At 35.0% G+C, this 121,896-nt stretch overlaps 5 protein-coding genes across 6 annotated transcripts in view; 2 read left to right on the top strand and 3 right to left on the bottom strand.

Annotated features, from left to right (window-relative positions):
• Positions 1-420: 420 nt before the first annotated feature.
• jupa (junction plakoglobin a) lies at positions 421-53,851 on the top strand. 2 transcript variants are annotated; one of them, XM_056467680.1, is made up of 16 exons: positions 421-544; positions 30,660-30,714; positions 32,363-32,530; positions 36,337-36,590; positions 37,495-37,733; positions 39,789-39,990; positions 40,633-40,777; positions 41,408-41,511; positions 42,836-43,174; positions 45,557-45,709; positions 46,947-47,066; positions 47,202-47,352; positions 48,525-48,646; positions 50,044-50,083; positions 50,231-50,379; positions 52,918-53,851. In XM_056467680.1, exons 2-15 carry the CDS (start codon positions 30,702-30,704, stop codon positions 50,374-50,376), a joined length of 2,196 nt encoding a protein of 731 aa, XP_056323655.1. In that variant the 5' UTR covers positions 421-544; positions 30,660-30,701; the 3' UTR covers positions 50,377-50,379; positions 52,918-53,851. The 2 variants fall into 2 exon arrangements, with proteins under 2 accessions (XP_056323655.1, XP_056323656.1); XM_056467681.1 differs by lacking the exon at positions 421-544 and adding an exon at positions 30,526-30,578.
• A 2,087-nt stretch (positions 53,852-55,938) lies between these two features.
• On the bottom strand, positions 55,939-64,397 carry cdc6 (cell division cycle 6 homolog (S. cerevisiae)). Its single transcript, XM_056468774.1, has 12 exons — positions 64,294-64,397; positions 62,584-62,874; positions 62,234-62,497; positions 61,911-62,110; positions 60,647-60,801; positions 60,445-60,551; positions 60,187-60,326; positions 59,498-59,598; positions 59,340-59,410; positions 57,974-58,146; positions 57,420-57,560; positions 55,939-56,360 (listed from the first exon to the last, which is right to left on the bottom strand). Exons 2-12 carry the CDS (start codon positions 62,819-62,821, stop codon positions 56,271-56,273), a joined length of 1,680 nt encoding a protein of 559 aa, XP_056324749.1. The 5' UTR covers positions 62,822-62,874; positions 64,294-64,397; the 3' UTR covers positions 55,939-56,270.
• An 8,488-nt stretch (positions 64,398-72,885) lies between these two features.
• On the top strand, positions 72,886-75,836 carry pimr93 (Pim proto-oncogene, serine/threonine kinase, related 93). Its single transcript, XM_056468837.1, has 5 exons — positions 72,886-73,222; positions 73,622-73,798; positions 73,915-74,003; positions 74,129-74,157; positions 75,758-75,836. The coding sequence occupies exons 1-5, from the start codon at positions 72,889-72,891 to the stop codon at positions 75,834-75,836; spliced, it is 708 nt and encodes a 235-aa protein (XP_056324812.1). The 5' UTR covers positions 72,886-72,888.
• Positions 75,837-85,553: 9,717 nt separating this feature from the next.
• On the bottom strand, positions 85,554-113,026 carry wipf2a (WAS/WASL interacting protein family, member 2a). The gene is made up of 8 exons (XM_056467889.1): positions 112,645-113,026; positions 104,416-104,537; positions 101,408-101,540; positions 101,126-101,302; positions 99,325-99,954; positions 91,251-91,469; positions 86,779-86,886; positions 85,554-86,680 (listed from the first exon to the last, which is right to left on the bottom strand). The coding sequence occupies exons 2-8, from the start codon at positions 104,473-104,475 to the stop codon at positions 86,640-86,642; spliced, it is 1,368 nt and encodes a 455-aa protein (XP_056323864.1). The 5' UTR covers positions 104,476-104,537; positions 112,645-113,026; the 3' UTR covers positions 85,554-86,639.
• An 8,043-nt stretch (positions 113,027-121,069) lies between these two features.
• Positions 121,070-121,896, bottom strand: part of si:ch211-69b7.6 (neuroblast differentiation-associated protein AHNAK) — a 12,151-nt gene continuing 11,324 nt past the window's right edge. Inside the window, exon 6 of the mRNA XM_056467881.1 lies at positions 121,070-121,896. This exon is cut by the window's right edge and continues 4,693 nt beyond it. Coding sequence (XP_056323856.1) covers positions 121,160-121,896 — 737 coding nt within the window. The 3' untranslated portion in view covers positions 121,070-121,159.

The following is a 121,896-nucleotide window of genomic DNA, read 5'->3' as shown; positions in this document are numbered from 1 at the left end:
AGAAAGAAAGAAAGAAAGAAGAAAGAAAGAAAAAAGAAAGACAGACAGAAAGAAAGAAAATGCTATATTTTATATGTCTATAATAAAAGTTATATACAGTTATATTATATATTATGTGATATTTTTACTGTATACTGCAGTTATTGCTTGGGTTAAGGTTTTGACTTATTGTATACAAACAGATCAAAGAAAAAGAGAAAAAGTATGCTAAATTACGCTATGCCTAAATATGAGCTTTTATTAGCCTACTTTTAAAATTACGCACAACCAAAGCGAACGATGAGATTTTCAGCGTAATCCCGAGTGTTTATTCGGGAGTGTGGGTGAGAGAGTGGGGAGGTGTGGGTTTTGGGTGTGGTGCGGGACTCGTATAGTATCGGGGGCGGAGCTTTGGAGGAGACTTTGCCCTCTCTCCCAACACACATTGTTCAGCCTCATCTGAATGCAGGAGAAAGTGTCGCACTCCCTGGAACTCTGCTGTGGGGAAAACTAAATAAGTCTTGGATCGCTGTCAGCAGCAGTGTTTGGAGACGAGTGTTTAAAGGTAAACTAATTGTATATATGTATAGAGCTATTTGTTAACGACTACGCTTGCTTTATTTTGTGTTCGAGTGTGGACGATGTTAAGTTAAACTTTATAATGTTTAGCTAGTTCATAACATTGACTAAAGAGGCAGCCATTAATTCGCACGGAAATCTCTTGGGAAAGTGGTGTATTGTGGAGATCTGGGTTGTTGGTGTTGGTTTACCTACCTGTACGACATTCGTCCAACTTCCGTGTGTCGGGTTACAGCTGATTAAAACTTAAAAGCATTTATTCAGCTTTAAAATATACTTTAAAGCAAGTACTCGCTGTGTTTTTGTACACAGCACACTCTATAAACATTTCGCTGTATGTTAGGTATAGCTACTCAACAAAGAAACATAAACCGCCACACTTTCAAATGTCAACAGTTGACATTAAACATGTTTAATAATATCCTAGTAAAAGGCCAACTCATATTTTACAAACTAATACACATTTAAAGATTAAAGTAGGCTTCATAAGATAGACTTCATTTTGAGGTAAAAACGCTGTCATTATTTACTCACCCTCCTCATCGAAACCTGTAGGACGTTCATTCTTCCATGGAATACAATGGGAGATGACAATCTGTTATTTTTACTTTCATTGAGTGAAAAAAAACATTAAAAAACCGCTTAAAGTGGGAGTCATTCTGTAGTGAAACGTCAACTTTAAAAATAACTGCTAGTAGGTCTGTTTCGCAACACAATTAATCCATTTATTGAAATCCAAAACAGATTTTCAACAAAATGCTAATGATTTTTAGATAAAAAATGTATGCTAACTTGATAAACAATGACTTTTTTGCTGTTTTTAAAGTAGTGAACAGATGTTACGGTTTGCTCAGTAAGGAAGTTTTGAGACTTTGCCTTTTCTCAAAATTTAGCTAGCTTGTGATTGTTATGTATGTGTGCAACGTTTACACATTTTCGTAATCTTTTCAAAGAATATGGCAATTTTTAGGAGATTTTCCCTTTAATTGATAATTAATGACTACTTTCTAATTGGATTTTGTATGTAATTGCTATTATTAATTGTTATTATTGTGTAATGTTATACTGGGGAATAGTAAGCAAATATTTATGTGTAGGCGAACTGTTAACATATAACCATTGGTTCTGCCTCACCTGTAACCCCTTGTGGGGCCTTCTGTGGCTTATAAATTTAAACAAACTGGTATAGACCCTGCTGAGATGTTCAGAAAAGTATAAACTAAGTTTACATTTATAATTTATACAATTTTTTTTATGTAGCTCCTCTGGGTAATTGAGGTAATGTTGGTTTTATATCCGCACATTCGTTCATTTTAACTATCCCTATATTGTTTACCACGCTAATTTGAATACTCGGTCTGAAATCACATTTAAGTATGACTTTAAAACAACGTAAGCACTATTCAATTTACTGTAAACAGTGTTGTACTTTGATAGTCATTGGCTTGTAATATGATTTCACTGTTTAGAGTTTGCAAATTGTACTTTTCTTAAATGATATCATTCAGCACAAAGTCAGAATGTGCGAATCTAAAACCAACTTTTTACCGCAAATCTCTGTGTGTTATGATAGTGCATGCGTCAGGGTGGGGCTGTACCATGTTTTATTTACTTCCCAACATTAAGGCCAGCCAAAAAGCTGACTTCTCTTTAGTGCTTTCAGAAATACAAGATATACCACAATTTTTTTTCTTGTGGTTTCTACTTAAGTAGTTTTAGAGTTTAGTGTCAAACAAAATAATGTGTTTATTAAGGAAATAACATTGTCCGAGATACACCCTTTCCTGTTAGTCTGGTTAGCAGGGAAGCAGAAAGTCATGTCCCCCTTGAGTGGCTTATCTCTTAAAGAAGCAGCTAAATTCAGCAAAATTAAATGACACGGATTTAACCAGCATTACAGTCCAGTTTTGTGCCAATTGAATTCCAGTTGGATTTTGGAGGACATGGTCTGACTGGCACAGAGAAACAGGATGATTGTGATGCAAGGAAACATCTATTTTATCTCACTTATAAAATGTGAAGTGAATCTGGACAGATGAAGGAGCATATGATGATCTATTTATATATATTTTATGGGTCAGTTGTAGTTGATAGTAACACAGAGAGGATGTGGCATTTGCTCTTTGTGGGAGTTCCTGAGTTGTGCACATTAGTAGTGCAGTCAGGGGCCAGCTGGTTGCTTTACCGACTGACTGGCGTTGGTTTTAGGATGAGATTTACAGCATTTGGGCTCACACATAGCCGTTAATCCCCCTACAGGCACAAATCCCTGATATTGTCCTACATTAGGACAGCAAGGGGCAGCGTGATCCCCTCTTCATAAATACACTTTCAGAGGGGACAGAGAAGATTACCCATAAGCACCATTCCCTGGATGTCCGTTTGCTTTAATTTGACAGATTTGTTAGATCAGTTAGCATCTTTATCTTTTTCCATTTCTGTCTCTTTACCTTACTCTATAATTTATGTCTGTTGCATTTGATGACTGTGATCCCAGCATATGCGTCACAGGCTGTTCCTTCACACACTCGCTCCCATATCTGTAGTCCCTAATGTGTCATGTATCTTTAATGAAGATTCAAAGCTATATGAAATCTGTGGTGAATGACCAGCTGGCTGAGATGGATAAGATGGTCTGATGGCTTCACAATCTGCACAGGGCCAAGCCATTTGCTCTTTAACTCTTTTGGACATTAATTGTTTATAAACCAGAAGCTAGACGTAAAGTCCATTTCACATCATTGGGTGATAACTATGAAGTTATCTATAAGTTACTATAATAAAAGTTCGAATTCTATAAGAATAAAAAAGTCCACAATACAATTAGAATGATAATCGAACAAAATATCACAGTTGGAATCACTTTCAATCACTTTTTTTGCCTAATGAACCATAAAATCATTGACAGTCATGGCCTGTTTCTACTGAGTGGTATGGTATGGTACAGTTTTGTACAATTGGTGGTTATTGAAGTGCTTCTGACATCTGAGACTTTTAGAAACAGACGAACTTGAGAGTGACGCACGAAAAAACGAAAGATAAGCCTGAAAAAACAAAGGAGCAGCCTAAAATATGAACAAACCGCCATGTTTAACTATTATCGTCACCTTTTGGACTATTATAAACTCGGAATGACAGACTTAATTTCTAACAAGAGGTTACATGTGCTGGTGAAGATTAAAGATACAGATGAGAGGTTTGCACTGACTGTAGGCTATATGTTGTGTGTTGTTTTTGAACCCAAATAAGGACTAAATGTATGCTGTGTGTAGTTTATCTGTAATTGGTAACATATCAGAGTCTGTAAGGGTCTGTATGTGTTTATATGTTGCATTTATTTATTTATTTATTTAATATAATTGTAGATGTTACAGTAGGCTAATGACATCGACTGAAACTTTCTGCCGTATCATTGGTACCCTTTTGGCTGTGGAAATGCAAACCTGATAAAGGTGACCCATATTGACCCATACCGTACCACTCAGTGAAAATGGGCCCTTAGTCCGAATTCACCCAATTTTACCCAATTTATAGCTGCAAAACTGCATCTTAGACTTCTGAGAAACCTGTGACTTTTACTGTTACTGTGTATTTTAGCATGGTTAAAGATCTGTAAGTGTATTTTGTGTGAGCATGTAAGATATGCTGCTGCTGTATAAACAGATAGACAGGTGGTGCTGGGGGAGGTGGAGGGTTTCAGAGTTGGCCACGCAGTGGTTTAAGTCTCTTTCAAGCAATCAGACTTTTTCAGAAAATTACTGGTAAATTGCTATATAGAGGCCATAGGTGAGTTTTTAAGAAGTTACCAGTAACGTGACCAGTAAAATGTTGAAATTCTGCTGATTGTGAACGCAGAAGGAAAATTGCCGGTATGAGCGTAGAAGTTCAGAATGTGCTGATGTGAGATGCCTGCTCATTCTGATGCAGATGACGCATTTGCTCAGAGCTGTTTATGAAAATAAAAGCCATTGAATCCTTTGTTCAGAGACATTTAGCTGCTGCTTGTTAATCAGACAATGCTTGTATGTTCCTTAGTGGAACAAAATGCTTACGATTTGCTTACATTTGACAACGTTAGTATTTTGGTGTTGTCTCTGGTACAAAACCTTAAAGTTTAAAATATTAATAAAACATTGACAAAAAATGCATACCTTTGTGTTTACAAATGTAAGTGCAGCTGTTAAGAGATAATTTTTGGTTTATTCTGTCAATTTACTAATATGGAATAGGCGTCTGAATGAATTCTGGAGAAATTACTGAAAATTCTTGCCTGTGTGATGTGTGTGTTTTTTGTTGTTGTTTTTTTTACCAATAAAGTAGTTTGGGTAATTTTATGGATATTTACTGGTATTAGAGTGTGAACGAGGCTAATTTACTATTGTCTTGTATAGTAAAGGATGTGATTCCGAGCTGTTATTGATCTATCACCATTAAGCCTCATTCACACTACGAGCGACTCACAGTGGCAAATCGACAAGCGACCATTCATTTCAACGAAGAGTGAACCACTTTCGGCGACCTCTGTCTAAACCAGCGACAGCTATCATTGGCGACCAGGATGGCATATCGAGCGATGCGACAAAGTTGAGAATACTTCAACTTTATGCAAATAAAGAGTGACTTTCATGAGCGACAGCCAATAGGAGCACCAGTAGAGCTCACAGGATTCTCTCTCAGCTCGCTCAGAGGCCGGTTGTAATCTCCGTGCTCTAGACCGACATAGACCTGCGTTTGAAGCAGATTGCCACCCAGAGCGTCAGGCAGCTAAAGTCGCTGCTAGTGTGAATGAGGCATTTCTTCAGGTGCTCAGTTCAATCTGCATCAATGACGTCAAGCCCTTGTACTACTAACGAGTACTGTACAATTGAAATGCAGTTAGAAAAGAGATTTAAGTCTTTCTGCTTTCCAGTAATAAGGAACATTAGTCGTACCATTAATCTTTCAAGATACAAGGGAAACTGACAGACCATTGTTCTTCAAATAAGCTTGAATTTTCTCCATCAGTGCACTCCCAGAAATAAAGGTACGAAAGCTGTCACTGTGGTGGTATCTTTTTTAAAAGGGACAAATTTGTACCTTAAAGGTCAATATTAATACCTCAAGAGTACCTATTAGTACCTAAAAAGTACAAAAGTGTTCCTCTTAAAATTTTTAGGTACTAATATATACTATTGAGGTACCAATATAGACCCTTTAAGTACAAATGTGTACCTCTTGAAAAGGTACCACCCCAGTGAGAGCTTGCATTCCTTTATTTCTGAGAGTGTGGCAATGGGATCATGACAAGTGTCAGCATGTTTGTTTACATCCTGCCAGAAGGTGTGGATTACCTTCAGTATCTAACATAATTTTTTTATTGCTCTGACTGAAAATTGAAACCAAAAGCTGCTCAATCTGGCATTGTATCACCATTTTAATTTCCGAGTTGTGTATTCTGACGTGTGTTGCCATTTTAAAAATGTCAAAAGGCAGCAACATTTGATGTCGTCATTACAAAATCCCCTGCTCATCTGTGAAATAGTGTGAATATTTTAATTAATGTAAATCTTTCATGGATTTTCTTCTACATATTTGAGTAGGAGACATCATTTGCATTATATGATGCCTTACAAGTCTTTAAAAGTATGATTCACAGTTAATTACCTCTCTCTAGGATCTTTTTGCACAGTTATCTGAACTCCATGTGGTCAGTTCAGCTCTCATAAAATATTAACAAAGGCCTCCTCAGATGACAGTAAACACTGAGACACCAGCACAGGCCTACTGAATTAACACTGAGCAGTCACAAAGGAGCATAGTAGGCCCTCTGTCTCCTCCTCCTCCTTTTTTTTATATTGAATGGAATCTGGGGAGTCAAATTCCACTCAATATAAAACTAACCCCAGACCCTCATATCCTGTCAGACGGAGTGAGAAAAGTGAGTTTGACACTGAATTACATGAATAATTGTGTATTTTTGTGCTGGAAGAGGGAAGTTGTAAACCTCAAAGTTCCAAACGTGTAAATTAAGTGTGATTTCATCCATGTAACTACAGCATCTGGGTGTGAAATAATCAAATTAATGATATGTGTCGTACGTTTCTGCATCAAGACCACTGTTTCAGTGAGTGAGCAGCTTTTGTTCAGCGTGAGTCAAAAGTTGTGGGAGGTTCTGGGCATGTATCATCAAGACAGAACATCTCCACTCCTTAATCCAGAACTAGGGAGGTGTAGAGTAACCAGGGAGAGGTGGAGAAAGGGGCTGTTCAGGGAATTTTCGCACACCAGAGACACAATCTCAGGGTGATAAATAATCGTTCTGAAGAGGCCTCCATTCAGTTCTACTTGGCCGTGAAGCACAATCCCGAAGTTCTTTGTAGTAGTTTATTTGTTCTCAGTTGACCCCTATGAGCTACATCAGCATTTTCAGCAGCACTTTCAAGGCCAAAACCACTTGTTTGTTTTCTCTAGAACTTACAGTGCTTGCAAGTCACAACAAGAACATGATAAAATCAAAATTCATCAATTCAAAATGAATGTGTTTTATTTTTAAAATCATGCAAGCATTTCGATCTGCCCTCATTCAGTCAACAAACTATTAAATTAAGTAAATAGATATAGTTCTGCAACAAAAAAAATCATCATTTACCTACGATTCATTTGTTCAAAACCTGTTTCTTTCTTCTATTAAACACAAAAAAACTTATTTTAGACTTATTTAATTTTTTTAAAGAGTTTTAATTAATTTATTAAAACTTTAGAATAATGCTGGAAAGAGTATTATGGATGTCAATATATGGTAGCCAGGCCCATAGCCAGCTTGCTGAAAGAGGTGGTTTTATTTTTCTCTAAATATGGACCTTTTTGCAGATATTCGCCACATTTTCTATTTAATTATGATATTTAATTGTTGCATTTTAGTGTCATTTTAAGCACTATTTTTTTTTTGCTGAATTAGCTTGTCAGATGGTCATCATAACCACACTTTTTAATGTACCAAAATATTTCCTAAAGATTTAGAATAAAGAAATATGAAAATAAATATTTTTACAATACAAATGTATTCATGTATTATGCATCATTAGGAAAAAAAGTTTAAAATTAAATAAAATTAAAAACGTTGCCTATTGTCATTTATTAGGCAAACAGCAAACTGGCCAGCCCATTCAACTTTCCTCAGTCAGAATTTGGCCATTTGAATAATAAAAATTGTAAACGTAATAATAATGATTTAGATTTTCAAAAATTCTCTAGCCTCTCTTGTAAAACAAAAGTTTTAAAAATCATGAATGGTGTCAGACTGTGTGTTTTCTTGCACAGCTGGATGTTGGGCGCATGAAAAATATGTTACCATTGGCCAAAACTGATTAGCTGAAGTCACACCTATGCGACAGAGTATTCGGCTTGGTCTTCAAGTCTTTTTTCGATGAGTCATTTTAACTATTTATGATGGCATAGCATTCAAAATAGGACAAATGAGCTCACGTATGGGACAATTTCTTGACCTTTGTCAGTGAGGGCTGGGTCTTCCGAACAACCCGAACCCCCCTTTCAGAATGTCCTCTTTTGTGTTTGACTGTATGAAGGAACTAATTAAAGGTGTGTAAATGATGACCGAATTTTCATTTTGGGTGAACTATTCCTGTAGTCCTTCACTTTTTATTTAAATTATGATAATTTGTCTCACTCAGAGCTGTACAGCACAATACAAACAAATGTCTGTCACATTGTTGGGAATTAACTGGTATCAAAATTAAGCTAAAAGCTAATTTTTTAAATTAATATTTAAAATTGTATTTATTATCATGCTACTTCCGAAACTATTTAAATTATTTTCATATTATGGCTGATAATCAATAAATAGCTCATATAAAGTCAGTTTTTCTGTATAGTCAGTTTTTTTTCTTAGTGCATGACAGATAAAATGCTTTAAAGGGATAGTTCGCCTAGAAATGAAAGTTATTTTCGGAGAAGGGACCTTTGGGAGTTTCTGTCTTCTGTTAAACACAAAAGATCATATTTTTAAAAATTGTTGCAGAGACCACTTGACTTCCATAATATTTTTTTCTATGGAAGTCCATGGGAACCACCGACCAGGATTCCTAAAAATATCTTCGTTTTCGTTCAAAAGAATAAAGAAACCACATTACAGAGAGTAAATAAGTTAATTTTCATTTTTGGGTGAACTACAGTCAACCATTTTTCTATGTAAATTTAGTCATCAACACATTACGTAGGGCTGGGCGATTTGGCCTAAAATCAAAAACTCAATTAAATTAAAATCAAATTACTTGAACATTTTAACTCGATTATGATTAATGAACAATTATTTTATTTAATTTTTTTGGCCTCATAATTCACTGACAAGTTACTTGATTTTAAAATAATTGAAGGAAACACACACTATCTCCTATCTTTTAGGGATGCTCCAATCAAGATTTTTGCAGCCAATACCAAGTACCGTTTCCTTGTCATGTTAATTGGCTGATAACAAATACTAATTCTGATGCTTCAAGCTTTATAATTTATTAAGCACATTTTCCATCAAAGTATGATACTTAATTGGAGATCTCTCCTTATCTAAGCAAATAAATGAAGGATGCAGCATTTAATCCCCTAAACACTTCTCTTATAACCATTTAGGTGTGGACATGTCATGGCCAGAAGCAGCTTTACAGAAAATAATAGATAAAACCGCTCAAACACTAGATATACAATGGCTGCAACAAAGAGACTATCACTCAAACGATTCGCACCAATAGACTGCTAACAAAGGTTGCTCCACATCTGTATATATTGTAACTGCTATCACTCACATTTGTAAACTTGTAAACAAACACTTGCAATCGGTTCATGAGATCGGCCAGATTGGCAAGTACCGTTATTAAATGAGTTATTAAATGTGATTATCGGCCAATACCGATCTCTATTTATTGAACATCAGCATTGAACAACTGAAATTAAAACACACATTGCCTGAAACCAACTTCATTTAAAATAAATGAATCAATGTTTAATTTACAATTTAAACATTTTCAATGTTTTTTTTATTATTAAAAGTAGAAAATAGACAAGATCTCTTCTAAATAAAATAACTCTTCTATATCCTGTAAATAATATTTTAAACAGTGCATTTCTTGCATCTTCTATAAACAAATGTTTTATTTAAATAATAATTTTGATGTAATAGAAAATAAGCCATCTCAAGGCATCTCTGGCCATACCTGTCAACATTGGGATGTGAAAATAAGAGATATGCCCACCATAATAAGGGACTAAATATGCTCTTCTGGAGCTGTTTCATTGTAAATAAACAGTTAAACAATCAGTAATATTTTTTACAAAAGAAAAAAAAAATAGTATACATTAGTAGCTAATAAGATTAGCAAACAGTTCAGCTTATTAAAATTAATAGCTATTATAAAGAAATATAATCAAGTTATCCAATCTCATTAATCTTTTCTTCACTGTATAACCTACACATTCTGATTAACGATCAACGAATGAATGTCATTTCTTTGGATTTTTAGTTTGATTACATTTAAATAACAGAAGTGTCACTTTAAAAATGCACACGTCTAACCTCTTGAAGAAAGCATTTGATTGCTTTCTTAACCTTTTATGCTCATTTAGGACAAAAGTAGTTGTGTAAAAAAAAACCCACCAAGATCGATATTATTATTATTATTATTATTAATTATGTGTAAATGTCTGTTCAAACACGCACTTAAAACCCAGACTTTTGCTCTGCTTCAAATCGCGTGTACAGAATCTGTTTGGGAAACAGCGTCTATTTATCACTATGGAGCGCATCAGCTGACAGTCTCACACTACTATATGACTGTTTTGAGGATTGCATAGGAGGGGCGACAGCACCTGTAATGAAAAGAAAAAGGAATCCTGCCATTTTTATATATATTTCAAAGTGTTTTCATGCCTAAACGAAGAGAAAGCACAGAACAGACTTGCATTTAAGAGCAAGGGGTGGCCCCTTGTGGTTCGGCGGTATGGATTGTGTATAGGGAGGACCGACTCTTTAATATTTATTGCCACCCTTCAGAGAAAGACTGAAAATACGGGAGAAATACTGGAAAATACCTTTACAGGATGATAGCAGGATAGAACTGTAAAATACGGGAGAATCCCGGGAGAAATGGAAGGGTTGACAGGCATGTCTCTGGCGCAGATTCCAATCGTCGCCAATGTAGTGCAAAGTAACACAATAGTAACAAACAGAGCAGCGTCCTGTGACTCCACACGCTGTAGGGAAAGTAATTGAAAAAAATGACCTGGAAAAATTAGATCGATTATTGGTTCTGAATTACTTGTCAATTAATCGTACAGCCCTATCATTACATATATAAACCATCCAACATATTTCTATTAGAATCCTAAAATTGTACATCCCGGCATATCCAGTTCCTCATTCTTACGGCTGTAAGTCCAGTTATTCTTAACTCCATAAAGCAGTAGCCTAATTCCGTCTAGTCTCTCATCAAACATTAACCAGGTCCTGAGGTAAACTTGCCCAAGAATGGTGTAGTATTCTTCCAAATCTTTTCAGGTTTATACAGTTCCAGCAAGGTTTCCCTCAGGACATCTCAGACCAATGAAATATTTAAGAACTGTCACTTTGGCTCAGATGTGCACTAGAAACCCAAGCATCTACCTATAATCAAGGCACCTTCCTTCCTTTCTGAGGAAGTAATGACACAATGGATGTATGTGTGTCATCAATGTGTGTGTGTGCATGTGTGTATGTATGTGTGTATCATTACATTCATTGGAACCACAGATGCTGTAATGAACTTGATTCATTCTATTTGCAGTGATGCGTTTCAAAGACCATGATGAAACTTACTCTTCAGAATGCTGGTGAAGTGTTGTAAACTCTGACTGTGTCTCAGATAACGGCCCACTTACAGTTAAGTGCCTTTGCTAATGACGAGAAACGTCTTACAATAACACAGATTGTTACTGATAGTCCATCAAGCCACAGGCAGTCACACAACTGCCCACATTCAGTCAAGTGCTCTATTCAGAAGGAATGACCCCTTTCATCTCAACTGGCCGAAAACAGAAGAGGGATTATATTATCTTGGACGTTTGAATATTTACATGATACTGGAAACTGGATTTTCCCACTGTTCAGAGTCTCTCTTATATCGCATAGCTCTCAATCTATCGCATCGAACTGAAAGGAGACACAAGGATGCAGCAGGCAGACAGACAGTGTTTGCTAATGCCTTGTCTCTTCCTGTTTGTGTTAATCTAAGCACTTTTTGCAAATGACACCAGCGACTAAATACCCATCATTTGGCTTTTAAAGCATGTTAGTGGAATAGTCTGGATTATATGCAGCACTTTGTCAGTAACACAGATTTGTAGATTGTCTACTCTGAAACAGAATTATTTAGAGCTTAAACCATGCTTGAGTTGGTTTTAACCAATTAAGTGTGCTTTACTTCTAGCATTTTAGGTATACTTCAAATAATATTGAAGAACGAATTGAAATTATGTAATTTAGAACAGAATCTGGCCTAAACGAAGTTCGTTTTGAGTTAGTTTCGGCAGTTCGAAACAGCTTACCAAAGATTATGTTAGATTTCGTTTTGGCTTTTGAACTACAATTGGTCTGTGGTGATAGCACAATTGGTGGGTGTGTACTGGGACTCCGCCTTCTTTGACGTGCGATTGATTCTTATCTTATATCTACGGAGGTCAGACAGGATGACATCAACAACCAACAAAACAACACTAAATTAGCAACATGAACACACAGGAGAGTCGATTAGCAGAGCTGGTACCGATGTATCTGCACCTGTGTGATTGCCAATGGAGAGGTTTTAAAGCCATGATTCATCAGCAAATCGCTGGTATGTCAGCTTATAGACAAACCAGCTGATCGACGTGACGAAACTCTCTAGTGTCCCTATATCTGTGTTTACACTCAGTAAACAGTGGTGAGTTCAGTGAACTGATGACCTTCACCGCCACTCACAGTCATATCTGTTGAGCGCGTGAACACAATGGCAAAAAAAATGTTTAAGAATGTGCTCTAATGTTTGCGAGAAATGGACGTTTTTAAAATTTAAGTACCGATTTGCTATTTCTGCGGAATTATTTTGGCAGTATCATAACTAAAACCTTAATATATGAAATAAAAAGTAATACCTTTTTAACTTTTATTTAATGTTTAAAATGCAAATCCAATTAGATTCTCCTTATTTGGTAAAAAAAGCAAGTTTTTCAAATAATAGATCTACTAAAAGACAGAAAATATTACTGTACAAACTGCATTGTACATAAATCAGATGAACATTTTCATATTAGTCAATAATATTACTGTAATTAATTTAAAAACTGAATAGATATAGATTTACACACATTTACTCAAGTAAATAAACAGAATTAATGATGGGCTATAAATCTGCGGGAAATATGTGAAAAATCTGCAGAATTTTGCGCGCGCAGATTCCGAGTGGGCCTACTGATTGGTAACAAATTCCAGTTTTGTGAGAACCCTATAGTGGCTTGCTTAAAGGGACACTCGAGCAGTGAGGCAACCCAACCTACTGCAGCGGGGTAAGAAGGTTTGAGAACAGTATATCGCCACTCAGCCTTTTCTAACATCTTTTTTGCACTCAAAGAAAGAATGAACTGTGTTTGAAATAAATGAGGGCATTAAAGCTGGCAATTAATTGTGACCATGTCTTTTATTTATTATTTTTTATATCTGAAAGCCCTAATGTATTATTGACGGCTTTAGGCCAGCAAATTTTACTTTTACATTAAAAAAAAAAGCTTTTGGATTTTGTTTTGATCAAAATGTGTCAGTGAGTACATTTACATGAACATCAATACTCAGATTTTAATATGATTAAGACAATACTTTTTGATTACCTTAATCTGACTTAAGTCATAATTAAACTAAACAGAAATCGGATTAAGACATGTCAAGTATGCTGATTTTAGTTGTATTTTTGAAGTGCGGTACAGACATGTAAACGCCTTAATCAAACTATTATTGTCAAGTAGGATTTTCGCCACATTTTGCGATAACCTATACACACTATGGGGCGGAATAAGATTCTGACGGTATGATAACCTTCAAAATATCACGGTATTGTGCTCACTGCTCTAAAATATATTCTTTTTAAGTGTCTGGGTAAAAAACTAAAGCTTTTTTTCTTTTTGAAGACAGTATATTTTATTTTGAGAAACATTTATAATATTTTGTAACAGTAAACATGTCAGGCTAAATTAATTTTTTACGACTTCTGTCTTCATTTGTTTCAAAAACAACGATTTTTTTTTACAATTTAAAACGACATCTTTTCTGCTGAAGATACTGTTGTCCTAAAAACAAAAAAAATAAATTAAAAAAACATCTAACACATACCTTAGGAACGGTATTACAGAAAATTTTGACGGTTTTTAAACTTGGTTTTCCAAGCCGCTGTATACCCTGAAAACGGTTATCGTCCCATGCCTAATGCACAGATGGCTGTTTGACACTATTCTCTATACCTACCGAGTCAGTGAAGTACCAAGGACACCTGCATCGTGAAATGCAGAGGATGTTTTCCCCATATGGCCTGCAGTATCAAATTACATTAAAACTACACTATTCAGCAGTACTCGCGTTCAATATCTCGTTTGTCACGTGGGCATGCATGTAATGTTCCTGAATGAAAATGAAAGTGCCGAACTGCAGTTAAAGTCGACAAATTAAAAATGAAACCCCTGAAATTACATGAAACTCCGCAGAAAATGTGGATAGTGTGGTGACACAATAGTGTTAATCCAATTTTGCGCTTTGACATGTAAAACGGGATCATGAAAGGAACATTCAAAAAGCAACTTGTGTAAACACCTTAATCATATTAATGTCTTATTTAGATTAAGGCAAATAATGTGATTACTGATGTCCAGGTAAACGTTGTCATAATATCAAAGAAGACATGATGTTTGTGTGTTGGAGAGGTCTAAGGAGTAAAATATTCTCAAATTGGGAAAAAAGGATCAAATTGTTTCTAGTTTATACAGTTAAAACATTCAGAGCTAATCAGAATTTGTAAATACTCTGAAGAGTTCGAGCATAACACACTGCAGAACACATATACAATAAATAGGATCCAATTGTCTGCTGTTACAGTGTCGGTTTTGATATAACATCTCAATATTTTGTTTGATTCAATGCTTAGTTAAGTAGCTTTTTCCATATCTTTACTTTAAAGTGTATATGTTGTATTCATTAATGAACATTCATTGTCTTTTCCTGACGTGCATGTCATATAATAGTGCTAATGGATTTGGCTTGAGGCTGAAATAATACAGCCTGTTCATACATGCCTCAAAACCCAAGTGTGGTGTTACACATCATCTGTTTGCAGAGGAGTTTACCTACTGCTGCTTACTAATCACAATCGGGCACTTATCTCATAATTACATTTCAAAATGGGTGTTCTGCTGCTGAAGAATTTAAAAGTAACTGTATATGTGTGAAGTATGCAGAATGTGCAGTTTTATGTTGATTTGCCTCAGGAAATAGTAATTGGACTGTACACAAGTACACTTGGAGTCTGTAATGTTTTAGATAAAACATAGCAATTTTTGTCTATGTTGGCTTATTTGGAGATACAGTCATGTTATCCAAACATTAATGGCAAGGAAAGCTCCTCATAATTGGGAGCGGCCACACTTAAGGTGTTTCTGGGAGGTTGTAATAAATGATTTCACAGAGTAACTGTTGATTCACAATTTTTGGATGAATGGATTGAGATTTTCTCAGTTGTACAATGCAAGGGCTCTTGTAGATCGTGCTGCATCATGCCTGAGTCAGTTTTTACACATGTCTTTAAAGAACAATCATTAGCTTGCATATGTCAGTTGGCTTGAACATGCATAAAAAATAAAAAAAGTTTTCAGTAGAGTTTTGAAAATATTCCTATTGAATTGCCTGAAATTAAATGCGTAATGCCAATGTAACATTTTGGTGTTATATGTGAGTTTTGCAAAACTGACATTTCCGTTAGCTGTAATTAGCAGTTTGTAATTTAAGTTTGTGCATTTTGGATAATGGATATTGGACATTTAGCTAGTGAAAGCAAATTGTATATTGTATGTGAAACTTGATGGCACTACATATTTGTGTTTAATGGCCCATTTCCACTGAGTGGTACGGTTTGGTTTGGTTTGGTATGCTTTTATGCCTGTTTCCACTGTCAAAAGGTACCGAAAGGTGAACCGTACGTACCACTTTTTGGATACCCTTTGCAAAGGGTACCTAGCACAACAAAAGGGTACCAAAAGGCGGAGCAAGATGCGCAACTGAACACTATTAGTTGACAGAGATGTGTCACTCGCTCGTGCAACAAACCAGGGCAATGAAAACAAAGGAATCACCATGTTTTAAAAACACAGCCAAGACATTACACTGTAATAATAATATATACATATAATAATGAGGCATGGTCGACCAGAGCTCAAACAAACCTCGTCGTTGTCTCGATGAAAAGCCACAAAGCCAAGAAGAAGAGGAGAATCTACCCTGTGCCCCGTAGTTTTTTACAAGGCTGTCAAAAGCGCGAGCGGTTTCGCTTTCTTGCTTGCGCTTGCCGCATGTCTATATTAGAAAAAGCGAACTTCTTGAGCTGATAATAACAAGCACGTGATTATTGAAGTGCTTATGACATCTGATCCTATCAGAAATGTACAAACGAGAGTGACGCGTAAAAAAAAACAAAGGAGGAGCCCGAAAAAACACTATGCCATGTTTACTGCCGTGTTTAACTATTATCATCATATTTTGGACTATTATAAACTGGGAATGACGTAATTACTTTCTAAAAGGTTACATGTGCTGGTGAAGAATAAAGATACAGATGAGAGGTTTGCACTGACTGTGGGTTATATGTTGTGTGTTGTTTTTGAACCTAAATAAGAACTAAATGTATGTTGTGTGTAGTATTTCTGTAATTAGTAACATCAGAGACTGTAGGGGTCTGTATGTGTTCGTATATGTTGCATTTACTTGTTAATTTAATATAATTGCAGATGTTGCAGTAGGCTATTTTGCATCATTGATCTGCAGGTATAATCAACTCATGTTCATAGAAAAGTTAGTAATGAACATTTATATAGACGTATTTAAGTGGATAAAGCCTCTGTTTTGTGAGAAGTACTTCTCATATGATATGTGAATGACCCGTACAGCTTTACTTTGACATTTCCTCAAGCGAGAATGGCGTAGACTGAAACTTTCTGTCGTACACCACACCCACCAAAAGAGTACCACGAGTACCATTGTTACTCTTTTAGCAGTGGAAACACAAGCCTAGTAAAGGTGACCCGTACCGTACTGTACCACTCAGTGGAAACAGGCCATAAGAAATGCACAACCAGTTAGCTTTGTGCTAAGCTAGCAAGCTTACTCTGTGTTTCAGATATAGTCTGCGGTGAAATGTTAGCAATACAATGTTCCAGTTGCACATCACAGTTGCATTTTTACCAGGTGGTGTCAATATTGCATTCATGTTATTCTGCCAATTATGGCTAAAACAAAGATCGTAGGAAATCAGGGTTGCTGCAGGTGAAATGTAAGACGTTTTAAGACCGTTATGAATGAATTTCAGAACTGGACATGGCTAAAAGCTAAGGATTTTTTTTTTCATTTTCCAGCTTGCTTGATTTTACAGCATAAATAGTGTCAAAACATGGAAACTACAGTTGTATGCATAGAGTTTTGTTTCAATATAATGTTTTTTTTAAATAATGACGTGGTTTAAAAACAATAATATGCTAAAAGTATGCTAAATAGTCTGTTGAGGTCAGCGTCATCGCCAGGTAGTTATAAATACATGGAGAACATTTAAACAAATTTTACTGTAATGAAGAAATGTTGCTAAATGTAGTTAATAAATACACTAGCCAAATCGCATACTTATGCTCTATTCTACGCCATTTTGTAGTATAAATAGTGTAAGTAGTGCGTTCATACTGAAAACTCTAAAAATAATAAGTGCACTTTAATTACCCGGATGATGCACTTATTCAACCGATATTATGAAGTGTGTAATGATGGACACTCACGCACTCAATGACCGCAGGTTGTTTGTTCAGGTAGTGGAAGGGGCGGAGCTATCGGGCGCACATGTTGAATAACTTTATTTATTTTGGATGGTGAAAGCAAAATTCTCCTACGAGAGTGATTATAGCGCCTCCTGATGGTGAATGCGGTTATACTCATGACAAGTATTATTTGATAGTTTGGTCATTTATTTTACTGATTTGGCAACCGCCAAACGTCATCAAGGAAACAGTTTGAATTTCCGCTTAGTAAAAAAACATTAGCGCTCCATTTGGGATGACACTACCTACAAATTCTATGCTGTTGAGTGTGTAAGTGCATAAATACATAGTGCATGAGTGCATAGTGTATAGTGTGCCATTTGAGACGCAGCTACTTTAATAAGAGGATTGTTGGTGCAAGTGGATGTTGCCCTGATTTACCAGGATGGTGGACAATTAAGACCTGTTTAAAATGATTTAAGACCTGCAATACAATATTTCAGTAAATTGAAGACTTTTTAAGGCCTAAAATTTAGTTTTTGTAATTGAAGACTTTTTAAGACCCTGTGGACACCCTGAAAATGTTTGCAATCTTTTGAATACAGCTGGCGAAAAACTAAAAGAGCATTATTTATTGCAATATAAAGCTAATATCTTCTCAAAAATGGTCTTAATTAGTAGGGTTTCCCACTCGTTGTGTGCTGTAAACAAACTTGAATGTTTATTTATGTTTCACACAACAAGATAGCTCCATGCTAATCTCGCTAAAGCAGAACTAGCTGCCATCTGTGAAGTGATGTCAATGACTCGTCTTGCTGAGGTTGAGTTCTTCATTTTGCCTTGAGTTCATAAGTCAAAACATCTAGCAGCATGCTACATATTTCTCTAAGTAGGAAAACTCCTTATTCCAAGTTGTCTGGAACTAAGTTGTAAGGTATTAAGATGCATGTTTGTCAGTTGGGTCGTTTGTCCACTGTTCTGATTAATTTCAAAGCAAATGAATGTCTCTGTGTAGGTGTTACATGCTTTCTCTGACCTCATAGTCTAATATTGTGTAACAAGCTTGCGCAATATGAATGTGAAGGGAGATGATAAATTAAATGCATAGCAAGAGCTTTTATTTCTAGTTGAAAAACTGCAATGAATGTTGTTGTTTTTTTGTGTCAGCGGTGATAAGTGAATTTTGTACTTTCTTACATTATTTACTTTTAAACAATTATAATTTGAGACAGCCAAGTTTAAAACCTCTCTGGCTAGCATGACTGAACTACACATACGTCATAATATGTCATAATGTTTAAGGATTAGGTCAGTAGATGTGGAGTTTACAGAACCATACAGTATCCTTTTTAGGTTATGTCCAAAAAATCACTTTTTGTTTGTCTCACATGACCCGATGGCTAAAGAATGTCAGATCAGAAATGCTGATGGTGCTCATTACCAGAACAATACTGATACTGACAGTGCAGTCGCTGTAATCTCTCAGTCACAGCCCAGCCCTCAGGACAGACAGGGAGTGTCGCTGATATGACTCAGGTTTGGGTGCTCTTTTGCTCTCAAACAACCTCTTTTAACAGCTTTTATGATACTTGAAGTATTGTGTCACAGTACAAAGATGACGCTAACGTCTTTGTCTATTAAAATTATTACAAAAAATGCAGTTAATAGGCTATATGCACATAGACTCTTAATTTTCAGCCCAAGGGCTTCCAGTGAACTGTCTTTCCATTACAAAATTGTTACGTTTAAGATCTGATTTCTTTAAAAATCAGCGATCTTCACTGCCTGTTAGATATACGATATGAAGTGGGTCTCAGACTGGACAAGAAGCACTGCATTAAATTCCTTTTCCCCCCGCCATGTCTTTACAATATGACAGTTTATTTACCTCAGTATTTTCAATGGAATTTCTGCGCTAGCATGTTGATACTGATCATGGTTATATCATGGTTATAACGGTCTTTTACCTCCTTTTACGCTAGAACAACTTAATCAATGCTTAAGTCTATATAACTGAATATATTGTAATGACATTACAACATCGATGCTGTAAAAACAACCTTGTGAAATTGAAAATAGTCACATTAAGCTTTGACCGAAAGTTTATCATTGGCTTTAAACTCTAGCTGTGCATAGAGCCCACTCATTTAAAATACAAGCATGTTTTTAGATTTTAGCATTGATCTATCTTAGGATTTTTTAATTAAATTAAAACAGCAAGAAGGTCGCTGGTTCCAGCCTTGGCTGGGTCAGTTGGCGTTTCTGTGTGGAGTTTGCATGTTCTCCCTGCGTTTGCGTGGGTTTCCTTCGGGTGCTCCGGTTTCCCCCACAGTTCAAAGACATGTGGTACAGTTGAATTGGGTAGGCTAAATTGTCCATAGTGTATGAGTGTGATTGAGTGTGTGTGGATGTTTCCCAGAGATGGGTTGCGGCTGGAAGAGCATCCGCTGCGTAAAATAAATGCTGGATAAGTTGACAGTTCATTCCGCTGTGGCAACCCCAGATTGAATAAAGGGACTAAGCTGACAAGAAAATGAATAAAATACATTTTTAAAATTAATTATTGTACATTTGTTTGTTTTTACCCAAAGTAAATGGGTCTTATTTTATTTTTTACTGTAAAGTACCTTGAGCTGCATTTTCGTAAAGGCAACGTGAAGCCTGACTGCAATTTTTTATCTTTTTTTTATTCTTTTTTGCATGTACAAAATGTCAACGATATTAAAATAATCCTAATATCACCATAAATAAAAGAAATATTGTTACAAAAAATTAATTATTGAAAAGAAACGTTTACTATGTAGTTAATTTAGCAAAAAATAATAATAAAAAAGGAAGTTAATAATAATAAATAAATATTATAAAATTAGTTATGCAAGTTATTACAACCAATACTAAAATAATAATAATAACAACAATATTTTATGATAATAATAGTAATAATATAAAAAATGTTAATAATATAAATATTACAGCTATTATTAGTAGTATTATTATTATTAAATATTGTTATTATTATTAATTATTATTATTATTATTATTATTATTATTTTTTTTTTTTATTTATTTATTTTTTTTTTAAGTTACCTATAATTAAATTTAATGGTCGATAATATACATTTTTATGGTACTTTACTTTTAAAAAAGCGTTTAATATTTAATATTCTGCTTTACTATAAAGAAAACCATCTTTAATGAGCACAACATTCATCATAATATCACAGTACACTCAGACTGCGGCTAGTCTTTATTTTTACAGTGACCATAGAGAGCCATTACCACATTTACATCTGAATTACTGCCAAAAAGCAGCCATATTGGTTTCAGAGTCTCCAGAGACTATACAGCTGCTGTGCCTCATCGCTTTGATTCACAAGTATGAAATCCAAAGCCACCCACACAATAACACACACAAACAGATACACACACACACTGGTAATGACTTTGAGACCTGGCCGATACCAGCTGAGCCCCATACTGTTAAAAGCCTGCTGTGTTTCAGATTTTCCCCAGACGCTCCACTCGTTTCCGCTAAAGAAAGCAAGTGGGTGAGCAGGTGGGCTCAACTGACCCCCGGCTTTCTTTAACCACAAACAAAATCCACATATAGGCCTCTCGACATGCAGATCCTTCAACCAGCACATCCAATTACACACTTATAATAGGAGTTCAAATGAATAAGGCGAGTTGTCATGTGGATATCTGACTGTAGCTGGAAAGAATGATGGATATAGAGTATCATAAAGTATATTATTAACAAATACTTGAAACAAAAAATGTTGCTAATGGATTAGAGAGAACAAAAATGTAATGCATACCCCGAGTAGAAACTAAAAATAAAATGTTCCTCTAAAATAATTAATAGCGTTCTCCTACAACCGAAATTTACTGCACAACAATAAATTTATGAATTTAGCTTTGCTTGAGCAACATAACATAACATAACATAACATAACATAACATAACAGGGCTGCACGATTCTGGCTAAGAATCATGATTAAAGACTATAAGTATTATTATTGTCATTGCTCAAACATGTGATAGAACAACAATAATAATATAAGGCCTATGCTGAATTTTATATAGACTTGGAACGGTGGACTTGAACAGACTTTAAATATGTCCTGTTTGTTAAAGTGATGACATCAGAATACAACTATTCATAATTCTAAAGCTGAATAATTATGTTTAAGGTATATGCTTGTCATTTGTCATTGCCAAACATTATTGGACCATTTTATTCACTGGTTAAATGAGACATTTGTTGTTATCAGATTTCCTCCTGCATTATATTCAACATTATGAATATAATGATCGATGTGTCAATGATCGATGATCGAAACACCACTCAGCCCTCGCACTACTCTTCATTGGAAATGAATGACTTCCGGTCAATTGCTTGTCGTTTTTCGTGTGCAGTGGAAAGGCGGTGTGAATTACACCTTTTAAATACAGTATGTGACACTTTAAACTCCATTTGGAGGTGTCCATCTTGTTGAGCAACATGTATAAAACAATGTGAAGACTTGTGAAACCGACTTTACGCTTTCTCCTGACCTTGAAAATATAATTGGCTGAATCGTAGAAAAGATTAATTAATATCGTGTGAAGGGTCGAATCGAGATCGCGATTTTTTTTTTTTTTTTTTTTTTTTTTTTTTTTATTAATCTTGCAACATAACATAATTATGAAAATAAATGTCTATCACGTTTTATTGCATTTCTATTGCATTTTTATTGCTTTGCAGTCATGCATTTCCTCTGGGAGTTTCATATTGTATATTTCGTAGCTAATCCCAACTTTTCGATTTCCTTTAATTGCAGAGCCCTAGATTTTATGCTTAAATGATTCGAAAATGTTGAATAGAAGGTTTTTAATAATGCAGTTGTGTTTGAGTTTGTTTTAGTGTTATTAAGAGCTAGATTTTTTTTTTGCAATATAAATTTTACTTTTTTTTTTGAACATCAAGTTAAACTAAATGAATTTATTTTGTATATTACATCATCACTAGCTGAATTTAAAAAAAATCCTTATTTTTTTATTTCATTCCAGTTAGCTTTAGCTAAAATAGCATTAACGGTTTTATCAGTACTAGTAGCTGTTGGATTTCTAATGTATTGTTTCCTATATTTTACATTGAGAATACTTCATAAATCATTTATTTTTTACTTATAGTAGCACTGTAAATGTAATCATGAGCAGAGTTTGAAATTAATACGCATTTTTCACACTTTGTCTTACAGTTTTCATCCTCTCAAAATGTATTTGTATATTTTTCAATCATTTATTTCAGTTTTAAACATTTTGTTTAACTTTACAAAAAGTATAAAATTTTTAAATCAATAAATTAATTAACATGAAAGCAATTATCATTCCTAATTGTATTAATTGCTGCATTCCTAGTTAAGGAGACCATTGTGTTGATTGTAAAATAGTTATTATTATTTAATATATATTTTTACAATTATTATTATTATAATTATTATTAGTTTTGTATACTTCTATTTACTTTTCTGTTATTGCAATTTTTTTTTTTTTTTTTTTGAGATAACTAATGTAACATTAAAACATAGAACAAGTAAGCATGTGTGTCACTGCTGCTGAGTACGATTGTGTAAATTTATTCCAGTACATGACAGAAAGTCATTGACTGGGTGTGTATAAGAGAAAGTGGGCGGGAGAGGTAAAACTCCATGGCCTGGTGTGAAATATCACACTGAGATTGGAGTTTTGGGAATGAGCTCTGCGATGCGTCACATTCACAGCTCATTCTGACTCAAACATCTCAAAATGAGCTCTGGATCTCAGCCTCATTTTAAAGACAAATAAGCTGTCAGAGCAGAGGCCATGGGTCCGTTAGACTGGCATTCTGAAGGGTGTGTGACATTCGCCGCTTGCTTGTCTCAGTATGAAATCAAATGTACAGTAAAAAAAAGTTTAATCATTAACTAATCATCGTCATGACTGTGCGTGAAGTCCAAAGTACAGACAACAGACCACACCTCAAACTCTCACAGGAAAAGCTACAAAACATGCCACTCTCGCAGGCAGTTCCCTTTTATTGTCAATGGTAGTAACATAAATATATTAGTACATACGCAGGTTCAGTATTTTCCATCATAGTTTTTTTCATAAAATCATTGGAAAAAGAACCTTTTTTTTGGTGTCTTGGTTTTCAGGAATTGGAAAAAACTTTTTTTGTCCTAGGAAGGCTATTTGGATTGTTTAAATTAGCCCCTACTTCATGGTAGGGTTTCACAATATATTGCAAAATCATCGTTATTGTGATCATAGTATATGCAACATACATTCATTCATTTTCTTTTCGCCTTAGTCCCTGTTATTATTCAGGGGTCGCCACAGCAGCATGAACCACCAACTTATCCAGCACGTTCTACTCAGCAGATGACCTTCCAGCTGCATCCCAACACTAAGAAACACCCACACAATCTTGCACACACTCACATACACTACGGCCAATTTAGCTTATTCAATTGACCTCTATAGTGCATGTCTTTGGACTGTGGGGGAAACCGGAGCACCTGGAGGAAACCCACGCAAACACGGGGAGAACAACACAAATGCCAACTGACCCAGCCAGGGTTCGAACCAGCGACCTTCTTGCTGTGAGGTGGTTGTGCTACCCACTGCGCCATTGTGCTGCCCCGCAACATGCATATCACAGACATTTAAATTACATTTATTGTATCCATTATTTGTTTATCTAAATTTGCCCAATTAGATGGGGCCTGTTTTTAGCCCCTCCTCCCCAGTAGATTATGTTCTACTAGTGGCTGGAGTGGCACAAAGGTGAACACAGAGGTGAAAATAAATACTGGCGGAAGTGGATGCGAAAATGACAACAGCTAATCATAGTCAGAATATCTGCTATAGTTTTCACTTGTGGTGTTTTAAAGACTAAAATGTTTGACAATTTTTTGGTCTGAAATAGAATTATTTAAATCAGGAAAATATATTTACCTGTTTATTTTATTACAATTACATAAATTAATGACAAATAAAAACAGCTATTAAAAATATCATTTTTCTAGCGAAATGTTACCTACAGTGTGTTGCTACTAGTGATAATGAGGCATTAGTTGGTTAGATTTTAACACATGCATTTCAGGTTACCAGGGTGTTCCAGCTGGTTGCTTTGTGTTACTAAGATAAGTTAATTTTAACACATTGCTGTGTGGTCGGTAGGGTTATGTGGGAAGTTGTTAGGTGCTTGCTTGGTATTTGCATTGGTGTTTTGAGGAGATTTTATCATCGCTATCTAGTTGTTAGTGTGTTTCAATGTAGTTGAGTAATCATTATGAAAATTTAGCATTGATATTTGATTGGTGGAGTGTTCTTGGTGGTAGATTTGGATGGTTGCAATGCATTCAGACACTGTGCCTACTCCAGATGTGATTTTTGTGGACCATTGCAAATTTATACAATATTATGACATTTTCTTTTCACTGGCTGTATTTGGCCTTTTCCCAGCTCTGAGTTGCAGCTAGAAGGGCTTCCGCTGTGTAAAACAATATTTTAGAGTTGTTGGGGGTGCATTCCACTGTGGCGACCCCTGATAAATCATAGACTAAGCCGAAGGAAAATGATTGAATGTATTAGGCCTGTCTTGGTTTAAATAAATATGAATGGATAAATAAATCTACAAGTAGGTTGCAGCTAGTCTTGTGTTAATGGGTGGTTCATTAAATCATTCATTCAAATGAATGATTCATTTACATCAAGGAAACGGCACTTTTGCCTGTGTGATATTAATGAACTATGTCATAACTCATAACTTATAAGCATAAAAAAGGATTGCATTCATACCTTGAATCATAGAGTGACATTTTAATACACTTTTTACTGCAAATGCTTTCGGACTCTCAAGTCTTGTTTTGTTAGTTTTTTTTTTTTTAAAGTGAGTGACCGGTTCAAATACCAGCTTTTATATCATTAAAAAAACAGTTTAAGGGTGCTTCCAACTTTTGTTTTGGAACCTGCCGAGTTTCCCCGGTTAGCATGGTTCGTTTGGCTTATGTAAATCCAGCAATCACACTCGGATCCGTGCCAAAACAACCGGTCCGAGATCGGCTGAATGAGGTGGTCTCATCTTGATTGAAACAAACTCTGGAGCGGATCGATTGTAGTGAGAAAGCAATATGATCCGAGCCCAGCTATATCACAGTGTATTATAGATATGTAATATATATAGTAAATATATGACTATATGAAGAGAGAATTATGAGTAGGGTGGGATGTCATTCCTACCGGTTAATGTGCGTTTCATGTCAAATACGAAAGTGAAAACATGCTGAACTATTAACGAGAGCTGTTTATCCGTTAGGAAAACTGACCGAACTGCAGTCTTGGTTTATCCATTATTTTTCTCTATAATGTAAAGCCTATAATGCATAATTCTAGCCAACGGCTATGTGTGAAAAAGTCTTACTTCTGATTTATACTTAGTGGCGATGTCTGTGGGTGTCACGATTAAAAATAAAGCTCAGCTTTTCGCTTATAATGTCTTATTGCTCATTGTCATAAATTAAAATAAAGACGCATGACAGCTGAGCGGAACTCTGCAAAATAAACCCTGAAACTCTGACCAATGTGAGGAGAGTTTACTTGCATGTGACTTGTTTTAGCTCTTTTGGTCCATTTAGAAACTTTGCCGGGTGAAAGCGAACGGCACCAAGAACAAAGTGCAACATTGTAACGATTTTAATCTCTGTTTCGAAACAAAACAGGTGTAAAAAGTGTAAAAGTGTCTCAAAACCCAATGACCTCTTCGCCTCTGTTCTGCAGAAATGCCTCAGGTCTTTTCTGTAGTGTAAATCTGTAGGATTTTTCAATCATGTTTGGGTGTGACACTGTAGTTGCGTTATTGACCTCACCCTTTATAGCAGAGCTTGTGTCTGCATGCAAGTATGCGCTTGTAAGAATTAGTAACTGTAATTTGTTTGGTCCAAGACCCAAATCAGAGAAGTGTTGAAGTGAGTTTGAATTGCATTTCTGTTAATCTGTCATAATCTGCTATGTTCTACTGCAAATTGCAGTACAGATTATGGACATACCAATGGGCGTGCAAGTGCCTCACCGTAGCAATGGGTGTGTAAATGCGAATGTTCAGCTCACTTGACTGGAGCTTGAGAAAACACCCACACCCAGTGTTCACACAGGCACTTGCTATCTTTTACCTGCAGGGCTGGCAGGAGTCGCTGCATGTTGCGTTTTACGTGTTTTGACAGGTTTTAGACTTTGCTACACCCAGCTAGGTGTGTCATGACGACGTTGCTGTAGTTATATGGAAATCTTTTTTTTTAAATTGTGACATTAATAATTGACTAGTGCTGTATTTTAGATTGATCTTTCAGTGGACTCATGTGTTTGTGTATTTATTGTTTAAATATGTTTAGAGATGTCATGTTTTTTTTTGTCTGTTGCTTGTTTTTAGGGTGACTTTTTAACTTTGTCAAGGGTCTAAAAAAACAGAAATTTAGCTTTTTGGATAATTCTGAAACATTTGTTTGATCCTGGATCATAAAATCTTATGTTGCACAGATATATTTGAGCAGAAGCCAAAAATACATTTTATAGGTCAAAATTATAATTACTTTTTTTGGACAAAATCATTATAATATTTATTAAAACATCAAGTTCTATGCTTCAAGATGTTTTGTAAATTTCCTGCCATAAATATATCAAAACGTAATTTTTCTTAGCATTTTTCATAGGGAATTCTCAATATTTCGATTTATTTATTTATTTTTTAATTTATTTATTTGTTTATTTTGAGCCCTAAGATACCAGATTTTCATATAATTATTTTACGGCCAAATATTGTTCTTTCATAACAATTCATGCATCAATGGAAAGCTTATAAACCTCAAATTTAAAAAAAAGTATATACCTATAGACAAAGCCATGCTTATTAATCTACATTGCTCATGTAAATTAATCAAGTTGTAAAATTCTATAAAAACTATTTAATTAAAATCTAAAAACTCAGTATTTCAGTATTGAATAACAAGCCACGATATAATTATAAAATGGAGCTTCATAGATTTTTGCTGATAGTTAAAAATGCTTATTTCAGCATAAGGCATGTTTTGGCATAGACAAATTCTCCCAAGCTTTACAAACCATAAAACATCTGTTTTTTGTGCAGTTTTTGTGCAGAATATTCTCACAACAAAACTGTTCGTAGCACTGCAGCCCCGCACGCTGTTAGCGTGTGTTCTCTGCCTCTTCGAGTGTCGACATGTAAGGCATCCAAAATATGTGTTCGTTCTGTGCTCAGAAAAACTCTGTACAGTGTGACACATGTACACGAACGATTGATATTTTTACAGTCTGTCCAAAATCTCTCTTTTGTTTCAATATGTTGTTTGCAGGGCTGTGGTCAGGCATTCCTGCTAGTCAGGAAATGTCAAGCCTTTCATTTGTGTGCATTTTGAGAAGTAAATTGCATTGAATTCATCCAAACCACTTCCCTGTGCATTTAGGTGCTTGGAGAATACATAATAATAATTATTTATACTGAAAGTATGTGTTGTATTTATTTCCAAATGTTTTGTTAGGACTCATAGTCTGCTCTAATGAAACAATCAAGTTTGTATTCCCAGTGCATTAACACTGATCACTCCCACCTCTTTTAGAAATACAAACAGAACAGCTGTGTTTTTGTATTGTGCTCTATTGTTAGTTATATTGTTCATTTAACTGTACATAACCATTGAATTTGATAGAGAGAGAGAGAACTCTGGAAAAATGGTCTATATATACTATTTCAGGGCCCTATTCAAGATCATATGACTGTAGCCCCCTGTGAAGCCCATGTTTTGCACCTTTTAAGTTTTTGTTTCATAATTGTTCATAAATGTCACTTTTTTGGAATCGTTATAAAATTAAGGTTTGTTGTCCAGTGGTGTAACGCACCTAATTATTGTGGAAAAAGTCATAGAGATACAAATATTATTCAGAACTTCATATAAAATAAATAGCACGATAAGTGCTAGATAAGTGTCCAACAATGAGGATTCATACTATTTCATGCTGTTTGTATATTATTAAGGGTTGCTTTTTTAAATGTTTGCTGTCACAGGACAGGTCAGGACATCAAGGTGCAGTTCAGTAAAAATATAAAAAAAGAATTGATAAAGCTCTTTTTAAAGATCTAAATATATTTTCTCAAACATCAGACATCAAACTACAGGAATGTATCTATTTTTCTTTTTTTTAAAAGATACCGATTTTTATTTTTATTTATTAATTTTTTTTAATGAAATTTAATGTTGACAACTAACAGCATCTTTTAGTCATTGTTTTTTAATCAAATTTGAAGTTCCCTTCCACTGCACGAAAATGGAAAGTCCAACTGTTGCTGTTGTGCTTCATTCACTGTTAAATGCTAATAATGTGAGTTTGAATGCCATTTTACATGACATTTATTGCCATACTACTGAAAGCAGCAGCGAATAGTTTACCTCAGATCTTGAAAATAAAATAAACAACTTGAAATAGAACTTTAGAACTGTGAATCTGACTGTGTTATAAACCTTACCATTTCGTTGGAGTGCAGTAAGTGCGCTATTCTGTGTTTCTGAATGGCTGTATTTTTTTACTGCCTATTTCTCAACTACCCCCTTATGTATGTGCGTGTGTGCATGTGTGTTTGAATGTATGTGTGTATGTATATGTAAAATGTGTAAATAATGCAACTATATTTTATTAATTACTTATTTAATCATTAGTTTGGAATAAAAACTACTCATTTGTTGATAAACTAAATGGAATTGGTGTGCTAATAAAATAAGCAGTTGGTAGCGGTGGCGCTGGCCCATCCAGACAAAAAATATTTTGAGTGTGGAAAATCCTAAAAAGAAAGCATGTAATGAATGTAGGGCGAATTATGAATGAAATTTCATGTTGACAATTAACAGCATCTTTTAGTTATTATTTGTCAATCAAATTTAAAGTTCCCCTTCACTGCATGAAAATGGAAAGTCCAACTGTTACTGTTGCTGTTATTTACTCAAAGATATCAGCTCACACTTCATTAAATCAGTTACTATATTATGAGAACTGACAGATATAAGGAAGTTGTTTTTATGCATTTAAGAGGCACTGAGGTCCACCCACTTTAAAATTTCAGGCCTCGCCCATGGTAGGTAGTTATGTTTTTTGGGGGGGTTAGTCATAGGTGGTCATTTTATTGGTAAAATGCTATGCAGCCATGAAAACACAAAGTGTAAATTTGTGAAAGTGAAGAGGTAATGGAGACAAATAGTGATCCTATCAGTCAAAATTATCTACCGGTGAAGGTGTATACAAGACACAACTTGACCAAGCGTAATGTGTTTTTTTCATACCTTTCATACTTTCCTCTCAAACAGATTTGCATACAGCACAGAAATTATTTGATTTATGTCTGTTCTATTGAGACGCATTTATGTGGTCCAGTATAAATGGAACTTTTAAGAGCCAACTGAATGATAAGCTGATCTATAAAAGTGCAAGTCTGCACAGGCCGTCCAATAAAATCTCTTCTTTTCTGTTGAAGTTCAAAGGTTTAGGTTGAACACAATCAGAAGGAGCTGTAAAAGAGAAATGAAGGATTACCTGAAGGAGAGTGGGAGAGAAATAATTGATCACTATTAAATAAAGGCAGAGGGAGACCGTACTAAAGGATGGTGAAGATTAGAATAAATTCTAGCAGAGAAATCCAGCATTTTGAATGGACGTCCTAGTTGTGTGTTAAAATGTGAGAAGTTGGAGAAATGGGAGGAGTTTTGTTGTGTAAATGTGGAAACACGCAGAGCCGGTTTTGTGAGAGTTTTTTGTGCTCACAGTTGAGCATTAACTCACAGGCCTTGTTTGCAAAGCCAGGGGTCAAAACTACCGCTGCTGCCCCCTCCATCCCTGCTTCTACTTCTCCCATGATCCTCTGCTTCAGTTTTTGATTGCTTGTATGTGTTTGAACTTCTGTTTTGATTGGTGTTTTGGCACTAATCTCTTTATTTATGTGTTGATTTTGTTTTGTTTCATAGGTTTTACTTTTGGACTGTTCGGTTTGAGTCCAGGAGGCCAAAATGGAAATGCACAGTAAGTACATGTGATTGTTACAGTGTTCAAATTCCGTACTATTGGTATAATAAAGTATTAATTTCATATTATGACCACTTTAAAAAGTTTAAAGGATCAGATAAATTAATAACGTAAAAATATATTTTATTAAACCAGCATTAATGTTTTACTGTACCCTGTATTTAATTTAAAAAAAGGAAACACTAAAAACTTAAAGGGATAGCTCATATAAAAGATTGTTATTATTTTGAGTTTCATTTTTTTCTGTTTAACACAAAAGAATGTATTTTGAAGAGTTCTGGAAACCAGTAGCCATGAACAAACTTAAAGGTGCAGTTTGTAAGTTTGACACCCAGTGGTTGAACTATGTATTGCACCCCTGGTTCAAAACACAAGCAAGCGCAGGTTGCCAAATTGATGACATCAAAAGAAGCATGCCTGACTATCGAGCCTAAAAGCTGAATTAAGTAGTGTTCTAAATAAAAGCAACTGCACACGATAGAAGGAATATTTTCCATATTAATAGGATTTTGTCCTAACCAACACCTCGAATTGATATATTAGAAACGGTTTCTATTTTTTTGCAGCTGAACAACAGAAAACTGATAATGATCACCTCAGGTACACTTCATGTGCTTTATTCAGTGTTAACTGCTAATAATGTGAGTTTGAATGCCATTTTACATGATATTTATTGCCATATTACTGAAAGCAGCAGCAGATAGTAAAATAACCCCCTTGAAATTGAACTTTAGAACTGTGACTGTTATAAACCTTATCATTTCATTAGGTGCAGTAAGTGCACTATTCTGTGTTTGCATCTGGTGCAAACAGCCAAATTGCTTATCAAGTTATTCTGATCACAAAGCGTGTTGTTGGGAAACGTTTACAATGTAACCTGCTCACCTAATGTTTACATTCGTAATATTTATATTATTTGCTATTTAATTAACACCTCATGTAGAACTCTAAATCCGCGTCTCATTTCGGAGTCTGCTACTGTCCACCGGAGGTCGCATTTTGGTCATGGGCTCATGCTTTGAGAGCCTTCCTGACTGAATGAATCAAATACAGGGTTTTCCACCAAGACAACCCGGGGTGCTGAAATATAATTGTCTAAACTGGCTTTGGGCAGATTAAAAAGAACCAAAACAAAGCCAGCGTTCCAGCTCGGAAAGCACATTTTTAAAGCAGAATATCTGACTTTAGCATTGTTTTTCAGATAAACAAGAATGCTCGAGGTCCTTTGCCGACCCTTCCCCTCTCTCTGCTCCCAACTGTTTCCTGTCAATTTTCTGCACTATTCTATCTATTAAAGGTTAAAAACCCCTAAAAAATAATTATAAAAAACGTACATAAAGCAATTTTAATAAGAGTTAATAAGAGTAATTCAGTTCTGTTTTCAACAGAAGTTCAACAGAAGAAAGATATGAATCTGTTTTAAATACTAGTGAATTTGAATACTTGGTTTTCCAGAAGTATCGAAAATGGTATCGAATATCGATGTTTTTCTTGGTAGCGTATAGAAGTTGCATACGCAAAAATTGCAGTATTGTGACAACACTTTCAGGTTCTGTATGTGTTTTTTTTTCCAGTGGGTGTTTTTATTGCTTTTGTTTTAGTTGTAAACACATTGACTCAAACTGTTGTTGTATGTATCTGTCAGTGGGAGAGGCTCCAGGTTCGGTGAAAGTCACAGAGTGGCAACAGTCTTACTACGGCACAGATTCAGGCATCCAATCCAAAGCCACTACTGTCCGCTCGGATGACGATGGAACAGAGTACAGCTCCAAGAAATTCACCTACACCACCACATTCACAGAGAACCCTGCAGGTGAAAAACAATCATAAACTACCAAAATTATCTTTCGTAGTAGTTATCTCATATTAGTAGGGTGACCGCATTTCGCAGAATGGAATTTGAATGGTAGATCACTTTCCCGAAACGCTGATCCAGTGGTTATAAGAGATGCCATATACTATAGTATTACTTTTTCTTTCATCGTACCATCCAGTGTTTATTCATGAGCCTATGAATTTTTCTTTGCAAAAGCACTTTACCTATGAATCATGTTTTATTAGATTATGTTGCCGTTCATCTTAAAGAGATTTTGAACACTTTTAAAACAAATACAGTTTGAGTTTTTACCCAAAATTAAATCGTAAAAACTGAAGTATACATTTTCTCTCAACGAAAATAGCCATCGATGCTGGAATGATATTAAACGCATACAAATTTTCATTTAATAACCTTTATTTAACCAGGTAAGTCAATTGAGAACCAGTTCTCATTTAAAATGATGACCTGGCCAAGAGACAACATGATAAGCAGATAAGCATATAAAACACAGGAAAAACTAAAAACAAGCACAGTGATCTTGTACTACTAACTGGATAAAAAAATTTTAAAGGGTGATACTGGAATAAAAAGTGTTGAGCTTTAAGGTCTGCTGCAACAACTGCATAAATAAAAAAATTACATGAAATTAACCCGAAAATAAATGAAAGACATTTAGCAAATTACAATTTTGAGACCAGGCACGATCAGACTGTCTATATTAGATGTCGAATTGGACATTCTAGGCTGACACATTTTTATTTACTGAACAATGAAGCACCACCTAAATGTAATTACTGCCACGCTGCTCTTACCATAAAACATATTTTGTTGGAATGTGGAAGTTTTAATACCATTAGACAATTTTTTTAAGGAGAGTACTTTGATGGACATTTTTAAAAAGGTAACACCAGGAAGAATTTTAAAATATTTATCAAAAATGTAACCGAAAAATCATATTTAACGTTGAATATATTTTTGTGTGATTTTTATCTATTTCTATCTTGTATATTTGTCTGAGTAACCTTTTTTCCTTGTAATACGAATTTGTTTTTATCATGTAATATTTTATGTATATCCATTTTGCCATGAAATAGCCATAAGTTGCTGATGTGGCTATAAATAAATAATAAATAAATAAGGTCTGCTGCAGATGATTCCAGTCCTCAGCAGCAGAAAACTAAAAAGAATAGCAACCAAATAAAGTGCTTGGGTATACAAAGGTTAAAAAATTATATTTCGACATGTTTTCTGAATGTTAAGAAGTGACTATTTAACTGTAGTAAATCGCGTTTGTGTATGAGTTTTTCTCTGTGCTCTATCGCTGACATAGGGGCCGGTTGCACCAGCAGTGCGTAAGTTAAAACGTAGACTAGTTGTGACTTAAAGGGACACTAAGTTACAACTTACACACTACTAAATATGTTTGTGTTGCACCAATAAACTTAGTTTAAACGAATAGCTACGTTCCAGCTAAATATTTACTGCAGCCTCCCCCCATGTATTACGGTGTAAAAGAGATGACTGCGAGATTAGTTTACATCGAGCTCGCGATCATAATGAAGAAACATCTTCCTCTACTCACAGCCTTATTTTCCTCCAAATCTTGCATTATTTTCAGTTTATGAAAGAAGAGTTTAATTTTCTTTCAAAGAGTATTTTGTGGTAATTGTATCCACTAATTAAAATGAGAATTTCTTTTCTTCCTGCTCTTTTCTCCTTCATGAGTAGGAGATAAAAAAATTCAAATTTTTGATGTTTTGATAACTTCGTGTGCATTCACGGCTCGCAATGCAGATGTGCGCGTCGTATGTTATTAGTGACTGACTGTAATTTAGAATTTCTAAATAGGACTTAGGACAGGACAGCAGAATAGGACAGCAGAATTTTAAAGCAGTTTAACGATTTAAATGCTTTTTATTGGATATTCCGTCATTCAATGTGACTACGCATGACTTTACGGAGAGCTTACGACCTACTAACTACAGTTTGCCCTAAGAACATGTGGTGCAACCGAAGTGAGAACAAATTTAGTTACAAACTAGCTAGAAGTTACTAAGGCCCTAGAGTGGACTTTATGTTCCAGTTTAAGAAAGAACTTACGAACAGCTGGTGCAACCCTACCCAGGTGCCTTGATCAATACAGAAACATGATTGGATGATGATTATGTCCTTCAAAATATTATACTATGATTGGCTACTGTGGGTAAGGCTGATTTTGTGTGACTAGCTGCTACTTTAGTAGTACTACATTTCAATTTTACATTTACTTCAAGAAAAGTATGTTATGAATATGCAACACAATCTTTTCAACGCAAAACGTTTTGATTTAATGGCTAACTCGTATTCATTTTTAGAATCTCATTTCTACATTTTAGTATGATTTCCTCATCTTCAATAAGGGTTTAGGGTTGGGGTTTAGTGCCACCCTCCCTTTAAAAACCCACACATTTCCATACAAATTAAATCACATGAATGGATGCGAATAAGTTACATTTCATCATTTGAAACATCATCATCCAGGTTTAGCTGGAATATGAGTAGTATGAATGGAATTGGAATGTACTACATCTGCCATGTTTTCATTGTCGCTTGACCTACATGTGTCAGTTGCATCGCTCCTTCTATTGATAAATTCGCTTCTGTGGCCTCATGGGATAGTATAGTGTCCATTAAATGCAGACTTCAGAATCTTGCCAGAAGTAGTAGGTCATCTGGGTACTTCTCGCCTACTTTTTTTGAATACTATGAATTTGGGCCTACTACTCACTAGGGTTGCATGGTTTACCGGTATGGTAGTATCATGATACTATAGCTCCAAATTACTGGCAGTGCCACTGTACTTTGTAAATGGTAGTATCATCATTAATGTTCTATCTACAATGCATAATGGTGCATGTGGAAAAGTCACTAAAAGACTCACGTTTGTACCATTTTATTTGAATAGTCTGTGGAGCCCTTTAAGACTTCAAAACTAAAAATCATGGCTTTTATGGTAGCCTTTTGCACATTTCTGATGCTTCAGTTCGAACACACATCTGAATCACTTCATTTCTGTTCCTGTCAATAGGATTTAGTAGCTACAACAACTGCAACAATCTCTTAAGAAGAACAGCTCACAAAGTGAAATTTTGAATTATGTTGGATTGTTACCTGATAAGACTAAAAAAATAAAAATGAAAAGGCCAAAAGAGCAACAGGAAACATTGAAACAATTTTTGACCACTTCATATAGCCAAATTTTGTACAGAAAGAGCATTTTTGTAACGAATTTCATTCTGTATAATTTGTATCTTTATTTTAGTGTATTTTTGTTGGTCATTTATCTATAAAATAAACAAAAAGAACTTATGCATTATAGGTGAAGTGGTGTGAAAATACTTTTTTCAATAATAAGGGAGTTATGAATTCAATTCAAGTAGACTTATTATAACATGTATAGTATTTCTGACAATGTTCTTTATTTCATAAATTTGAGTTATGAATTACAGTATAGCAATTCCACTTGGTATCACAATACTTCAGCTGGCATAGTATCGTAACGTGAATTAATGGTATCGCGACATCCCTACTACTTATAGAATTTATATAGTTGGAAAATGTGATTTTTAGATGCACCATGTTGCTAGCACTCAACTTTGAGGACATAATAAGTTGTTACACTAAAAATAAAGCTGAAACAAAGGAAAGAAGGGGACGTCTGGCAACGCTATATATTAGTTTGCCAACTAAACTAAAAAACTAAAAAAATGCTCAAAATAAAGAGTTAAGTTCATAATCCTTTCTTTATCTGTTTTCTATAGAGGTGGAGTCTCAGTACCACTTGACTCGTGCTCAGCGTGTGAGGGCGGCCATGTTTCCTGAGACTGTGATGGAGGGATCGGCCATCCTTTCCACACAGATCGATCCATCTCAGCAGACCAATGTACAGAAGCTGGCCGAACCATCTCAGCAGCTCAAAGCTGCCATCGTTCACCTCATCAACTATCAGGACGACGCTGAACTCGCCACACGTGCCATCCCAGAGCTCACCAAACTCCTCAACGATGAAGACCAGGTATGCTGCTGCTCGCATCAGACATCAGGGCCTGCATTTATAGAACATTTGATCTTACATATAGGAATTCTCCTAAATCACTGTAGCATATGAACCTATTCACAAATCTGCTGACACAAACTTTTTTTACTAAGGAACAGAGAGAAGTCTTTCTCGTTATCCTCATTGCTATGGATGTCAGCAGGCTTATGAACGATGCACATAGTGATTGGCTGATTTGTATCAGAGCAGATCTGGTTTGTAATTGTACATGGTGCATCTCAATCATCCCTCTTGTTCAGTAGTCAGGGTAGGACACTGCTGAGGGAGTCAGCCATTTTGAGGGCAAACTTTTCAAGTTCACTAAAAACTTTCAGCACCAGAAAAGTTGTACGATCCGCCATAAAAAACGGGGATTATCGCCGCTCACTATGTTAGGTGCGATTTATTAATCACATTTATTAATCAAAACACTAAACATAATGACAAAGGAGAAAAATGAAAATGGAAATCGTTTTATATTAACCATTATCTAGAAATTAACATAGTTGAACACATTAATTTATTCAAAAATGACTTATGCTGCTTGTTCAGATTACTTATTTAAAATGAGTTGAAACAACACAATTCTTTAGATCTTGGGCACATCTTAATAGTTTTTTTTTCAATCTTCTTAAATTTGTACAAATTATTAAGTTAGTCGGTTTGTGTTGGTATGTGATTGAATTATGTGGAACAATCTAGCAAGCAAACATTTACAAATGTTTAGATGATAGAAATGTCGCTGGTATATAAAACAATCTGGTTATTTATCTGTAATGTATTAATCTAAAATTATCAAATGTACATGCGAAAAATATCAGTTATGTTGTGGTTTCAAATTCTCAGCTTATTTTTGATCCTGTGGTGTTTCTTTTGACTTCAGTTGGTTGTGAACAAAGCCGCTATGATCGTGAACCAGCTGACCCGCAAGGAGGCATCCCGACGGGCTCTTATGCAGTCCCCGCAGATGGTGGCTGCTGTAGTGAGAGCCATGCAGAACACAACCGACATGGAGACGACCCGCGCCACAGCCAGCATCCTGCACAACCTTTCGCACCAGCGTGAAGGACTGCTCGCCATCTTCAAATCAGGCGGCATTCCAGCTCTGGTGCGCATGCTGAGGTGAGAGAGAGACTGTAATACTGAAAAAAAAAAGTAGACTATACTTCAAAAACATCAAAAGTCTTAATAATTACACTGTGCTATATTCATTAGTCCGTGTGAATTCAAAACTCCTTCATTCATTTTCCTTCGGCTTAGTCCCTTTATTGATCAGGAGTCTGAATTCAAAGTTTACAATAAATATCTTGCTTCTGCACATTGTTATTTTGTAGATTAACATTTAATCCATGCAGGTTAATCCACTGGAAAAAAGTTGTTTTGGTAATCTTCAATCAAAGTCTGGCCATTTGCTTCTGCATTTGGAGTGCCAGTTCTACTCTGCTGACGTCAGTTTGATGCTTCAGCCATAATTTTCTTGACCAGACCTCTCTTACCATTAGTTTGCTCCAAAAGAATAATTTGCAAAATGAAAGCCCTGACCCCTGCTCAGTATAAAGTTTCAGTTGCAAGTGGATCAACATACTGAAATAAAATGTTACAAACACCTTCCGCTTAAGGCAAACTTTAATACCAAGCTTGGATATTCTGCCTGAGATAATACTCATTGCAAATAAGTTTTATATTTTTATTTTATTTTGAGTATAAAGCGGTAAATAAATGGTGACAAAATGTAAGTTTTTGTTTAATTGGGAAATATATAAAACTGTTTATAGAATTTTATTATCCGCGTATGTTTCAATAGAAATTAAAGATACCTTAATTTATAAATTTGAAAGATTAATTCAAGGTTATGGTGCTTCATATCTTAAGGTTGCAAACATAAAAAGCTGGAAAAACATTTGTAAAAAAATAAATCTTTATAATCAAGCTTGGATATTTTTCCGGAGATTTTGTTTTGTTTTGTTTTATTTATTTTATGTTTTTATTATATTTGAATTGTTTATAGTTGGTACAAATTTAAGTTGTACTCCTATAATGATGACAAATGTATTACTTAACAAAAACTTTATTTTTGCTAAAAAGACAAAAAAAATTGCATCATAAAAGGTCATATTTTGGTTTTTGGTCTCCAACAACACTTTCATTGTCTTATAAAATGCATTTATTTTTACCTAATTATCCCAACGACTCCCATATGATTTGTTCAGCGATTCATTTGTTCCCAAACCCCTCCGTAGCGTAAGGCTAATCTGCACTGATTGTTCCGATGACCCAGTCTGTTGTGATTGGTTGACTGGGTTCAGCTAGATAAATGATTACAAGCCGCGCAGAGCGTTTACAAGTTACAACCCACTATTAAATACATATTTTGCAAACGAGGCAACAATTTTAATTACACTTACATGTTATGATCCGGAGGAAGAAGAAACTGGTCCCTATGAATTGTAACAGTTACTGACAAAGTCCCTGTCAAAGTCTGACAAAGTCTCATACATAGTCTCTGCTGCTCCTTCAATAGCAAACGGCTGACAAATCCCGCGTTGCAGCGTAGGTTATTGTATCAAAACTCAGAAAAATGACAGGAACAAACACAGCATTAGGTTGGTGTTGTGGTATTGTTGTGAAAATGAACTTTACCCTTTAATCCCCGCAGCAAAATCTCCATCTGTCAGTGATCGTCATCCTCGTGTCATAATTAGTCCTGTGATCCCCCGCGCTCTAGTGTCTGAAGGGAAAGGCGTGTTCACGTTTTACCAGAACCGGCACTTTAAATTTGGTGATGTATCGTATTGACGTTGACTCGTTCAAGCAAAAGATCATAACCCAACACGATTCATTTATTTGACACCGAGTCCATTTTACATTAAAGAATCAATAGTTTTAAACACAGTGCACTTTCAGATTTAAACCTCAGCTGGATGTTTTCATTCACTTAGTGCTGTGTTACACACTGCATGGAAGGTCTTTTTCAAAAACACACAATAGGGGCTCATTGAGCTTTTATAAGCTGTATGTGTGCAGCATTAAACTAATTATTTATTAAATTATTCATTAAACTGTCTTTAACAGCAATTGTGTGCATCAAAGTTTTATAAACATTGTTAACTTTGATATTCCTAATAGTTAAGATATTCCAGCAACTGATTTGTATTAACCAACCCATTCCTTTTGCAGCTCTCCAATGGACTCTGTTCTTTTCTACGCCATCACCACCCTCCACAACCTGCTTTTGCACCAAGAGGGAGCCAAGATGGCGGTGCGTCTGGCTGATGGTCTCCAGAGGATGGTTCCCCTGCTTAAGAAAAGCAACCCCAAATTCCTGGCCATCACCACAGACTGCTTACAGCTGCTGTCCTATGGCAACCAGGAGAGCAAGGTGTTTATGATACCTATATCATATACTGTTGAAGTCAGAATTATTAGCCATTCTTAATTATTAGCCCCCTTTATATTTTTTTCCTCAATTTCTGTTTAACGAAAGATTTTTTTTTTCCAACAGATTTGAAAACATAATAGTTTTAATAACTCATTTCTAATAACTGATTTATTTTATATTTGCTATGAGGACAGTACATAATATTTGACTAGATATTTTACAAGATACTAGTATTTATCTTAAAGTTACATTTAAAGACTTAACTAGGTTGACTAGGCAAGTAAGTCTAATTAGGCAAGTCACTGTGTAACAATGGTTTGTACTGTAGACCATCGAAAAATATATATCGTTTAAGTTGGCTAATATTGACCTTTAAAAAGTTTTTAAAACTTTAATAAATACTTTTTATTGTAGCTGAAATAAAACAAATAAGACTTTTTTTTCTAAAGAAAAAATATTATAGGAAATACTGTGAAAAAGTCCTTGCTCTGTTAAATATCATTTGGGAAATATTTAAAAAAGAAAAAAATATTCACAGGAGGGCGAATAATTTTGACTTCAACTCTATATTAAAAGTATTTAGTAGTTGTTTTTTTCTCCATGATTTGATGGCATGTTAACATTGTTCTGATTGATTCTCAGCTGATTATCCTGGCTAATGGTGGTCCTGAGGGTCTTGTCAACATCATGAGGACTTACAACTATGAGAAGCTGCTGTGGACCACCAGTCGTGTGCTGAAAGTGCTCTCTGTCTGTCCTAGCAACAAGCCTGCCATCGTAGATGCTGGTGAGTCAAACTGGAAAACTCAACTTCTCCTCCAAATATAGTAATTAATGTGCTGAATTAGTTTCTTTTAATTATACTAATCAAGGATATTTAATTATACTGGACAAGGATAACAGGCAGCACATTAAAAAAAGTCCAAATTCCAAAATGCCCTTCCTGCTGCAACCCAGTACTGGGAAACATCCCTACACACCCACTCACACACTATGGCCAATTTAGTTTTTTTCAATTCACCTGTACCGCATGTCTTTGGTCTGTGGGGTAAACTGGAGCACTCTGAGGAAATCCACACCAACACGGGGAGAACATGCAAATTCCACACAGAAATGCCAACTGGCCCAGCCGGGACTTGAACCAGTGACCTTCTTGCTGTGAGGCCACAGTGCTAACCACTGAGCCACCGTGTCGCCCATGTTAATTTTATTTTTGTTAATATTTATTTAATCATTTTATTATGAATATACAGTTGTAGTTTTTTTTTTTTTTAGCGCATCACGTTAAACTAAATTAAAAAGAGAAATAGTTAGCTTAAATATGTTATATAAAATCATGATTGTTTCAAATAATAGTTCTAGTTTTTAAACATTAGACTTATAACCACTAAGCCTTGTTCCGTTTTCTCATTTTCAGGTGGAATGCAAGCTCTTGGTAAACATCTGTCAGGCTCAAGTCAACGTCTGATGCAAAACTGCTTGTGGACTTTGAGAAACTTGTCAGATGCTGCAACTAAACAGGTTAATTTATGCATTTAACTCTCTCATGCAAACTCTTTCTCTCACTTACACGTAGACAAACTACATCTATACCACTAGCACTCAATCAAGGTGGACTCACAATGATGTAAAGGAATGGTAGGCTAATTTTTTTTACAAATCCCTTAGAGTTAAACATTTGAGTTGAACCATTTTTAATCCGTTCAGCCAATCTCTGAATCCCAGGAGCCTTTTATCTTAGTTTAGCATAAATCATTAAATCAGATTAGACCAGGGGTGTCCAAACACGGTCCCGGAGGGTCAGTGCCTTGCAGATTTTAGCTCCAACTTGCCTCAACACACCTGCATGGATGTTTCCAGAAAGCCAAGTAAGAGCTTGATTAGCTAGCCCAGGTGTGTCTGATTGGGGTTGGAACTAAACTTTTCAGGACACCAGCCCTCCAGGATCGAGTTTGGACACCCCTGGATTAGACCATTATCATCTCGCTCAAATTTTTTTAAAAGAGTTTTGATAATTTTCCTATTTAAAGCTTGACTCTTTTGTAGTTCATCTTTGCAAACATCTTTGTTGTTATGACTGCAGCAGGCACAATAATAATAATACGCGTAATAATAAAACGTGGGACTGTTTTCAGGTGCTGCGTAACATCATTGCACCTACTGCAGTCATGATATGGAAGCATAGATCCTTGATTATTACGCCAGAATGAGAGTATAGTTCCTAGCCATATTGACATAGAAACTGGCAACTTTTCATTTTTATTTAAGTTTGTTAAATGCTTCAACCACAGAAGATTTTTTTTTTGAGTGAGGTGCTAATGGTCTAATCCAATTCAATGATTTATGCTAAGCTAAAAGTGCTCCCACCAGACCTGGAGATTGGCTAAAAGGATTCAACAATATTTAAGCTCAACTGTTTACTCTGGACTATTTCCAAAAAGACATGGAATGTTCCTTTAAATGCATTCAAATTAATTCTTTTTGTAGTATAGATTAGTAAATATTAAATTTAAAAAGTAATTAAAGTTATAGTAAATATTAAAACCAATGTCTGCCTCCAATAACTTGTGTTTGTATTCAAGAACATACTGTTCACTTCTACTTTTGGAATCAAGACGTTTTAATCAGTTGTGGTTACTATGTACATTCTTTCTATTTAAATTGCAAAACAAGCAGCAGTTTCATAAACACTGCAGAAGTATATTATCTGCATGAGGGGGGCTTTTAGCTATTGCGCAGCACAGTGAGAGACACAAAGTCAAAGCCCTTCTGCTTAAACTCAGTTTGATTGCCATCATGAAAATATGCATTGGTGTCTAAACATGCTCTCGCTCGCCCCCTGCAGGATGGCATGGAGAATCTGCTTCAAGTGTTGGTCGGTCTGCTGTCTGCTGATGACATCAACATGCTGACCTGCGCCACAGGTGTCCTGTCCAACCTCACCTGCAACAACACACGCAACAAAACACAGGTGACCCAGAGTAACGGCGTGGAGGCTCTCATTCACACCATCCTGAGGGCCAGTTCAAAACAGGACGTGATCGAGCCAGCCGTCTGCGCCCTGCGCCACCTCACCAGCCGGCACCCAGAGGCTGAGACGGCACAGAATGCCGTACGAATGCATTACGGGATCCCTGCTATTGTCAAACTGCTCAATCAACCCTACCACTGGCCAGTTGTCAAGGTAAATAAATGCCTGTTCACTCTTTTTGGATATCCATCACTCAAACACTTTCCTTTAGATTATCTCCCATTATCTCCATCACTTTGCTTACTTGGTAACACCCCAGAAACAATCTTTCTAGCACTCTTAATTTCCCTCACTATCACCATGAAAAATATTTAATAAACTTGAAAACTAAAAATTGTATTCATATTAACCACTGGGCCAATCTTCTTACAGAATATATTACATTAGAACAAATAAAAATATGTTTGTCTTTACCAACATCTGGAATCCATTTCTTCTATATCTATATTTCAACCGCTTTAAACTAAACACACACACTCTTCCACACAAAACTTTGCTTTCTGTCATTATTAATATTTTATTGTTTGTTTTTTTTTCTCCTAATTGCAATTACTTATAATTTGATTTGCTCCTCTCTTAAACTCCTCTACTTCCAAATTCAATACTTATGCACAATTTAGAGATGTACCTTCAATTCCCATAACACTTACACACTAACACCTCACATAATTACATACATTTATATTTAATCTCAGTTTGTGCTTTTGTTTTATACTTTTTTTTCATGTTTATTGTTAAATCTGCTCTGTGTACTTTGTCTTTGTTGAAAAGCAATTAATAAAAAAAAAAAGTTCATAATTGAAAAACTGACTAAATTGATGATATGATAGCTTTTATATAGAGGTTTTCACAGGTCCATTTGGATCAGAAAACTTAAGGGTCAGCTCAATATTAATGCTCTCTTTTTCCAAATGGACCTAATCAGACCCAATCCCATTAATAGAGTGTCTATTTGCTGTAAAAAAAAGCCACCTTGGCAGAAAATGTAATAAGGTTTAACTGGTGATACACGATTGACATTTAAGAAATTCAGTACATACTTGTATGTTGCTGTTAAGTGCATTTTGACAAACGTGCATAGACATATATAGCATGATATGAATGTAAATTCAATCGATTAATACTTTATATGTATTGACTATTGTAAAGAACTATTTCTTTTTGCAGTTTAAAGTATATTCTCAGAAATGTACTCGTATTTCTCACTTTATTTAGAACTTGGAAAAAGAATTTGAAATGTAAAATATAGAAATAAAATAAAAAAACACTTTTCCAAAATTAACAATTGTAGACCCAACAACAAAATTCTAAATGACATGCAAAATGTAAACACTATATATTTAAGATTGAAACTTTCTCACAATGTGTGCAATATTGTGCTCATATAAATTTTGAAAAAATATTTCATAAAAATGTAAAATAAAAATGTGTTTTGTGACACCACAAAATAAACAATAGAGCATAGTAGCAAACAATAGACTTTTTATGTTCCCATACGATATATATCATATTGCTTACCCCTAACAAAAATGTATCTTTATTTATATTTATGATAAGATAAATATTATAGATATGAGATCAATTTGGAAATGTACTTCGTATTCATGTACACTGAAAAAAATGATTCAAAGATGATTCCTTGGATTTACTTAATATTTTTTACGTTAAGTGGTTGTAAACAATTTATTTGGGTTGAATTTAAACAAACAAATTAAGTTGAACATGGCTCAATTTAATTTGTTTGTTTAAATTCAACACAAATAAATTGTTTGCAACAGTTTTGCATGCAACACTTTTTTCAGTATAGGAAAGGGCTTTTCTTTTTTGTGTGCTGAATATCTTCAACGGAGATAAGGTAAACAACATTGTAGATAACACTAGCGAATGCATGATTTAATCTGCTCAGGACCAGCACCTGACCAGTTAAAACAAGCTAAAGGCCAGCTCAAACCAACAGTCATGCTTCAAAACAACCTAACAGCATAATATTTTAATTTGTTTTGTTTTTTACTGGAAAAGCAGATGTTTTGCTGACCAAATGCTCCTTAAAATACTTCTCACGGATGTATCTTTGCTATTTTGGTAGTAAGTTATGAATCGTATTACATATCATATGCATCATCATTTTGGGACACAACATGCACTAAATCATGCTATCAATATTGTAAAACATGGATAGCGCTGTGTTAAATATTAGCCTCATATTAGCATGTGCTAAAACTTTTTATGCTCAAAACGTTAGCAACTTGCTAAAATGTGTTAGAAATATACTAGCAACACATAGAAATATAACAACAGCAACTTGATAATTAAATGTTAACAATGTGTAAACACATGAAGTATCACACAAAATCTATTCCCAAATAGATTCATGTATTGTATACATCCAGAAATAGGTGGGATAACTTGATAGCTGTTGCTCAGTGTTTTATGGGTGGTTTTCCCTCTCAGTGAGTTGTTTATACCATCAAAGGCTTTAATGAGCTTGTTGTTTGCTACATTCTCTTGCTGACTTCACATTTGTCTTCGTCACAGGCTGTGGTTGGTCTGATCCGTAACCTGGCACTGTGTCCAGCCAATCAGGCTCCTTTGAGGGACGCTGAAGCCATTCCCAAACTGGTCACTTTGCTTTCAAAAGCTCATCAGGATGCACAGAAACCCGGTTCATCTGCTCAACGATCATACCAGGTTTGAATTCCTCACTTGGGACTTTAACTAAGACTGTGTATGAAATTGCATATTTCCCTACTGTATTGACCATTTTGAGGGATGTAAACAAAAACAATGGTCCCTACGTATTTCCTGTTTTACATTTTTAATTTCAATCGCTTCCGAGGATCCAAAAAGAGCCACATATTGATAAATAATGTTATTATAGCTGTTTTAACATTACGTTATGATTGAAAACAGTTCTGAAATAGTTTGATAACAAGCAGGAAATGTTCATGGGTCGATGACATGATTACTTTGAAACTATAGTTTATAGTTTGTTGAAAGCTATATGCGAGCAGATGGCAGATGTAGTACATCCAAATCCATTCATACTACTCGCATTGATACCATATAGAATGTACTTTTCTAACAGTCATGTAGTAAATTCAAATGTAGTACCTACTTGAGTATTAAGCGATTTCGAGCACAGCCTAAGACATTTAGTTTAGGGAGCCAATGGTTTAATCATTTAAAAAAGACAAATGACTTTCCCGAATGAACTCTAAAAGCCAATTCACATGGCACCAACAGATGCCGAGCATTGTGGGTGATCACCATCAGCTTTTTTTAAAGTGAATCAAAACAATGCAGCACAACCAGTGTAGTTCTAAATGATTGATTTTTAATGAGACTTTCTTTTTAGTGAATCTGAAACGGTGCTGTTCAGTTTATAAATGAAGGAGCTGGTTCAATTTAATGAATCACAAACAAGCAGTGCAGTCCAATTCCTAAACAAGCGACTCTTATGAACTGCTTCTTTTTAATTAACCAAACACATACAACTCTTGAGTATTGAGCTGTTAAAATGACAATGGTTGGTTATTTAAATAATTATTCTTTAGGTAATCGTTACCAAACAGAAACATTCATTGATTCATTTTCTTTTCGGCTTAGTCCCTTTATTAATCTAGGGTTGCCACAGTGGAATGAACTGCCAAATTATCCAGCATATGTTTTACACAGCGGATGCCCTTCCAGCTGCAACCCATCACTGAGAAACGTCCACACACATCCTATCACAAACATGCACTACGGACAATTTAGCTTACCCAATTCCACTATAGCTCATGTCTTTGGACCTGTGGGGGAAACCGGAGCACCCGGAACTAACCCACGTGAACGGGGGAACACAAATTGTTCAACTCTGTAGTTTCAAAAAGATACTATTTTGTCTGTGAATTATAATAATGACACATTTTCCCCTGTTTTTCAGGATGGGGTAAGAATGGAGGAGATTGTTGAGGGCTGCACTGGTGCTCTTCATATCATGGCCAGAGATCCTATTAACAGAGGCACCATTGCCAACATGGACACCATTCCTCTGTTTGTTCAGGTAATGTTTACATTTTCTCACTGTTGTGCTATTTTATGACCGTTTTTATGTACGTGTCTGCGAGTGGTTTTGTGAATAGTGTTTGGTCTTCATTTAACATGGTAAGAGTATAAGACATGTTTTCTGTCCGTGCAGCTGTTGTATTCTCCACTGGATAACGTCAAGCGTGTGGCAGCTGGTGTTCTGTGTGAACTGGCTCTTGATAAACAGTCGGCTGAGATCATCGATGCGGAAGGAGCCAGTGCTCCTCTCATGGAGCTCCTTCACTCCAGCAATGAAGGCATTGGTGAGTGAGAGAGAATCGTCCAAAGCCAAACAGAGCAGATCAAGTTTCAGTTTAAGCATTGTGTATATACAGTTAAAGTAAAAATTATTAGCCCTCCTGTCAATTTTTTTTTTTCAAATATTTCCCAAATGATGTTTAACAGATTAAGAGATTTTTTTTAGTTTTTCCTATATTTTTTCTTCTGGAGAAAGTCTTTTTTGTTTTATTTCGACTAGAATAAAAGCTGTTTAAAAAAAAAAAAATGTTTAAGGTCAATATTATTAGCCCCTTTAAGCATTTTTTTTTTTCAAATTATTCACAGAACAAACCATCGTTATACAATGATTAATAATTGACGTAATTAAGCCTTTAAATGTCACTTTAAGCTGAATACTAGTATCTTGAAAAATATCTAGTCAAATATGATTTACTGTCATCATGGCAAAGATAAAATAAATCGGTTATTAGAAATGAGTTATTAAAACTTGTATGTTTAGAAATGTGTTGAAAAAAATCTTCTTTTCATTGAACAGTAATTGAGGAAAAAATATAGAGGGGGGCTAATAATTCAGGAGGGCTAATAATTCTGACTTCAACTGTACATACAGTATGCTCAAAGGTAGATTTCTTGAACTGCAAATACTTCACAGGGTAGTAGCAACACTTTGTTGGGTCATTGTTTTAAAGTTTGTAAATAATTTTATAGAACTACTTTAGACTTTTCTGACAATAAATGTCTGTGTCATTTACTATCACCTGACTGAATTAGGCAGAGATGTCAGATGCATTGGCAGCCATTTTGGTGTCGACCAATAAATGCTTACTTTTAATGTCATCATTATCAGTATCAGACTAAATTGAAATTTCAACACATCCCTAAAATTAGTCATACATTTATTTTATGGGTTTTTTTTTTAAATATATTTTATTAAAACTTTGTTTGCACAACCTTTAAAATCTGAAAAGTGCCTTACAGAAGCAAATTTCCCTTTTCCATTTTTCCTGCACTCTTCAATTTTAAAGGTTATGGTCTTGGTTAAAATGTGTACAATGATGTTTTTGCTCATAACATCTGTAGAAAATGGCAGTTTGAAACTTTATAGTGTTCATGTGTATGTAGTGTACAGTTTAAAACTATAAACCTTTGGCTTTAAGAGTGTAACAAAGCATTTTGTCATTTTTTTTTTCTTCAGCCACCTATGCTGCTGCTGTTCTCTACAGAACTGCTGAGGACAAAAACCCAGACTATAAGAAACGAGTTTCAGTAGAACTCACACACTCACTCTTCAAACACGACCCTGAGGCTTGGGAAATGGTGAGTTTGCCCTCTAGTGCTGTGGAGCTGTCATAACAGAAATATTTTAGTCTGTTATTTGAATCAAATGTTACACAAGCCAGTATAAAATAACTAAACTATTACCTTAATTTTGTTACCCATCGCAGTTTCATAATGTTACATATTGCACATGGAAAATATATATTACAAGAAAGAAAAAGAAATGCAATATATTGTATCATATTTGGCTTTGAATATTGTTTTTTCTTTCTGGGGACCAGATTTCAAATACGAAAGACAGAAAGAGTTCTTAGTTCACTGGTCAAAAATATCATTCACTCTAAACTACCATTCACTTCAATATCAAACTTATTTGGTAGGTAGGTAGGTGAATAGATAGATAGGAAGGAAGGAAGGAAGGAAGGAAGGAAGGAAGGAAGGAAGGAAGGAAGGAAGGAAGGAAGGAAGGAAGGAAGGAAGGAATGAATGAATGAATGAATGAATGAATGAATGAATGAATGAATGAATTTTGACTTGACATTTTCCAGGCCTGGAAAAGTTTGGGAAAAACCCACAAAGTTTTGGAAAAGTCATGGAAATGACATTTAGTCATTATCAGATGTTTTTGTCTAAAGTGACTTAAACTGCGGTCACACTAGTGCTTGTACTTGGCGGGGTTAAACAATATGATTAATAAACATTATTGGTCGTACTGATGTGATTTTGCAGGTAGGAATTCACCAAGCTTGAACTTTCGAATGCAGTGAAATGCGAAACTTGTCGCACATGCTTGCGTTTCTTGTCTGCCACATTTGCATACCTATGAATGGAAGTCTATGGAGCGAAAAGTGCAGTGTGATCGCAGCTTTACAATTGAAGTAGTTTTACCTACTATTACTATTTTAACAAACTGTTAACGTCATCTAACATTAGTTTGACAAATATCTGTATACTGGAATGGAGCGTAGTTGTTTTTACGTTTCTTTTCTTGGCCAAAAACATACTCTCACATTATTAGTGCCGGGTAAGCATAATCTATTTTACATAAATATAAAAACAAATTGAAACTAAAGAGATTGTTGCTTGTTTTATGATATGCTGTAATAAATTTAAACCTGCATCGTTTGTCTTATTATTTATCTTGTAAACATAGACATTACATGAAACATTACATCATAAAAATTGACTTGAAAGTCCTGGAAAAGTCAAGGAATTTTTGTAGTAAAAATGTTTATGAACCAGATAGATAGATAACTATCTAGATATTTATAGATATAGATATTTATGCTAAATATGAATGCTTTTAAGAAATAAAATTTCCAAAAAAAAGCTAAATGGGAACAATACAGTGGCATAAATCTCAACAAACATGCAAATTTTTCAAAGAAACCTGTACATGGACCACAGGGATTGACCGTTTTCTTGTTACATTTTAGGCACACAACACCGTGATGGATCCCGTCCTTGGCGATGAAGGTCAGTATAGTGTCCTTACTGAAAATTTTCCATCCAATTCTCTCCATGTCTGTCACTTAATCTAAAATGCATTACTGACTCTGCAGAGATCAGATCATTGTACCGACGGCTAATGTTTTGATATACATTTTATTTTTTGCGGTACAGAGCTTGATGGCTACGGTCCTGCTGGATACGGTGGATATGCTGATGGCATGCATATGGATGGAATGCCTCTAGATTCAGAAATGCAAGACGATTATAGGACCGGCATGCCCTACAACTCCATGGCCAGAGGCTACCATGATTACTAACAGGTTAGTTTAACTCTGCTTTGGGTTTTACGCTTGTGACATTTTAGGTCCTGTGACATTAAAATAAAGTTTTTTAGATGTTGCAATCAGTATGCTAATTTTAATGATGTCTATACGCTAGCGTGCTCCAAAACAGTGACAAAATTTGCGATTAGAAGATATAGACACCCAAAGCTTGCAGTTTGTTACTTCCGCCTGAATTGATCAAGAATTTTTTTCACATCACTTCATACTTCAGTTTTTTAGCGAATCTGGACCAATCAAATGCTCTCTAATATCTGGCATGCCCCGCCCCCTTCAAAGCACTTCTCATTTGGTTTTCATTTAATGCACATGTTCTTGGCAGAGCTGTGAGAAAAACAAAACACTATTGGCAGTTTTTTTTAAAGGGGAGGAGCTACTGTATGTCTCACCCTCTCTTCATATTTTGGTTAAGGTTATGTAAACTTCAAAACACTTCACGGGACCTTTAAAGTTTTCCACAGCTACTTTGTCTACTGAAGCAGCTGAGCTGAGCTACCTTTATGATACTTAAACTGGTACAAAGTTAACTGGCTAGCTGCAGGGTCTTGGAAAGTCTTTAAATGTCTTAATTTTCAAAAACAAAATTTTAGGTCTTAAAGTCCTAAATTCACTGAAATATTGTGTTGTAAGTCCTAAATCATTTTGAACAGGTCTTCATTTACCATTGTCCATGTACACCTACCCAATTGGGACAACATTCATCCAATCACCAACAACAAAAAGTTTATTTATTAACTGTATTTTCCAATATTGTTGAATTATCTTCTTTACAATAACATTTGTTTAAGAGTTCTCTATGTATTTATAGCTACCTGGTCAGGACACTGAACTGGACAGACTGTTTTATACATTTAGTTTGTTATGATTTTTAAAACTTGTCAAACTTGTTAACTTAATTTTCAGAAATATCATTTTAGGCCTAAAAAATCTTAAATTCACTGAAATTTGTGTTGTAGGCCATTTAAAATCATTTTAAACAGGTCATTTTCCATTGTCCATGTACAAATTAGGTAATGGGCTAAATGGACAGCTAGTACTTTTCAGCCAATAATAAACTTTTGGTAAAAGGTTACTTTTCAATTCATAAGGTTCCTTACAGGAACAGGTTACAGGTTCCTACAGCATCAATGTTGTAATGTAATTAAAAATTAATCAGTTAAATAGACTTAAGCAATCATCTAGTTGTTCAAGCGTAAAACAAGATGAAAGACTGTGTAAACACTAGCACAGAAATGGAATTTAATGCAGTGCTTCTTATCCAGTCTGATACTCACTTCATATTGTATATCTATCAGGCTGTGAAGATTACGGATTTTTAAATAAATCAGACCTTAAAAGTGGGGATTTAATGGAAAGACTAAAAATTAAGTCTGTGTGCTTATACCCTATTGGGACAACATTCATCCAGTCACCAAGAACAAACCTTTTATTTATTAACTATACCAATATTTAGAAATATTGTTCAATTATCTTCTTTACAATAACATTTATTTAAAAGTTCTTTATTTTTATAGCTACCTGGTCAGGACACTGAACTGCACATACATTTAGTTTATTATAGTTTTTAAAACTTCTGAAAATTTTTTTTAAGGAAAAGTTACGTTAGAAAAAAATGTATGTATACAAGAGTAGTAGAGTTTGATTGTTATGAGATGTTATTTAAAATATGTGGCTTAGAAATAAGTGATTAGAATATTTTCAAGTAAAAAACTTTCACTGGCCAATAAGAAAAAAAACTTTAGCATTTAATCATATATAAGTCTGAAATTTAATTCATAATGGTCTTAAAAGTCGTCAATTTGACTTTCAGAACCCTATAATCTGGTTTAATTGTACAGACCCCAGATTGGATTTGTCAACCAAAACTTGCACTGCAACCCAGAGTTTGTTTAACTGGTTTTGTGCAACAGGTCCCAGTTATTATTCAAATACTCCACATGTGTCAAAGCCAGTTCCTGAAGGGCCGGAGCTCTGCAGTTTAGTTCCAACCCCAATTAAACAAACCTGATCAAACTAATTGAGTCCTTAAGGCTTGTTTGAAACCTACAGGTAAAGCTGCGGTCACACTTGAGTTTGTGCGTGTGAAATCCTGTTGTACGGTGCTGCAAAAATGGGCGAAATTAAACAAGATAATTAGACATTTTAAAAAGCAAGCGATTCATCCATATAATACATTTCTGTCCAGAGAGGTCATGTTTTGTTCTTCGATTGGTCTCACGCAGTCACGTGATGTGATTTCGCAGGTCAGAGTTCGGCAAGCTTGAACTATGCACGGCAGCCAACTGTGAAACTTGTCACATGAGCTTGCGTTTCTGGTCTGACGCATTCGCGTGCGAATGAATAGAAGTCTATAGAGAGAAAAGTCCAGTGTGACCGCTGCGTAATTGTGTTGGAACTAAACTGTGCAGAGCTGTGGTCCTCCAAAAACTGGCTTTGACTGGCTTTGAAATCCTCAAATAGGTTTGGTTTTATAGGCTGAAGTCTAACCACATTGCTTGTTTTATGTTTATTTCACAGCCTGACGGTCAGTTGTGCTCCACTGGAAGAGGATTATCAAAAATACAGGAGACCGAATCTTCTAGCAAAGTGTTTTGTTTTGTTTTCCATCGCTGGGTGTCTGTGGTCCATTTCTCAGTAAACACACACATATACACACACACACACACACACACACACACACACTGACACTGTTGTAATATATGCAATTCTCACTTCTGGGGAAGGCAGAAGCCTTGAGCGCATCTTTAACCTGCCTTTATTATACAAGGATTGACGGCATGTTGCATTTTACACGTCTTTTTGTAGAGAATGTTCTATTTTAGTGTTTTCTTATGGGTGCATTAATACATTGTTGGTGAGAGGACTGGTTAACTATGCCAAAGAGATTTTATTATAATATTTTATATCGATAATCACGTTGCTTTTTTATAGTTTTAAGATTTTGGATAAAAGCAATCAACAATTAGACTTGGAAGTCAGCTTTATAGCTTCATTCACTGTGTTTTTAGGTGATCAGAGCTGATCTGAAATCAGCTGTATTTGAGTGGAAATGTCTGGCATGTTGATTTCTTGAGCGCTTACATCTCGATACAGCCCATCTCCATATTTGTTCCTTCATTGAGACTGGATTTCTGACATGTGAGCTTGTTTCTTTTACTTCACTCCATTATATTTGTTTTGCTGAAATTGTCTTAATGTATAGACAAGAAAATACTGATTTTAGTCTTGCGACGCAATTTGTGTGGAGATTTTTTTTATTATTTACGTGAATAAATGCTGTGCTGATTAAAAGGGACTAATGTGTAACTAAAACCTTAAAAGTCATGAATGCTAGCTTTACAGTGGTTGTAATATTAACTCATAGGAGGTGAGTTGAACAGACAAAGGGATTCTTTGTAGCATTTTTACTTCACACTTTGTCCAAAAAAATAAATAAAATCATGTTACCTAATCGCCTGTGATGAACTTCATTTTGACAAGTACTGAGAAGCTGAAGTGATTGAAGTGCTGTGTAAAGATTTAGGAATTTGCATCAGTTGGGCTAATAAAATAAAGTAAAACTAACTGTTGGTTTGTGTCCAGTAGGGCTGCACAATATATATAGTTTCAGCATCAATATCGCAATGTGCGCATCCTCAATAGTCACAGGATCTGCAATGTCAAATCTGTATTGTGATTGTGCAGGAGCCACGTTTGAAAACGCTCACAATTTGTAGAATCGTTTGTAGAACAAAACATTTATCTGTTTTTATCATTTAAGTCAGTTTTAAAGTATTCTGGCATAAGGAATTACATTTTTTTTTACATACTTTAGGAAAGATTAATTGTATTTATGTATATAAACTCTCGCTGGCCACTTTATTAGGTACATCTTACTAGTACCAGGTTGGACCCGCTTTTGCCTTCAGCACTGCCTTAATCCTTCATGACGTAGATTCAACAAGGTACTGTAAATATTCATCTGAGTTTGGTCCATATTGATATGATGGCTTTGCGCAGTTGCTGCACATCCATGATGTTGACGCCAAATTCTGACCCTACCATCCGAATGTTGTAGCAGAAATCGAGACTCATCAGACCAGGCAACGTTTTACCAATCTTTTGTCCAGTTTTGGTGAGCCTGTGTGAATTATAGTCTCAGTTTCCGGTTCTTAGCTGACAGGAGTGACACCCGGTGTGGTCTTCTGCTGCTGTAGCCCATCTGCCTCAAGGTTGGACATGTTGTGTGTTCAGAGATGCTCTTCTGCAGACCTCAGTTGTAACGAGTGTTTATTTGAGTTATTGTTGCCTTTCTGTCAGCTCAAACCAGTCTGTCCATTCTAATCTGGCATTAACAAGGCATTTGCGCCCACAGAACTGCCGCTCACTGGATATTTACTGGACCATTCTCTGTAAACTTTAGAAATGGTTGTGCATGAAAATCCCAGTAGATCAGCAGTTTCTGAAATACTCAGACCAGCCTGTCTGGCACCAACAACCATGTCACCTTCAAAGTCACTTAAATCACCATTCTTCCCCATTCTGATGCTTGGTTTAAACTGCAGCAGATCGTCTTGACCATGTCTACATGCATCGAGTTGCTGCCATGTGATTGGCTGAAGTGGCCAATGAGTGTATACATACGATAAAGACTATACAATGTTATTTTACATTGGAGTTTTACATTTATTTGTGTATCTGAATATTGCTAGATTTCCAGAAAATCAAAGTGCTCCTATGTATTATTTGTAGCGTCATTGGCCTATGGTATTTCTCAACGTTTGTGATTTGATTTAATATTATTTTTGAGTATGCAGTCTCTTACAATGTAATCCCAATGCATCTAAAATTATGAATTTCTAAATATACCTATTCATTTCATCTGATGAAATTATTCTCTATAAATCGCAATATACATTGTAGAAAAATAAAATATTGCAATGTCTAAAACATTCATATTGTTGGGGAATGGATGTGCAAAACCTTAGGAGGTGAATTATACACAAACTGTACCTGTATGCTCTTAAGCGTTGGGTTAGTTACTTTAAGAAAGTAAATATTTACTAATTACATAATTAAAATTGGATTTAAATTACTTTTCTATTTCTTTCCTGAAGTAATTTACTCAATACTAAAAATCCCTATAAATCTCAGTAAGTAAACAATAGAAATTAAACTCTTGTTTAAAATGAAGTCAAAACCAGGCCTTTAGTTTTATTTACACACCAACGCCTTAAAAGTAGACAATATTTTCATATATATTGTCAATTTCTCACTTTACTATTGCTTTTCATTCAACTTGAATGTATTTCTGATTCAACTAAAGGTTACATTTAAGTACTTTAAGGAACTGTAACTAGATTAAATTACATAAATAAAAGCAATCCCCTTTTTCAGTTCTGTGAAGTAATTTAATGGCATTACACCCAAGGCTGATGCTAATAGTATATACACACACACTATAGAATTTGGCCATTGAATTCTTTAGGGGTCAAACAGTCAAGTCTTTCAACTTTAGAGATAATAAATTCCTCAAATCACTGACTCAGGATCAAACTTGTGTACATTCTGCTTTATTAAAAGAGTACATCCCTTCAAAAACACATTAAAAAACTGATGTACAAAATGAAATAGCAGCCGATGTCTACTGTTAAGCATGAAATATGGATTCATACCCATTTAAAAACAAAACAAAATAAAACAGCCACATTAAGAAAGGCAGGTAAAAATGTTTGACACAAACATTATAAAGTGACCTTTTGGATCAGATCATCCCTTATTGCAATAAAACATCTCATTTTAAACAAGACATTCACAGCCAAGAATTACAACATTTAGAGGAATGAAGAAAAATAAAAATCATAAAAAAAATTGTTCAAATCTTATGTGGATTATGGCAAACCAGCTGCTAATATGCTTCCAAGGAGAGTTCGATCCTTTAAAGCATGTTCCACATCTCGCTCTTCAATCTTCAAGGAGATCTAGAAGAAAAAGAGAAAGAAAATGTATATTTAGACCACCAAACGGTTCAACCAATTCACGTTTTTAAACCATTTAATAAGAAACAAATAATGAACATTTCATTCATTTATAATGTTAATTCACCTTTAAAGGGCACCTATTTTACCCCCTTTACAAGATTTAATACGAGTCTTTTGTGTCTCCAGAATGTGTCTGCAAAGTTTCAGCTCAAAACACCTATCAGATTATTTGTCTTTTGAAATTTGAGCTGTATGAACACTGTAGCTGTTTTTGTTGTCTGTGCCTTTAATGCAAATGAGCTAGCTCTCCCCGCCCACCATTCCCATGTCAGGGCCTAAGAGATTGTTCACTACTGCTCCTATGCGTGTAGCCTTCATGTAGATAAACAGCACAATGACAAACGAAAATGAAGCAGATCTCCCTTACTACAGTAAGAAATTTCCCAACTGTTATTTGATGTATTTAAATGTACAAAATAATCCTGATTTAAGTCCACAATCCAAGATTGAAGCGTCTTCTTTTATAATTTTATTGACACTATGCGGCTGTGGTGATGAATTACGAAGCGATTTTACTGTATTTATTACCGTTTTAAAAACTCATTCTTGAGGTGCTGATGATCACAGAGAGCTGAACAGATCTTTTAATCCCAGTTGCTTTGCGCACGTCCTGTCTTGTTGATATGATTATAATTGTTACTAGGGAGACATGTTAATACGCATCTGTCAATCAATTTGGTGGGCAGGAAAACCTCAATCCTACATTGTTGCGGTGGGCCTCAAAATAAGAGGGATTTGGATCCTATTTTAACGTCAGGAAATTAAAAAAATAAATAAAAAGACTTGTGTGTTACTCGAACTCAATTTTAACTACATGTCACAACAATGTACATTAACTCCATTTTCATCACGCGTTAATAAATGTTGAACTATGCTTAAATTCTGTACACGTATTCTTCTACGGTGATGTTATTAAATACATTGACTAACAAAACTTTATTGTAATGTGTGATGGAAAAGAGATGTCCATTTGGGGAAATGATGAATCAAAGTTCTTACTTTAGTCAGTCGAGCGTCCTTGGCCTTTTTGAGTGTGAGGATTCCTCTGCTCTCCAACAGGCTGCAGAGAGAAAGACACTCCGTCTGGCCGACTCCACCGACCTGCCTCTGCTTACACAGCTTACTGTACACTTCACAGAGCTGGAGGAACACAAGAGATCATCAGACCCAGAGGAAAACAACACTTCCTCCATCTATTCTCAATATCCTGCAGTGCTTCCCATAGACTTGTGCTCTAATTGTGGCAGCAACACAAATACATAAATGCGGAGTTATTCAAATGTTTAGCCATTACATATTTTATTGGCATTACACGTTTATTGGCAGATTTTATGTCACACTTTATTCATAGGCTTCAAAAAACACCAGTCTTTCCATTTTTAGCACGTTTTAAAAGTGCGAGGTTAGAAATATTGGGAACCACTGGCCTACCCTTTTGTGGGGGCCAGTTTGTATTGTGTGGCGGCAGCGAATAAATGTATGGAAGACACCGTTATGGTATTTAAATGATTATTATTATTATTTATTTTTTTTAAAAGATCAAATTGACTCACCTTGCCCAACTGAATCTCTTTACTCTTGCCGTTGCGGATGATCAGAAGCAAGCAGCAGACCAGAAGTTTCTGCTGTAAAGGGAAGCTCTCGCCGTCCCCACTGCTTGATGCCATACGGTCACCATAAACCTCTGACAAAACCTGAGCCACTTGAGGAACACTCACCCGCGACACTGTAACAAGACAAATCCATCGTTTCATTCTTTCTAATAATGCTGAAACAGTTAATCAAATGACATTACACATAAAGTTACACTGCAACATAACTAGTCCACAAAAGTACAATTGGCTGGGTATAAGTTTAACTAAGAGAAACTAAAAACACTTTTATTATTAAATAGCCCTTAATCAAGGACCTGTAAAGGAGTGTCTAGATCAGGGATGGGCAAACTCGATCCTGGAGGGCCGGTGTCCCTGCATAGTTTTGCACCAACCCTAATCAAACACACCTGCTTGTAGCTTTCTAGTGATCTTGAAGACACTAATTAGGGTGTTCAGGTGTGTTTGATTAGTGTTGGAGCAAAACTCTGCAGGGACACCGGCCCTCGAGGATCGCGTTTGCCCATGCCTGGTCTAGATGAAAAGTTATTTAATAAAATTGTTAATATATTAAAACAAATATAATATCCAAAGCTATTTTTTTAAACTAGTCTAAAATAAAAAAGACAAAAACAGTTCAGTTCTTCAGTTCACTTAAAAATGGAAATTTACTCTCCCTCAAAATAATTTTTATAAACGGTACTAAAACCTTTATGAGTTTCTTCTGTTTATCACTAAAGATGATATTTGGAAGAATGCAGAAAACCTGAAACCACTGATTTTCATAGTAGCAAAAACAAATGCTTCAGTGATAAGTCAATGAGTACAGGTTTTGGGATTTATTCAAAATATCTTTTTGTTTAACGTAAGAAAGAAACTAAAATGAAGAAATTAATAAAAAATGGCAAGTTTTAGTTATGGTAACATGATTAATGAAAATGTGTGATTCCAAATGTAAAATAAAGTCATAATTACAGAAAAAAGATTTCCTAATGAATATGGAGGATATTCTTCACATATCTGCATATATTTTGGTCAAAAAAAGGCAAAGAACCACTGATTTGTTTATTACAGAATACTGTAATTACTGAATTCCACTATAACTCACTTGCATAATACTAGAAATCTTTAATTCCCATTTTTAAAATGTTTTTAGTGGGGAGAGAACAATGTTTAGAATATTTATGAACATTTAATTGCATTTGAAATGATTTCTGAATATAATAAATACAACAGTTCTACTCATCCATGTTTTCCCCCCTCTCTTCATTCATTTCTAGCCTGGTGCAACTTAGTTCCTCTTAAAATACAGTACAATAATTCCTACCTTTAGGGCTGGCTGAAGGTTCGGATGCCATTTTAGACCTGTCGCCTGCTTCCACAATCTCCACAGCCCTCCTGATAGACAGACAAACAGATGTATGAGAACCTCGCAAAACTTAATGACACTCTTGTGTTAGCCATTTATACAGTCAGTTTGTTCACCTGCAGATATCCAGTGCTTTGCGAGCGTCTCCTGACACAGCGGAGACTTTTCTTGCACAAAACTGAACTGCTGCTGCATCCAAAACCCCTTCACCCGATACCTAAAAAATACAAGTGAATCACTTGTTATTATGAAGTTCTCTGGAATAATTAAATCCGATTGGTCAAATCACAACATTCCAATGTATGTTATTCCCAGATAACAACCAATTAAATTCATAATAGAGACTCATCAAGGTACTGTGAAATATTTTGATCAATATAGACACAAACACACATCAGTCCACTGTTTTGGACTGAATAACAAGTAGAGAAGTGTAGGCTACATCCTGACGTTTTTCTTTAGTAAGTTTTAGGTTTAATTTTGGAGCTGCTGAACAATTACAGCTCAGATCAATACAACTTTGTTGTAAGTAGTTGTATAATAAGCATCATTGGTAAAATACAGTAGTCAACATTCAAAGTTGATCAAAAAAAGTTCCTAAAACAATAATGGGTGCTGTTCATTAGTTTTAGGACAACTTTGATGAAAAGTTGATCCACTTCAATTGTTGACAACGGTATGTCAATCTACTTATAAGCCCATAGGACTTTACTCTGCAAGAACAACCGGCTGGATATACATTATCCCATACATAATGCACGTCAAGTTGAGTGTGAATTAGCAGAAAATATCCAAGTAAACATACCTGAGTGAGTCTGTCCTGAACAATAGCATTGAGCTCCTCACGACTATAGGGAGGAAAGTTTAGCAGTTTGGGTCGACAGTGTGGTTTCGCCTGCAGTCTTGGCAGGATACGGTCAGTCAAGTCCAATGCATTAGCAATACCTATGGATTCAAAATGCACTAGTCAGCAGACAGTCATGATGATCAGATATAGATAAGATCAATTAGCAGCAATCTAATAAGTTATTAAAGGTCCACAAATTTGGCATGGTAATCTTACCAATGAGGGAAACACGAGATCTGGGCAAGTAAGGCCACTCAAAGATAGTGTAGAGAACTTCTTGAGACTTGCTGTCCAACTGGTCCATCTCATCAAGAACCAACAGGCTGTTTGGAACAAAATAAAAATGAATCACATGAGCAAGGCTTTAAGATGGAGTACAAAAAGCAGCAGATCGGTGCCTGAATGAGAGCGCACTTACACAGTTGGTCCAGAGCTTGTCAGAAACTTCTCCAATCGCGTCTCACTGTTGCCCTTGGGAACCCCCAGTCGCTCTCCCAGCAATGGAAAGATGGCATGAGAGCTCCGCAAATTCATACAGTTGATGACCACAGTCTGAATGCCTTTTAGCAGAGCCTGCAAACACAAAGAAAATAATATAGTCTGTAGTTTAATATTAAAGTTTTTTTTTAATAATTATAAAGCATTCATTTTTGCTAAAATGTCTTCATTTAAAATCTTGCATATTAGACATCACTATATTTTTCTTTTGAATATTTTCAGAAAAAAAAGAAAAAGAAAATCAGGCTATATTGATTTGATAGGGAATAAAATTTAGCATTCATACTGTAAAGTTGCATCACAACAACAACAAAAGTACATCAAATTTATAAAATATATATACGTGTTGCTCAAATTCTTATTCAAGCACAAGACTGTTTAATATCGTGAAGCTAGCAATCGTTTCTTTTCTGAATAGAAAGTGCAAAAGTACATGTTAATAACTAAAGCTATGGTAATATTGCCTTTTTAATATTTATTGCAAACATTTATTTGAGTACAACCATATAGAATTTCTAGTTACATTTGTTCACCCGCACGCAATCAAATGACCTAACGATATACGAACTTGCACAACTATCAGGTGTATTAATTACACACTAATTTTGTTACTGTAAAAGAAAAGTAACATGATTAAACTGTACATTAAAGAAAAATTATTTTAAAATAAACAAATACATTAATAAAAGATATTTAATGCATTTGTTTCGATTGTTTACAGAACAAACAATAACTTGTCTATTTACCCTAATTATTATATGCTGTCATCACAGCAAAGATAAGATAATCAGTTATTAGAAATTAGTTTTAAAAACTATTACATTTAGAAATGTGTTTATATTTGTTCCGTTAAACAGAAATTGGGAGAAAAAAAAAAACTATACAGAAGGCTAATAATTCAGGAGGGCTTTTAATTCTGACTTCAACTGTGTATGTATGCATGCATGTATGTATATATATATATATATATATATATGTATATATGTATATATATATATATATGTGTGTGTATATTTGTCCATCCACAAATTCAAACAATAATGCTTATTAAAACTTGAGTGTGATTTAGGGACCCATTAACATCTGGTATTCAACTTTTGTTTTGCTTGATCAAATCTCAACCAAATCAAGGCACATTCAGGAGCTAAGAGTTGCAAACTCGCAGTATTTTCATCAGATCTCACCTTTTGTTCTTGGAGCACACAGTTCAGACAGGCCGTCTTGCCTGTGCCAGGAGCACCAGAGATGTAAAGGCTGGAGGGTTTTTCTGCCACTACATGATTCTCCAGGAAGGAGACAATGGCAGCTCTTTCTGCCTCACGAGAGAGGAGACGTTCAGGCACTGCAGTGTGAAGAGCCTGCTTTACACTCTGAAAACCGGATTCTGCAGAGAAACCAAGATGGATCTTAATGATCGACTGCCAGAAATTAATTATATAACAATATATATTGTATATTATATAACAAAAATCAATAGATGTTTTAGCATTATCTAAACAAAACTTACTCTTCACAGGAAACAGTCGCGTAACAGGGATCTTTCCCTCTGTATGGGGCAGTGTGTTGGTGCATGGTGTTTCATTCAGTCGTTTTGGCGATGGGCGAGAAATGGGAGACAGAGGAACTTTCGACGGGATAGGACGGGGAGCTGAGGAGAGGAGGGGTGTGTTCTCGTTGAAGGACAGTTTGCGAGGGGAGCACAGAGGAGCGCATCGCTGCTTAGGGGGAGAGCCAAGCATAGAGGCTGGCAGGTTACAGCCATTCTCATCACCTGGAAAACAAAAAAAATCTTGTGAATCAAAGCATACTGCGAATGCAGAAAACAAAATGGTTGTTTAATGGTGTTGATTAACACACCTGTGCGTTTGCGGGGGCTCAGAGGCAGCCTTTCAGACAAAGGGCTGTTTAACACCTTGTTCCTGGGAGACTGACAAACACCGAGCGAATTTCCCACATTTGACTTTATAGGGGACAAAGGGGTGGTCTTGATGTCCACTTCATTTTCGCAGGAGCTTTTAGGCCGAGACCCCAATCTGGAAGACTTCCTTCTAGGGAACTGTAGAGTTGGCTGATTCTGCGAGCGAGTGCTGGGCATTTTTAGGTTTAAAATCAGGATCTGATTTAGGTTTAAAATCAAGATCAGCAAATCTGAAAAACAAAAAACAGGACAGTGGTATTTTAGCAAAAAAATTATTATATATTTTATATATATATATATATATATATATATATATATATATATATATATATATATATATATATATATATGTGTATGTATATATATATATATATATATATATATATATATATATATATATATATATATATATATATATATATATATATATATAAATAAATGTGTGTGTGTGTGAGAGAATTTCTATGCAAATGTCAACCTTGCCATGAAAAAAATTATAATAATTAAGTTTTCACCAAAATATGGAAACCGTTTGTACATTTTTTGTGTAGGCTTGTATTATACAGTTCTTTAGAAATACTCAGAAAATGTCTCTGTCATTGTTTTTAAACTATTTTATTTGATTTACCAAAGTCACACAATAGGCAATTTCACATTGCTCATATCCATAACGACACGTTTTCCACATAAATGCAGTAATGTAAAATAAAGTCAATCATTTTTTTCTTTTGAAAGACATTTTATCCTCTTGATTAGCATTATTCTTTTAAATTGTGCAGTTTAATTCACAGAATTTCTACAAAGTATGTTGTGTACCGCAAAATCGCATACTTTTTTGGTCACATCCATTATGCATGCTTATTTTCCTCATTTAAAGTATAAAACATGTTTACAGATTAATATTTTTCTGGTCCTACAACTCTGTGGTGAGTTGTTCTGGAAAATATAAACATGTTTCAATATAATGTATTATTTTATTTATATATACATATATATTTATATATACATATACATATATATATATATATATATATATATATATATATATATATATATATATATATATATATATGAAGCATCAAAACATTGAAAATTGAGGTAAAGTTTGTTTTATATTCGCATATTCTTAAAGTAAAAGTCCGAATGTGCGAATATAAAACTGACTTTGCCTCAATCCAACACCACCAATAACAAGGAATTTAGCAAGTAAGTGTCATTTTTTCCCTCTAATTCGAATAAAAACGCCATTCTGAGCTAAAATCTGCTGAAGCCATTTAACGTTAGTATAACTGGATAAAGTCTGACTTTCAAGATTCAGCACATTTTAGTCATTCAAGAAATGTGCACCTTAAACTGATCTGATTTGAATTTACAGACACTTAAAGCTCAGACTGTCGAATCTATTAATTAACGTTAATTCACTACCACTCTGCTAAATAAATGAACAAAGGCTCTTAATTGTGGCATAATAAAGCAAAGAGCTTCAAAAATTATAAATTAAAAGCTAAATCGTTTCTGTTGTGGGTAATTTGGCGCCAAGCTGTTTGCTCACGCGCTAAATATAACGCTGAATAAAGGCTGATTTACTCAATAAATGCTGCCTAACAGTGTTTTGAGAACTATAGTAAAAATATATGCTAATGTCTTACCTTTAAATACTTGAATTTGTTGACTTTGTATGCTATAATCAACAGCTGTAGTTTCTCTGCTCCTGAAATCGACTTCCTCCGCCGTCAAACTAGCGCCAAATGTGATGTTGTGAACTCCTCCTCAGATCAGCTGGCGCGTTGGCATGTGACGTACATCCTATATCAACCGCATTTCATTGGCTTTCGAGGTTCTTCCTGTTTTAAGGAACCAATGGGATTTGTATTAATCCCTTCCCCCCAGTGGTTTGACTGTAAAGGCGGGTGTCGCTTTGTTGGCGTTTGGCGGAATTTTTTTCCCGGTAAATATTAAGACGTTTTTTTTGGACAGCGGGTTTTTAAATGGTGTATAAACTGAAGGCAAGTGTAATCTTTTAACAGCTCTTTTCACTCTTAGTTAAAAATGTGTTTTAAGCGCGCTGTTGTGGACTACGTTTTCCTGCTCGTCTTAATTCGTTCTAGCATAAGTTAAGGCTTTAGCATGTCTCAAATTCATAGTTTTAAAATGTATTCCAGTAAAAATAAGCATGTAAAACATATCTAAGCGTGCAAAATAACGCAATAAAGGCATTTTACAAGACAAAGACAACATTGAGAATAAAAATAATAAATATAATATTTGTTTATTTGTTTTTTAACTGCTCGTTATCACAGGACAAAAAACTTATGTAATGTAGTTTTTTCTTTCCAAGTAAAAGTGTTTAAAATGCAAAACATGCATGTATATCTTTATAAGTGTTGGTAAATTGACTTTTAGTTGATGACTTTAACTTTATAAAGTTGAATTGTTGCAAATACAACATTGTTTTCCCCTTACTAACTCTTGAGAAATTGGACAAAACCCCCTATCCACCAATTATACCTGCTATAAGCTAATATCATTAATTAAAATTTTGAATACTTTGAATTATAAAGGTTATGATGGATTAATAGTTGAATCTATTTACCATCACACCTCTTTTTAGTTTAACTTTATCATCATTTTATCAAATTTATAGCATTTTTCATTTTCTCACATCTACATCTAAAACAGTGCTTCTAAAGTAATTCTGTCATTCATATTAAATTAAATTGACATATTACTTTATTAATGAAAAATAACTAGTACAATCAACAGCAACAATTGCTTTAGGATATCTTGTATTGTTTTCAATGACATGCATGTTTCATACGATTTCAAAGTTGTCCCCATTTTGTCAACACCTTCAGACTTTAATTAGACTGTAATATTTGACAATATGAGGGGCAGTTATTGAATTAAAACTGATTTAATGTTTACACAGACTTTAGACTTTCTCCCTAATAATATCATTTCAGAAAGGTTTTTTTTTTTGTAATAATAAATTGTGAAATCATATTAGTATCCAATGACCATCAAAGTACAACATCTTTTAGGCAAATAATTAGTGCTAATGTTGATTTAAAGTCATACTTGCATGTGATTTTAGACCGAATATTTAAAGTACCATGATAAACAATATAGGGAGCGTGTCAAAAGTTGTCACTAAACAAATGTGCGAATATAAAACCAACTTTACCTCAATGGGGCAGTTGTCATGCAAAATGACCCACTTAACACAGTCTATTACTGCATATATTAGCGTCAAATATGTTTAGGTACATTTTAGAATATTTTAATAATGGTATCCTGTCATCCAATTTCTGAGGAAATTCTTAGAAATTTTTAGATTATCTTTTTTCCTGAAGCAGGCTGCATTAGCATCTAGCATTAACAGAAACATGGCTATTACATAAACTCAATATATTTCGTGAAACAAATGCTTAAAACGACCCTCGATGTCAATGTTATGGTGTTTTCATCACCCTTGTCAAATGCCAACTCTGTCAGAACTGTCACTTCTGTTAGATATTATATTATATTATGTTTGTTGAATAATTGTTGTGAATGCAGTCTGTCTGCTAACATTTTGGGTCTGTTTTGTTGACAAGCGATGGCAAGGAAAAGGCTGTTTTTTTTCTCTCCTTTTTTTAAGAAGGGTTTATCAAAAGCATAGCTCAGTATAGTAGCCTACATGTAAGATACAAATATTATATTCGAAAAGAAGAAAGACAATTTATATATATATATATATATATATATATATATATATATATATATATATATATATATATATATATATATATATATATATATATATATATATATCAAAAGTATATATATCAAAAGTATATATAAAATTTAGAGCATTTATGTGGAAAAAATGTGCACAAATATGTGCACAAACACAAAAACAAAATTCTTTCCCATGTTTAAGGTCTGAAAATATAGAACGTGTAGTTTTGAGTGGATTTCTGCAAATAATTAATTTTGAATACAGGCTATAGTAGTTTAAATGTGTGTGTATATACTTACAATAAGGTTTTAAAAATATATTTTGTACATGTACAAACATATACAGATATATTTAGAATTTTTAGATATTTTAGTAGTTTTATTTTATTGTTATAATATTTGGCAGACCTGTGATTTATAGTATGTTTCATCGTAAAGCTATACTTGCCGTAAAATAATACAAAGCAATACAGTGGCCTCTTTATTATTTACAAAGAAGCAATAACAACTAATTATGATACCGTGTTTACATTTATCTCCCTCGATAATATATTGGATAAAACATCTTCGCGTGCGAGCTAAATTATAAAGCAAAAACAGGAAATGCACGCGAATGCACTATAGCCGAATGTGCACAATAAATGTTAATACTAAAACCTAATCGACGACGTCTATGTATAAGTTTATTTTTAATTATTGTGATATATTTTTGACCATTTCATTATATTATAAAAATATATAATCAAAATGTATACAAATTCTACTTTTATTAAGAAATATGTAATGAATTCACGCGCTTTCCCAGTGCGTAGCTATTTGAATGAAAACAAGCGCGGCCCGGTTTACCGCAGCTGCGATGACGCAAAAAATAGAATGTTTGGAACACATTCTGTTTATGACGCAGTGCTTCTCTGCAGAATTCTCACTTGCTCTGAATTTTCGACACGCTTAACATTATTCGTTGAATATAGAGCTGTAAAACATGGCTATGAAGAGAAAACGGAGTTATCACCGCTGTCAGGTGTATGGTTTAGGCCTACATACACCCCCAATACCCGACATGAACGAGGCTGTGTTTCTGCCCGTTTGTGTTGGTGAGGGAAATGAGAGGATTAGGAGAGAGGTCGAGTATTTGGATAGGAGGCCAGACAGAAAAAGAAAGATGGAGGAGATTTCTGCTGAAGAGCCTCCAAGAAAGAGAATGAAAGTGCTTTTTAAGGGCTCTGAGAGAAAGATTAATGGGGAAGACCGTTTTTCTTTTTCGCCTATTAAAAGGCTAAGCAGAAAAAGAAAGTGGGAAGAGAGTTCTGCTGAAGAACCTCCGACAAAGATTAGCAGGACAGAGTATTTTATTAAGCGGTTTGAGAGAATAAGGAAAATGGAGGATGTATTTGATGAGGGACCAGAGAGAAAAGGGAGAAAAAATGAATATTTAGAGTGTTTTAATAGGAGGCAATCAAGAAAAAGAAAGAGGGGAGAGATTTCTGGTGAAGAGCCTCTCAGAAAAAGGAAAGCGGACCCCTTTTTTGATGGGGGGTTAAAAAGTAAAAGAAAAAGGGAAGATATTTATTTTGAAGAGTCTCCTATAAAGAGTAGGACAGAGGATTTTGTTAAGGGGTCGAAGAGAAAGAGGAAAATGGAAGATGGTTTTGATGAGGGACCAGAGAGAAAAAGGAGAAAATACGAATATTTAGAGAGTTTTCATAGGAGGCAACCCAGAAAAAGAAAGAGGGGAGAGATTTCTGGTGAAGAGCCTCTCAGAAAAAGGAAAGCGGACCCCTTTTTTGATGGGGGGTTAAAAAGTAAAAGAAAAAGGGAAGAGATTTATTTTGAAGAGTCTCCTATAAATAGTAGGAGAGAGGATTTTGTTAAGGGGTCGAGGAAAAAGAGGAAAATGGAAGATGGTTTTGATGAGGGACCAGAGAGAAAAAGGAGAAAATATGAATATTTAGAGAGTTTTAATAGGAGGCAACCCAGAAAAAGAAAGAGGGGAGAGATTTCTGGTGAAGAGCCTCTTAGAAAGAGGAAAGTGGATCCCTATTTTGATGGGGGGTTAAAAAGTAAAAGAAAGAGGGAAGAGATTTATTTTGAAGAGTCTCCTAGAAAGATAGAGGATTTTGATAAGGGTTCGGCGACAAAGAGGAAAAGGGAGGATGGTTTTGATGAGGGACCAGAGAGAAAAAGGAGAATGAACTTTGATTGGAGGCCGAACAGAACAAGAAAGAGAGAGGAGAGTTCTGTTGATGACCCTTTGAGAAAAAGGAGAATGAATTTTGATAAGAGGCCGAACAGAAAAAGGAAGCCTGAAGACCGTTCTGTTGAAGTGTCTTTGAGAAAAAGGAGAAATGATGAGTATTTTGATAGGGGGCCGAACAGTAAAAGAAAGAAGGAAGAAAGTTCTGTTGAGCATCCGGAAATGTGGAGGATGATGGAGAGCTTTAAAAAGCTGACCACTTTTTACTCCAGTCCAACACCAACACTAATGGATGTCCAGAGTTCTTCCAGCCATCCTGTTTCGGTTCCAACAGACCACAGTCCAACCAGTGATGTTCTGAGGGGGTATGAAATCAGAGAAATTCTCTGTAGGAGAGGATCTGACACCATCTACAAGGGCTGGCGTTTGACCGATGGCCTCAAGGTGGCAGTGAAAGTTGTAAGAAAGTATCAGGAGGTGACATGCATAGTGGTAAGTAAACCAAGGCTTCTTTTGCCCCCTCACAGTATGGCTTTTCACACTTGTCATTGATAACCTGGGTCATAATCTAAACAGTTTAAAGGGAAACCTAGATTTTCACATACATTTGAATACACAAGTAGTTTTGATGCATTTCTGACATGCGTTATGTACAGTGCTCAGCATATATAAGTACACCCCTCACAAATCTATCTTTTAAATTCAGATTTTTAATAGGAAGCTAGACAATAATATATTTGTGCATATACATTATTAGATAAGTCAGTACTGAAGTCAAATCGGGGAGAACATGCAAACACCACACAGAAACACCAACCGATCCAGCCGAGGCTCAAACCAAGGACCTTCTTGCTGGTTATCCATCTTGTATTCACCATCAGTTAATTTCAAATCTTTTTTAATTTTCTTTTGATGAAAGAATACTGAATACTTGTAACTATTGACTTCAATAGTACGAAAAATAAATACTAAATTGTACTTTTACCTGTAGTTTAAAAGGAGTACAGAATGATGATTAAGCAGTGTGAAAAGCCATCTTTTTAAACTGAAAATGTAAATAATTTGGATTAAAATAAGCTAACTTTTTTTTTCTTTTCTAGCCTGGTCATCCTGTAGCCCTTCCATTAGAAGTAGGTCTGTTAGTCCTTGTTAATAAGAGCCCCAGAGGTCCAAAGACCATTCAGTTGCTGGACTGGCAGGATCTGCCTGATTATTACACCATTATCTTGGAGTGTCCATCACCACGGGTTTGCTGTGAAGCCAACTTGAGTCAACAGAGCAATGGTGAGAAGCTTTTAATCCAAAGTGTGTTTGTTTTTTAAAATTTTCAGCTTTTCATTTTTTAAAACAAGGTTATATATATATATATATATATATATATATATATATATATATATATATATATATATATATATATATATATATATATATATATATATATATATATATATATATATATATATATATATATATATATATATATATATATACACACACACACACACACACATTTAATATATTGTCAACTTGGATTTATAAGGTTCTATTTGCGTTCTGAATGAATTTGAGATATTGAGCTTTAAAGTTTTTGCATTCCATATAGCAAACCGTATGTGTGTAACATTTGTTTAAATAAAGTCTTAAAATGTTCTTGTTTACATTATGGGATGTTTTTTATAAGTTGTCATTTAATAAGAAAATTTCAATAACTTAATTTTGACAGAAATGTCAGATAGAACCTTGTAATTCTATGGTGACTGTATATAGTTTAAAATATTGCATATTTTTCCAGTATTGTGTGGCCGTAGTGCAGGTGTACGATTCCAAGAAAGAATGAATGTATTATATATTGAAAATTTCAGTGTAATATAAATGAAATATTAAGTTATGAAGAGAAGACTAGGGGAATCTCTTTTTGAATCATAATTTTTTTATTTATTGACACAAGAAAAATGTCGACACCTTCATACGTTATATAAAACAGAAAGTTTGGTTTAGGCCTTTTTCAGATTGATAATCCAGGATTTTTTTTTTTTGTAATCCGTTGTTGTTGTTTTTTTTTTTTTTTGTTCAACACAGAAACAATATCAACAATTGCAGTAAAGACCAACAGCTCTGGGCTGTATGATACCGATCAAAGTGCAACATCAAAATCCAGTTCCAGTACAGACGATGAGCCAGCGAGAAGCATGAGGATGACAGGCAATATAGATATTGTACTTCTCTGGACCCAGTACAGAGAAGACAACCTGCTACAACCGATTAGCGTTGAGATGGCGTCCGCTCAGTCGGCAAAGCAGCCTGCTGTGCCAGTACATCCAAGACCCGCTGGACCTGCTGGAAATGGACGAAACATTTTGAATGGGTTTTTATTATTAAGAATGGTTGTCCATGGAACATTTGGCGCCATCTATGAAGGGATACGCAGACGAGATGGCCTTAAGGTATGAATCTTACTATTAATTTCAGGTCCTAATAAATGCTCTTGATCTTGTTTACAATCATATGAAATGTTTTGTTTTGTTGTTCAGGTGGCAGTAAAATTCACCAGAAAGAGCAGGAGCATGCGATACATCAGTATTGTAAGCATCTTTTTCAGATATATTTATGTAAATAAAATAGCTTGTCCAGTATATCCATCCATATTGGGGAAATGAAAATCTAACAATCCTTTAAAATGATTTTTCTTCTAGCCTGGACATCTTGCACCCGTTCCATTAGAAGTCGCCAGGTACCTCATGCTTAATAAGGACCCGAAAGTTCCAGAGAGGTTTAAGCTGTTGGACTGGCAGGACAAGCCTGATTACTTCCTCATGATCCTGAAGCGTGCCTCACGATGGAAAGGTGTGCTGAAGGATTCGGCTTGTCGTAGAGCCCCCGTAAAGAGTAGTGGTCAGGATCCAACTCCACCCAAACCCGAGATCAACTCTGATGGTAATCCACTAAACATGTTATGAAAATGTCCCACTGATTTGTCTTGTGTCTTGAACTGAGAATCATAAGAAACATATCAAAAATCAAGTTGAATTTTAGGGATATGATCAGGTTTTTAATCCAGGTCTTTAGTTCAGTCTTTGACTCTCAAAAGTGTCTGCTAAATGACTAAATGTTAAGAATCAAACATGATTGAAATGGGACTTTTAACTGCAGCCTGAGTTCTGACAGAGGGCAGGTGTATAATTCCCATTAAAGTATATCATCAGCACCAGTGAGTCAGTTGAAGGGCCAGAAATGTATTAAATAAATAAAACTATTAACCTAAATATGGGTATTGAAGAGAGGACTAGGGGAGTGTGTCTTTTTTGGAATCATGTGTTATTTATTAGTATTAGAAAAATGTCCACAGATTTTAAGATAAAACACAGGACCTTTCTGTGTTTCTTTAATGGTTTGTTGTTTAGCTATAATATTGTGTATCATGGATTTTGAGTATGTAATGATGCAAATATTGAGATAAAAATGTATTTTTAATGTTTTGGACTGTCGGAATTTCATTGCATTGACGTAGAAATGACCAAGTAAATGATGATAATTGATTTGTTATTTTCCTTGTGCAATGGAAATAATACTTTTAAAAGTGAAGGAAAATATTTCTTGTGGTTAATTAGTATAATGAAATAAAAATGATGTTTTTAAGTATTGAGTGATCGTCTAACTAATGACGTAATGTGATTGACTGTGGCATAAAAGGGTGGACGGGTTTTAAGATCAAAATGGAATTGACGTTTGATTAAAGCCTTTATAAGATTTTTAATCCAGGGCATTGGTTTATTTTTTTGTTCAACACAGATGCAAAATCAATAATTGCACTGCAAGAAGAGAACCTGCTACAACCGATTACTGTTGAGATGGTGTCTGCTCAGTCATCAAGGAAACAGTCTGCTGTGCCAATATATCAGGGACCTGCTAGAAATGGACAAAAAAGGTTGTATGGGTTTGTATTGAAGAGAATGATTGGCCATGGAGGATTTGGTAGAGTCTATAAAGCGACCCGCATACAAGATGGCCTGAAGGTATCATTACTTTTTCACAGAGCTAGCAAAATGTTTTATCTTACTATCCTTTTCGATTCCTCTCAGTGCTTCTGATGTTGTTTACAATCAAATGTTTTGTTTTGTTGTTCAGGTGGCAGTAAAGTTCATCAAGAAGTGGAAGAGCATGCAATACATCCATGCTGTAAGCATATTTTTCAAACATTTACATGTAACTAAATAAAAGATTGTCAAGTATTTACATATTTGGGAAAGGACCTTCATCTAACAATTCTTAATGACTTTTCTTGTAGCCGAGACATTTTACACCTGTTCCATTAGAGGTTGCCCTGTTGCTCATGGTTAATAAGGGCCCCAGGGTTCCAGAGATCATTCAGCTTCTGGACTGGGAGGACTATTCTGACCACTACATCTTGATTTTGGAACTTTCCACACCCTGTGAAGATCTGAGCGTCTATGTTAAACGCTTTGGAGGATTCCTCAATGAAACCAAAGCACGGGTTATCATGGGGCAGACGATACGGGCCGCTCAAGTGTGCTGTGCCCGTGGAGTCTTTCACCGTGACATAAAGCTGGAGAACCTGCTGATCAACCCACGAACACTCCGGGTCAAACTGATTGACTTTGGGTGCGGGGACCTCCTGAAGGATTCTGCGTATCATCACTACAGTGGTATGTGTATTATGATGCAAACTTCGAACAGTTTTGGACTTCAATTCTAATGACAAGTGTCAGTAAGGGTTGGATTAACCAAAAATAAAAGTTCTGTTATTAATTACTAGGGTTGTGCGTTTAATCTAAATGAAATGTAATCGCAATCGCTATTTAAAACATTGTGATTAGCTAATCGAGTGATATTGGAGTAATACTGCACTAAGGAAATTACAGAATTTTAATTTCTGGGTAAACTAATGCTTTAAAGCATGTTCTAATAACCACTTATCAGTAACACCAGTTATTTGTTTTGCATGCTAATGGATACAGTGAAAACCTGTGGTAGTATTTCAGCATAATCTCTCTTCTCTTCAACATAATCTCTCTTCTCTTCAACATAATCTCTCTTCTCTTTAGGGACGAAGCAGTACCGCCCCCCTGAGTATAACATGATGAGACGGTACCATGGGAAACCTGCCACTGTGTGGTCATTGGGAATGCTACTATATGCAATGCTGTGTGGACGCCTTCCACGATCCAGGGTTTTGCTGTGGATTAATTCAAGATGTTGGTCTAATTCTCGCTTGTCACATGGTAAGATGCCACCCTATCACAACAAAAATCAATTATATTTCTAAGCTTACAGCTTCATACAAAGACAACTGTAAGATGTTAAGTTTAAAATTCCTCTATTTCTCTCTTTTCTGCAGACTGTTGCGATCTGATTTACTGCCTCCTGCGACAAGATCCACCCAAGCGGATCAGTTTAGAAGATATCCCGCATCATCCATGGTTTAAGGTATTTTGAAGATATATTCCCATTTAATCTTTTTTATGTGTTTGTTTTACATATTTCATTCTAACATGGGAATAAATCCAAGTGTAATGTAGACATTAACCCTAATTTCTGTATTTTCTTCTCAGGTCACCAAATGTAGCAGCACGCCAAAGAGGTAAAATGTCACCACAGTTTCATAGTTCCCTCTACACCCAAATGTCTGGTGGGATTGACAAGTTTTGGTTTGGTCTTCTGTTATTATTTGAATTATTTATATTATTATGTAAGATACAGATAAGAGCAAACTATTTCTCACTATTTAAGGGGCTGACCATTCACTAAAATTCTAATACTTTGAACCAGGGCTAACAACTCTCACACATTTTGCGTCAGACTCACGCAATTGGCAGTATTTTTACGCCAAAAAAATCCTCTTTCTCATGCCTCCCCAACCCGCCGTCTCTTCAATTATTGCAGGGTGTCCGTGGGGTCTTAAATTCCAAAACCCAAATTTTAGGCCTAAGTCTTAAATTCATTGAAATATTGTGTTGTAGGGCTTAACATTTTAAACAGGTTATTTTTCCTTTTGTCCAAGTAAAGCTACCCAATCAGTCCAACAACCATCCAATCACCAATTTTATATATATATATATATATATATTAGATATAGATAGATAGATAGATAGGTGTTTTTATTGTAAAAAGATACAATTGACAATAGCCATTTTTGTAGTAAATTCTCTAAATTGATTTCTCTAGTCAGGGAAAGAAACCTAAAAACATTTACACAATTCCTCATGATAATAACAGCGCAGTATTTACTTTAACATGGTCTTCCAGTTATACAAAAATATGCACAGAAGTAAGGTAAAAGTCACATAATATTTATAAATAGGCATGAATAGGCAAGGTTTTATAACAAAAGCATTATGTTGAATAGGAGTTATACTCAATCTATTCAGACAAAAAGCCAACAAATATATTTTTTTTTTAATCATTCATGCAATTGTCTATAATAAATATACTTTTAACAATGTTAAACTTGTCATTTAAAAAAAGAAACTTTGTTGAAAAAGAAGTACATACAACTAGAGTTTTGTTGTTTGTTCAAATTAATGTTGTCTCAAATAACATAAAAAAAGCAACAAAAAAATTGAAAAAATACTTTGTGTTTAGCACTGTATAAGTAAAGAAATTCATTCAAAAGGGTCTTAAAATGTCTTAAATTTGACTTGTTGAAACCTATTACCCACTTATGATCACCCCCCTTTTCACTTTTTTGGCCGACAATACATACTGTACATACTAATACACTTTGGGGACGGGTAAAATTCTCACTCTAAGTCAAAACCAAAAGTTGGCAGCTTTGCTTTGTTATCAGAAATGATCTAGGAGGATTTGGGGTGTAGAATTGGTGTGCTGCTAAGCACTGAAGGGAGACCAGGTGATTTAAATGGACTGCATGATAGATGTTGGAACTGGATTGCATACCATCAGCAGATGTGTCCCATCTGAACGGTTGTTGTTAGAAGGGATACAGCTTGAAGTAAACTAGAATTATTGATATTACCTCTTAAAATACCCATTAATTGTATTTTATTAACACCTACCCTCACAGTCATGTAATTACTTTTGTGCAGTAATCGTATTGTTCTACTAATATAAATAATTATAGTTACTTCCATTGACAGCTCAATCCTTTCTAGAATTCACCTGTCTGAACTAACACTACGCTTGAATGTTGTAAATGACCACTCTGTTTGCTCTGTACCCAGAACTGCTGCACAGCAGGGGAAAATCAGTCCACTACATGAGAATGAGAAAGAAACACCGGAGGGAACCAAAGTAGGATAAGTATCGCTGGATAAGTATCATCTTTTTATCTTCAGAGACGAAAGCTGCTGTTCTTGGATGCAACTCAAGGGGCCGACAGGTATGGAGTGAATTTTGTGCCAATATTTTACAAACAAATCCAGCATTTTGCAAAGACTCATTCGACTCGCTAACAAAGCAAAAACCCAGTGGTGTTAACAAAAAAAAAACGTGCTTTACGAATACGATCCCATTTCACACAAAATTACAGTCCATCAAAGCTGTACACCTGACTGTTATGAGTTTGAGGTGGTCGCTCTCCTCTGAGACTCTCCACCTGATTTCCTCCGACGCATTCGGGTGGATTTTCCCACTAGTGCATTCAGGCGGATTTTCTTGCAAATGCGGTTGCGCCATTTCCTTCACCAAGACAGTAGATGGCGCTATGGGTCAGACTGCGTCACTCTCCTAGAGGAAGCCTGAAACCCATGCTTAAACTACAGCTCCCTAAAATAAAATGAGAGGTGAACAGAGTTTCTGTCTTATTGTATCTGCTTACTATAATATATAGATAATTTTGTCGTTAATTTAAACGGTTAGTACAAAATCAGCAGTTACGAGGCTGTAACATTATTATTATTATTTAATATTATTTCTATATATTCTATATTTTTCAGAAAAATTAAACCCGCTTTTTCGCTTTAAACATAATCACTAATGTAGGATAGTAAAATGAATTACTTATTGTTTTTGTGGTTAGATGTAGTTTGACTTCCCAATTAAACTCGTCGTGGAGGGCTAGTAAGTTATAATGTTGCAATAAACTGTTTGGCGTAATATAACATTGATATAATATTCCCCAGTTGATTACTATATGATTAATCTAATTATTTAATTAATTAAAAAAATCTACCTAACCCATAAGCTACTAATTATGCATAAAAATATGAACTAAAAAAAAAGAATTGGCTTGTTAAATGTTTTATTATTAGCCGGCGCTATTAAGTGTTATAATGTATAAAGTGTCATAACCGGTAAATTCTGGTTACAATAAGGCAGGAACTCACCTGTTTGCTGTAGTGTTTTGCGTAATATAATATTAATTTAATAATCCCTAGTTTCAACATATCTAATAATTAATATTTTATAATTATTTAAATAATAAAATATAAAAAATGATAATCTAACCTGTAAACTAATAATCATGTATAAAAATATGGACCGAAAATAAATAAACATTAGCTTATTAAATGGTTTATTATCATTGTAAAATTAATTAGCTGAATCATAAATTATAGTTAATTTTATTACTATTATTATTATTATTAATATTATAGTGTTTATTATTCTATTAATATTGTGTATTATTATTATTATTATTATTATTATTATTATTATTATTATTATAGTGTTTATTATTCTATTAATATTGTGTATTATTAATATTATTATTATTATTATTATTATTATTATTATTATTATTATTATTATTATTATTATTATTATTATTATAGTGTTTATTATTCTATTAATATTGTGTATTATTATTATTATTATTATTATTATTATTATTATAGTGTTTATTATTATATTAATATCGTGTATTATTATTATTATTATTATTATTATTATTATTATTATAATTATTATTATCATTATTAGATGTTTTATTTAATAAAAAATACGTTAATGGTAATTTCAGCTGTAGTTTAAGCCCAGGTTTCAGGCTTCCTCTTGGAGATTGCCGTAAACTGACCCATGGTGTCATCTGCTGTCCTGAAGGAGGAAAGTGGCGCATTCGCACCTGCGGGAAATCTGTCTGAATGCGCTAGTGAGAAATCCACCCAAATGCCTCTGGAGGGAATTGGGCGAAGAGAATCTCAGAAGAGGGCCACTGTCTCGCACCCACAACAGACAGGGCTGCAGCTGTATGCACTAGATCTGGTGTTTGTTTGGGAACCAAAATGCAGTACGTGGGATAGACAGTGTCTGTGAAATGTGATATGTAAAGCATGTTTACTATATTACCTTTAAAATACACAGCTGGGTTTTTCGCAAGCGAGTCGAGTGATTCTTTGCAAAATACTGGATTTTTTGGCACGAAATTCACTCTATACTCTTCGCTCCATTGACGCGCCTCTTAAAGGGTCATGAAACCTCCCTACTTCAGTATATTAATGATGAGGCGAGACATCGACAAAGCTAAAAGCATCACAGCTCCAAGTTCTACATGTTCAGCTATTAAAACAACACTGAATTTGTTCAATACAATGCATATTAAATCAAAATACCTGTTTCTGTTATTTATTGTAAGTGTACATGATAAAAAAAGTCATTTATAATTATAAAAATATATAGATTTAAGAATATAAGGAACTCAAAGAATATATATATATATATATATATATATATATATATATATATATATATATATATATATATATATATATATATATATATATATATATATGGTTATTATAATATGGTTTATAATATACAGTATATAAAGGTGTTCATACATTATTATTTTATTCTCATTATATACTGTATGTAATATTAATTTAGTTTGATTTAATTCAAGTTCATTTCAAATAATTGAATTCAAATTATTTCATAATGACAAAAGGTGCACATTATTGCTTTACAATCAAATTTAGGAAAGTTAAGGTTATTAGTTACCACAACTTTTTTAGTTACTAATAACTTTAACCAATTATGTAGTAAGTAATAGCTTTTCACAGTTAAGGTTAACAATATATAAACAGTTAACCTGCAGTATGAATGTGTAAAAAATGTATATATTATTATGTTTATTATGTAACATAAATGGTATTTTATTATAAATACACAAACGATATAAGGCATGTATAAAGGATCTTTATTAAATGTTACTGGACAGAAGGTGAGGTAAAAAATAAAGAAAATGAAAAAATTATTTAAATGTCATTACTTGATATTATAATAAATATTATCCAAATACATTAATATGATCATTAAATATTATTATGAACAATATGTAATATAATATATATAATATGTAACTATAAGTATAATAAACAATTTAATATGTATTACAATTGCCTAAAACATTTAGAAATGTTTAATAAAGGCAATTGGGTGGGAGAGGTGGGCTTTATAATGTTTAGTTTTATTCAGGCATCATTTATTCAGACATTCTGAGTGTGTCTCACACAGGTGAGTGGGCTTAACAAACCACCTGTAGAAAACACACTCTTTCATCTTTGACACTTTATCTGACACTTGCACTAGTTTTAGCACTTTTGCACCAGAAACTTTCTTACAATCACTCCATATCTCTAAAACAACCAGTGTGCATCTATGAAGTGAAGAAGTGAAGAGTTGACTTCAAATACTTGTTCAAATCTCAACCACAGTTCTTTAGTGTTTCATGGCCCTTTAAAGGTTTTGTGCTTTGCTTTTTAACAGGTTAAACAGACAATGTGCTTTTGCAAAAGCATAGTATGTCAATGTTTTACACCATTTTATGTCATTTGTGATGTATATTTAACTTTTATGTGTGTCTTTGACAAAATGCATCCATTATTGTGGTATAACTATATGTATACATATATGTTTGTGTTTAGAACTAAATGTAAAAAGCTTATCAAATTATGTTCCACACAGGTACTAGTTAAAATGACACGATATTTGTTCCGTAGTGCTGTCAAACCATTAACTGCTATTAATAGCATCCGAGATATCAGTTTGTATTTGATAATATATATGTGTACATATTACATGCATACTGTATATATATATACACACACACACAGTTAAAGTCAGAATTATTCGACCTCCTGTGAATTTTTTTTTCTTTCTTTTTCAAATTTTTAGCAAATTCTGATTAAAGAACTAGAAAACTTTCACAGTATTTTAATAATATTTTTTTCTTCTGTAGAAATCTTAGTGGTTTTATTTTAACTGAGATAAAAGCAGTTTTTATATCTTTTAAAAAACATTTTAAGGTCAATATTATTAGCCCCCTTAAGCGATATATTTTTTCCGATAGTCTACAGAACAAACCATCATTATACAATGACTTCCCTAAGTACCATAGCTGGCCTAGTTAACCTAAATAAACATTTAAATTGTACTTAAGCTGAACAGTATCTCGAAAAACATGTAGTCAAATATTAGGTGTACTGTCATGGCAGGAGGGCTAATAATTCAGGAGTGCTAATAGTACAGGAGTGCTAATAGTACAGGAGTGCTAATAGTACAGGAGGGCTAATGATTCAGGAGCGCTAATAATTCAGGAGCGCTAATAATTCAGGAGCGCTAATAATTCAGGAGGGCTAATAATTCAGGAGGGCTAATAATTCAGGAGAGCTAATAATTCAGGAGCGCTAATAATTCAGGAGCGCTAATAATTCAGGAGCGCTAATAATTCAGGAGCGCTAATAATTCAGGAGGGCTAATAGTACAGGAGGCTAATAGTACAGGAGCGCTAAAAGTACAGGAGCGCTAATAATTCAGGAGGGCTAATAATACAAGAGCTCTAATAATTCAGGATCGCCAATAGTACAGGAGCGCCAATAGTACAGGAGCGCCAATAATTCAGGAGCGCCAATAGTACAGGAGGGCTAATAATTCAGGAGGGCTAATAATACAAGAGCGCTAATAATTCAGGAGGGCTAATAATTCTGACTTCAAACATATACACAGAAATACACAGTACACACAAATATATTTCACAAAAATTAACTTTTATTTTGGATATGAGTAATCGTTTGACAGCACTATTCAGTTCATATATTTCTGTCAACAACCATAAACAAAAATATAATTGATTTAATATAAAACTGCTATAAAGACATAAATAGCAAATAAATACAGTAATATATTAGAATTAGATAAATAGCTATTATTAAAAGATATGTAATCATGCTCATAAATGTTTTATTTAGTTAATATTATGAGTAATATAAGCTAATACACTAGTTCTAATTTAGTTTTACAAATATTTAAAATATTATTGGGTGGGAGAGGTGGGCTTTATAATGTCTAGTGAAATATCACAGTACAGACTAAATGATCAAGCTTGTGTTCTAATAATCTATATTGAGTCATTATTCTTATGATATAAAGGTGTTTTAGATCAAGTTGCACACATAGAGGTTAAAACAGCAACTTCATCCAGAACTAAGTGAACATAACTGCTGGGTTCTAATTTGTGTTTTTACATGCTTAATAAATAACATTAAACATAATATTAAAATATAATATCAATTCATAATATATAACATCAATAATATTAAAATTAAGGTAAAACAAATGAGCTTATAAATATTACTATGTATTATTAATTAATAATATAAAAATATCAATAATATTAATAAGGTAAAACACAACAGAGCACATAAACAGTTAACCTACAGTATGATACATAAATATATTAAATGATATGTTATTATTAATATATAAAAGACAAAGAGATATATAAAGGATCTTTATGAAATGTTATTGGACAGGAGATGAGGTAAAAAAATAATAAAGAAAACATGAAAAGTTAAAGCCATTACTTAATATTATAATAAATAATTATTATCCAAATACATTAATATGCTCATTAAATATTATTATGAACAATATGTAATATAATATATATAATATGTAATATGTATAATATGTTTTACAATTGCCTAAAACATTTAGAAATGTTTAATAAAGGCAATTGGGTGGGAGAGGTGGGCTTTATAATGTTTAGTTTTATTCAGGCATCATTTATTAAAAATAAACAAAGTAAAACACATAAATATTACTATTTATTTTTAATTAATAATATAAAATTGTTTCCCAGTACTGGGTTGCAGCTGGAAGGGCATCCACTGTGTAAAACATATGCTGAAAAAGTTGGTGGTTCATTCCACTGTGGTGACCCCCTGATAAACAAAGAGGCTAAGCCAAAGGAAAATGAATAAACGAAAATAAAATATCAATAATATTAAAAATAAAGAAAAACACAAACAAGCTCACAAACATAGTTTTAAATATTATATATGTGTATTATACTGCAGGTTAACCAAGTAAAACGCATATAAAATTTTATTAAGATATTTTAATATATACATAAGACAAACAGATATATATATATATATATATATATATATATATATATATATATATATATATATATATATATATATATATATATATATATATAAAGGATCTTTATTAAATGTTACTAGACAGGAGGTGAGGTTAAAATAATAAAGGAAAAAAATGAAATGTAATTTCTTAATTATATAATAAGTAAGTATTATCCAAATTCATTAATATGATCATTTAATATCATTATGAACAACACGTAATAAACATTATAATAAACAATTATGACATGCATTACAATTGCCTACAACATTTAGAAATGTTTAATAGAGGCAATTGGGTGGAAGAGGTGGGCTTTATAATGTTTAGTCTAGTTTTATTCAGGCATCATTTATTAAAAATACAAATAAAGTAAAACACAAATGAACCCGTATTACTATTTATTATTAATTCTAAAATAGATCATATGAATTGAAATATACATATTTTATACATATTATATTAGTATAATCCTTTTTAAAATAAAAAGTTATTGGGCGGGAGGTGGGCTTAGTGTAGAAGTGTATTAATAATAAAGAATGTAAACAGAAAATGGAACAATAAATTAACAATAATAAAAGTAGATAACGCATAAATGCTCATAAATGATACTTATTAGCAATGGAAAAAAAATATCATTTAAAAAAAAATAAAAGATTTTTTATTATAATTATATAAAAGTTATAGGTCAGTTATTAATATACAATAATATAATATACAATAAAATATATAGAACATAGCATTAATAGTGCATGTGTTAATCCATTTTAGTTAAAACTTATATATTATATAAAACTTGTATATTTCCATGTCTAAAAATCGAAATAATATAAAGACCAAAAATTATAAATAAAATACATGAATGTATAAATTAGTCATATAATAATATATACAGTTGAAATCAGAATTATTAGCCCCCCTGGATATTTTTCCCACTAATTTCCATTTAACAGAGTTTTTTTTAAATATAAGTTACATAGAATAACTCATTTCTAATATTTCTTTTATCTTCGCCATGATGACAGTTCATGATATTTTACTAGTTATTTTTCAGGATACTAGTATTCAGCTTAAAGTGACATTTAAAGGCTTCATTAGGTTAATTAGACAAGTCATTGTACAACAGTGGTTTGTTCTGTAGACATATGAAGGGGCTAATAATTTTGATCTTAAAATGGTTTTTAAATAAGCAATTAAAACTGCTTTCATTCTAGCCAAAATAAAACAAATAAGACTTTCTCCAGAAGAAAAAATATTATAGGAAATACTGTGAAAAATTCCTTCAACATCATTTGGGAAATATTTGAAAAAGAGCAACTGAGACTTCAACTGTATATAAATAAATGAATTTGATCATTTTATTATGCTAAAAAAACACATAAATAATAGTTTTAGAATCTTTATTCATATGTAATATTAATTGTAATACAATATTTATATATGTGTGATAAATGCATAAAATAATATAAAACGTCATTAATGAAAGTGTATCGGGCGGGAGGTGGGCCTAATCTCTAGTGAAGTTTTCTTCACGCACTAACTGAAAAATCTACAATACAATAAAGATAAATATACAATAATAAATAAGAAATTCTTATACACTCTAGCAAATATGTTTTCTAAATCATTTAATAGAACGTTTTAATCAACACCATTGAGGCATCACATTTCATTCATCATTTCACCCTGCTAGTTTTGTTGCAAGTTATTTCTTTTATTATTATTTTAAATGTAATATATTTATGAACTGTATTGTATGTGTGAATATGAACTAATACATGTAAAAGTTGTTTTGTGAAAGTGTTAAAATATAATAAAAGTCAATAAAATTCTGGTGTGTTTGTTTTCTTTGTTGTCCATGAATGAAAGCTCATATAAACTGATGGTGAGTGTGACGTTCATGACTGAATTGTCTGTCCTGCTCTCTGCCTCACACTACTTTTACACACACATTTACTTTCATTAATCAGACATGTTTCCATCCATCTGTTTTCATTCACATTTTGGAATATCACATAAGAAAATGCTTAATGTATTCGTAAAAATGTTGCCCAAACTACAGGATGAACTTTATCCAGTGAGAAAGAAATGTGCTTAAACTACAATAGAAACACATTTACCAAACAAATTCCAGCATGCAGATCAAATGTATGAGCATATTCTCTTGCAAGAAGTCAGTATGACAGTATGTTTGTTTCAAGGCATGTGATTACTGACATTATATTATTATTATTATTATATTGCAACAGATTTATCACCAGTGTAGCTGAGGGTCCAAAAAACTGTAATGTTTCTGTTTTAAAATTAATGACAATTAAAATGACAATCATGTTTATGACAGATTTATGACACGTTGTAACTTAAGTTTTCATGACAGATACACGGATGTATTTGTTTATGTCAAGTTGTTATATGAGCCATGAGCAAATGATTGATGCAAATGAGCTTATGACAGTTGTCATAAACATGCAAAATCTGATAGCCCGAAAGTGCTGAGGCTTTTTTTTTTTTTTCAGTCGGGCAACCAAAATCTATTTACACTGTGGCTGGTGTGCAGTCTAGATATCTAGCTAGCCGGGCATGGTTTAGATAGATTTTGGTAACCCGACTGAAAAAAAATTAAATAAATAGCCTCGACACTTTGGGGTACCATATTTTGCGAGCCCTGATCAATATTCAATCATATTTATGACATGTTGTGATGATTCTAAAGTTTTATAAGCAACCCCTTCAAGTAAAGTTATTATAGGCAGACAGTAAGTCAACAATAACTCCTTAACCACTCGCTACAACCGAGGTATGCAGAAGAGCATCTCTGAAGACACAACACGTCCAACTTTGAGGCAGATGGGCTACAGCAGCAGAAGACCACACTGGGTGTCACTCCTGTCAGCTAAAAACAAGAAACTGAGGCTACAATTCACACAGGCTTACCAAAATTGCACAATAGAAGATTGGAAAAACGTTGCCTGGTCTGATGAGTCTTGATTTCTGCTGGGATATTCGGATGGTAGAGTCAGAATTTGGCGTCAACACACTTTGAGTCCATTAGTACCAACTGAGCATCCTGTCAATGCCACAGCCTCCCTGAGTATTGGTGCTGACCATGTCTATCCCTTTATGACCTCAGTGTACCCATCTTCTGATGGCTACTTCCAGCAGGATAACGCACCATGTCATACAGCTCAAAATCATCTCACACTGGTTTCTTGAACATGCCAATGAGTTCACTACTCAAATGGCCTCCACAGTCACCAGTCCTCAATCCAATACAGCACCTTTGGGATGTGGTGGAACGGGCGATTCACATCATAGATGTTCAGCTGACAAATCTGCAGCAACTGCGTGATGCTATCATGTCAATATGGACCATAATCTCTGAGGAATATTACCAGTACCTTGCTGAATCTGTGCCATAAAGGATCAAGGCAGTTCTGGAAGCAAAAGGGGGTCCAACACAGTACTAATAAGGTGTACCTAATAAAGTGACCGCTGAGTGTATTTTAGCTTCAGAAAGCATGAAACATTGTCTATGTGGCAACAATATAGGCATTCTGAAATAAAAATGGTTAATATTCACATGAACAATTCTAAAGCAGTGTATAAGACGAGCAGCACACTTACATTAGCATAAAGAAGCACATGAATAACTGGTAGTACCCATTACCACCTTTTATTTCAGAATTATACTGACACATTTAAACAGCTCCACAAACAGACAAAATGACTTTTACAAGTCAATAATTGGTCACCAATTCCCAATAATAGCTTCTTTCAGAAGTGCCTGAACATTATGAACATACTAGGTCACTTAATAACATATAATACAACGTAACACAATTAAAACAGGCCCGTTAGAAAAAAATCTCTAGTGTTTTTATACAAAAATCCATTGGAATGCATTTCCTGAAATTCGGCGTAAGTTTAAAACAAAACCGACGGGAGAGCAATGACCCAGAAGCATTGGTACCCAGCAATAGGAAAAGAGTGTGCACCATTTCAAAATGGATCTGCTGGCACTTAGTGTTAATTTGGTCGATTTGCTTTCGATTTAACGGAGCCAAAAATGAAAGTAGTTTTAAAAAATCCGTTTAAAACTTGGCTGTTGTGGTCTGATTTTATAGATTAATCAGAAAAACACATAACCTTGAACTGAACAAGCAGCAAGGTTGTTTCATGGCCTTTGTAGTGTAAACAAACATTCAGAATTTAAACTCATTCCTCATTGATTATAAAAGAAAAAGAATAAAAAGTGAGAATAAAAGGATTGTCCAGAGAAATACAGACTTGGCGTCTGATATGCATAGGCATGGTTATTCTACAAGTGCGACACACTTTCTCACTAAATTTATAAACAAAACTTTGGTTGCTTTACGGAAACGTAGACTGTACACATCTAGCTTCATGGTAACTGGAGTTTTCTGCTCTGCCTTGGTCTCTTTTCTGTGCTGCTTTCATCAGACACAACATTAAAAGGTGCATTTTCGTTTTCATAGGCAGCAGGAGAAATATTGCACAGTGTTTTCAGATCTAGAGGTACAGCATTCTGGAGTGGTTTGGATCTGAGATCATGCTGGTATTTGTAGTGTTTTTCTTAAAAGATGTCACATTGTTAGATGTATCTGTTGGTGTAATGAGTGTATTTGCATACACACACACACACACACATAAATATATACCGTATATGGCGTGTACGTGTTTCTGTTTCTTTTGGTCCTCCTCTTCACTGAATTCTCTTCATCTTCCTCCAACAGGAGGAGCTGGAGGAGCACCTCGCACTAAAAGCAAGAAAACATTTAAAAGACATGAAGTGACGTGTTCATGTTGATCTTGTAAAAAAATAAACAGTTTAAAAAAAAGTGATTTTGTTTTTCACCTCTGTTGTTGTGGTTGTGGCTGGGATAGCTCTTCTGAAAGTTTCGGTATTCTTCAGGAGGAGGAAGGTCCTCTATTGGGTGGAAATCATACTTGGACTCAAAATCATCTGGAAAAAAAACAGAATCATAAAGAGCTTTGAGTGGCAAGTGTGTTTACATTTGTCTTAGAGCATCCAGTGCAGAACAAGTATATATAAAAACCAAGATAATAAAACGATTCTTAGTAAAACTCAAGTAAATTAAGCAGCATCACACCAATAATAATGACCAAAAAAAATACAATGAGTTGAAAAATGAACATACCAAATTAACTGCATGTGAAATTACTGAGAAAAGAAACTTATGGACCAATTCTACACTTATAAATGAGTGAAATCACTATTTTATGCAGCATCTGGGGATTGATTTATCTGACAGTCGAAAATTAATAACATTTCCATTTTTCTGCTGATGGAACGAGTGTTCTATATGATTTTTAAAAATATATTTAGTAATCTATTCCACAGTTCTTGGCGGATTCACGTATTCATTGAATATTCCAAAAAAAGTTTTATAAGTTGGAAAGTTGATGATTCCTCCGATCAAGGATTCCCAAATTGTATCCCCAGTGCTTGCTTTTTCTGTTTATTTGGGCTGGTAGAAGTGTTTTGTCAGCTAATGAAATGAAAAGCTACTTGTGATAAAGAACAAAATAAACCGAAGGATGAAAAATAAAACTTTATAAATGGACTGTGTATTAAACTTTCAAAGGTTGAGCCCAACCCGCTACTAACAACACAAAAACAGGTATTGTGGATAAATTAAGTAAACTTCCATCATAAGAGAGGGTGCAGCGGACAACAACTGTATAATCTTGTGTGTGTGTGCGTGTGTGTGTGTGTGTGTGTGTGTGCGTGTGTGCGTGTGTGTGTGTGTGTGTGTGTAAAAAAAATGGCTCACTTGCTATTTTTATGTAAATGCGATTGACAGTCATGCGAGACAACGCGCGTGTTCTGCGGCACCTCGCACACGACTGACGCTCATTACCAGTGATGGGAATAACGGCGCTATAAAAAAAATAAATAGCGTGTGTGTGTGTTTGTGGCAGGGGTGGGACATATAACCAACCTGTGATGATGATGATTGGTGTGTCAGTGAACTTGGTATAACTGAGAATGTGATGATTGGTGATGAGTACATTTTCATAATTTGCCAATCAGAAGCAGAGTAGTGCAAGCGTTCACACACAAGCACACACACAGTCAGTCTCACACACCAACGACCAGGAGTCAGAACGATGGCAAACTCAACAAGTTTAAAGGTAGCTTTGCAAACTGGAAATGTTAGCTTTACTTTTCCCTATTTTCTAATATTTATGATGCTTGTCTCTCACATTGTCCCACAACAACATTAAAACAGTGCAGATTAGTGTAGATTAATGTTCATATTTATTTTATAGTCATTTGACAAATATTTTTTTTTTAAAGTAACGCAATAGTTACTTTTCCTGGTAATTAGTTACTTTTATGATTATGTAACTCCGTTACTAGCTCAGTTACTATTTTTGAGATGTAACTAGTAACTATAACTAATTACTCTTTTAAAGGAACGTGCCTAACACTGCTCATTACTATCAGTTACACAGCAATGAACCAATCAGAAGAACTTAGAGGTGGGGCAAGTTACTCTCAATCTTCTGTGTACCTTGTGAGTAACTTGTGTTCTGTGTGCTTCTATGTGGGTTTTCAAACTGTTGGGCGTGCCCCACCAGGGGGGCGCCAGCACCTTTTAATAGGGGTGCGAGACATTGAGACGTGCACTGGAGTAAATTAAGATGACAATTTTTATGCGTTCACTAGAGGGCATAATATGATTAACGTTAGCTCCACAGCTAACTATCAGGCACCTGTAGAGTTAATGGGTTCCAATAATATATATATAAATAAAATGGACCGGGCGCTTTTTAAAACTAATGACGGTGAATGAATGAAAGTCAAATCGGTGAGCCATCTGAAAAAGTGCCCTTCTGAACCAAATCAGCAGGATGCCCATCTGGACTTACTTTGAAGACTACTAACTACGTTTACATGGATATCAGTAATAGTTATTTGCCTTAATCTGATTAAGACCTCTTAACCTCTTAAGGCCCAAGGTGGTGTTTTTACATGCATTTTTTCTTTTTTCTTTGCTATTTGGGCTTATTAGAACCTAATTAGAATAAAAACCTAAGTATCATCTTTTGATACAATGTACTTTTAGAGAAAAATTGTGTCCATATATGTGGACTCGTGGTCCGAATTTACATAAAACACTTTTTCCTGAATTTTTTAATGTATATTTAACATAGATTTTTTTTTTCACTTGCTTTGACTATAACAGAGTCAAAACAAAAAAAATGTACCCATTTTGGACAGTTAAAAATAGTGTTTGGGACATTTCATATGCTGCAAGATGACAAATCAAGAAATCAAGATGATTTCAATGTTGCAGGATGACACTGTAACAAAATATAAAACATTCAAAGTATTTTAAATAGCCACTTAAGAGCCAAAATGTGCTTTCCACGTACAGTATGTGGACACTCATGCCCTAGGAGGATAATATAATTACATGAAATGCTTTTTGAATGTTGCGTCACCAGGCTATTCACATTTCTTGCGTGAATTCACGAGTCTCGGTGGGTGTTTGATGGGTGTTTCATCTTTAATTTCTCAACTGCAATTCGGCAGTTTAACTTTCACTCATGAACCTTTCATTAATGCCCCGGTGACAATCTAGGGTATTTGTCGCAAATATGAAGGACTGGTGGAAGAGTGTTGTTTTTATTGATACCAAACATCGAATGCAATTAAAAAAAACTTCCGCATTTCATGTGTGTGCGTCCTTTACTGACAGACGCGTGTGGATCTTGTAACAAAATGCGGCGAAAAGTCCTACATGACGATAGTAGTAGACTCTTAATCAGAGTATTGTCTTAATCATACAAAAATCGTATTAAAGTATTGTTGCCCATGTAAACATAATCAATGTTCAACTCAACCACACCATCAGGGCTCTGCGAACTTCTCTATGTATGTACATCAAAACCAAGTATGCTATGGCTCATGCTTATTGACAGTGAATAACCCTATAAATAACCCTAAGCTTATTGGCATTCATTCCAAGGCGCGCACTCAACAGCCATGTTTTAATAAAGCTATAGCGTTTCATATCGAAACTTCCTACCAAACTTATTTTATCGTTATTGACAATGGTGTTTTGTAAATAAATATCGATACCGTTTTATCAGCCCAGCTCTACGTTAAATAAATCAACACAAGACACTGAAAACAATCATAAGCATGAGCAGAATCATCGCAATGTGTATGTAAACCAACAAAGAACACTGAAATCCACAAATGGACTTATTTAGTTTGAGTTAAAGCAGTAAGCCTGTATAAACTAAATCAACCTTTTTTTTGTATTAGGGTGGTTTAATAGCGAGACTTTTGTTTTCGGAACCTTGCACATTTTCCCAGGTAGCACCATTTGTTTGGCATCTGTTTAACCAGTAATCGCGCTTGGATCTGCGCCAAAACAACTGGCCCGAGATCGCCTGAATGAGGTGGTCTCGGCTCGATTGAAATTAACTCTGGAGCAGATCGACTGTAGTGAGAATGCAATATGATCTGAACCAGGCTATATCACAGTGTATTATGGATATGTAATAGCCACATATACGGCTATATGAAGAGAGAATTATGAGTAGGGCGGGATGTCATTCCTACTGTAAATGTGCGTTTCATGTCAAATATGAAAGTGAAAGCATGTTAATTATTAACGAAAGCTGTTTGACCTAACAGCAGTCTTGGTTTATCTGTTATTTCTCTCTATAATGTATAAGCTGACTGCTATGGATGACAAAGTCTTCCCTCTGATTTATATCTAGTGACGATGTCTTGCTTATCATCATAAATTAAAATAAGAACGCATGACAGCGGAGCGGGACTCTGCAAAATAAACGGAGAAACTCTGACCAATGTGTGGAGAGTTTACTCGCACGTAACTTGTTTAAGCTATTTTGGTCCGTTTAGAAACTTTGCCGTGTGAAAGCGAACCGCACTGAGAACAAAAATAAACATTGTAACAATTTTAATCCCTGTTTCGGAACAAAAGAATCGATCCACAGGTGTGAAAGCACTCTTAATTACTGTATCTGGAGTAAAATAATGACCTCATTTTTCATTATCTGCCAACACATCTCTGTGTTCTGAGAAGGCTTTGCTGATGGCTGTAATAAGGAAATAACGTGTAAATTTGAATTACTGAGAGTTCATTTGACTGCAGAGTTATTTTCATGAGCTGATGCGCACAGCAATGCAATTCAGCAAGCAGCTAGAATCAAAGTTCAGATCTGCAAACGCTTCCCACAAACAAACAAATCAGCAACTAAGAGAACACAATGATCCAAAAACGATGAGATCACATGTTCAATGAAGCAAATGAAACTTACCAGCAAAGGATCTTGAGGCGGAGGACGTGTGTCCATTGCGGAGAGGTGGAGGTGGAGGAGGCGCATGTCCTGAAGACTGACGTCCAGAAGAGGACAGAGGAGGAGCCTTCGCACGACTCGGGGGCTCAGAGGAGGTCTGTGGGCCACCGCGGTAAGGAGGCGGAGGAGGTGGTGTTTCCCGAATACCGTTACGAGATATAGGAGGAGGAACCTGAGGAGCTGAATAAACACATCATCTTAAATGAAGGCCATTTTACGTTTAGCCTTTGTTTAAAAGTATAAGCACAAATTTTAAATTGTGTAATCAAAAACTCTAGAAGGACACTACTAAGAGGATTAAACTGGAATAAAACTAACAGACCTTTTAGTGAAACCTCAATTTAGGGCTGTGCAATGAAATCGAAATTCGATTGTGGCCTTTAACGATTATGAAAAACATTAATCGAGATAAAACGGTCAATGCGTCATTTTCCTGCCCCCATTAAAGTAGGCTTGCACTAATATATTTAATTCGATCCTCTGCTCAGTTTTACATGGAAACTAGTGAAAGCATTGTGTATTAGATTCAGTTGTGTTTATTTAATAAAATGCAAAAAGGTGAAAAGCAAGCAAAAAAGGTGACGCTTAGTGTTTATTCACATAAGTGAATTTTATTTATAAACTAATTTCGAGAGGATAAAAATTATTCGATCCGCATTATCCAATTTATTATTCACCAATAAGACGATTCCTAAGCCACAATAAATACCCTAAGCTCCATATAACAGCCATCTTCGTTTTGAAGAGTCCCCCTTTCACCCCTACTCCACCTCCTTTACTAGATTGGCACGGTGGCCCAGTGGTTAGCACTGTTGCCTCACAGCTAGAACGTCACTGGTTCTAGTCCTTACCAAGCCAGTTTACACATTCTCCCCGTGCTCATGTAGGTTTCTCCCGGGTTCCTGGGTTTCCTCCCACCGTCCAAAAACATGCAACTTAAGTTAATTGACTACTCCAAATTAGTACTATAGACATGCACCTAGTAATTAGTTATCTCTTAAGAGCAATCACTATCTGTTCATTAGCTACTACAGCAGGGGAGTTCTCGAGATCTACCTGAGCTCAAACGCCCCTCTAACCTTGCAAACAGGAAGGAGCCCCGGGCTCAAGGATCTTATAAGCTCAAGGTTCTCTCCCGGGACAGCATGGCAACATGCTTTATAATCAATCATCAGCTAAGTGTGAACTCTTGAAACCCTCATTTGATATTTAATAAATGAATATAAACGGTTGAAAATGAAACAGCATTTGAAAGTGAAACCATAATTTGGAATTGTTTGGCTCTCAAAGCAACAGTGCATTACAGTCGTGCTGCTGACTGTTCTCATCATTATTAATTAGGGCTGAAAAATATAACGTTTGAGCATCGCAATAGTCATGTCGCAGGATTAGATTATTTATTAAATGTAAAGATATTCTTCTATAATATAGTATACAATTATTTATACAGGCGTCACACTGGCGTAGTGGGTAGCACTGTCACCACACAGCAAGAAGGTCGCTGGTGTGGAGTTCGCATGTTCTTCCCGTGTTGGCGTGGGTTTCCTCCGGGTACTCTGGTTTCCCCCACAAGTCTAAAGACATGCGCTATAGGTGAATTGGGTAAGCTAAATTGTCCATAGTGTGTGTGTGTGTGTGTGTGTGTGTGTGTGTGTGTGTGTGTGTGTGTGTGTGTGAGAGAATGTGAGAGTACATGGGTGTTTCCCAGTGATGGGTTGCAGCTGGAAGGGTTGCGTAAAACATATGCTGGATAAGTTGGCGGTTCATTCCGCTATGGTGACCCCTGATTAATAAAGGGACTATGCCAAAAAGAAAATGAATGAATTATTATTTATACAAAGATGACCATGTTATTTTACATTTGACTGTTTAATTTTTGTATTTGAATACTCTTAGAGTTAACTTTTAATTTTGCTCTGTCGTATGATAGTAGTTTATTATATTTTATGCAGATGCACTTAATAGAAAAAAAACTTGATCATCCCGGTCCCTCTAAATTATTGAAATCTTTTCAAATACAGCTATTCAATTATATTTCTATTGCAATATGCATCGCAGCAAAAATAATATCACAATGTCAGATTTTTCCAGTATCATGCAGCCCTATTATTATTTTAACAAAAAAAGACAAGCAAAAAGTCACTCGCTGCTCGTGACTGAAGGACTGTGTAGCTTTAATAAGAAACAAATCAAGTTTAATTCTTACAGTGAAGATGCTTAAAGCACTGTTCATTTCAGTTGTATATTTATATTGTTTTGTTTTTATTCCTTTTCATAACGGTGAGAACTTTTTGTTCACTTGTTTATTTACATTGTCCCGTTCGGTTTTAGTGTTAGGAATGGTGAAATTTTATGATTTTTGAAATGTATAGGTCTAAAACCAACCTTATTTACAGGGAAAAAACTGTCTTAATATAAAAAAGTATATATATCTCCAAAACTTTTTGGTCATGTGCCCCACGTATAATCGTGATTACAATTATGACCAAAATAATCGTGATAATGATTAATCCCATAATTGAAAAGCCCTTCCTAAGTTAACTCTTCAGTTAGCCAAAAACTGAAAGTGAAATTCCTCAAATTAAGATGTTGTCATGTATATGAATTGCATAAGACGCTTAAAAATGTGGTTTTTAGTTTAATATGGCCTCATGTCAACATTATCTTAAAATTCGCCTCACAGCAAAAAGTTCGCTGGTTCGAGTGCCAGTTGGCATTTCAGTGTGGAGTTTGCATGTTCTCCCCCTGTTTGCGAGGGTTTCCTCCGGGTTCTCTGGTTTCTCCCACAGTCCGGTGTAGGTGAATTGGGTAAACAAAAATTGGCCATAGTGTATGTGTGTGTGAGAGTGTATGGGTGTTTCCCAGTACTGAGTTACGACTGGAAGGGCATCCGCTGCATAAAACATATGCCAAAATACTTGGCGGTTCATTCCGCTGTGGTGACCTCTGATAAATAAGGGACTACGCTAAAGGAAAATTAATGAATTAATAAACAAGTTGCCTCTTGATATTTCAACAACAATGGGAGATGTGTCTGCACAGCTGACATGCTTACAGTCATGCTAAAAAAGTAAAAACACATCAGAAAAAAAATTAAATGAAGTCACTATTTCAGTCAATCATTTTATCCCTCCAACACTATTTCAGTCAAAATTATTTTCCCGTTTTGAAATGTCTGTGCAATACTCCCATCAAGTTGGGAGTAAACACCAAAAAACAACAAATAATTTTCGGCGCTTCTATTTTAGGTCTTAAAAAAATATTTGATAGTACTTTTTTGTGAGAAATGCATTATGAACATTGCCCAGAATTTCTACATTTGTGTTAACTATGAGCTGCTATGATGTCCATCAATGGTATTATACTTTCTTTGAAGCCATCAGACCATATTGTTTTATGTACTTTCTTTAAATAACAGCAGGACTCCAGGTAAAACACAACATTAGCCATGATTTTGTGAAAAATATTGCAAGTCGATTCAAATCACGTTAGTCACAGCAAGATACTGATGTAAATTTTACACAGGAATTTCAACATGATTTTAACAACATCCACAAAATAACAGTGTATCATTTTTTACTTGGCTTTTAAAGGGTTAGTTCAGCCAAAAATGTAAATTCTGTTATTAATTCCTCACTGTCATCTTTAAATGTTCTAAATAATCTTTACTGCAAAAATATTTGTGGATGCCACATTTACAGTGTATATGACAAAAGTACACATTTGCAGACAATACAAACCTCATTTACTGTGTCTGACTTTATAAAATCCTAAGTTTTTCCACTTATAATTATGAATTAGTGATGGTGTTCATGAGCATTTAACTCATAAATACAATCTTTCTGACATGATTTGAATGCACCAAAATAAAAGGAATCCAAAGGAAAAATGTTCCTAACAGCCCACTCCTATTTAATACTGTGAGGAATGTAATGGAAAGTTTAGTTCCAGCCCTGCTCCAACATATATACTTGTAGTTTTCTCGTTAGCCCGTCCGACTTGACTAGCAGGATCAGGCATCTTCAATGTAATGTAAAAGTTGAACTCTGTAGGTTTCTGTCCCTCCAATAACTACAATTAACAAACTATATTGTAACTATATTATATACAGTACATAATATTTAAATCTATTTTTGCTTGAGTTAAGTTTATACTGCTGTGATGCATCTTGCATCTTACTGGTTGATGGATTATAATGTTTAATAAAGACTTTTTAGGAATACCATTGGAAAAATTAGTTTTAGGACCAGTACTTCTGAAAATGTGAGGTGGATCTAAGACCCTTTCACCGTAAATGTGATTAAATCAATGTATGAATCAAATTTATATGTCGCAAGCATGATAGATAATCTGTTTCTGGTGTAGTATCAACCTTTATCATTATATTAGCATTGGAAGGGGTTAAAGCTATAAGGAAAATATATATTTATACACACAAAAGAAAAAAAAAAAGAGAAAAAAAGAGAAGACTAGGCATGGTGGCAATGTTGTGGTCAATGCCATGTTAAAGGTTACACTGGATGGCCAGTTTTTCAGTTGAAATGCTTCTTTAGGGTCTTAATGACAAGTCTAACTTATTTTAGTTACATTTCTCAATGGTAGAGTATATAAACACTCTTTTTACCCTGTCAAAAACACATTTTCACTTTATTTCTCTTAAAATGCCAATGAGCTGCTGCTCAACCCTAACCCAGCGCAGCACACACAGTGCTCAACCAAACCTTGAGCCTCTGCTGACTTTTTTTGTATGATTTACATAAATAAGCATTTAGTGCTGTTTCCACTTCATAATGACAAAACTTAAGATCATGCTGGGCCGTCTTCCGCACCATATAGTCATCACACATAATATCTTATTTATTGACATTGCAGCTTTCCATTATCAATGTAAAATGTATTCTAACAAACATCTACATATGAAAAGTGACACTACTGGATTTAACAAATGCTCAGCTGCACAGTGTGAAAACCACAGCAGACTGACAAACACAGCTCTGCACTTGAGAGGACGAAAATCTGATATCAAACATGAGTGAACTTAGGCCACATTTATACTTAAATGTTTTAGTTTTAAAACGCATAGTTTTTGCTACAGTTATGCCTTCAGTCCACACTACGACAGAGTTTTCGAACCCTGAAATCATCGTTTTGGAAACGCCGAAGAGGCAATTTTTGTTTTGAAACGCTGTTGCTCCGTGTCAGTGTGGATGGGGAAAAATGAAGACATTTGAAAACGCAGGCGTGGCTGTAGAGATCTGATTGGGGCTATTTCTCAATATCAAGTGCACGAAGCCTAGCACCCTTTCCTTAAGTTCAGACTTCGCAAGTTTTATATGGAAAATAAACTCCTGAGGACACATCGGGTAAATCTTCAAAGGGAACAGTGTATTTATAACGTCATTCGCATTGCCCTGCAGGCTTTTATCTTAACAGTAAAATGAAAGCATGATATAAGGAGCTGCCTATTTTCATTTTGATATTAACAACTTAACAGACACTAAAAATGTTGAGGCATCACATAGCTACATATTTATGTGATCGTCATCTTCACTGTATGCATATTTATAACAAAATGGAGCCTATAACATAACTGCCTCCTTTCATTGTCTTTGAAAAATACGAAACAGGCTACCCTGTCTCTTTTGCTGAATATCAGTTTTAATAATCACTAATGGCCATTATAAAAGTATAACATACAATAAGTTTACACAATATAAGAAATAAAGGCAAGCAATCAGTCAAATGTGCAGAATCAGTGTATGTGATTGCATAAATTAACAAATGAACTTATTTTTGCGCTCAGCCAAAAGATTCGAAAAACCAAAAAAGTCATTAGACAGGGACAAATTGAATTAAATATCACGTTTAACATCTGTGGTGAAATGAAATCCAGCGGTATATCCTTGATGAACTGTCCCATATGCACTACCCTCATCTGCGGAGGTGTGCTCAAAGCACCCACTGACTGCCTGGAGCTCAGACGTCCGCATACGCTGCAGCACGTCACAGTGTTTGTGTGGTCACGTGATGTGTGTTTTCAGCAGTTTAGTGTGGACAGATCTTTTCAGAAACACTAGGTGAAATGCCAGTGTGGATGTGGATCGTTTTCATTCCAAAACGCCATTTTAAACCTAAAACTTATTAGTGTAAACGGGACCTTAAGTTGGTGTTTGGTAACTTTAACCAAATGAAACAATTACGGTACAGCTTCATTCTTTAAATGCTATTTTGTTGCATTGAATGTCGTAAAGCACTAGGTTACTAGGTGCATGTCTATAGTACTAATTTGGAGTAGTCAATTAACTTAAGTTGCATGTTTTTGGACGGTGGGAGGAAACCCAGGAACCCGGGAGAAACCTACATGAGCACTGGGAGAATGTGTAAACTGGCTTGGTAAGGACTAGAACCAGTGACGTTCTAGCTGTGAGGCAACAGTGCTAATCACTGGGCCACCGTGCCCATCTAGGAAAAGAGGTGGAGTAGGGGTGGAAGGGGGATTCTTCAAAACGAAGTGGCTGTTATATGGAGCTTAGGGTATTTATTGTGGCTTAGGAATCGTCTTATTGGTGAATAATAAATTGGATAATGCGGATTGAATAAAAAAAATAATCATTTGCACAAAAACGCAGTTTTTTTAACACTTCTTCTGGGACATTCCCTTTATATATAAAACTAGTTCATTTTGTTGTTGCCTCTTTTGAATCTGGGATTCTGAGTAAGGACACCAGTGAGCCTCTAAAGTTACATTGGAACACAGGGCAGATTTCATGTCAGGATTAATTTCTTGTTCACATCCAGAAAACCAAACACACCATTGTTAGCCACTTTGCTACACGAGGCCTTGTAATTTGCTTGGAGGCAGGCCCATGTAAAGAACTAGCAAGTTATGTCTAAGCTGGCAGAGGATTCTAAAGGGTCTATCATAACACATAAATACACTCAGAATGTTCCTTTTAAACTTTTCTGAGCTTGTAGACACAGCAGAAATCGAACTAAACACAAAAACCAGGCCTGTAATCAGACTATTATAAAAGGAGTGGTTCTTTTTTTCTCAAAAAGTTGACATTTTTGTGGCGCGCCGGTAGCGCAGCGGGTAGCACATTCACCTCACAGCAAGAAGGTAGATGGTTCAAGCCTCTATTTGAGAGGTTCAAATCCTGCATTTTAGTTTTAGGCACTGATTTGTGCTGGATTAATTTGCCAAATGGTTATCATTACCACACTTTTTGATGCAACAAAAATACTTTTTATAAATACTTTTATCGGTTCGCCTATTTGCAGTGCTTATCATACTATTTTTTGTTTGCAAAAATGCATGTTAGTTTACAAATGTGCATTTAAACTGTGAGTTATGGCAGTTTCATATATAATGTAATGAGATTAGAATTTTAGACATATAAAAAAATATAATTTAGACAAATAACAAATTGGTCAGCTCATTTCCTGTCAGAATTAGTCTATTTAAATAATAAAAGCATTCTTTTATTGGTTTTTATTTGGTTATTCTTTTTAAAGCCTTCTTCTATTGGCTACTGGCTCCTTTTACAATTTATGATGGCATACTGTCAAAAATGGGACAAATGAGCTCATATAGGGGGCAAATTCTGAACTTTGTCAGAAGGGGGGTCGGTCTTTCAAACCACCTGAACCTGGCCTGGCTACGAGCCTGAAAACAATGTACAAAAATGGAAATTTTAATCCAAAGTCACCTTTAAAAGGTTTAGTTCACTCACTCACCCTTGACTTGTTCCAAAACATCTGCTAAACATAAAATAATATATTGTGTAGAATTTTGGAAACCTGTAAACATTTACATCTATAGCAGGAAAAACAAATATTATGAAAGTCAATGGTTACAGGTGATTTTGAACAAATCAAGAGTGAATAAATTGGAAGAATCTTCATTTTTGATTGAACTATACTTTTATGCTCAGGCATGAATTTGATGTAGGGTTTATTTTTGGTGATCTGCCACACTTTATTGTGTTCAATGCAAAATGGCATTTAGACCTTTCTTGATTTTAAGACATTGTACCTGTGCTGCGTCCCACTGGATCACGTGCTGGTGGAGGGGGGCGTCTGTTCTGCTGGGAAGGTGGTGGTGGAGGTGGGGCTTGGCTTCGGGCATTAACATTACCATGACCTCTCCTGTTCAGTGAGTTTCGCCTCTGTGGCAACTCTGGGGCAGGGTCACCATTTGCAGCAGGCGGCTGGCGATAAGGTGGAGGTGGTGGAGGTGCATTACCAGAAGAAATTGAAGATGATGAAGAGGAGCGAGATGAAAGGGGAGGATGTCTAGGAGTCCCCTCACGGGCAGGTGACGGTGGAGGTGGAGGCCCTTTGCTTACAGGTGGTGGTGGTGGTGGAAAGGGTTTGTCACGACTCTGCCCAGAGCCTTGTTGAGCTGAAGAGGGTCCACGATTGCCAGCACGATTAAACGGTGGAGGTGGAGGAGGAGCGGAGTTACTGGGTTTTGAAGAACTGCTTGGAACTGATGGTTTGGAGACGTCTGGAAGTGAAGGACGATGATTTCGTTGCTGTTCGGGAGGTGAGGTGCGACTTCCATCACCACGACTGGATCCGTCCGTTTCAGAATTACTCATACCTCGAGGTACCGCAGGGCGAGAGCCAGGTGGGCGCAAAGCTGACCGTCCTACAGAGCTGTCTGTGTGGACATTTATAAATAAGAAGTAAAATATTATTAAATTATAAATAAACATTAAAAATATAAATAAACAAAAGAAAATAAAAAATATTGAATGGAAACCCCAAGATGTAAAGACTCTAAAATTATGCATAAATCATAAATCGAATGCATTTTTTATGCGATTAAAAGGCGTACATAAACTATGATTGAAACGCATTTAACAAAAACATTTCTTTATGTGCATCAAAGAAGTACTGTGATTTTAAAATGATTTTGTATTATTTTTAGGGATATAACGATTCACCGTGAGTCGGTTGAAAATCGATTCAAATATGTGACGATTCAAATCGATACAAACGTTGAAAGTATCGTGATACATGTTTTGAACAGAGGCAGGAGATGAGATGAGATGAAGCCCAATCCCAATTTTACCCCTTAGCCCTTCCCCTTACTCTGAAAAATCTTCATTCGAGGGCTATCTACCCCTTCCCCTTAGCTCTACGCCTTCAAACTAAAGAGAATTGGGACACCCCTACCCCTTCACGGGAATGCGCAAAACGAGGGGAATTTTCTAAATTTCGCTATCTATAATCCATAATCATAACTCCTGTATAGCAGTCCCACAACATTCTGACACTCGAATATCCTATCAGTAATGTCTCGTGGCTGGGAATGGGCTTTTTACGGCGTCTGCTATAATGTTAGTGTTGTTTTGGTGTGTTTACATAGATGAATATGGCCATTGTGTAAATGCGCAGTATAGTTATGATCTTACTGCCACATTAGATCGTTACGATAACATAATATATGCCTTCAGTGATTTCTTGAAGATAAATACCAAAAAATAAAAGAAACTGGAATAACTACAGCAGTCGTGATCGTCTGATCTCATTTGAAGCAAGAGATCCCATTTCTTAGGGGTAAATTTTGAAGCCCTTCCCCTTCACACTGGGTTTTAAGGGCTAAGTGGAAGGGGTACAAAAATAGAATTTGGATTGGGCCTAAATCTAAGAGAAAAAGTGATACAATTCTCAACCCACAGAAAGGACTGTTTATTATTCATATAGCATGTTAGTTTGCTGGAATATAAATATTTTATTCCCTTAAACACACGACAGAAACTGTGTTTTAAATTTTGCGCATAAATTTGCAAATTTGGAAGGAAACAGCTTTTGAAAAGGGAACTCACCACCGACAGGTCGTAATTTAGGCACTCCTCCACTGAACAACCCTCCCATGGCCATAGGTCCAGAGCCACCTCCAAAACCTCCTCCACCACCACCACCACCACCACTACCACCACCGCCACCGCCGCCGCCGCTGCCTCCTCCTCCTCCTCCGCCGCCGCCACTTCGACCTCCAGCCTCTGTCAAAAAAAAAAAAGGTTTTATTGATCAAATATTAATGCAATAATTCAAATAATACTTACCAAAAATGACTTGTATTTTGGAGTGGAGCCCAGTCAACTTACTTTCAAGAACAGGTGCACTTCTGTCACTGACTCCGGTTGTCTTCTTCAATTTGGCGCCTTTACAGATGTCTGACAGAAGAGCACCTCTTCCTTTTGCTTCATCTCGGTTCAGTTTTGGAGGTGTCGTGTTTGCCTGAACGGAAACACATTTGTATGTAGAAAAATGTATTCATTATTTATTTAATAAAATTCACAGACATTAACTGATGTTAATGGAATTGTAATTCACTGAATCTCTCTTCAATGTTAGTATTTGATTTTCTGAATTATAATTTATACATATTTATTTTATTATTATTATTTTTTTAAATCTGGGCCTTTAAAACTGTTATAATGGCATACGAAATATCAGAAACATTTTAAAAACGAGACGCTTCCATTGACAGCAACAGAATAAAAGAACAACACTTGCATTTCTGCGGTACAAAAGCAATTTGGTAGACACACACCCTTAATTTAAAAAAAGGCAACTTAATTTTTGCTATATGGAATGCTAAATTGTAAAGCTCAATATCTCAAAACCCTACATCAATAAATGAGTCCTACATGAATAAATGAATAGTACATTTATTATTATTATTATTATTTATCTAAATAACTTTAATCTAGATTTTTATTTTCTGTCCCTGATTTGTGTTAAAGAGAACCAAAGAAAAATCACAATTTAGGTCAATTAAGTAAATTCAAGTGGTTCTTCCAAAACTTAAATAGCTTAAATATTGATAATGTTGAAAACAGGTAACCATTGACCTCTATAATAGGAAAACCAAATACTATGGAATTCAAGGGTTACCAGTTTCCAGCTTTCTTGAAAATGTCTTATTTTGTGTTCAACAACAGAAAGTTTGTTTATTGCCACATCAGCAATTTCTGGCTATTTCACGGCAGGATCAATATATAGTTGAAGTCAGAATTATTAGCCCCCTTTGCATTTTCTTTTCCTCTTTTTAAATATTTTCCAAATGATGTTTACCAGAACATGGACATTTTGTCTGTATGTCTGATCATATTTTTTCTTCAGGAGAAAGTCTTATTTGTTTTATTTTGGCTAAAATAAAAGCAGTTTTGAAATTTTTTAAAACTATTTTAAGGACAAAATTATTAGCCCCTTTAAGCTATATATTTTTTCCATAGTCTATAGAATAAACCATCATTATACAATAATTTGCTTAATTACCCTAACCTGCCTAGTTACCCTAATTAACCTAATTAAATGTCACTTTAAGCTGTATAGAAGTGTCTTGAAAAATATCTAGTAAAATATTCCATGTCATCATGGCAAAGATAAAATAAATCAGTTATAAGAAATGAGTTATTAAAACTATCATGTTTAGAACCTTCTCTCCGTTAAACAGAAATTGGGGGAAAATAAACAAGGGGCTAATAATTCAAGAGGGCTAACTTTACTTCAACTGTACATAAAAACATTACATGATAAGAATAACTTCATATTTCAATAAGAGATGATACACAAAACAAAAACAGAAACAGAAATAAATAATATTCACAAACAATGTATATTAAAAGTTAAATATGGTTTTCACTTCAATATTTGATGACTTAAAATTCTTCTTGGTCATACCTTTTTGAAAACATCCAAAGTGTTTTCATTATAAAATCTTAACTAATAGTAATCAAATGATCAAATTAGGGTTGCACGCAATTGGAAAAATCTGACATTGCGATATTTTGTTTTACTGAGATACATATTGTGAAATGAATAATTTCCCCAGATGATTTGAACAGCTCTATTTGGGAAGATTTAAGTAATTTATATCAACTTATGCCGAGTTCAGTCTGCATGATTTTCAAAGTAGTCGTGTCATGGATGTTTTCACACTGTATGACTATCTGGGGTATCGCTTCATCGCTTTGTTTACACTGCAAGATGGATCGGTGACAGGAGGTTTCACACTGAATGACTTTACAATAGGAAGAATCGCCGCCAACTTTTGTCTCACTTCGCATTGTGACACTGCTCAGATGACACGTCAAACAGACACTGGTGCTTCTGCCAAATTTACACTAGCTTTTCCTCCATTTATTGGGTCCAAATAAACTGAAAATGAGCGCTTTTAATCTCTCCCTCAACGTCCCGCTGGCCTGCAGATACTCACACAAGTGGATGCTGCTCTCTCATTGGCTGTAGGTAATCGCAGATGTTATTTTCAATCAGAACACATTTCACACGGCATGATTTGAATCGCTGACAGCTCCAGATATTTAGCATGCCAAATATCTCACGGGTGTCAGCGACTCATTGGTGATTCTCTCAGATCGTGTCTTTGATAGTTCACACTGTGTGATTGTTACTCACGTGAACGAGCACCAATTTGTCTGTGATTTCAGGCATTTGTCGGCAGTTTCTCAAAACCTGTCGACGAGTCAAAATCTGGGCTAAAACAATCAGGGCAGTCTGAACTTGGCATTAGATGATTAAGTCTTTTTTCTATGCAGTGCATCTGCATAAAACAATATAAAATTCAAGCATATATATATATATATATATATATATATATATATATATATATATATATATATATATATATATATATATATATATATATATATATATATATATATATATATATATATATATATATATATATATATATATATATATATATATATACACGACAGAGATCAAAAAATAAAAGTGAAATAAACAGTGCTTTATGGTTTTCTGTATAGTCTAACAGCGTCCAAGTACAGAAATTGAACAATCAAACATAAAATAACATGGTCATCATTGTATAAATATTCTAAAAACAATAATATTTAATAATATCTTTATCTTCTTAATATTTAATAACTAATCTAATCATGCGATGTGACTATTGGAGATACACACATTGCGAATATCAATGCTCAAACGATATATTGTTTAGCCCTATATCACATTTACCATAAAACATATTTTATTAGAGAGCACCTTGACGAAGGGAAGGTGAACTACAGGAACAGCAGGAGAATGGACACACGTGCTGCTCACTTTCCTTGACACTTACCTGGCTGAAGGTGGGGGGTGGTGGAGGTCCAGGTGGAGGGGGAGGAGGAGGAATAGGCATTCTGGCAAATCTTCAAAACGACAACAGTCTTCTCAATCTTCAGAACTTATCCTCACAGAACTCTGCAGTGGGAAAAAATTACAGCCTTCAGTCTTATTCATATCTGCAGGTAAATATCTTAAAAAAAAGTTTTAAAAAATTAATCCTTCAGTGGTTATGCCACATGCCAAATCCACTTTGTTGACTAATGAAATTAATAATGATGGGAGAAAAAAATCATTTATAGGATTTTTTTTTAAATCCTTTTTTCCATATAAAGGTTGATGTTTGCTTCCAATAAGGAACTCTAGAAATGAGTTCTGGTTCACGTGTGCACATAAAATACTCGAGCAGGACTTACCGGAATGTCGTCGAGCAGGATATGCAGTCACACATTGACTAATGGAGGCGAGTTTGAAGCACATATACCCTAAAAACCTGTATACTATTACACATTGTAATGGAAATGCTCTTTTAAATCGGGTGTTTTTCTGAAACTGGTATTGCCAAACAAACCTATGAAGCAAACCCGAATTAAATATGCCATGTGGTCTGAATACTGAAATCTACATGAGACTGTAAACACACGGACAGTATAATAAAGGAATAAACCTGCCTCTGTTGCATAAACTCATGACCCACTTTTAAACCTGCTTACCTGTAAGGCCCAGATATACTCATAGCAAAGTTCTTCTTCGTTTAAGTGTAAAAAAATTTTGAAATATCTGAAGTAAAATGTTGTGAACATCTCAGTGGTGCCCACCCTGCTGAGAGTGGCATTTAGACGAATATGTAAATATATACTATACTTTCTGCTCAATAAAAAACATTTCAATAAATAATTAATAATAAAACATACAAACAAATAGAGTGTGCCATGGAATCCCCTGAAATTCTATTATGGGTTTTCTAATAGTGGAGTAAAGTTTGGTTTGTGGTAAACATACAATACTGAACTCAACTATTTTATTCAACGTTTTTATTAGATTCAAAATATGGAACCCTTTTGTAGGATTTCTGAAGAAATAATGTAAACCTTCTGTCCATATAACTTATATTTTGTATAACCTGCTATTAATATACCACTGTTTTAATGCTTTGAACCACCTTTATACTGTATGTGTATGTACATGCATTTATTTATTTATTTATATAGATTTATATTTATATTGTAATTTTTTTAATAATTGTGTATGTTTTCTTTTCTTTAGTACATGTAAAAATTTACTAAAAGTAACAAAGATATGTTCTTATTAGAATCAAAAACACACACTAGGTTTCCATCCTCATGGACATGCGCATAAAAAATGTATGCGCATAACTGAGTAGGATAAACTTTTTATTCGATAAGAAAAGATGTGTATGAATAAACAAACCAGCCAGCTGAGCACATTGTAAAACATCTGAAATGTAGTTTTGGTCATTCTAAAACACCTTAACGATTTCAGTATTAGTGTCATTACTCTTAATTACAATTAGAGCGGTCTCATGGCTTCAAACACCACAACGCATTCATTTTGTGTCGGCATCATCTTCTGAGACACAAGTCACTTATTAAATAAAAAAAAAGAGATTCACGCAGCTTCTCCTAGCTCAGCAAATTCTGTTTTTACTGTTGATATTTTGCACCAGTTAATCAAGTAAAACTCGTTGGATGGAACACTGCTTTATTCGCATGTCTTTTATGCGATTTTCCAGTTTTGCGCATAAATTTAATTCGCATTTTTGGATGGAAACACAGCTAATGAATTCATGTTTTCAATATGGGTGTGTCTAGTTTATGTTGTACAGCGAAATATGATGTTTAGCCCAGACAGCATTTTACTAATAAACTTTAAAACTTACAGGAATAGGGATGGCCAACATCACATCATTTACGATATACAGATAAAAACTCTCCCCACATTAACAATTCCAAGGATAATAACGTTGGAATGCAGGGCGATTTGGCCTCAAATCAAAATCTCCATTAACTGAACATTTTAACTCATATTACTATTAATGAATGATTATTTTATTTATTTATGTTTTTGCCCTCATAGTTTATGGACAGGTTTTGTACAGTACACATGCTCACATATTAAAAGTGAGAGATTTCTGAATGAAGGGTGCATCATTTGATTTTAAAATTGAAGGAAGCACAATATATACGATTCTTTATTTATTTCATAATTTTAAATTTTTTTAGGGGTTTTTCACCTTTATTATGACAGGACAGTAGAGATTTCACACATGAAAGCATTGGGAACAGAGAGAGGGGAAGGATCGGCAAAGGACCGCGAGCTGGGAATCGAACTCATGTCGCCGTGAGCACATCAGTGCTATATGTCAGCGCACAGTACCACTAGGCTATTGGCGGCAACATCTATGATTCTTCGTTGAACATCAAGGCTGAACAACTGAAATTAAAAGACATATTGCTTAAAACGTGGCTGTCCGCGCCACCCACCCTTGACACCGCTACCAAACTGACCAGTCACAAAGCTTGCGCTACGTGTCGTTGTGACGTGAAGTTAAATATTTTTGAGATGTGCGCGAGTATACAAAGGCTGCACCAGACCGTACGCTTGGCAGAAGTATATTATCAGAATGATATAATTCTAAATCATAATATAATAAGTATAAATTAGTCTTAACAGAGTGGGGCCACGTGACTCCACGCACGATAGGCAAAGTAATTGTCTAAATTGACCTGGAAAAATTAGATCGATTACAGATTCTGAATGTCGATTTCGATTACTTTTCTATTAATCACCCAGTCCTAGTAACAATCTACAAAATGATCTGTACAATAAATAAATCTTCGACAGCAGCACACATTAGCAATTTGAACTGCAGATGAAGCACGCACACCAATACACCTATATAAATATGAGCAAATAGAAAGCACACATAAAATACAACTACAGGTCCTTCTCAAAAAATTAGCATATTGTGATAAAGTTCATTATTTTTTTGTAATGTACTGATAAACATTAGACTTTCATATATTTTAGATTCATTACACACAACTGTAGTTGTTCAAGCCTTTTATTGGTTTAATATTGATGATTTTGGCATACAGCTCATGAAAACCTAAAATTCCGATCACAAAAAATTAGCATATTTCCACCGACCAATAAAAGAAAAGTGTTTTTAATACAAAAAAAATTCAACCTTCAAATAATTGTTCAGTTATGCACTTAATACTTGGTCGGGAATCCTTTTGCAGAAATGACTGCTTCAATGCATGGAGGCAATCAGCCTGTGGCACTGCTGAGGTGTTATGGAGGCCCAGGATGCTTGGATAGCGGCCTTAAGCTCATCCAGAGTGTTGGGTCTTGCGTCTCTCAACTTTCTCTTCACAATATCCTACAGCTTCTCTATGGGGTTCAGGTCAGGGGAGTTGGTAATACCATGGTCAGTAAACCATTTAACAGTGGTTTTGGCACTGTGAGCAGGTGCCAGGTCGTGCTGAAAAATGAAATCTTCATCTTCATAAAGCTTTTTAGCAGATGGAAGCATGAAGTGCTCCAAAATCTCCTGATAGCTAACTGCATTGACCCTGCCCTTGATAAAACACAGTGAACCAACACAAGCAGCTGACATGGCAACCCAGACCATCACTCACTGTGGGTACTTGACACTGGACTTCAGGCATTTTGGCATTTCGATCTCCTCAGTCTTCCTCCAGACTCTGGCACCTTGATTTCCGAATGACATCCAAAATTTGCTTTCATCTGGAAAAAGTACTTTGGACCACTGAGCAACAGTCCAGTGCTGCGTCTCTATAGCCCAGGTCAGGCGCTTCTGCTGCTGTTTCTGGTTCAAAAGTGGCTTGACCTGTGGAATTCGGCACCTGTAGCCCATTTCCTGCACACGCCTGTACACGGTGCCTCTGGATGTTTCTACTTCAGACTCAGTCCACTGTTTCCACAGGTCCCCCAAGGTCTGGAATCGGTTCTTCTTCACAATCTTCCTCAGGGTCCGGTCACCTCTTCTCATTGTGCAGCGTTTTCTGCCACACTTTTTTCCTTCCCACAGACTTCCCACTGAGGTGCCTTGATACAGCACTCTGGGAAATTCGTTAAGAATTTTCGTTCTGTGTCTTACCCTCTTGCTTGAGGGTGTCAATGATGGCCTTCTGGACAGCAGTCAGGTCGGCAGTCTTACCCATGATTGCGGTTTTGAGTAACGAACCAGGCTGGGAGTTTTTAAAAGCCTCAGGAATCTTTTGCAGGTGTTTAGAGTTAATTAGTTGATTCAGATGATTAGGTTAATAGCTCGATTAGAGAACCTTTTCATGATGTGCTAATTTTTTGAGATAGGGATTTTGGGTTTTCATGAGCTGTATGCCAAAATCATCAATATTAAACCAATAAAAGGCTTGAACTACTTCAGTTGTGTGCAATGAATCTAAAATATATGAAAGTCTAATGTTTATCAGTACATTACAGAAAATAATGAACTTTATCACAATATGCTAATTTTTTGAGAAGGACCTGTATATGATGTATTAATTTGTTTAATTTCAACTTTAACCTGACCTTATGAGAAGGGTGGGCACAATGTTTTTAAGACCATAACTCATGAGGGCGTTGTCCACATTTAGTCATGACCTGTATTTATTTTTAATGTATGTGCGTGGGGGAAAAAAATTGTGAGAAAGCTTGACATGGTGCCGTAATGCTGTATCGTAAACCTTTTTTTTTTTTTTGCATGTCGATCTGCTGCAATTGCTGTGTTGATAATCTAACATAATCACCCAGGGGTCACTAACCCATGGAAGAAAAAAAGAAGAAAGGCTGAAGACGACATTTTATTTGCATGTTTTTTAATGTAACCATTAACTACTATTTTTTTGGTTAAATGAGGTGCCGGATCCGGTGTGTTGCGGCACAAATTAAGCCCTGTCTGGAGGCTTCTAGTATGACAAGTAAGAGTTTGATTAGCTAGTTAAGATGCGTCTAAATGGGGTTGGAGCCAAACTTTGTTGGACACCGGCCCGCTAGGACCAAATTTAGTCACCCCTGATCTAGTCGATACAGCATTACCATGTTTTGCATATTACCAGAGCATACAAACAGCTCTGTAATCCACCATTACTCAATACCAGTTATAACATGGTAAAGTCTAGATAGGATACAGCTGCGGATACAAACATCAATATAGCATCATTTTTGTTACATTGTGAAACAATAATTAATGTTTTTACAGTACTGTGACAATTGGGTTTAGGGTTGGGGTAGATGTTAAAGAAATTCAATTTATTGTGTAATTTAATAAATAACATAAATTATACTCAGTACAACTACTGTTTTTACATTACCTTGACGGTTAGGGTTAGGGTAGGGATTGACGTTAATAAAAATCTAAATTTAAGGGGAAATTCAATACATAATTTAAATTACTTTTGTTAACTTTTGGCCGCAACCATATCTGATCTAGCAACAACCTTATAACATGCAAGGTTCTTCCTTCTTCTGGTCATGTGGTACTGCAATGCCATCGTTTTCTGCACGCAGATGTGAGGAGATTGTCCCACTCAGTAACTCAAGTTCATATTTTTCAAGTATTCTCATAGCTTGATAATAATATAATTGAACCACTGAAGGCATATAATGTGTTTTGAGGAGGTTTTTTGTACCCTTCTAGAATTTGAACAGGCTGAGAACCTCGCTGTTTTTGGAGGATGAGGGAGGTCTAACTAAACATATATATATAAATTTGTTCTCCGAAGCTAAACAAAGATCTCAGGAATATGGAATGACACAAGGCCCCATCCCTACTTTCAGGTTCTGACATCATCCCTTTAGAGCATAGGTCTTAAACTCAATTCCTGCAGGGCCGCAGCTCTACACAGTTTTGCTCCAACCATACTTAAATACAGACAAATTCTGTGAATTTGTGAAAAATTCTAATTGAGCTTTGGCGCGTTGGCTGGCGCTGGGCCAGAGAAAGACTTGTCATATTATCACAATTATGCAGTGTTTTTAACCACCCAATGCTTATTTTATGTTTTAGACATGTAAATACACACAAGTACTAGTAAAACAATACATTTAGTTTGTAAAACACACATGAAAGTCTATGGAAGTCTAACAATACATTCAAATAGAATTTGCCAATGTGTATTATTCATATCATATACACGTAGTAAAAGTAACAATAAAGTTCAATCTATTCTTCTCTCAGCTGCACAGCCACTTGCTTGCATGCATGCATGCATGCATTTTGGGAATAACTGATTAATTTATGCGCGGAAACCCTGCGTGTTCTGCTTTTATGAATGAGGCATGCGCGCGGTCACAAGTAAACATGGCGATACCCATCTCACGTTATAGATCACAATCAAGATCATTTATACGTCTTTTAAACAACAACAAAAACACTCACTTTTGTGTTAAAACGGAAAAGCATAATAAAAGGGATACATAAGTCATACATTGCTATTGTGGCTGCGGTGTGTTATGTGACAAACATGACACGTCGCCAAGATAACACATAAGGGTGAATCAAATCAAGATCACAAATTTGACTGACAATCTAACTGTCGTCTAACTGACATGTCTTATAAAAGTCATTAATGAAGCACTTCACATTCACAATTATGAAACTTGATTTAGATTTTTCTTTGGCATACAGTTGAAGTCAGAATTATTTTTTTGAATTATTTTTTTCTTTTTTAAATGTTTTCCAAATGATGTTTAACAGAGAGAGGGAAATTTTCACAGTATGTCTGATAATATTTTTTTCTTTAGGAGAAAATCTTATTCAATTTATTTTGGCTAGAATAAAAGCAGTAATTAATTTTTTAAGAACTATTTTAAGGTCAAAATTATTAGCCCCTTTAAGCTATATTTTTTCTTCCGATGGTCTACAGAACAAACAATCATTATACAATAACTTGCCTAATTACCCTAACCGGCCTAGTTAACCCTTTAAATGTCACTTTAAGCTGTACAGAAGTGTCTTGAAAAATATCTAGTCAAATATTATTTACTGTCATCATGGCAAAGATAAAATAAATCAGTTATTAGAAAAAATTTATTAAAACTATTATGTTTAGAAATGTGTTGAAAAATGTCTTAAACAAAAATTGGGGGAAAAATTAACAGGGGGGCGAATAATTCTGACTTCAACTGTATGTAAATAATCTCATGACAGGAAGTTTGTAACCTTGTAAAAGCCTGATCCTCCAGTCATGGAATGTGTCTTTTGCTGTAAAATCCTTCAAAATGTTATATTCTAGAGTAATATTTTTAGATTAAAACTAGACTAAAGCAACTGGGACTTCAATATCTGCATAGCATTTGAGGATATTATTTAATGTTTTTTGCGCATCTCTAATTCATCACTATCATTATTTCTGTTACTATGCAACTCTACATGCATTTTATACAAATAGTCTGCATTTACAGGTATAAAGAAACTTTTTATCTTTATTACCAAAAAATTAACTGAACAAACATTTTGGTCCTCTGGATAAATGTTATGTATGCATTACATATAATAGTGAACATACTGTACATTTGCAAACTTGTTGTGTATATCTACGTTGAACATAATGTGTTAAATACGTCTGAACAACATAGAGGGTTATTTCTAGTTTGGCCTTAAAATATGTATCTGAATGCATAATACAATAACAGATATATTTGGAGAACATAATCATTAAAATAATTAGAATGAACGTTAACTACTAGTGTCACGTCAGACAGTGTTTTCAACTCTTTCTTCGCAGAGTCAAAAACAAGGAAGTGAATAATGCAGAGTTCAGCTTGTGAAAATGACGTGTCTGACCATCTTCGTGTCTAAGTAGACAAATATTTAAACAGACTGTCTGTGACCATATCCGTCATGCCATAAACATCCTGAACTAGTTTAAGCAATTACAGGTGTGTGTGTCTTAGAAGGCAATACCAAAAGTTAAGAAACTATGAATGTCTTCAATAGCACATTATTGTGACTCATAAACGAACAGTTCTTTTGAGTCGAATCTTTTTAAAGAATCGGTTGAACGGTTCACAAACCCGGTCAAAGGACTCGTTGATTAATAAACAACCCAAGCGAAACACACGAACTCAAAAAAAAAAAAAAAACTTTTCCCAAAGTCGCCTGTGTTTCATCTAAAATATGTGTAAGGAGCTATAACAAGTATATTTCAAAATTTAGTCGCCATCTGTAACGTAAATACGTCGGCAAGCTTACCTGTCGGTCGCGATGTGACGGATATCTTATCCCAAACAACATTAATGTCACACAGTAACCGTCTGTTCTTCTCCCGATGATCTTCCTCTGCCTATCAGGTCACCGATTAAACACGGGAAAGTTAGTTAACTAACGTTAGTAGGGCGAGAGCTTACTGTGGTCCGCTGTCATACTGACGGCTGGTTTCTGCCAACTCTCTAAAGTTGTTACAAACCGTCCACGGCGAGAAAAGAAAGTACGAAAGGCAAAGACTTACAGAACCTTATCGCTAGTTGACATTAACATTGCTGCCCAGTGAATTAGGGCGATGTTGTTTCACGACGGACCGCTGGGCTTCAGCGAACCCAGTTCAATGGAATCCCGGAAATCCCGGAGTCGGTACAAAATGGAGGCAGGAGGCCGAAAAAAACCGAATGCAACCGGAAAGTGAGACCTGTAAGTTAGGGTAAATGCATGCATAAGCTCTTTCTCTTGCAAAAAAACAAACAAACAAGAAATGCCAAATCGTAACATCAGTTTATTGTTACAAAAAACAACAACAACAAAACAATGTTTTGCAATATTTTTATTCAAATAGATGGTTTATGGTACTAACATACTTTGAAAAACAAAAATCACCTCTCTTATCAAATTAACCATGGTGTAATTTAAAGTGCAGGGACCATGATTTTGTGCGAATAATACCATTTGTATAACCACACAACTATGGTTAAGTTAACTGAATGTGGTTTAACAACATTTTTGGTAAAGCCAAATTTTCAAGTTTGTTTGTTATCATTTTAAAAATAGTTCTCAAAATAGGCCAATTAGTCAAAATATTTTATCATGTAAAGATTATTAGTTAAGTGCATCCTTAATGCCATACGAAATCTAAGATGAATGAGAGAAATACATTTCAGATGTACAGTCGTGTTGCATCACTTAAAGCGTCCTATTTTGAATCCAGTTTGGAATCTTGTGGTATGTGTGCATGAGGGCCAACTCAAGATATTTTGAAAAAGCTGGAAACCTGTAACCATTGACTTCCGAAGTATTTTTCCTACTATGGAAGTCAATGGTTACAGGTTTTCAGCATACCTCAAATTATCTTCTTTTGTGTTCGACAGATAAAGAGTAAATTTAAATTTTTGGGCAAACTTAAAGTAAAAGTCAAAATTTAAACTTAAAAGTTCTCTTTAAAAATGCTTTTGACCACAGTAACCACAGTAAGAGTAACAATAACAGAAATGTAAAAAAGTTATGGTTATGTGTACATTTATTTAATTTCACAGTGTTTGGCAAAATTTGGCTACTCATATATTTAAAAAACCAGACCAGACAAAAATTTAATCTGAAATTTTAATGCAAAGTGAAATAAACTGTATAATGCTTAATGCTTACAACTTGTCTGCGAACAATTTAATTATAAAAATATATTTAGAGATGATGCTTGAAAAACTACACACAGTGAACATGACACTAACCCTCCTGATGAATTAGTCGTCATCAGAAAATGAATTAATTGAAAATCTAATTCTCATGAATGATTTTTTTTATTGCACACAATCTTTTGAATTCTGTCAATACTAAACAGACAGCTAACATTAACACAAAAACAAAACTGACAAAAAACAATTAAATTGAGTAAAAAGCTATGCACATTTTGGTATGTCAGTGTGCTTCAGATATTTAGGTGAACTTTGCATGAAAAAAAATTTGCATGTCAAGCACAGGTTTGTATAAAATGAAAGAAAATGAAAGGTTTAAAATGAGTTCTTTAATTTCAAATCCAATTAGTGTAAAGGTACTGTTTTTTTTTCTTCAGTAATATATTAAAGTAATTTGTATAGTACCGAAGATTTGTATAGTATAGATTTGTATAGTACCAAAGTGCCACTCGTATACTTTTGAATGGGGAAAAGTATAACAGTCAATATGGCGAATGAAGCTCCGCCTTCTAGTACATGAGCCAATCAGCGATCACTATATGGCAAATAAAGCCCACCTTCTAGTACATGAGCCAATCAGCGATCGCTCTAGAATGACAATTCTCCAGGGGAGGGGCTTGGACTAGACGTGAGTTTCTGCAGATTTTGTGTGATACGAACATTTAGAAATTAAACTAAATTAACAGTTGCTGTTTAACTTTATTGGTTATTCATAATATGTAATGTAATCGTAATCTTGGCAAGTAGTTTTGGAGAATTTGAAGCAATAGCCCCAGATTCCGCCATTTTGGAGTGAAAGCGATCAGCTGTCTATTGGATCTTATTGCTGTCGCGATGGCAAGCAGCTGTTTTGTTTTTATTTATTTATTTAGAAAGTGCACTAAAGCTGAGATACAACCTGAAAGACGACAATACAACACTTACTATCACAATCATCAGCACGTTTAAAAGCTTTTTTTACAGACTTATATATACTATATACAAAATATTACATCCCCTGAAATACAAATTAAATAATACATTTAAAGTACTACACTCCTGGTTGGTTTTGGGAAACACAAAATTACTGAACTATGTTGTAACAATAAAACGTGAAAACAATGAAGATTTTTTGAAACACACTTCTGAATGGCCTTCAAAATGTAATAATTGACATGCAGATTTAGTCAACGTGTGCAAATATTTTTGATATAATGACACATTTTTTTCTTTTTACAATTATAAAAAAAAAAATTCTAAATAACTCCCTCAGCCTAGGGTATATTACTTTTATTTAAGTTGAAAAACAACTGACAACAACAACAACTGTACATTTATGCAACAATGTTAGCAGTAATATTTCACAAATATTTATATACAGTACATCCTTCAAAACAATTACCCTAGTGTACCTTAATAGATACTTCATGGCACAGAAATATCTGTGATAATAAGTAACTTAAAAAAGAAGAAGAAAAAAGTCAATACACAACAAAGCTTTTTACATATGTATAACTTATCCACATTGTACACATTATTATAGCATTTTGTAGAATGTACAACAATATCTGGTTTTGCAATATCCATGGTCCATTAAAAAATTGAGAAAAAAGTTTTAATAAAACCTTTATGAATTTTTAGTAAGTGCACGTGATACTATTCGATTTAAAGTATAACACATTGTTTATGGAAAGGTGAAGAAATTTTTATAAACCCATTTACAACATCTACTCAAAGTATTTTATACGTAAAGGCTACCGTAATCAACCCACTACAAATTATCAGTTCTGGTAAACATGGTTAGCAAGCACAAGCTCAACCATGTCTCCCTTATTCACTTTTTTAAAACTTATCATACTACTTTAGTTTAAGAACGTTTAATTTTGACCCTTTCAACGTGCTTTCTGGAACCTCCAGATCCATTGCTTGTACTTGCAGATGTCTCATTGTGCGTCTGCGACTATAGTCACTTTGCCCGTTTCCCCGACCATCTCTTCTAGGCATCCCTTTGTAAGTGTAGCAAATGTCATCAGTAGTGTAATGACGTCTAGGAACCATTTGAGTTTTCCTATAATATCTTGCATCACCTCCCATATGGGGTGAGATTTGCTTTGGATTCATTCCCATATTTGAATTTCTCACAGTCAAATTCTCAGTTCTGGTTGGGGCTTGAAGTTTAGGCACTGATATTTTGTTCCAGCTGTCATCAATATCAAAGTTACTCCCTGTTCTTTTATGATCTCTTGACCTGTGTGCACCAAACATTTCGCTGTAGTAAACATCTGATGATGTTGGAACTACTCCAGAGGTTCTGGGTCTTGGGGTTGGTAAAGCCATTGTAACATCGGGTGTGTCAGGGAGATGTCTTATCATTGTAGGCCTCTGGGCTTTTCCTGAAATGTTCATGCCACTGTTCAAATCAAAATAAGGGTCCTGCATGGTGAAGTTTGAGGTACCATATTTCTGATGGTTTGATATTCTGATGTCTCTTGAGGAAGGATCTAGATCATATGTTTTGCCTGCCTTTATATTACCTCTTGGAACTGCAAAGTTGTTGGCATGCATTTTTGTATAGTCACAGAAATCAATATTAGACCCCAGGCCTTGAAAATCAGGGCTATCAAATTCTGGTGTGTAGACATCGAGATTGGGTTTGAAATTGGTTCCCTTTATTTTGCCTTTAGGAAAATCAGCATTTATGTCTTGGACTCTGAAATTAGGTTTATGACTTCTGGTACTTAAATCTGGTGAATTAAAATCTGATTTAAACTTTGATGTTGAGAGATCTATTTTAGGGGCCTTTAAATCATAGTCGGGTGTCTTTATTTTTTGTCCTGAGAAACCAATATCAGGAAATGTAGACGTTTTCACTTTTCCAGATGGCATGTCTGTTTTGGGAAGTGTAAAATCAGCATTTGGTCCATGAATGTTAAAATCAGGATGATTAATCCCAGCATTTAGTTTGGGAGGTGATGAAGAAAGATGGAGGTCTGGATGATCAATGTCAGCATCAAAATGTGGCCCTTTCATACCTGACAGACCCAAACTGGGCATTTTTAACTTTGCCATATTCAATTTACCTGAAGGGCCATTAACATCAATATCAGGTGGTCTAAAATCTAAATTTGAAGTTTTCAGATCAGCCTGAGGCAGAGTCAAGTCCATCCTTGGGGTATCGATTCCTCCTTTAATTTTAGGGCTTTTGGTTTTCAATTTTGGAGATTTCATTTTAAAATCAGGTCCTTCTGCTTTTAAATCTGAGAGGCCAATCTTTGGAAGTTTCATTTTAGCGGAGGGCGCATCAATTTCAGTCTCTGGAGTGTTCAAATCAACATTAGGTTTCTTGAAATTTGGTACATTCATTTTGCTTTTAGGGACATTAATATTCATGTCAGGTGCTGTGATATCTGGCCTATGACCTCTAAAGTTGATGTCTGGTGAATCCAAGTCTGCCTCAAATGTTGCAGCCGAAAGATTCATTTTAGCTGGCTTATCAAAATCTGGCATATTGATTTTGGGTCCTGTGAAACCAACATCAGGTATCTTGAAATTAGGCATTTTCTTTTTACTAGATGGCATGTCCATATTGGGGAGTGTAAGGTCTGTTTTGGGAACCTTGAAATCAGCATTAGGTCTATCAATATCAATATGAGGGCTTTTTACTCCTGCATTTAGTTTAGATGATGCACTTAGATTAAGGTCAGGATGATCAATGTCAGCATTCATATGTGGCCCTTTAAAACCTGACAGACCTAAACTGGGCATCTTTAGTTTTGCCATATTCAATTTACCTGATGGGTCATTAAGATCAATATCAGGAGATTTGATATCTAGGTTTGGGGTTTTCAGATCAGCCTGAAGCAGATTCAGGTCCATGTCTGGGGTATCGATTCCTCCCTTAATCTGAGGGGTTTTGAGATTCAGGTTTGGAGATTTGACTTTAAATTCTGGGGTCTTTGGTTTGCTTCCTGAAAAACCAAATGTTGGCAGCTTCAGTTTACCCGAAGGGCCATCTATGTCAAGGTCAGGTGCATTCATATCAATATTAGGTATCTTGCAATTTGGTCCTTTAAATTTATTTTGAAGAATATCGACATCCATGTCTGGTCCCGGGATTTCTGGCTTTTGACCTTTAATGTTAAATTCAGGAGAATGTAAGTCTGCCTTTGGAGCTGAAAAATCAATTTTACTGTTCTTGAGATCATACTCTGGTGTTTTCAATTTGGGTCCTGATAGACCAAATTTAGGCATCTTTAAATTGGGCAATTTCATTTTTCCAGATGTCATGTTGATGTCAGGAGGTGTAAGGTCTGTTTTCAGACCTTTGTGATCAGCATTAAATCCAGGAATATTCATGTCAGGATTATTTATCCCTGCATTTAGTTTTGGAGTTGGTGCACTCAGATTAAGGTCAGGATGATCAAAGTCAGCATCTAGATTTGGGCTTTTGAAATCAGTTTGAGGCATATCAATTCCTCCCTTAATTTTGGAGCTTTTGAAATTCAACTTTGGATAAGTCATTTTAAAATTTGTGCCTTTTGGCTTGCCAAATTTCGGTAGCTTCATTTTACCTGAAGGGGCATTTATGTCAAGGTCAGGTGCACTCGTGTTAAAATTGGGTGTCTTCAAATTTGGTCCTTTAAATGTACCTTTTGGGATATCAAAATCCATGTCTGGTCCTGTGATATCTGGCTTATTGCCTTTAATGTTGATATCTGTGGTATCTAGGTCTGCCTTAAACGCTGGGCCAGAAAGATCCATTTCAGGGGTCTTCAAGTGATAGTCTGGCGTTTTTATTTTTGGTCCTGAAACACCAAACTTAGGCATTTTTAATGTGGGCATGTTAATTTTTCCAGTTGGCATGTGCATGTCAAGATTTGGTTTCTTTAAATCTGGTCCTTTAATTTTACCTTTCGGTAAATCAACATTCATGTCAGGAGCTGTGACATGAAGGTTATGATCTAGGTTTAGATCTGGGGAATCAAAGTCTGCCTTAAACTTTGGAGCTGAAAGATCCATTTCAGGGGTATTCAGATCATAATCAGGTGTTTTCAATTTGGGCCCTGATAGACCAAATTTAGGCATTTTTAAGTTTGGCAGTTTCATTTTTCCAGTCGGCAAGTCCATTTTTGGACCTTTGAGATCAGCATTAGGTCCATGAATGTCAATATCTGGACTACTTATCCCTGCATTTAGTTTGGGTGTTGATGCAGTCAGATTAAGGTCAGGATGATTAATGTCAGCATCCATATGTGGCCCTTTTAAACCTGACAAATTGAAACTTGGCATTTTTGGTTTTGCCATATTCAATTTACCTGATGGGCCATTAAGGTCAATATCAGGAGAATTGATATCTAGGTTTGGGCTTTTGAAATCAGTGCGAGGCAGAGTCAGATCCATGTCTGGGGTATCAATTCCACCCTTAATTTTGGGGCTTTTGAAATTCAGCTTTGGAGAATTGATTTTAAGATCTGGGCCTTTTGGCCTTCCAGAAAACCCAAATTTTGGCAGTTTCAGTTTACCTGAAGGGGCATTCATGTCAAGATCGGGTGTCTTCAAATCTGGTCCTTTAATTTTACCTTTCGTTAAATCAACATTCATGTCAGGAGCTGTGACATGAAGGTTATGATCTAGGTTTAGATCTGGGGAATCAAAGTCTGCCTTAAACTTTGGAGCTGAAAGATCCATTTCAGGGGTATTCAAATCATAATCAGGTGTTTTCAATTTGGGCCCTGATAGACCAAATTTAGGCATTTTTAAGTTTGGCAGTTTCATTTTTCCAGATGGCAAGTCCATTTTTGGACCTTTGAGATCAGCATTAGGTCCATGAATGTCAATATCTGGACTACTTATCCCAGCATTTAGTTTGGGTGTTGATGCAGTCAGATTCAGGTCAGGATGATCAATGTCAACATCCATATGTGGCCCTTTTAAACCTGACATATTTAAACTTGCCATTTTTGGTTTTGTCATATTCAATTTACCTGATGGGCCATTAAGGTCAATATCAGGAGAATTGACATCTAGGTTGGGGCTTTTGAAATCAGTTTGAGGCAGAGTCAGATCCATGTCTGGGGTATCAATTCCACCCTTAATTTTGGGGCTTTTGAGATTCAGCTTTGGAGAATTGATTTTAAGATCTGGGCCTTTTGGCTTACCAGAAAGCGAAAATTTTGGTAGTTTCAGTTTACCTGAAGGGGCATTCATGTCAAGATCGGGTGTCTTCAAATCTGGTCCTTTAATTTTACCTTTCGGTAAATCAACATTCATGTCAGGAGCTGTGACATGAAGGTTATGATCTAGGTTTAGATCTGGGGAATCAAAGTCTGCCTTAAACTTTGGAGCTGAAAGATCCATTTCAGGGGTATTCAGATCATAATCAGGTGTTTTCAATTTGGGCCCTGATAAACCAAATTTAGGTATCTTTAAATTCGGCAGTTTCATTTTTCCAGATGGCATCTCTATTTTTGGACCTTTGAGATCAGCATTAGGTCCATGAATGTCAATATCTGGACTACTTATCCCAGCATTTAGTTTGGGTGTTGATGCAGTCAGATTCAGGTCAGGATGATCAATGTCAGCATCCATATGTGGCCCTTTTAAACCTGACATATTTAAACTTGGCATTTTTGGTTTTGCCATATTCAATTTACCTGATGGGCCGTTAAGGTCAATATCAGGAGAATTGATATCTAGGTTTGGGCTTTTAAAATCAGTTTGAGGCAGAGTCAGATCCATGTCTGGGGTATCAATTCCACCCTTAATTTTGGGGCTTTTGAAATTCAGCTTTGGAGAATTGATTTTAAGATCTGGGCCTTTTGGCTTACCAGAAAGCCCAAATTTTGGTAGTTTCAGTTTACCTGAAGGGGCATTCATGTCAAGATCGGGTGTCTTCAAATCTGGTCCTTTAATTTTACCTTTCGGTAAATCAACATTCATGTCAGGAGCTGTGACATGAAGGTTATGATCTAGGTTTAGATCTGGAGAATCAAAGTCTGCCCTAATCTTTGGAGCTGAAAGATCCATTTCAGGGGTATTCAAATCATAATCAGGTGTTTTCAATTTGGGCCCTGATAGACCAAATTTAGGCATTTTTAAGTTTGGCAGTTTCATTTTTCCAGATGGCTTGTCCATTTTGGACCTTTGAGATCAGCATTAGGTCCATGAATGTCAATATCTGGACTACTTATCCCAGCATTTAGTTTGGGTGTTGATGCAGTCAGATTCAGGTCAGGATGATCAATGTCAGCATCCATATGTGGCCCTTTTAAACCTGACATATTTAAACTTGGCATTTTTGGTTTTGCCATATTCAATTTACCTGATGGGCCATTAAGGTCAATATCAGGAGAATTGATATCTAGGTTTGGGCTTTTGAAATCAGTTTGAGGCAGAGTCAGATTCATGTCTGGGGTATCAATTCCACCCTTAATTTTGGGGCTTTTGAGATTCAGCTTTGGAGAATTGATTTTAAGATCTGGGCCTTTTGGCTTACCAGAAAGCCCAAATGTTGGCAGTTTCAGTTTACCTGAAGGGGCATTCATGTCAAGATCGGGTGTCTTCAAATCTGGTCCTGTAATTTTACCTTTCGGTAAATCAACATTCATGTCAGGAGCTGTGACATGAAGGTTATGATCTAGGTCTAGATCTGGAGAATCAAAGTCTGCCCTAATCTTTGGAGCTGAAAGATCCATTTCAGGGGTATTCAAATCATAATCAGGTGTTTTCAATTTGGGCCCTGATAGACCAAATTTAGGCATTTTTAAGTTTGGCAGTTTCATTTTTCCAGATGGCAAGTCCATTTTTGGACCTTTGAGATCAGCATTAGGTCCATGAATGTCAATAT

Source organism: Danio aesculapii, chromosome 11, assembly GCF_903798145.1.
Source record: "Danio aesculapii chromosome 11, fDanAes4.1, whole genome shotgun sequence".
In the NCBI taxonomy this organism is placed as follows: domain Eukaryota; kingdom Metazoa; phylum Chordata; class Actinopteri; order Cypriniformes; family Danionidae; genus Danio; species Danio aesculapii.
The sequence above is the reverse complement of the archived record's forward strand: the minus strand, read 5'-3'. Positions and strand labels throughout refer to the sequence as shown.

Bases quoted from the DNA above. Each gene is read 5' to 3' on its own strand.
- jupa (XM_056467680.1), top strand. The intron at 40,778-41,407 runs GTGAGTCAAACT...TCTCATTTTCAG, and splicing joins GCCTGCCATCGTAGATGCTG to GTGGAATGCAAGCTCTTGGT. The intron at 47,353-48,524 runs GTGAGTGAGAGA...TTTTTTCTTCAG, and splicing joins CTCCAGCAATGAAGGCATTG to CCACCTATGCTGCTGCTGTT.
- wipf2a (XM_056467889.1), bottom strand. From the start codon at position 104,475: ATGCCTATTCCTCCTCCTCCCCCTCCACCTGGACCTCCACCACCCCCC. The intron at 101,303-101,407 runs GTAAGTTGACTG...TTTTTTTGACAG, and splicing joins AAGTGCACCTGTTCTTGAAA to AGGCTGGAGGTCGAAGTGGC. The intron at 91,470-99,324 runs GTACAATGTCTT...GTGTTTATTCAG, and splicing joins TCCAGTGGGACGCAGCACAG to CTCCTCAGGTTCCTCCTCCT.
- cdc6 (XM_056468774.1), bottom strand. From the start codon at position 62,821: ATGCCCAGCACTCGCTCGCAGAATCAGCCAACTCTACAGTTCCCTAGA. The intron at 59,599-60,186 runs GTATGTTTACTT...TGTATTTTTTAG, and splicing joins TTCAGGACAGACTCACTCAG to GTATCGGGTGAAGGGGTTTT. The intron at 58,147-59,339 runs GTAGGAATTATT...GTCTTGTTACAG, and splicing joins ACCTTCAGCCAGCCCTAAAG to TGTCGCGGGTGAGTGTTCCT.
- pimr93 (XM_056468837.1), top strand. From the start codon at position 72,889: ATGGTTAATAAGGGCCCCAGGGTTCCAGAGATCATTCAGCTTCTGGAC. The intron at 74,004-74,128 runs GTATTTTGAAGA...TTTTCTTCTCAG, and splicing joins CGCATCATCCATGGTTTAAG to GTCACCAAATGTAGCAGCAC. The intron at 74,158-75,757 runs GTAAAATGTCAC...CTCTGTACCCAG, and splicing joins TGTAGCAGCACGCCAAAGAG to AACTGCTGCACAGCAGGGGA.